Genomic DNA, 144179 nt, shown 5'->3' with positions numbered 1-144179 from the left:
AATGGAATGGAATGGAATGGAATGGAATGTACCGGAGTGGAGTGGAGTGGAGTGGAGTGGAGTAGAGTGCACTGGAACGGAATGGAATGGAATGGAATGGAATGGAGCGGAACGGAATGTACCCGAGAAGCACGGAATGGAATGGAATGGAATGGAATGGAATGGAATGGAATGGAATGGAATGGAATGTACCGGAGTGGAGTGGAGTGGAATGGAGTGGAGTGGAGTGGAGTGGAGTGGAATGGAATGGAATGGAATGGAATGCAATGGAATGCAATGGAATGGAAAGGAATGGAATGGAATGGAATGGAATGGAATGGAATGGAATGGACACCAGTAGAATGGAATGGAATGGAATGGAATGGAATGGAATGGAATGGAATGGAATTCAATGGAATGGAATGGAATTCAATGGAATGGAATGAAATGGAATGGAATGGAATTCAATGGAATGGAATGGAATGGAATGGAATGGAATGGAATGGAATGGAATGGAATGGAATGGAATGGAATTCAATGGAATGGAATGGAGTGGAATTGAATGGAATCGAATGGAATTGAATGGAATCGAATGGAATCAAATGGGATCGAATGGAATGGAATGGAATAGAATGGAATCAACCCGAGTAGAACGGAATGGAATGGAATGGAATGGAATGGGATGGAATGGAATGGAATGGAATGGAATGGAATTCAATGGAATGGAATGGAATGGAATGGAATGGAATGGAATGGAATGGAATGGAATGGAATTCCATGGAATGGAATGGAACGGAATGGAATTCAATGGAATGGAATGGAATGGAATGGAATGGAATTCCATGGAATGGAATGGAATGGAATGGAATGGAATGGAATGGAATTCCATGGAATGGAATGGAATGGAATGGAATTCAATGGAATGGAATGGAATGGAATCGAATGGAATGGAATGGAATGGAATGGAATGGAATGGAATGGAATGGAATGGAATAGAATGGAATCAATCCGAGTAGAACGGAATGGAATGGAATGGAATGGAATGGAATGGAATGGAATGGAATGGAATGGAATGTCCCAAAGTAGAACGGAATGGAATGGAATGGAATGGAATGGAATGGAATGGAATGGAAAGGAATGTACCCGAGTAGAACGGAATGGAATGGAATGGAATGGATTGGAATGGAATGGAATGTACCGGAGTGGAGTGGAGTGGAATGGAGGGGAGTGGAGTGAAGTGGAGTGGAATGGAATGGAATGGAATGGAATGGAATGGAATGGAATGCAATGGAATGCAATGGAATGGAAAGGAATGGAATGGAATGGAATGGAATGGAATGGAATGGAATGGACAACAGTAGAATGGAATGGAATGGAATGGAATGGAATGGAATGGAATGGAATGGAATGGAATCTACCCGAGTAGAACGGAATGGAATGGAATTGAATGGAATGTAACCGAGTAGAACGGAACGGAATGGAATGGAATGGAATGGAATGGAATGCAATGGAATGGAATGTACCAAAGTAGAACGGAAAGGAATGGAATGGAATGGAATGGAATGGAATGGAACGGAATGTACCCGATTAGAACGGAATGGAATGGAATGGAATGGATTGGAATGGAATGGAATGGAATGGAATGGAATGGAATGTAACCGAGTAGAACGGAATGGAATGTAATTGAATGGAATGTAACCGAGTTGAACGGAACGGAATGGAATGGAATGGAATGGAATGGAATGGAATGGAATGGAATTGAGTGCAATGCAATGCAATGGAATGCAATGGAATGGAAAGGAATGGAATGGAATGGAATGGAATCTACCCGAGTAGAACGGAATGGAATGGAATTGAATGGAATGTAACCGAGTAGAACGGAACGGAATGGAATGGAATGCAATGGAATGGAATGGAATGGAATGGAATGGAATGGACACCAGTAGAATGGAATGGAATGGAATGGAATGGAATGGAATGGAATGGAATGGAATGGAATGGAATCTACCCGAGTAGAACGGAATGGAACGGATTGGAATGGAATGGAATGGACAGGAGCAGAACGGAATGGAATGCAATGGAATGGAATGGAATGTACCCGAGCAGAACGGAATGGAATGAAATGGAAATGGAAAGGGAATGGAAATGGAACGGGAATGGAAATGGAACGGGAACGGAAATGGAACGGGAATGGAAATGGAACGGGAACGGAAACGGAACGAGAACGGAAATGGAACGGGAACGGAAACGGAACGGGAACGGAAATGGAACGGGAATGGTAATGGAACGGGAATGGAAATGGAACGGGAATGGAAATGGAACGGGAATGGAAATGGATCGGGAATGGAAATGGAACGGGAATGGTAATGGAACTGGAATGGAAATGGAACGGGAATGGAAAAGAAACGGGAATGGAAATGGAACGGGAATGGAAATGGAATGGGAATGGAAATGGAATGGAATGGAATGGAATGGAATGGAATGGAATGTACCGGAGTGGAGTGGAGTGGAGTGGAGTGGAGTAGAGTGCACTGGAACGGAATGGAATGGAATGGAATGGAATGGAGCGGAACGGAATGTACCCGAGAAGCACGGAATGGAATGGAATGGAATGGAATGGAATGGAATGGAATGGAATGGAATGGAATGTACCGGAGTGGAGTGGAGTGGAATGGAGTGGAGTGGAGTGGAGTGGAGTGGAATGGAATGGAATGGAATGGAATGCAATGGAATGCAATGGAATGGAAAGGAATGGAATGGAATGGAATGGAATGGAATGGAATGGAATGGAATGGACACCAGTAGAATGGAATGGAATGGAATGGAATGGAATGGAATGGAATGGAATGGAATGGAATTCAATGGAATGGAATGGAATTCAATGGAATGGAATGGAATGGAATGGAATGGAATTCAATGGAATGGAATGGAATGGAATGGAATGGAATGGAATGGAATGGAATGGAATGGAATGGAATGGAATGGAATTCAATGGAATGGAATGGAGTGGAATTGAATGGAATCGAATGGAATTGAATGGAATCGAATGGAATCAAATGGGATCGAATGGAATGGAATGGAATAGAATGGAATCAACCCGAGTAGAACGGAATGGAATGGAATGGAATGGAATGGGATGGAATGGAATGGAATGGAATGGAATGGAATTCAATGGAATGGAATGGAATGGAATGGAATGGAATGGAATGGAATGGAATGGAATGGAATTCCATGGAATGGAATGGAACGGAATGGAATTCAATGGAATGGAATGGAATGGAATGGAATGGAATTCAATGGAATGGAATGGAATGGAATGAAATGGAATGGAATGGAATTCCATGGAATGGAATGGAATGGAATGGAATTCAATGGAATGGAATGGAATGGAATCGAATGGAATGGAATGGAATGGAATGGAATGGAATGGAATGGAATGGAATGGAATGGAATAGAATGGAATCAATCCGAGTAGAACGGAATGGAATGGAATGGAATGGAATGGAATGGAATGGAATGGAATGGAATGGAATGGAATGTCCCAAAGTAGAACGGAATGGAATGGAATGGAATGGAATGGAATGGAATGGAATGGAAAGGAATGTACCCGAGTAGAACGGAATGGAATGGAATGGAATGGATTGGAATGGAATGGAATGTACCGGAGTGGAGTGGAGTGGAATGGAGTGGAGTGGAGTGGAGTGGAGTGGAATGGAATGGAATGGAATGGAATGGAATGGAATGGAATGCAATGGAATGCAATGGAATGGAAAGGAATGGAATGGAATGGAATGGAATGGAATGGAATGGAATGGACAACAGTAGAATGGAATGGAATGGAATGGAATGGAATGGAATGGAATGGAATGGAATGGAATTCAATGGAATGGAATGGAATGGAATGGAATTCAATGGAAAGGAATGGAATGGAATGGAATGGAATGGAATGGAATGGAATGGAATTCTATGGAATGGAATTGAGTGGAATCGAATGGAATCGAATGGAATCGAATGGAATGGAATGGAATAGAATGGAATCAACCCGAGTAGAACGGAACGGAACGCAACGGAACGGAACGGAACGGAACGGGACGGAACGGAACGGAATGGAATGGAATGGAACGGAATTCCATGGAATGGAATGGAATGGAATGGAATGGAATGGAATGGAATGGAATGGAATGGAATTCAATGGAATGGAACGGAATGGATTGGAATGGAATGGAATAGAATGGAATCAACCCGAGTAGAACGGAACGGAACACAACGGAACGGAACGGAACGCAACGGAACGGAACGGAACGGAACGGAACGGAATGGAATGGAATGGAACGGAATTCAGTGGAATGGAATGGAATGGAATGGAATTCTATGGAATGGAATGGAATGGAATGGAATGGAATTCCATGGAATGGAATGGAATGGAATGGAATGGAATTCAATGGAATGGAATGGAGTGGAATGGAATGGAATCGAATGGAATTGAATGGAATCGAAAGGAATCAATTGGGATCGAATGGAATGGAATGGAATAGAATGGAATCAACCCGAGTAGAACGGAATGGAATGGAATGGAATGGAATGGGATGGAATGGAATGGAATGGAATGGAATGGAATGGAATTCCATGGAATGGAATGGAATGGAATGGAATGGAATGGAATGGAATGGAATTCCATGGAATGGAATGGAACGGAATGGAATTCAATGGAATGGAATGGAATGGAATGGAATGGAATTCAATGGAATGGAATGGAATGGAATGGAATGGAATGGAATGGAATGGAATGGAATGGAATGGAATTCCATGGAATGGAATGGAATGGAATGGAATTCCATGGAATGGAATGGAATGGAATGGAATGGAATGGAATGGAATTCCATGGAATGGAATGGAATGGAATGGAATTCAATGGAATGGAATGGAATGGAATGGAATGGAATGGAATGGAATGGAATGGAATAGAATGGAATCAATCCGAGTAGAACGGAATGGAATGGAATGGAATGGAATGGAATGGAATGGAATGGAATGGAATGTCCCAAAGTAGAACGGAATGGAATGGAATGGAATGGAATGGAATGGAATGGAATGGAATGGAATGTACCCGAGTAGAACGGAATGGAATGGAATGGAATGGATTGGAATGGAATGGAATGGAATGGAATGGAATGTAACCGAGTAGAACGGAATGGAATGTAATTGAATGGAATGTAACCGAGTTGAACGGAACGGAATGGAATGGAATGGAATGGAATGGAATGGAATGGAATGGAATGGAATTGAGTGCAATGCAATGCAATGGAATGCAATGGAATGGAAAGGAATGGAATGGAATGGAATGGAATCTACCCGAGTAGAACGGAATGGAATGGAATTGAATGGAATGTAACCGAGTAGAACGGAACGGAATGGAATGGAATGGAATGGAATGGAATGCAATGGAATGGAATGGAATGGAATGGAATGGAATGGAATGGAATGGACACCAGTAGAATGGAATGGAATGGAATGGAATGGAATGGAATGGAATGGAATGGAATGGAATCTACCCGAGTAGAACGGAATGGAACGGAATGGAATGGAATGGAATGGACAGGAGCAGAACGGAATGGAATGCAATGGAATGGAATGGAATGTACCCGAGCAGAACGGAATGGAATGAAATGGAAATGGAAAGGGAATGGAAATGGAACGGGAATGGAAATGGAACGGGAACGGAAATGGAACGGGAATGGAAATGGAACGGGAACGGAAACGGAACGAGAACGGAAATGGAACGGGAACGGAAACGGAACGGGAACGGAAATGGAACGGGAATGGTAACGGAACGGGAATGGAAATGGAACGGGAATGGAAAAGGAACGGGAATGGAAATGGATCGGGAATGGAAATGGAACGGGAATGGTAATGGAACTGGAATGGAAATGGAACGGGAATGGAAAAGAAACGGGAATGGAAATGGAACGGGAATGGAAATGGAATGGGAATGGAAATGGAATGGAATGGAATGGAATGGAATGGAATGGAATGTACCGGAGTGGAGTGGAGTGGAGTGGAGTGGAGTAGAGTGCACTGGAACGGAATGGAATGGAATGGAATGGAATGGAACGGAACGGAATGTACCCGAGAAGCACGGAATGGAATGGAATGGAATGGAATGGAATGGAATGGAATGTACCGGAGTGGAGTGGAGTGGAATGGAGTGGAGTGGAGTGGAGTGGAGTGGAATGGAATGGAATGGAATGGAATGGAATGGAATGGAATGCAATGGAATGCAATGGAATGGAAAGGAATGGAATGGAATGGAATGGAATGGAATGGAATGGAATGGACAACAGTAGAATGGAATGGAATGGAATGGAATGGAATGGAATGGAATGGAATGGAATGGAATGGAATGGAATGGAATGGAATTCAATGGAATGGAATGGAATGGAATGGAATTCAATGGAAAGGAATGGAATGGAATGGAATGGAATGGAATGGAATGGAATGGAATTCAATGGAATGGAATGGAATTAAATGGAATGGAATGGAATGGAATGGAATGGAATTCAATGGAATGGAATGGAATGGAATGGAATGGAATGGAATGGAATGGAATTCAATGGAATGGAATGGAGTGGAATGGAATGGAATCGAATGGAATTGAATGGAATCGAATGGAATCAAATGGGATCGAATGGAATGGAATGGAATAGAATGGAATCAACCCGAGTAGAACGGAATGGAATGGAATGGAATGGAATGGGATGGAATGGAATGGAATGGAATGGAATGGAATGGAATGGAATTCAATGGAATGGAATGGAACGGAATGGAATTCAATGGAATGGAATGGAATGGAATGGAATGGAATTCAATGGAATGGAATGGAATGGAATGGAATGGAATTCAATGGAATTCCATGGAATGGAATGGAATGGAATGGAATTCAATGGAATGGAATGGAATGGAATCGAATGGAATGGAATGGAATGGAATGGAATGGAATGGAATGGAATGGAATGGAATGGAATAGAATGGAATCAACCCGAGTAGAACGGAATGGAATGGAATGGAATGGAATGGGATGGAATGGAATGGAATGGAATGAAATGGAATGGAATGGAATGGAATTCAATGGAATGGAATGGAATGGAATGGAATGGAATGGAATGGAATGGAATGGAATGGAATTCCATGGAATGGAATGGAATGGAATGGAATTCAATGGAATGGAATGGAATGGAATGGAATGGAATGGAATGGAATGGAATGGAATGGAATTCAATGGAATGGAATGGAATTCAATGGAATGGAATGGAATGGAATGGAATGGAATTGAGTGCAATGCAATGCAATGGAATGCAATGGAATGGAAAGGAATGGAATGGAATGGAATGGAATCTACCCGAGTAGAACGGAATGGAATGGAATTGAATGGAATGTAACCGAGTAGAACGGAACGGAATGGAATGGAATGGAATGGAATGGAATGCAATGGAATGGAATGTACCAAAGTAGAACGGAAAGGAATGGAATGGAATGGAATGGAATGGAATGGAACGGAATGTACCCGAGTAGAACGGAATGGAATGGAATGGAATGGATTGGAATGGAATGGAATGGAATGGAATGGAATGTAACCGAGTAGAACGGAATGGAATGTAATTGAATGGAATGTAACCGAGTTGAACGGAACGGAATGGAATGGAATGGAATGGAATGGAATGGAATGGAATGGAATGGAATGGAATTGAGTGCAATGCAATGCAATGGAATGCAATGGAATGGAAAGGAATGGAATGGAATGGAATGGAATCTACCCGAGTAGAACGGAATGGAATGGAATTGAATGGAATGTAACCGAGTAGAACGGAACGGAATGGAATGGAATGCAATGGAATGGAATGGAATGGAATGGAATGGAATGGACACCAGTAGAATGGAATGGAATGGAATGGAATGGAATGGAATGGAATGGAATGGAATGGAATGGAATGGAATGGAATGGAATCTACCCGAGTAGAACGGAATGGAACGGATTGGAATGGAATGGAATGGACAGGAGCAGAACGGAATGGAATGCAATGGAATGGAATGGAATGTACCCGAGCAGAACGGAATGGAATGAAATGGAAATGGAAAGGGAATGGAAATGGAACGGGAATGGAAATGGAACGGGAACGGAAATGGAACGGGAATGGAAATGGAACGGGAACGGAAACGGAACGAGAACGGAAATGGAACGGGAACGGAAACGGAACGGGAACGGAAATGGAACGGGAATGGTAATGGAACGGGAATGGAAATGGAACGGGAATGGAAATGGAACGGGAATGGAAATGGATCGGGAATGGAAATGGAACGGGAATGGTAATGGAACTGGAATGGAAATGGAACGGGAATGGAAAAGAAACGGGAATGGAAATGGAACGGGAATGGAAATGGAATGGGAATGGAAATGGAATGGAATGGAATGGAATGGAATGGAATGGAATGTACCGGAGTGGAGTGGAGTGGAGTGGAGTGGAGTAGAGAGCACTGGAACGGAATGGAATGGAATGGAATGGAATGGAACGGAACGGAATGTACCCGAGAAGCACGGAATGGAATGGAATGGAATGGAATGGAATGGAATGGAATGGAATGGAATGGAATGGAATGTACCGGAGTGGAGTGGAGTGGAATGGAGTGGAGTGGAGTGGAGTGGAGTGGAATGGAATGGAATGGAATGGAATGGAATGGAATGGAATGCAATGGAATGCAATGGAATGGAAAGGAATGGAATGGAATGGAATGGAATGGAATGGAATGGACACCAGTAGAATGGAATGGAATGGAATGGAATGGAATGGAATGGAATCTACCCGAGTAGAACGGAATGGAATGGAATTGAATGGAATGTAACCGAGTAGAACGGAACGGAATGGAATGGAATGGAATGGAATGGAATGGAATGCAATGGAATGGAATGGAATGGAATGGAATGGAATGGACACCAGTAGAATGGAATGGAATGGAATGGAATGGAATGGAATGGAATGGAATGGAATGGAATGGAATCTACCCGAGTAGAACGGAATGGAACGGAATGGAATGGAATGGAATGGACAGGAGCAGAACGGAATGGAATGCAATGGAATGGAATGGAATGTACCCGAGCAGAACGGAATGGAATGAAATGGAAATGGAAAGGGAATGGAAATGGAACGGGAATGGAAATGGAACGGGAACGGAAATGGAACGGGAATGGAAATGGAACGGGAACGGAAACGGAACGAGAACGGAAATGGAACGGGAACGGAAACGGAACGGGAACGGAAATGGAACGGGAATGGTAACGGAACGGGAATGGAAATGGAACGGGAATGGAAAAGGAACGGGAATGGAAATGGATCGGGAATGGAAATGGAACGGGAATGGTAATGGAACTGGAATGGAAATGGAACGGGAATGGAAAAGAAACGGGAATGGAAATGGAACGGGAATGGAAATGGAATGGGAATGGAAATGGAATGGAATGGAATGGAATGGAATGGAATGGAATGGAATGTACCGGAGTGGAGTGGAGTGGAGTGGAGTGGAGTAGAGTGCACTGGAACGGAATGGAATGGAATGGAATGGAATGGAACGGAACGGAATGTACCCGAGAAGCACGGAATGGAATGGAATGGAATGGAATGGAATGGAATGGAATGGAATGTACCGGAGTGGAGTGGAGTGGAATGGAGTGGAGTGGAGTGGAGTGGAGTGGAATGGAATGGAATGGAATGGAATGGAATGGAATGGAATGGAATGCAATGGAATGCAATGGAATAGAAAGGAATGGAATGGAATGGAATGGAATGGAATGGAGTGGAATGGAATGGAATGGACACCAGTAGAATGGAATGGAATGGAATGGAATGGAATGGAATGGAATGGAATGGAATGGAATGGAATTCAATGGAATGGAATGGAATGGAATGGAATTCTATGGAATGGAATGGAATGGAATGGAATTCAATGGAATGGAATGGAATGGAATGGAATTCTATGGAATGGAATGGAGTGGAATCGAATGGAATCGAATGGATTCGAATGGAATGGAATGGAATAGAATGGAATCAACCCGAGTAGAACGGAACGGAACGCAACGGAACGGAACGGAACGGAACGGGACGGAAAGGAACGGAATGGAATGGAATGGAACGGAATTCCATGGAATGGAATGGAATGGAACGGAATTCCATGGAATGGAATGGAATGGAATGGAATTCCATGGAATGGAATGGAATGGAATGGAATGGAATGGAATGGAATTCAATGGAATGGAATGGAATGGAATGGAATGGAATGGAATGGAATGGAATGGAATTCAATGGAATGGAACAGAATGGATTGGAATGGAATGGAATAGAATGGAATCAACCCGAGTAGAACGGAACGGAACACAACGGAACGGAACGGAACGCAACGGAACGGAACGGAACGGAACGGAATGGAATGGAATGGAACGGAATTCAGTGGAATGGAATGGAATGGAATGGAATTCTATGGAATGGAATGGAATGGAATGGAATGGAATGGAATTCCATGGAATGGAATGGAAAGGAATGGAATTCCATGGAATGGAATTGAATGGAATGGAATGGAATGGAATGGAATTCAATGGAATGGAATGGAGTGGAATGGAATGGAATCGAATGGAATTGAATGGAATCGAATGGAATCAAATGGGATCGAATGGAATGGAATGGAATAGAATGGAATCAACCCGAGTAGAACGGAATGGAATGGAATGGAATGGAATGGGATGGAATGGAATGGAATGGAATGGAATGGAATGGAATTCAATGGAATGGAATGCAATGGAATGGAATGGAATGGAATGGAATTCAATGGAATGGAATGGAACGGAATGGAATTCAATGGAATGGAATGGAATGGAATGGAATGGAATTCAATGGAATGGAATGGAATGGAATGGAATGGAATGGAATGGAATGGAATGGAATTCCATGGAATGGAATGGAATGGAATGGAATTCAATGGAATGGAATGGAATGGAATCGAATGGAATGGAATGGAATGGAATGGAATGGAATGGAATGGAATGGAATGGAATAGAATGGAATCAACCTGAATAGAACGGAATGGAATGGAATGGAATGGAATGGAATGGAATGGAATGGAATCGAATGGAATGGAATGTACCAAAGTAGAACGGAATGGAATGGAATGGAATGGAATGGAATGGAATGGAATGGAATGTACCCGAGTAGAACGGAATGGAATGGAATGGAATTGATTGGAATGGAATGGAATGGAATGGAATGGAATGGAATGTAACCGAGTAGAACGGAATGGAATGTAATTGAATGGAATGTAACCGAGTTGAACGGAACGGAATGGAATGGAATGGAATGGAATGGAATGGAATGGAATGGAATTGAGTGCAATGCAATGCAATGGAATGCAATGGAATGGAAAGGAATGGAATGGAATGGAATGGAATCTACCCGAGTAGAACGGAATGGAATGGAATTGAATGGAATGTAACCGAGTAGAACGGAACGGAATGGAATGGAATGGAATGGAATGCAATGGAATGGAATGGAATGGAATGGAATGGAATGGAATGGAATGGAATGGACACCAGTAGAATGGAATGGAATGGAATGGAATGGAATGGAATGGAATGGAATGGAATCTACCCGAGTAGAACGGAATGGAACGGATTGGAATGGAATGGAATGGACAGGAGCAGAACGGAATGGAATGCAATGGAATGGAATGGAATGTACCCGAGCAGAACGGAATGGAATGAAATGGAAATGGAAAGGGAATGGAAATGAAACGGGAATAGAAATGGAACGGGAACGGAAATGGAACGGGAATGGAAATGGAACGGGAACGGAAACGGAACGGGAACGGAAATGGAACGGGAATGGTAATGGAACGGGAATGGAAATGGAACGGGAATGGAAATGGAACGGGAATGGAAATGGATCGGGAATGGAAATGGAACGGGAATGGTAATGGAACTGGAATGGAAATGGAACGGGAATGGAAATGGATCGGGAATGGAAAAGGAACGGGAATGGGAATGGAACTGGAATGGAAATGGAACGGGAATGGAAAAGAAACGGGAATGGAAATGGAACGGGAATGGAAATGGAATGGGAATGGAAATGGAATGGAATGGAATGGAATGGAATGGAATGGAATGTACCGGAGTGGAGTGGAGTGGAATGGAGTGGAGTGGAGTGGAGTGGAGTGGAATGGAATGGAATGGAATGGAATGGAATGGAATGGAATGCAATGGAATGCAATGGAATGGAAAGGAATGGAATGGAATGGAATGGAATGGAATGGAATGGAATGGACACCAGTAGAATGGAATGGAATGGAATGGAATGGAATGGAATGGAATGGAATGGAATGGAATGGAATTCAATGGAATGGAATGGAATTCAATGGAATGGAATGGAATGGAATGGAATGGAATTCAATGGAATGGAATGGAATGGAATGGAATGGAATGGAATGGAATGGAATGGAATGGAATGGAATTCAATGGAATGGAATGGAGTGGAATGGAATGGAATCGAATGGAATTGAATGGAATCGAATGGAATCAAATGGGATCGAATGGAATGGAATGGAATAGAATGGAATCAACCCGAGTAGAACGGAATGGAATGGAATGGAATGGAATGGGATGGAATGGAATGGAATGGAATGGAATGGAATGGAATGGAATTCAATGGAATGGAATGGAATGGAATGGAATGGAATGGAATGGAATGGAATGGAATTCCATGGAATGGAATGGAATGGAATGGAATGGAATGGAATGGAATTCCATGGAATGGAATGGAATTCCATGGAATGGAATGGAATGGAATTCCATGGAATGGAATGGAACGGAATGGAATTCAATGGAATGGAATGGAATGGAATGGAATGGAATTCAATGGAATGGAATGGAATGGAATGGAATGGAATTCAATGGAATTCCATGGAATGGAATGGAATGGAATGGAATTCAATGGAATGGAATGGAATGGAATCGAATGGAATGGAATGGAATGGAATGGAATGGAATGGAATGGAATAGAATGGAATGGAATAGAATGGAATCAATCCGAGTAGAACGGAATGGAATGGAATGGAATGGAATGGAATGGAATGGAATGGAATGGAATGGAATGTCCCAAAGTAGAACGGAATGGAATGGAATGGAATGGAATGGAATGGAATGGAATGGAATGGAATGTACCCGAGTAGAACGGAATGGAATGGAATGGAATGGATTGGAATGGAATGGAATGGAATGGAATGGAATGTAACCGAGTAGAACGGAATGGAATGTAATTGAATGGAATGTAACCGAGTTGAACGGAACGGAATGGAATGGAATGGAATGGAATGGAATGGAATGGAATGGAATGGAATGGAATTGAGTGCAATGCAATGCAATGGAATGCAATGGAATGGAAAGGAATGGAATGGAATGGAATGGAATCTACCCGAGTAGAACGGAATGGAATGGAATTGAATGGAATGTAACCGAGTAGAACGGAACGGAATGGAATGGAATGGAATGGAATGGAATGCAATGGAATGGAATGGAATGGAATGGAATGGAATGGAATGGAATGGAATGGAATGGACACCAGTAGAATGGAATGGAATGGAATGGAATGGAATGGAATGGAATGGAATGGAATGGAATGGAATCTACCCGAGTAGAACGGAATGGAACGGAATGGAATGGAATGGAATGGACAGGAGCAGAACGGAATGGAATGCAATGGAATGGAATGGAATGTACCCGAGCAGAACGGAATGGAATGAAATGGAAATGGAAAGGGAATGGAAATGGAACGGGAATGGAAATGGAACGGGAACGGAAATGGAACGGGAATGGAAATGGAACGGGAACGGAAACGGAACGAGAACGGAAATGGAACGGGAACGGAAACGGAACGGGAACGGAAATGGAACGGGAATGGTAACGGAACGGGAATGGAAATGGAACGGGAATGGAAAAGGAACGGGAATGGAAATGGATCGGGAATGGAAATGGAACGGGAATGGTAATGGAACTGGAATGGAAATGGAACGGGAATGGAAAAGAAACGGGAATGGAAATGGAACGGGAATGGAAATGGAATGGGAATGGAAATGGAATGGAATGGAATGGAATGGAATGGAATGGAATGGAATGTACCGGAGTGGAGTGGAGTGGAGTGGAGTGGAGTAGAGTGCACTGGAACGGAATGGAATGGAATGGAATGGAATGGAATGGAACGGAACGGAATGTACCCGAGAAGCACGGAATGGAATGGAATGGAATGGAATGGAATGGAATGGAATGTACCGGAGTGGAGTGGAGTGGAATGGAGTGGAGTGGAGTGGAGTGGAGTGGAATGGAATGGAATGGAATGGAATGGAATGGAATGCAATGGAATGCAATGGAATGGAAAGGAATGGAATGGAATGGAATGGAATGGAATGGAATGGAATGGAATGGACAACAGTAGAATGGAATGGAATGGAATGGAATGGAATGGAATGGAATGGAATGGAATGGAATGGAATTCAATGGAATGGAATGGAATGGAATGGAATTCAATGGAAAGGAATGGAATGGAATGGAATGGAATGGAATGGAATGGAATGGAATTCTATGGAATGGAATGGAGTGGAATCGAATGGAATCGAATGGAATCGAATGGAATGGAATGGAATAGAATGGAATCAACCCGAGTAGAACGGAACGGAACGCAACGGAACGGAACGGAACGGAACGGGACGGAACGGAACGGAATGGAATGGAATGGAATGGAATTCCATGGAATGGAATGGAATGGAATGGAATGGAATGGAATGGAATGGAATGGAATTCAATGGAATGGAACGGAATGGATTGGAATGGAATGGAATAGAATGGAATCAACCCGAGTAGAACGGAACGGAACACAACGGAACGGAACGGAACGCAACGGAACGGAACGGAACGGAACGGAACGGAATGGAATGGAATGGAACGGAATTCAGTGGAATGGAATGGAATGGAATGGAATTCTATGGAATGGAATGGAATGGAATGGAATGGAATTCCATGGAATGGAATGGAATGGAATGGAATGGAATGGAATGGAATTCAATGGAATGGAATGGAGTGGAATGGAATGGAATCGAATGGAATTGAATGGAATCGAATGGAATCAATTGGGATCGAATGGAATGGAATGGAATAGAATGGAATCAACCCGAGTAGAACGGAATGGAATGGAATGGAATGGAATGGGATGGAATGGAATGGAATGGAATGGAATGGAATGGAATGGAATTCCATGGAATGGAATGGAATGGAATGGAATGGAATGGAATGGAATGGAATTCAATGGAATGGAATGGAACGGAATGGAATTCAATGGAATGGAATGGAATGGAATGGAATGGAATTCAATGGAATGGAATGGAATGGAATGGAATGGAATGGAATGGAATGGAATGGAATGGAATGGAATTCCATGGAATGGAATGGAATGGAATGGAATTCCATGGAATGGAATGGAATGGAATGGAATGGAATGGAATGGAATTCCATGGAATGGAATTCAATGGAATGGAATGGAATGGAATGGAATTCAATGGAATGGAATGGAATGGAATGTAATGGAATAGAATGGAATCAATCCGAGTAGAACGGAATGGAATGGAATGGAATGGAATGGAATGGAATGGAATGGAATGGAATGTCCCAAAGTAGAACGGAATGGAATGGAATGGAATGGAATGGAATGGAATGGAATGTACCCGAGTAGAACGGAATGGAATGGAATGGAATGGATTGGAATGGAATGGAATGGAATGGAATGGAATGTAACCGAGTAGAACGGAATGGAATGTAATTGAATGGAATGTAACCGAGTTGAACGGAACGGAATGGAATGGAATGGAATGGAATGGAATGGAATGGAATGGAATTGAGTGCAATGCAATGCAATGGAATGCAATGGAATGGAAAGGAATGGAATGGAATGGAATGGAATCTACCCGAGTAGAACGGAATGGAATGGAATTGAATGGAATGTAACCGAGTAGAACGGAACGGAATGGAATGGAATGGAATGGAATGGAATGCAATGGAATGGAATGGAATGGAATGGAATGGAATGGAATGGAATGGACACCAGTAGAATGGAATGGAATGGAATGGAATGGAATGGAATGGAATGGAATGGAATGGAATCTACCCGAGTAGAACGGAATGGAACGGAATGGAATGGAATGGAATGGACAGGAGCAGAACGGAATGGAATGCAATGGAATGGAATGGAATGTACCCGAGCAGAACGGAATGGAATGAAATGGAAATGGAAAGGGAATGGAAATGGAACGGGAATGGAAATGGAACGGGAACGGAAATGGAACGGGAATGGAAATGGAACGGGAACGGAAACGGAACGAGAACGGAAATGGAACGGGAACGGAAACGGAACGGGAACGGAAATGGAACGGGAATGGTAACGGAACGGGAATGGAAATGGAACGGGAATGGAAAAGGAACGGGAATGGAAATGGATCGGGAATGGAAATGGAACGGGAATGGTAATGGAACTGGAATGGAAATGGAACGGGAATGGAAAAGAAACGGGAATGGAAATGGAACGGGAATGGAAATGGAATGGGAATGGAAATGGAATGGAATGGAATGGAATGGAATGGAATGGAATGGAATGTACCGGAGTGGAGTGGAGTGGAGTGGAGTGGAGTAGAGTGCACTGGAACGGAATGGAATGGAATGGAATGGAATGGAACGGAACGGAATGTACCCGAGAAGCACGGAATGGAATGGAATGGAATGGAATGGAATGGAATGGAATGTACCGGAGTGGAGTGGAGTGGAATGGAGTGGAGTGGAGTGGAGTGGAGTGGAATGGAATGGAATGGAATGGAATGGAATGGAATGGAATGGAATGCAATGGAATGCAATGGAATGGAAAGGAATGGAATGGAATGGAATGGAATGGAATGGAATGGAATGGAATGGACACCAGTAGAATGGAATGGAATGGAATGGAATGGAATGGAATGGAATGGAATGGAATGGAATGGAATTCAATGGAATGGAATGGAATGGAATGGAATTCAATGGAAAGGAATGGAATGGAATGGAATGGAATGGAATGGAATGGAATGGAATTCTATGGAATGGAATGGAGTGGAATCGAATGGAATCGAATGGAATCGAATGGAATGGAATGGAATAGAATGGAATCAACCCGAGTAGAACGGAACGGAACGCAACGGAACGGAACGGAACGGAACGGGACGGAACGGAACGGAATGGAATGGAAAGGAACGGAATTCCATGGAATGGAATGGAATGGAATGGAATGGAATGGAATGGAATGGAATGGAATTCAATGGAATGGAACGGAATGGATTGGAATGGAATGGAATAGAATGGAATCAACCCGAGTAGAACGGAACGGAACACAACGGAACGGAACGGAACGCAACGGAACGGAACGGAACGGAACGGAACGGAATGGAATGGAATGGAACGGAATTCAGTGGAATGGAATGGAATGGAATGGAATTCTATGGAATGGAATGGAGTGGAATGGAATGGAGTGGAATGGAATGGAATCGAATGGAATTGAATGGAATCGAATGGAATCAATTGGGATCGAATGGAATGGAATGGAATAGAATGGAATCAACCCGAGTAGAACGGAATGGAATGGAATGGAATGGAATGGGATGGAATGGAATGGAATGGAATGGAATGGAATGGAATTCCATGGAATGGAATGGAATGGAATGGAATGGAATGGAATGGAATGGAATTCCATGGAATGGAATGGAATGGAATGGAATTCCATGGAATGGAATGGAATGGAATGGAATGGAATGGAATGGAATGGAATGGAATGGAATTCAATGGAATGGAATGGAATTCAATGGAATGGAATGGAATGGAATGGAATGGAATTGAGTGCAATGCAATGCAATGGAATGCAATGGAATGGAAAGGAATGGAATGGAATGGAATGGAATCTACCCGAGTAGAACGGAATGGAATGGAATTGAATGGAATGTAACCGAGTAGAACGGAACGGAATGGAATGGAATGGAATGGAATGGAATGCAATGGAATGGAATGTACCAAAGTAGAACGGAAAGGAATGGAATGGAATGGAATGGAATGGAATGGAACGGAATGTACCCGATTAGAACGGAATGGAATGGAATGGAATGGATTGGAATGGAATGGAATGGAATGGAATGGAATGTAACCGAGTAGAACGGAATGGAATGTAATTGAATGGAATGTAACCGAGTTGAACGGAACGGAATGGAATGGAATGGAATGGAATGGAATGGAATGGAATGGAATGGAATTGAGTGCAATGCAATGCAATGGAATGCAATGGAATGGAAAGGAATGGAAAGGAATGGAATGGAATCTAACCGAGTAGAACGGAATGGAATGGAATTGAATGGAATGTAACCGAGTAGAACGGAACGGAATGGAATGGAATGCAATGGAATGGAATGGAATGGAATGGAATGGAATGGACACCAGTAGAATGGAATGGAATGGAATGGAATGGAATGGAATGGAATGGAATGGAATGGAATGGAATGGAATCTACCCGAGTAGAACGGAATGGAACGGATTGGAATGGAATGGAATGGACAGGAGCAGAACGGAATGGAATGCAATGGAATGGAATGGAATGTACCCGAGCAGAACGGAATGGAATGAAATGGAAATGGAAAGGGAATGGAAATGGAACGGGAATGGAAATGGAACGGGAACGGAAATGGAACGGGAATGGAAATGGAACGGGAACGGAAACGGAACGAGAACGGAAATGGAACGGGAACGGAAACGGAACGGGAACGGAAATGGAACGGGAATGGTAATGGAACGGGAATGGAAATGGAACGGGAATGGAAATGGAACGGGAATGGAAATGGATCGGGAATGGAAATGGAACGGGAATGGTAATGGAACTGGAATGGAAATGGAACGGGAATGGAAAAGAAACGGGAATGGAAATGGAACGGGAATGGAAATGGAATGGGAATGGAAATGGAATGGAATGGAATGGAATGGAATGGAATGGAATGTACCGGAGTGGAGTGGAGTGGAGTGGAGTGGAGTAGAGTGCACTGGAACGGAATGGAATGGAATGGAATGGAATGGAGCGGAACGGAATGTACCCGAGAAGCACGGAATGGAATGGAATGGAATGGAATGGAATGGAATGGAATGGAATGGAATGTACCGGAGTGGAGTGGAGTGGAATGGAGTGGAGTGGAGTGGAGTGGAGTGGAATGGAATGGAATGGAATGGAATGCAATGGAATGCAATGGAATGGAAAGGAATGGAATGGAATGGAATGGAATGGAATGGAATGGAATGGAATGGAATGGACACCAGTAGAATGGAATGGAATGGAATGGAATGGAATGGAATGGAATGGAATGGAATGGAATTCAATGGAATGGAATGGAATTCAATGGAATGGAATGGAATGGAATGGAATGGAATTCAATGGAATGGAATGGAATGGAATGGAATGGAATGGAATGGAATGGAATGGAATGGAATGGAATGGAATTCAATGGAATGGAATGGAGTGGAATTGAATGGAATCGAATGGAATTGAATGGAATCGAATGGAATCAAATGGGATCGAATGGAATGGAATGGAATAGAATGGAATCAACCCGAGTAGAACGGAATGGAATGGAATGGAATGGAATGGGATGGAATGGAATGGAATGGAATGGAATGGAATTCAATGGAATGGAATGGAATGGAATGGAATGGAATGGAATGGAATGGAATGGAATGGAATTCAATGGAATGGAATGGAATGGAATGGAATGGAATTCAATGGAATGGAATGGAATGGAATGGAATGGAATGGAATGGAATTCCATGGAATGGAATGGAATGGAATGGAATTCAATGGAATGGAATGGAATGGAATCGAATGGAATGGAATGGAATGGAATGGAATGGAATGGAATGGAATGGAATGGAATAGAATGGAATCAATCCGAGTAGAACGGAATGGAATGGAATGGAATGGAATGGAATGGAATGGAATGGAATGGAATGGAATGTCCCAAAGTAGAACGGAATGGAATGGAATGGAATGGAATGGAATGGAATGGAATGGAAAGGAATGTACCCGAGTAGAACGGAATGGAATGGAATGGAATGGATTGGAATGGAATGGAATGTACCGGAGTGGAGTGGAGTGGAATGGAGTGGAGTGGAGTGGAGTGGAGTGGAATGGAATGGAATGGAATGGAATGGAATGGAATGGAATGCAATGGAATGCAATGGAATGGAAAGGAATGGAATGGAATGGAATGGAATGGAATGGAATGGAATGGACAACAGTAGAATGGAATGGAATGGAATGGAATGGAATGGAATGGAATGGAATGGAATGGAATCTACCCGAGTAGAACGGAATGGAATGGAATTGAATGGAATGTAACCGAGTAGAACGGAACGGAATGGAATGGAATGGAATGGAATGGAATGCAATGGAATGGAATGTACCAAAGTAGAACGGAAAGGAATGGAATGGAATGGAATGGAATGGAAAGGAATGGAATGGAACGGAATGTACCCGATTAGAATGGAATGGAATGGAATGGAATGGATTGGAATGGAATGGAATGGAATGGAATGGAATGTAACCGAGTAGAACGGAATGGAATGTAATTGAATGGAATGTAACCGAGTTGAACGGAACGGAATGGAATGGAATGGAATGGAATGGAATGGAATGGAATGGAATTGAGTGCAATGCAATGCAATGGAATGCAATGGAATGGAAAGGAATGGAATGGAATGGAATGGAATCTACCCGAGTAGAACGGAATGGAATGGAATTGAATGGAATGTAACCGAGTAGAACGGAACGGAATGGAATGGAATGCAATGGAATGGAATGGAATGGAATGGAATGGAATGGACACCAGTAGAATGGAATGGAATGGAATGGAATGGAATGGAATGGAATGGAATGGAATGGAATGGAATGGAATGGAATCTACCCGAGTAGAACGGAATGGAACGGATTGGAATGGAATGGAATGGACAGGAGCAGAACGGAATGGAATGCAATGGAATGGAATGGAATGTACCCGAGCAGAACGGAATGGAATGAAATGGAAATGGAAAGGGAATGGAAATGGAACGGGAATGGAAATGGAACGGGAACGGAAATGGAACGGGAATGGAAATGGAACGGGAACGGAAACGGAACGAGAACGGAAATGGAACGGGAACGGAAACGGAACGGGAACGGAAATGGAACGGGAATGGTAATGGAACGGGAATGGAAATGGAACGGGAATGGAAATGGAACGGGAATGGAAATGGATCGGGAATGGAAATGGAACGGGAATGGTAATGGAACTGGAATGGAAATGGAACGGGAATGGAAAAGAAACGGGAATGGAAATGGAACGGGAATGGAAATGGAATGGGAATGGAAATGGAATGGAACGGAATGGAATGGAATGGAATGGAATGTACCGGAGTGGAGTGGAGTGGAGTGGAGTGGAGTAGAGTGCACTGGAACGGAATGGAATGGCATGGAATGGAATGGAGCGGAACGGAATGTACCCGAGAAGCACGGAATGGAATGGAATGGAATGGAATGGAATGGAATGGAATGGAATGGAATGTACCGGAGTGGAGTGGAGTGGAATGGAGTGGAGTGGAGTGGAGTGGAGTGGAATGGAATGGAATGGAATGGAATGCAATGGAATGCAATGGAATGGAAAGGAATGGAATGGAATGGAATGGAATGGAATGGAATGGAATGGAATGGACACCAGTAGAATGGAATGGAATGGAATGGAATGGAATGGAATGGAATGGAATGGAATGGAATTCAATGGAATGGAATGGAATTCAATGGAATGGAATGGAATGGAATGGAATGGAATTCAATGGAATGGAATGGAATGGAATGGAATGGAATGGAATGGAATGGAATGGAATGGAATGGAATGGAATTCAATGGAATGGAATGGAGTGGAATTGAATGGAATCGAATGGAATTGAATGGAATCGAATGGAATCAAATGGGATCGAATGGAATGGAATGGAATAGAATGGAATCAACCCGAGTAGAACGGAATGGAATGGAATGGAATGGAATGGGATGGAATGGAATGGAATGGAATGGAATGGAATTCAATGGAATGGAATGGAATGGAATGGAATGGAATGGAATGGAATGGAATGGAATGGAATTCCATGGAATGGAATGGAACGGAATGGAATTCAATGGAATGGAATGGAATGGAATGGAATGGAATTCAATGGAATGGAATGGAATGGAATGGAATGGAATGGAATTCCATGGAATGGAATGGAATGGAATGGAATTCAATGGAATGGAATGGAATGGAATCGAATGGAATGGAATGGAATGGAATGGAATGGAATGGAATGGAATGGAATGGAATAGAATGGAATCAATCCGAGTAGAACGGAATGGAATGGAATGGAATGGAATGGAATGGAATGGAATGGAATGGAATGGAATGGAATGGAATGTCCCAAAGTAGAACGGAATGGAATGGAATGGAATGGAATGGAATGGAATGGAATGGAAAGGAATGTACCCGAGTAGAACGGAATGGAATGGAATGGAATGGATTGGAATGGAATGGAATGCAATGGAATGCAATGGAATGCAATGGAATGGAAAGGAATGGAATGGAATGGAATGGAATGGAATGGAATGGAATGGAATGCAATGGAATGCAATGGAATGGAAAGGAATGGAATGGAATGGAATGGAATGGAATGGAATGGAATGGACAACAGTAGAATGGAATGGAATGGAATGGAATGGAATGGAATGGAATGGAATGGAATGGAATTCAATGGAATGGAATGGAATGGAATGGAATTCAATGGAAAGGAATGGAATGGAATGGAATGGAATGGAATGGAATGGAATGGAATGGAATTCTATGGAATGGAATGGAGTGGAATCGAATGGAATCGAATGGAATCGAATGGAATGGAATGGAATAGAATGGAATCAACCCGAGTAGAACGGAACGGAACGCAACGGAACGGAACGGAACGGAACGGGACGGAACGGAACGGAATGGAAAGGAATGGAACGGAATTCCATGGAATGGAATGGAATGGAATGGAATGGAATGGAATGGAATGGAATGGAATTCAATGGAATGGAACGGAATGGATTGGAATGGAATGGAATAGAATGGAATCAACCCGAGTAGAACGGAACGGAACACAACGGAACGGAACGGAACGCAACGGAACGGAACGGAACGGAACGGAACGGAATGGAATGGAATGGAACGGAATTCAGTGGAATGGAATGGAATGGAATGGAATTCTATGGAATGGAATGGAATGGAATGGAATGGAATTCCATGGAATGGAATGGAATGGAATGGAATGGAATTCAATGGAATGGAATGGAGTGGAATGGAATGGAATCGAATGGAATTGAATGGAATCGAATGGAATCAATTGGGATCGAATGGAATGGAATGGAATAGAATGGAATCAACCCGAGTAGAACGGAATGGAATGGAATGGAATGGAATGGGATGGAATGGAATGGAATGGAATGGAATGGAATGGAATTCCATGGAATGGAATGGAATGGAATGGAATGGAATGGAATGGAATTCAATGGAATGGAATGGAACGGAATGGAATTCAATGGAATGGAATGGAATGGAATGGAATGGAATTCAATGGAATGGAATGGAATGGAATGGAATGGAATGGAATGGAATGGAATGGAATGGAATGGAATGGAATTCCATGGAATGGAATGGAATGGAATGGAATTCCATGGAATGGAATGGAATGGAATGGAATGGAATGGAATGGAATGGAATTCCATGGAATTCAATGGAATGGAATGGAATGGAATGGAATGGAATGGAATGGAATGGAATGGAATGGAATAGAATGGAATCAATCCGAGTAGAACGGAATGGAATGGAATGGAATGGAATGGAATGGAATGGAATGGAATGTCCCAAAGTAGAACGGAATGGAATGGAATGGAATGGAATGGAATGGAATGGAATGTACCCGAGTAGAACGGAATGGAATGGAATGGAATGGATTGGAATGGAATGGAATGGAATGGAATGGAATGTAACCGAGTAGAACGGAATGGAATGTAATTGAATGGAATGTAACCGAGTTGAACGGAACGGAATGGAATGGAATGGAATGGAATGGAATGGAATGGAATGGAATGGAATTGAGTGCAATGCAATGCAATGGAATGCAATGGAATGGAAAGGAATGGAATGGAATGGAATGGAATCTACCCGAGTAGAACGGAATGGAATGGAATTGAATGGAATGTAACCGAGTAGAACGGAACGGAATGGAATGGAATTGAATGGAATGGAATGCAATGGAATGGAATGGAATGGAATGGAATGGAATGGAATGGAATGGACACCAGTAGAATGGAATGGAATGGAATGGAATGGAATGGAATGGAATGGAATGGAATGGAATGGAATCTACCCGAGTAGAACGGAATGGAACGGAATGGAATGGAATGGAATGGACAGGAGCAGAACGGAATGGAATGCAATGGAATGGAATGGAATGTACCCGAGCAGAACGGAATGGAATGAAATGGAAATGGAAAGGGAATGGAAATGGAACGGGAATGGAAATGGAACGGGAACGGAAATGGAACGGGAATGGAAATGGAACGGGAACGGAAACGGAACGAGAACGGAAATGGAACGGGAACGGAAACGGAACGGGAACGGAAATGGAACGGGAATGGTAACGGAACGGGAATGGAAATGGAACGGGAATGGAAAAGGAACGGGAATGGAAATGGATCGGGAATGGAAATGGAACGGGAATGGTAATGGAACTGGAATGGAAATGGAACGGGAATGGAAAAGAAACGGGAATGGAAATGGAACGGGAATGGAAATGGAATGGGAATGGAAATGGAATGGAATGGAATGGAATGGAATGGAATGGAATGTACCGGAGTGGAGTGGAGTGGAGTGGAGTGGAGTAGAGTGCACTGGAACGGAATGGAATGGAATGGAATGGAATGGAACGGAACGGAATGTACCCGAGAAGCACGGAATGGAATGGAATGGAATGGAATGGAATGGAATGGAATGTACCGGAGTGGAGTGGAGTGGAATGGAGTGGAGTGGAGTGGAGTGGAGTGGAATGGAATGGAATGGAATGGAATGGAATGGAATGGAATGCAATGGAATGCAATGGAATGGAAAGGAATGGAATGGAATGGAATGGAATGGAATGGAATGGACAACAGTAGAATGGAATGGAATGGAATGGAATGGAATGGAATGGAATGGAATTCAATGGAATGGAATGGAATGGAATTCAATGGAATGGAATGGAATGGAATGGAATTCAATGGAAAGGAATGGAATGGAATGGAATGGAATGGAATGGAATGGAATGGAATTCTATGGAATGGAATGGAGTGGAATCGAATGGAATCGAATGGAATCGAATGGAATGGAATGGAATAGAATGGAATCAAACCGAGTAGAACGGAACGGAACGCAACGGAACGGAACGGAACGGAACGGGACGGAACGGAACGGAATGGAATGGAAAGGAACGGAATTCCATGGAATGGAATGGAATGGAATGGAATGGAATGGAATGGAATGGAATTCAATGGAATGGAACGGAATGGATTGGAATGGAATGGAATAGAATGGAATCAACCCGAGTAGAACGGAACGGAACACAACGGAACGGAACGGAACGCAACGGAACGGAACGGAACGGAACGGAACGGAATGGAATGGAATGGAACGGAATTCAGTGGAATGGAATGGAATGGAATGGAATTCTATGGAATGGAATGGAATGGAATGGAATGGAATTCCATGGAATGGAATGGAATGGAATGGAATGGAATGGAATGGAATGGAATGGAATGGAGTGGAATGGAATGGAATCGAATGGAATTGAATGGAATCGAATGGAATCAATTGGGATCGAATGGAATGGAATGGAATAGAATGGAATCAACCCGAGTAGAACGGAATGGAATGGAATGGAATGGAATGGGATGGAATGGAATGGAATGGAATGGAATGGAATGGAATTCCATGGAATGGAATGGAATGGAATGGAATGGAATGGAATGGAATGGAATTCCATGGAATGGAATGGAATGGAATGGAATTCAATAGAATGGAATGGAATGGAATGGAATGGAATGGAATGGAATGGAATGGAATTCAATGGAATGGAATGGAATTCAATGGAATGGAATGGAATGGAATGGAATGGAATTGAGTGCAATGCAATGCAATGGAATGCAATGGAATGGAAAGGAATGGAATGGAATGGAATGGAATCTACCCGAGTAGAACGGAATGGAATGGAATTGAATGGAATGTAACCGAGTAGAACGGAACGGAATGGAATGGAATGGATTGGAATGGAATGGAATGGAATGGAATGGAATGTAACCGAGTAGAACGGAATGGAATGTAATTGAATGGAATGTAACCGAGTTGAACGGAACGGAATGGAATGGAATGGAATGGAATGGAATGGAATGGAATGGAATGGAATGGAATTGAGTGCAATGCAATGCAATGGAATGCAATGGAATGGAAAGGAATGGAATGGAATGGAATGGAATCTACCCGAGTAGAACGGAATGGAATGGAATTGAATGGAATGTAACCGAGTAGAACGGAACGGAATGGAATGGAATGCAATGGAATGGAATGGAATGGAATGGAATGGAATGGACACCAGTAGAATGGAATGGAATGGAATGGAATGGAATGGAATGGAATGGAATGGAATGGAATGGAATGGAATGGAATGGAATCTACCCGAGTAGAACGGAATGGAACGGATTGGAATGGAATGGAATGGACAGGAGCAGAACGGAATGGAATGCAATGGAATGGAATGGAATGTACCCGAGCAGAACGGAATGGAATGAAATGGAAATGGAAAGGGAATGGAAATGGAACGGGAATGGAAATGGAACGGGAACGGAAATGGAACGGGAATGGAAATGGAACGGGAACGGAAACGGAACGAGAACGGAAATGGAACGGGAACGGAAACGGAACGGGAACGGAAATGGAACGGGAATGGTAATGGAACGGGAATGGAAATGGAACGGGAATGGAAATGGAACGGGAATGGAAATGGATCGGGAATGGAAATGGAACGGGAATGGTAATGGAACTGGAATGGAAATGGAACGGGAATGGAAAAGAAACGGGAATGGAAATGGAACGGGAATGGAAATGGAATGGGAATGGAAATGGAATGGAATGGAATGGAATGGAATGGAATGGAATGTACCGGAGTGGAGTGGAGTGGAGTGGAGTGGAGTAGAGTGCACTGGAACGGAATGGAATGGAATGGAATGGAATGGAGCGGAACGGAATGTACCCGAGAAGCACGGAATGGAATGGAATGGAATGGAATGGAATGGAATGGAATGGAATGGAATGTACCGGAGTGGAGTGGAGTGGAATGGAGTGGAGTGGAGTGGAGTGGAGTGGAATGGAATGGAATGGAATGGAATGGAATGGAATGGAATGGAATGCAATGGAATGCAATGGAATGGAAAGGAATGGAATGGAATGGAATGGAATGGAATGGAATGGAATGGACACCAGTAGAATGGAATGGAATGGAATGGAATGGAATGGAATGGAATGGAATGGAATGGAATTCAATGGAATGGAATGGAATTCAATGGAATGGAATGGAATTCAATGGAATGGAATGGAATGGAATGGAATGGAATTCAATGGAATGGAATGGAATGGAATGGAATGGAATGGAATGGAATGGAATGGAATTCAATGGAATGGAATGGAGTGGAATGGAATGGAATCGAATGGAATTGAATGGAATCGAATGGAATCAAATGGGATCGAATGGAATGGAATGGAATAGAATGGAATCAACCCGAGTAGAACGGAATGGAATGGAATGGAATGGAATGGGATGGAATGGAATGGAATGGAATGGAATGGAATTCAATGGAATGGAATGGAATGGAATGGAATGGAATGGAATGGAATGGAATGGAATGGAATTCAATGGAATGGAATGGAACGGAATAGAATTCAATGGAATGGAATGGAATGGAATGGAATGGAATTCAATGGAATGGAATGGAATGGAATGGAATGGAATTCAATGGAATGGAATGGAATGGAATGGAATGGAATGGAATTCCATGGAATGGAATGGAATGGAATGGAATTCAATGGAATGGAATGGAATGGAATCGAATGGAATGGAATGGAATGGAATGGAATGGAATGGAATGGAATGGAATGGAATGGAATAGAATGGAATCAATCCGAGTAGAACGGAATGGAATGGAATGGAATGGAATGGAATGGAATGGAATGGAATGGAATGGAATGTCCCAAAGTAGAACGGAATGGAATGGAATGGAATGGAATGGAATGGAATGGAATGGAAAGGAATGTACCCGAGTAGAACGGAATGGAATGGAATGGAATGGATTGGAATGGAATGGAATGGAATGGAATGGAATGTAACAGAGTAGAACGGAATGGAATGTAATTGAATGGAATGTAACCGAGTTGAACGGAACGGAATGGAATGGAATGGAATGGAATGGAATGGAATGGAATTGAGTGCAATGCAATGCAATGGAATGCAATGGAATGGAAAGGAATGGAATGGAATGGAATGGAATCTACCCGAGTAGAACGGAATGGAATGGAATTGAATGGAATGTAACCGAGTAGAACGGAACGGAATGGAATGGAATGGAATGGAATGGAATGCAATGGAATGGAATGGAATGGAATGGAATGGAATGGAATGGAATGGAATGGACACCAGTAGAATGGAATGGAATGGAATGGAATGGAATGGAATGGAATGGAATGGAATGGATTGGAATGGAATCTACCCGAGTAGAACGGAATGGAACGGAATGGAATGGAATGGAATGGACAGGAGCAGAACGGAATGGAATGCAATGGAATGGAATGGAATGTACCCGAGCAGAACGGAATGGAATGAAATGGAAATGGAAAGGGAATGGAAATGGAACGGGAATGGAAATGGAACGGGAACGGAAATGGAACGGGAATGGAAATGGAACGGGAACGGAAACGGAACGAGAACGGAAATGGAACGGGAACGGAAACGGAACGGGAACGGAAATGGAACGGGAATGGTAACGGAACGGGAATGGAAATGGAACGGGAATGGAAAAGGAACGGGAATGGAAATGGATCGGGAATGGAAATGGAACGGGAATGGTAATGGAACTGGAATGGAAATGGAACGGGAATGGAAAAGAAACGGGAATGGAAATGGAACGGGAATGGAAATGGAATGGGAATGGAAATGGAATGGAATGGAATGGAATGGAATGGAATGGAATGTACCGGAGTGGAGTGGAGTGGAGTGGAGTGGAGTAGAGTGCACTGGAACGGAATGGAATGGAATGGAATGGAATGGAACGGAACGGAATGTACCCGAGAAGCACGGAATGGAATGGAATGGAATGGAATGGAATGGAATGGAATGTACCGGAGTGGAGTGGAGTGGAATGGAGTGGAGTGGAGTGGAGTGGAGTGGAATGGAATGGAATGGAATGGAATGGAATGGAATGTAATGCAATGGAATGCAATGGAATGGAAAGGAATGGAATGGAATGGAATGGAATGGAATGGAATGGAATGGAATGGAATGGACAACAGTAGAATGGAATGGAATGGAATGGAATGGAATTCCATGGAATGGAATGGAATGGAATGGAATTCAATGGAATGGAATGGAATGGAATTGAATTCAATGGAAAGGAATGGAATGGAATGGAATGGAATGGAATGGAATGGAATTCTATGGAATGGAATGGAGTGGAATCGAATGGAATCGAATGGAATCGAATGGAATGGAATGGAATAGAATGGAATCAACCCGAGTAGAACGGAACGGAACGCAACGGAACGGAACGGAACGGAATGGGACGGAACGGAACGGAATGGAATGGAATGGAACGGAATTCCATGGAATGGAATGGAATGGAATGGAATGGAATGGAATGGAATGGAATTCAATGGAATGGAACGGAATGGATTGGAATGGAATGGAATAGAATGGAATCAACCCGAGTAGAACGTAACGGAACACAACGGAACGGAACGGAACGCAACGGAACGGAACGGAACGGAACGGAACGGAATGGAATGGAATGGAACGGAATTCAGTGGAATGGAATGGAATGGAATGGAATGGAATGGAATGGAATTCCATGGAATGGAATGGAATGGAATGGAATGGAATGGAATGGAATTCAATGGAATGGAATGGAGTGGAATGGAATGGAATCGAATGGAATTGAATGGAATCGAATGGAATCAATTGGGATCGAATGGAATGGAATGGAATAGAATGGAATCAACCCGAGTAGAACGGAATGGAATGGAATGGAATGGAATGGAATGGAATGGGATGGAATGGAATGGAATGGAATGGAATGGAATGGAATTCCATGGAATGGAATGGAATGGAATGGAATGGAATGGAATGGAATTCAATGGAATGGAATGGAACGGAATGGAATTCAATGGAATGGAATGGAATGGAATGGAATGGAATTCAATGGAATGGAATGGAATGGAATGGAATGGAATGGAATGGAATGGAATGGAATGGAATGGAATTCCATGGAATGGAATGGAATGGAATGGAATTCAATGGAATGGAATGGAATGGAATGGAATGGAATGGAATGGAATGGAATGGAATGGAATGGAATGTACCGGAGTGGAGTGGAGTGGAATGGAGTGGAGTGGAGTGGAGTGGAGTGGAATGGAATGGAATGGAACGGAATGGAATGGAATGGAATGGAATGGAATGCAATGGAATGCAATGGAATGGAAAGGAATGGAATGGAATGGAATGGAATGGAATGGAATAGAATGGAATGGAATGGACACCAGTAGAATGGAATGGAATGGAATGAAATGGAATGGAATGGAATGGAATGGAATTCAATGGAATGGAATGGAATGGAATGGAATTCAATGGAATGGAATGGAATGGAATGGAATGGAATGGAATGGAATGGAATAGAATGGAATGGAATGGACACCAGTAGAATGGAATGGAATGGAATGGAATGGAATGGAATGGAATGGAATGGAATGGAATGGAATTCAATGGAATGGAATGGAATGGAATGGAATTCAATGGAATGGAATGGAATGGAATGGAATTCAATGGAATGGAATGGAATGGAATGGAATTCAATGGAATGGAACGGAATGGATTGGAATGGAATGGAATAGAATGGAATCAACCCGAGTAGAACGGAACGGAACACAACGGAACGGAACGGAACGCAACGGAACGGAACGGAACGGAACGGAACGGAATGGAATGGAATGGAACGGAACTCAGTGGAATGGAATGGAATGGAATGGAATTCTATGGAATGGAATGGAATGGAATGGAATGGAATGGAATGGAATGGAATGGAATGGAATGGAATGGAATGGAATGGAATTCAATGGAATGGAATGGAGTGGAATGGAATGGAATCGAATGGAATTGAATGGAATCGAATGGAATCAAATGGGATCGAATGGAATGGAATGGAATAGAATGGAATCAACCCGAGTAGAATGGAATGGAATGGAATGGAATGGAATGGAATGGAATGGAATTCAATGGAATGGAATGGAATGGAATGGAATGGAATGGAATGGAATGGAATGGAATTGGAATGGAATGGAATTCCATGGAATGGAATGGAATGGAATGGAATTCAATGGAATGGAAAGGAATGGAATCGAATGGAATGGAATGGAATGGAATGGAATGGAATGGAATGGAATGGAATAGAATGGAATCAACCTGAGTAGAACGGAATGGAATGGAATGGAATGTAATGGAATGGAATGGAATGGAATGGAATGGAATGGAATGGAATGTACCAAAGTAGAACGGAAAGGAATGGAATGGAATGGAATGGAATGGAATGGAATGGAATGGAACGGAATGTACCCGAGTAGAACGGAATGGAATGGAATGGAATGGATTGGAATGGAATGGAATGGAATTCCATGGAATGGAATGGAATGGAATGGAATGGAATGGAATGGAATGGAATGGAATGGAATGGAATTCAATGGAATGGAATGGAGTGGAATGGAATGGAATCGAATGGAATTGAATGGAATCGAATGGAATCAAATGGGATCGAATTGAATGGAATGGAATAGAATGGAATCAACCCGAGTAGAACGGAATGGAATGGAATGGAATGGAATGGGATGGAATGGAATGGAATGGAATGGAATGGAATGGAATTCAATGGAATGGAATGGAATGGAATGGAATGGAATGGAATGGAATTCAATGGAATGGAATGGAACGGAATGGAATGGAATGGAATGGAATGGAATGGAATGGAATGGAATGGAATGGAATGGAATGGAATGGAATGGAATGGAATGGAATGGAATGGAATGGAATTCAATGGAATGGAATGGAATGGAATCGAATGGAATGGAATGGAATGGAATGGAATGGAATGGAATGGAATAGAATGGAATCAACCTGAGTAGAACGGAATGGAATGGAATGGAATGTAATGGAATGGAATGGAATGGAATGGAATGGAATGGAATGGAATGTACCAAAGTAGAACGGAAAGGAATGGAATGGAATGGAATGGAATGGAACGGAATGTACCCGAGTAGAACGGAATGGAATGGAATGGAATGGATTGGAATGGAATGGAATGGAATGGAATGGAATGTAACCGAGTAGAACGGAATGGAATGTAATTGAATGGAATGTAACTGAGTTGAACGGAACGGAATGGAATGGAATGGAATGGAATGGAATGGAATGGAATGGAATGGAATTGAGTGCAATGCAATGCAATGGAATGCAATGGAATGGAAAGGAATGGAATGGAATGGAATGGAATCTACCCGAGTAGAACGGAATGGAATGGAATTGAATGGAATGTAACCGAGTAGAACGGAACGGAATGGAATGGAATGGAATGGAATGCAATGGAATGGAATGGAATGGAATGGAATGGAATGGAATGGAATGGAATGGAATGGAATGGACACCAGTAGAATGGAATGGAATGGAATGGAATGGAATGGAATGGAATGGAATGGAATGGAATGGAATGGAATGGAATCTACCCGAGTAGAACGGAATGGAACGGATTGGAATGGAATGGAATGGACAGGAGCAGAACGGAATGGAATGCAATGGAATGGAATGGAATGTACCCGAGCAGAACGGAATGGAATGAAATGGAAATGGAAAGGGAATGGAAATGGAACGGGAATGGAAATGGAACGGGAACGGAAATGGAACGGGAATGGAAATGGAACGGGAACGGAAACGGAACGAGAACGGAAATGGAACGGGAACGGAAACGGAACGGGAACGGAAATGGAACGGGAAGGGAAATGGAACGGGAAGGGAAATGGAACGGGAACGGAAACGGAACGAGAACGGAAATGGAACGGGAACGGAAACGGAACGGGAACGGAAATGGAACGGGAATGGTAACGGAACGGGAATGGAAATGGAACGGGAATGGAAAAGGAACGGGAATGGAAATGGATCGGGAATGGAAATGGAACGGGAATGGTAATGGAACTGGAATGGAAATGGAACGGGAATGGAAAAGAAACGGGAATGGAAATGGAACGGGAATGGAAATGGAATGGGAATGGAAATGGAATGGAATGGAATGGAATGGAATGTACCGGAGTGGAGTGGAGTGGAGTGGAGTGGAGTAGAGTGCACTGGAACGGAATGGAATGGAATGGAATGGAATGGAACGGAACGGAATGTACCCGAGAAGCACGGAATGGAATGGAATGGAATGGAATGGAATGGAATGGAATGTACCGGAGTGGAGTGGAGTGGAATGGAGTGGAGTGGAGTGGAGTGGAGAGGAATGGAATGGAATGGAATGGAATGGAATGGAATGGAATGGAATGGAATGGAATGGAATAGAATGGAATGGAATGGACACCAGTAGAATGGAATGGAATGGAATGGAATGGAATGGAATGGAATGGAATGGAATGGAATGGAATTCCATGGAATGGAATGGAATGGAATGGAATTCAATGGAATGGAATGGAATGGAATGGAATGGAATGGAATGGAATGGAATGGAATAGAATGGAATGGAATGGACACCAGTAGAATGGAATGGAATGGAATGGAATGGAATGGAATGGAATGGAATGGAATGGAATGGAATTCAATGGAATGGAATGGAATGGAATGGAATTCAATGGAATGGAATGGAATGGAATGGAATGGAATGGAATGGACACCAGTAGAATGGAATGGAATGGAATGGAATGGAATGGAATGGAATGGAATGGAATGGAATGGAATTCAATGGAATGGAATGGAATGGAATGGAATTCAATGGAATGGAATGGAATGGAATGGAATTCAATGGAATGGAATGGAATGGAATGGAATTCAATGGAATGGAACGGAATGGATTGGAATGGAATGGAATAGAATGGAATCAACCCGAGTAGAACGGAACGGAACACAACGGAACGGAACGGAACGCAACGGAACGGAACGGAACGGAACGGAATGGAATGGAATGGAACGGAACTCAGTGGAATGGAATGGAATGGAATGGAATTCTATGGAATGGAATGGAATGGAATGGAATGGAATGGAATTCCATGGAATGGAATGGAATGGAATGGAATGGAATGGAATGGAATTCAATGGAATGGAATGGAGTGGAATGGAATGGAATCGAATGGAATTGAATGGAATCGAATGGAATCAAATGGGATCGAATGGAATGGAATGGAATAGAATGGAATCAACCCGAGTAGAATGGAATGGAATGGAATGGAATGGAATGGGATGGAATGGAATGGAATGGAATGGAATGGAATGGAATTCAATGGAATGGAATGGAATGGAATGGAATGGAATGGAATGGAATGGAATGGAATGGAATGGAATTCCATGGAATGGAATGGAATGGAATGGAATTCAATGGAATGGAAAGGAATGGAATGGAATGGAATGGAATGGAATGGAATGGAATGGAATGGAATGGAATAGAATGGAATCAACCTGAGTAGAACGGAATGGAATGGAATGGAATGTAATGGAATGGAATGGAATGGAATGGAATGGAATGGAATGGAATGTACCAAAGTAGAACGGAAAGGAATGGAATGGAATGGAATGGAATGGAATGGAATGGAATGGAACGGAATGTACCCGAGTAGAACGGAATGGAATGGAATGGAATGGATTGGAATGGAATGGAATGGAATGGAATGGAATGGAATGTAACCGAGTAGAACGGAATGGAATGTAATTGAATGGAATGTAACTGAGTTGAACGGAACGGAATGGAATGGAATGGAATGGAATGGAATGGAATGGAATGGAATTGAGTGCAATGCAATGCAATGGAATGCAATGGAATGGAAAGGAATGGAATGGAATGGAATGGAATCTACCCGAGTAGAACGGAATGGAATGGAATTGAATGGAATGTAACCGAGTAGAACGGAACGGAATGGAATGGAATGGAATGGAATGCAATGGAATGGAATGGAATGGAATGGAATGGAATGGAATGGAATGGAATGGAATGGAATGGACACCAGTAGAATGGAATGGAATGGAATGGAAAGGAATGGAATGGAATGGAATGGAATGGAATCTACCCGAGTAGAACGGAATGGAACGGATTGGAATGGAATGGAATGGACAGGAGCAGAACGGAATGGAATGCAATGGAATGGAATGGAATGTAACCGAGCAGAACGGAATGGAATGAAATGGAAATGGAAAGGGAATGGAAATGGAACGGGAATGGAAATGGAACGGGAACGGAAATGGAACGGGAATGGAAATGGAACGGGAACGGAAACGGAACGAGAACGCAAATGGAACGGGAACGGAAACGGAACGGGAACGGAAATGGAACGGGAATGGTAATGGAACGGGAATGGAAATGGAACGGGAATGGAAATGGAACGGGAATGGAAATGGATCGGGAATGGAAATGGAACGGGAATGGTAATGGAACTGGAATGGAAATGGAACGGGAATGGAAAAGAAACGGGAATGGAAATGGAACGGGAATGGAAATGGAATGGGAATGGAAATGGAATGGAATGGAATGGAATGGAATGGAATGGAATGTACCGGAGTGGAGTGGAGTGGAGTGGAGTGGAGTAGAGAGCACTGGAACGGAATGGAATGGAATGGAATGGAATGGAACGGAACGGAATGTACCCGAGAAGCACGGAATGGAATGGAATGGAATGGAATGGAATGGAATGGAATGGAATGGAATGTACCGGAGTGGAGTGGAGTGGAATGGAGTGGAGTGGAGTGGAGTGGAGTGGAATGGAATGGAATGGAATGGAATGGAATGGAATGGAATGCAATGGAATGCAATGGAATGGAAAGGAATGGAATGGAATGGAATGGAATGGAATGGAATGGAATGGACACCAGTAGAATGGAATGGAATGGAATGGAATGGAATTCAATGGAATGGAACGGAATGGATTGGAATGGAATGGAATAGAATGGAATCAACCCGAGTAGAACGGAACGGAACACAACGGAACGGAACGGAACGCAACGGAACGGAACGGAACGGAACGGAACGGAATGGAATGGAATGGAACGGAACTCAGTGGAATGGAATGGAATGGAATGGAATTCTATGGAATGGAATGGAATGGAATGGAATGGAATTCCATGGAATGGAATGGAATGGAATGGAATGGAATGGAATTCAATGGAATGGAATGGAGTGGAATGGAATGGAATCGAATGGAATTGAATGGAATCGAATGGAATCAAATGGGATCGAATGGAATGGAATGGAATAGAATGGAATCAACCCGAGTAGAATGGAATGGAATGGAATGGAATGGAATGGGATGGAATGGAATGGAATGGAATGGAATGGAATGGAATGGAATTCAATGGAATGGAATGGAATGGAATGGAATGGAATCGAATGGAATGGAATGGAATGGAATTCCATGGAATGGAATGGAATGGAATGGAATTCAATGGAATGGAAAGGAATGGAATCGAATGGAATGGAATGGAATGGAATGGAATGGAATGGAATGGAATAGAATGGAATCAACCTGAGTAGAACGGAATGGAATGGAATGGAATGGAATGGAATGGAATGGAATGGAATGGAATGGAATGGAATGGAATGTACCAAAGTAGAACGGAAAGGAATGGAATGGAATGGAATGGAATGGAATGGAATGGAACGGAATGTACCCGAGTAGAACGGAATGGAATGGAATGGAATGGATTGGAATGGAATGGAATGGAATGGAATGGAATGTAACCGAGTAGAACGGAATGGAATGTAATTGAATGGAATGTAACTGAGTTGAACGGAACGGAATGGAATGGAATGGAATGGAATGGAATGGAATGGAATGGAATGGAATTGAGTGCAATGCAATGCAATGGAATGGAAAGGAATGGAATGGAATGGAATGGAATCTACCCGAGTAGAACGGAATGGAATGGAATTGAATGGAATGTAACCGAGTAGAACGGAACGGAATGGAATGGAATGGAATGGAATGCAATGGAATGGAATGGAATGGAATGGAATGGAATGGAATGGAATGGAATGGACACCAGTAGAATGGAATGGAATGGAATGGAATGGAATGGAATGGAATGGAATGGAATGGAATGGAATCTACCCGAGTAGAACGGAATGGAACGGATTGGAATGGCATGGAATGGACAGGAGCAGAACGGAATGGAATGCAATGGAATGGAATGGAATGTAACCGAGCAGAACGGAATGGAATGAAATGGAAATGGAAAGGGAATGGAAATGGAACGGGAATGGAAATGGAACGGGAACGGAAATGGAACGGGAATGGAAATGGAACGGGAACGGAAACGGAACGAGAACGGAAATGGAACGGGAACGGAAACGGAACGGGAACGGAAATGGAACGGGAATGGTAATGGAACGGGAATGGAAATGGAACGGGAATGGAAATGGAACGGGAATGGAAATGGATCGGGAATGGAAATGGAACGGGAATGGTAATGGAACTGGAATGGAAATGGAACGGGAATGGAAAAGAAACGGGAATGGAAATGGAACGGGAATGGAAATGGAATGGGAATGGAAATGGAATGGAATGGAATGGAATGGAATGGAATGGAATGGAATGTACCGGAGTGGAGTGGAGTTGAGTGGAGTGGAGTAGAGTGCACTGGAACGGAATGGAATGGAATGGAATGGAATGGAACGGAACGGAATGTACCCGAGAAGCACGGAATGGAATGGAATGGAATGGAATGGAATGGAATGGAATGGAATGGAATGGAATGTACCGGAGTGGAGTGGAGTGGAATGGAGTGGAGTGGAGTGGAGTGGAGTGGAATGGAATGGAATGGAATGGAATGGAATGGAATGGAATGCAATGGAATGCAATGGAATGGAAAGGAATGGAATGGAATGGAATGGAATGGAATGGAATGGAATGGACACCAGTAGAATGGAATGGAATGGAATGGAATGGAATGGAATGGAATGGAATGGAATGGAATTCAATGGAATGGAATGGATTGGAATGGAATGGAATGGAATGGAATGGAATGTAACCGAGTAGAACGGAATGGAATGTAATTGAATGGAATGTAACCGAGTTGAACGGAACGGAATGGAATGGAATGGAATGGAATGGAATGGAATGGAATGGAATGGAATTGAGTGCAATGCAATGCAATGGAATGCAATGGAATGGAAAGGAATGGAATGGAATGGAATGAAATCTACCCGAGTAGAACGGAATGGAATGGAATTGAATGGAATGTAACCGAGTAGAACGGAACGGAATGGAATGGAATGGAATGGAATGCAATGGAATGGAATGGAATGGAATGGAATGGAATGGAATGGAATGGCATGGAATGGAATGGACACCAGTAGAATGGAATGGAATGGAATGGAATGGAATGGAATGGAATGGAATGGAATGGAATCTACCCGAGTAGAACGGAATGGAACGGATTGGAATGGAATGGAATGGACAGGAGCAGAACGGAATGGAATGCAATGGAATGGAAAGGAATGTACCCGAGCAGAACGGAATGGAATGAAATGGAAATGCAAAGGGAATGGAAATGGAACGGGAATGGAAATGGAACGGGAACGGAAATGGAACGGGAATGGAAATGGAACGGGAACGGAAACGGAACGAGAACGGAAATGGAACGGGAACGGAAACGGAACGGGAACGGAAATGGAACGGGAATGGTAATGGAACGGGAAAGGAAATGGAACGGGAATGGAAATGGAACGGGAATGGAAATGGATCGGGAATGGAAATGGAACGGGAATGGTAATGGAACTGGAATGGAAATGGAACGGGAATGGAAATGGATCGGGAATGGAAATGGAACGGGAATGGTAATGGAACTGGAATGGAAATGGAACGGGAATGGAAAAGAAACGGGAATGGAAATGGAACGGGAATGGAAATGGAATGGGAATGGAAATGGAATGGAATGGAATGGAATGGAATGGAATGGAATGTACCGGAGTGGAGTGGAGTGGAATGGAGTGGAGTGGAGTGGAGTGGAGTGGAATGGAATGGAATGGAATGGAATGGAATGGAATGGAATGCAACGGAATGCAATGGAATGGAAAGGAATGGAATGGAATGGAATGGAATGGAATGGAATGGAATGGAATGGAATTTCATGGAATGGAATGGAATGGAATGGAATGGAATGGAATGGAATTCCATGGAATGGAATGGAATGGAATGGAATGGAATGGAATGGAATGGAATGGAATTCCATGGAATGGAATGGAATGGAATGGAATTCAATGGAATGGAATGGAATGGAATGGAATGGAATGGAATGGAATGGAATGGAATGGAATGGAATGGAATGGAATGGAATGGAATGGAATAGAATGGAATCAACCCGAGTAGAACGGAATGGAATGGAATGGAATGGAATGGAATGGAATGGAATGGAATGGAATGGAATGGAATGGAATGGAATGTACCCGAGTAGAACGGAATGGAATGGAATGGAATGGATTGGAATGGAATGGAATGGAATGGAATGGAATGTAACCGAGTAGAACGGAATGGAATGTAATTGAATGGAATGTAACCGAGTTGAACGGAACGGAATGGAATGGAATGGAATGGAATGGAATGGAATGGAATGGAATGGAATGGAATGGAATTGAGTGCAATGCAATGCAATGGAATGCAATGGAATGGAAAGGAATGGAATGGAATGGAATGGAATGGAATCTACCCGAGTAGAACGGAATGGAATGGAATTGAATGGAATGTAACCGAGTAGAACGGAACGGAATGGAATGGAATGGAATGGAATGGAATGCAATGGAATGGAATGGAATGGAATGGAATGGAATGGAATGGAATGGAATGGAATGGACACCAGTAGAATGGAATGGAATGGAATGGAATGGAATGGAATGGAATGGAATGGAATGGAATGGAATGGAATGGAATCTACCCGAGTAGAACGGAATGGAACGGAATGGAATGGAATGGAATGGACAGGAGCAGAACGGAATGGAATGCAATGGAATGGAATGGAATGTACCCGAGCAGAACGGAATGGAATGAAAAGGAAATGGAAAGGGAATGGAAATAGAACGGGAACGGAAATGGAACGGGAACGGAAATGGAACGGGAATGGAAATGGAACGGGAACGGAAATGGAACGGGAATGGAAATGGAACGGGAACGGAAACGGAACGAGAACGGAAATGGAACGGGAACGGAAACGGAACGGGAACGGAAATGGAACGGGAATGGTAACGGAACGGGAATGGAAATGGAACGGGAATGGAAAAGGAACGGGAATGGAAATGGATCGGGAATGGAAATGGAACGGGAATGGTAATGGAACTGGAATGGAAATGGATCGGGAATGGAAAAGAAACGGGAATGGAAATGGAACGGGAATGGAAATGGAATGGGAATGGAAATGGAATGGAATGGAATGGAATGGAATGGAATGGAATGGAATGTACCGGAGTGGAGTGGAGTGGAGTGGAGTGGAGTAGAGTGCACTGGAACGGAATGGAATGGAATGGAATGGAATGGAACGGAACGGAATGTACCCGAGAAGCACGGAATGGAATGGAATGGAATGGAATGGAATGGAATGGAATGTACCGGAGTGGAGTGGAGTGGAATGGAGTGGAGTGGAGTGGAGTGGAGTGGAATGGAATGGAATGGAATGGAATGGAATGGAATGCAATGGAATGCAATGGAATGGAAAGGAATGGAATGGAATGGAATGGAATGGAATGGAATGGAATGGAATGGAATGGACACCAGTAGAATGGAATAGAATGGAATGGAATGGAATGGAATGGAATGGAATGGAATGGAATGGAATGGAATGGAATTCAATGGAATGGAATGGAATGGAATGGAATTCTATGGAATGGAATGGAATGGAATGGAATTCCATGGAATGGAATGGAATGGAATGGAATTCTATGGAATGGAATGGAGTGGAATCGAATGGAATCGAATGGAATCGAATGGAATGGAATGGAATAGAATGGAATCAAACCGAGTAGAACGGAACGGAACGCAACGGAACGGAACGGAACGGAACGGGACGGAAAGGAACGGAATGGAATGGAATGGAACGGAATTCCATGGAATGGAATGGAATGGAATGGAATTCAATGGAATGGAATGGAATGGAATGGAATGGAATGCAGTGGAATTCAATGGAATTCCATGGAATGGAATGGAATGGAATGGAATTCAATGGAATGGAACGGAATGGATTGGAATGGAATGGAATAGAATGGAATCAACCCGAGTAGAACGGAACGGAACACAACGGAATGCAACGGAACGCAACGGAACGGAACGGAACGGAACGGAACGGAATGGAATGGAATGGAACGGAATTCAGTGGAATGGAATGGAATGGAATGGAATTCTATGGAATGGAATGGAATGGAATGGAATGGAATTCCATGGAATGGAATGGAATGGAATGGAATGGAATGGAATGGAATTCAATGGAATGGAATGGAGTGGAATGGAATGGAATCGAATGGAATTGAATGGAATCGAATGGAATCAAATGGGATCGAATGGAATGGAATGGAATAGAATGGAATCAACCCGAGTAGAACGGAATGAAATGGAATGGAATGGAATGGGATGGAATGGAATGGAATGGAATGGAATGGAATTGAGTGCAATGCAATGCAATGGAATGCAATGGAATGGAAAGGAATGGAATGGAATGGAATGGAATCTACCCGAGTAGAACGGAATGGAATGGAATTGAATGGAATGTAACCGAGTAGAACGGAACGGAATGGAATGGAATGGAATGGAATGCAATGGAATGGAATGGAATGGAATGGAATGGAATGGAATGGAATGGACACCAGTAGAATGGAATGGAATGGAATGGAATGGAATGGAATGGAATGGAATGGAATGGAATGGAATTCCATGGAATGGAATGGAATGGAATGGATTTCCATGGAATGGAATGGAATGGAATCGAATGGAATGGAATGGAATGGAATGGAATGGAATGGAATGGAATGGAATGGAATTCAATGGAATGGAATGGAATGGAATGGAATTCAATGGAAAGGAATGGAATGGAATGGAATGGAATGGAATGGAATGGAATGGAATTCTATGGAATGGAATGGAGTGGAATCGAATGGAATCGAATGCAATCGAATGGAATGGAATGGAATAGAATGGAATCAACCCGAGTAGAACGGAACGGAACGCAACGGAACGGAACGGAACGGAACGGGACGGAACGGAACGGAATGGAATGGAAAGGAACGGAATTCCATGGAATGGAATGGAATGGAATGGAATGGAATGGAATGGAATGGAATGGAATGGAATGGAATTCAATGGAATGGAACGGAATGGATTGGAATGGAATGGAATAGAATGGAATCAACCCGAGTAGAACGGAACGGAACACAACGGAACGGAACGGAACGCAACGGAACGGAACGGAACGGAACGGAACGGAATGGAATGGAATGGAACGGAATTCAGTGGAATGGAATGGAATGGAATGGAATTCTATGGAATGGAATGGAATGGAATGGAATGGAATGGAATTCCATGGAATGGAATGGAATGGAATGGAATGGAATGGAATGGAATGGAATGGAATAGAATGGAATCAACCTGAGTAGAACGGAATGGAATGGAATGGAATGTAATGGAATGGAATGTAATGGAATGGAATGGAATGGAATGGAATGTACCCGAGTAGAACGGAATGGAATGGAATGGAATGGATTGGAATGGAATGGAATGGAATGGAATGGAATGTAACCGAGTAGAACGGAATGGAATGTAATTGAATGGAATGTAACCGAGTTGAACGGAACGGAATGGAATGGAATGGAATGGAATGGAATGGAATGGAATGGAATGGAATGGAATGGAATTGAGTGCAATGCAATGCAATGGAATGCAATGGAATGGAAAGGAATGGAATGGAATGGAATGGAATCTACCCGAGTAGAACGGAATGGAATGGAATTGAATGGAATGTAACCGAGTAGAACGGAACGGAATGGAATGGAATGGAATGGAATGGAATGCAATGGAATGGAATGGAATGGAATGGAATGGAATGGAATGGAATGGAATGGAATGGACACCAGTAGAATGGAATGGAATGGAATGGAATGGAATGGAATGGAATGGAATGGAATGGAATGGAATCTACCCGAGTAGAACGGAATGGAACGGAATGGAATGGAATGGAATGGACAGGAGCAGAACGGAATGGAATGCAATGGAATGGAATGGAATGTACCCGAGCAGAACGGAATGGAATGAAATGGAAATGGAAAGGGAATGGAAATGGAACGGGAATGGAAATGGAACGGGAACGGAAATGGAACGGGAATGGAAATGGAACGGGAACGGAAACGGAACGAGAACGGAAATGGAACGGGAACGGAAACGGAACGGGAACGGAAATGGAACGGGAATGGTAACGGAACGGGAATGGAAATGGAACGGGAATGGAAAAGGAACGGGAATGGAAATGGATCGGGAATGGAAATGGAACGGGAATGGTAATGGAACTGGAATGGAAATGGAACGGGAATGGAAAAGAAACGGGAATGGAAATGGAACGGGAATGGAAATGGAATGGGAATGGAAATGGAATGGAATGGAATGGAATGGAATGGAATGGAATGTACCGGAGTGGAGTGGAGTGGAGTGGAGTGGAGTAGAGTGCACTGGAACGGAATGGAATGGAATGGAATGGAATGGAATGGAACGGAACGGAATGTACCCGAGAAGCACGGAATGGAATGGAATGGAATGGAATGGAATGGAATGGAATGTACCGGAGTGGAGTGGAGTGGAATGGAGTGGAGTGGAGTGGAGTGGAGTGGAATGGAATGGAATGGAATGGAATGGAATGGAATGGAATGCAATGGAATGCAATGGAATGGAAAGGAATGGAATGGAATGGAATGGAATGGAATGGAATGGAATGGAATGGACAACAGTAGAATGGAATGGAATGGAATGGAATGGAATGGAATGGAATGGAATGGAATGGAATGGAATTCAATGGAATGGAATGGAATGGAATGGAATTCAATGGAAAGGAATGGAATGGAATGGAATGGAATGGAATGGAATGGAATGGAATTCTATGGAATGGAATGGAGTGGAATCGAATGGAATCGAATGGAATCGAATGGAATGGAATGGAATAGAATGGAATCAACCCGAGTAGAACGGAACGGAACGCAACGGAACGGAACGGAACGGAACGGGACGGAACGGAACGGAATGGAATGGAATGGAATGGAATTCCATGGAATGGAATGGAATGGAATGGAATGGAATGGAATGGAATGGAATGGAATTCAATGGAATGGAACGGAATGGATTGGAATGGAATGGAATAGAATGGAATCAACCCGAGTAGAACGGAACGGAACACAACGGAACGGAACGGAACGCAACGGAACGGAACGGAACGGAACGGAACGGAATGGAATGGAATGGAACGGAATTCAGTGGAATGGAATGGAATGGAATGGAATTCTATGGAATGGAATGGAATGGAATGGAATGGAATTCCATGGAATGGAATGGAATGGAATGGAATGGAATGGAATGGAATTCAATGGAATGGAATGGAGTGGAATGGAATGGAATCGAATGGAATTGAATGGAATCGAATGGAATCAATTGGGATCGAATGGAATGGAATGGAATAGAATGGAATCAACCCGAGTAGAACGGAATGGAATGGAATGGAATGGAATGGGATGGAATGGAATGGAATGGAATGGAATGGAATGGAATGGAATTCCATGGAATGGAATGGAATGGAGTGGAATGGAATGGAATGGAATGGAATTCAATGGAATGGAATGGAACGGAATGGAATTCAATGGAATGGAATGGAATGGAATGGAATGGAATTCAATGGAATGGAATGGAATGGAATGGAATGGAATGGAATGGAATGGAATGGAATGGAATGGAATTCCATGGAATGGAATGGAATGGAATGGAATTCCATGGAATGGAATGGAATGGAATGGAATGGAATGGAATGGAATTCCATGGAATGGAATGGAATGGAATGGAATTCAATGGAATGGAATGGAATGGAATGGAATGGAATAGAATGGAATCAATCCGAGTAGAACGGAATGGAATGGAATGGAATGGAATGGAATGGAATGGAATGGAATGGAATGGAATGTCCCAAAGTAGAACGGAATGGAATGGAATGGAATGGAATGGAATGGAATGGAATGGAATGGAATGTACCCGAGTAGAACGGAATGGAATGGAATGGAATGGATTGGAATGGAATGGAATGGAATGGAATGGAATGTAACCGAGTAGAACGGAATGGAATGTAATTGAATGGAATGTAACCGAGTTGAACGGAACGGAATGGAATGGAATGGAATGGAATGGAATGGAATGGAATGGAATGGAATTGAGTGCAATGCAATGCAATGGAATGCAATGGAATGGAAAGGAATGGAATGGAATGGAATGGAATCTACCCGAGTAGAACGGAATGGAATGGAATTGAATGGAATGTAACCGAGTAGAACGGAACGGAATGGAATGGAATGGAATGGAATGGAATGGAATGCAATGGAATGGAATGGAATGGAATGGAATGGAATGGAATGGAATGGAATGGACACCAGTAGAATGGAATGGAATGGAATGGAATGGAATGGAATGGAATGGAATGGAATGGAATGGAATCTACCCGAGTAGAACGGAATGGAACGGAATGGAATGGAATGGAATGGACAGGAGCAGAACGGAATGGAATGCAATGGAATGGAATGGAATGTACCCGAGCAGAACGGAATGGAATGAAATGGAAATGGAAAGGGAATGGAAATGGAACGGGAATGGAAATGGAACGGGAACGGAAATGGAACGGGAATGGAAATGGAACGGGAACGGAAACGGAACGAGAACGGAAATGGAACGGGAACGGAAACGGAACGGGAACGGAAATGGAACGGGAATGGTAACGGAACGGGAATGGAAATGGAACGGGAATGGAAAAGGAACGGGAATGGAAATGGATCGGGAATGGAAATGGAACGGGAATGGTAATGGAACTGGAATGGAAATGGAACGGGAATGGAAAAGAAACGGGAATGGAAATGGAACGGGAATGGAAATGGAATGGGAATGGAAATGGAATGGAATGGAATGGAATGGAATGGAATGGAATGGAATGTACCGGAGTGGAGTGGAGTGGAGTGGAGTGGAGTAGAGTGCACTGGAACGGAATGGAATGGAATGGAATGGAATGGAACGGAACGGAATGTACCCGAGAAGCACGGAATGGAATGGAATGGAATGGAATGGAATGGAATGGAATGTACCGGAGTGGAGTGGAGTGGAATGGAGTGGAGTGGAGTGGAGTGGAGTGGAATGGAATGGAATGGAATGGAATGGAATGGAATGGAATGCAATGGAATGCAATGGAATGGAAAGGAATGGAATGGAATGGAATGGAATGGAATGGAATGGAATGGAATGGACACCAGTAGAATGGAATGGAATGGAATGGAATGGAATGGAATGGAATGGAATGGAATGGAATGGAATGGAATGGAATTCAATGGAATGGAATGGAATGGAATGGAATTCAATGGAAAGGAATGGAATGGAATGGAATGGAATGGAATGGAATGGAATGGAATTCTATGGAATGGAATGGAGTGGAATCGAATGGAATCGAATGGAATCGACTGGAATGGAATGGAATAGAATGGAATCAACCCGAGTAGAACGGAACGGAACGCAACGGAACGGAACGGAACGGAACGGGACGGAACGGAACGGAATGGAATGGAAAGGAACGGAATTCCATGGAATGGAATGGAATGGAATGGAATGGAATGGAATGGAATGGAATGGAATTCAATGGAATGGAACGGAATGGATTGGAATGGAATGGAATAGAATGGAATCAACCCGAGTAGAACGGAACGGAACACAACGGAACGGAACGGAACGCAACGGAACGGAACGGAACGGAACGGAACGGAATGGAATGGAATGGAACGGAATTCAGTGGAATGGAATGGAATGGAATGGAATTCTATGGAATGGAATGGAATGGAATGGAATGGAGTGGAATGGAATGGAATCGAATGGAATTGAATGGAATCGAATGGAATCAATTGGGATCGAATGGAATGGAATGGAACAGAATGGAATCAACCCGAGTAGAACGGAATGGAATGGAATGGAATGGAATGGGATGGAATGGAATGGAATGGAATGGAATGGAATGGAATTCCATGGAATGGAATGGAATGGAATGGAATGGAATGGAATGGAATGGAATGGAATTCCATGGAATGGAATGGAATGGAATGGAATGGAATGGAATTCCATGGAATGGAATGGAATGGAATGGAATTCCATGGAATGGAATGGAATGGAATGGAATGGAATGGAATGGAATGGAATGGAATGGAATTCAATGGAATGGAATGGAATTCAATGGAATGGAATGGAATGGAATGGAATGGAATTGAGTGCAATGCAATGCAATGGAATGCAATGGAATGGAAAGGAATGGAATGGAATGGAATGGAATCTACCCGAGTAGAACGGAATGGAATGGAATTGAATGGAATGTAACCGAGTAGAACGGAACGGAATGGAATGGAATGGAATGGAATGGAATGCAATGGAATGGAATGTACCAAAGTAGAACGGAAAGGAATGGAATGGAATGGAATGGAATGGAATGGAACGGAATGTACCCGATTAGAACGGAATGGAATGGAATGGAATGGATTGGAATGGAATGGAATGGAATGGAATGGAATGTAACCGAGTAGAACGGAATGGAATGTAATTGAATGGAATGTAACCGAGTTGAACGGAACGGAATGGAATGGAATGGAATGGAATGGAATGGAATGGAATGGAATTGAGTGCAATGCAATGCAATGGAATGCAATGGAATGGAAAGGAATGGAATGGAATGGAATGGAATCTACCCGAGTAGAACGGAATGGAATGGAATTGAATGGAATGTAACCGAGTAGAACGGAACGGAATGGAATGGAATGCAATGGAATGGAATGGAATGGAATGGAATGGAATGGACACCAGTAGAATGGAATGGAATGGAATGGAATGGAATGGAATGGAATGGAATGGAATGGAATGGAATGGAATGGAATGGAATCTACCCGAGTAGAACGGAATGGAACGGATTGGAATGGAATGGAATGGACAGGAGCAGAACGGAATGGAATGCAATGGAATGGAATGGAATGTACCCGAGCAGAACGGAATGGAATGAAATGGAAATGGAAAGGGAATGGAAATGGAACGGGAATGGAAATGGAACGGGAACGGAAATGGAACGGGAATGGAAATGGAACGGGAACGGAAACGGAACGAGAACGGAAATGGAACGGGAACGGAAACGGAACGGGAACGGAAATGGAACGGGAATGGTAATGGAACGGGAATGGAAATGGAACGGGAATGGAAATGGAACGGGAATGGAAATGGATCGGGAATGGAAATGGAACGGGAATGGTAATGGAACTGGAATGGAAATGGAACGGGAATGGAAAAGAAACGGGAATGGAAATGGAACGGGAATGGAAATGGAATGGGAATGGAAATGGAATGGAATGGAATGGAATGGAATGGAATGGAATGTACCGGAGTGGAGTGGAGTGGAGTGGAGTGGAGTAGAGTGCACTGGAACGGAATGGAATGGAATGGAATGGAATGGAGCGGAACGGAATGTACCCGAGAAGCACGGAATGGAATGGAATGGAATGGAATGGAATGGAATGGAATGGAATGGAATGGAATGTACCGGAGTGGAGTGGAGTGGAATGGAGTGGAGTGGAGTGGAGTGGAGTGGAATGGAATGGAATGGAATGGAATGCAATGGAATGCAATGGAATGGAAAGGAATGGAATGGAATGGAATGGAATGGAATGGAATGGAATGGACACCAGTAGAATGGAATGGAATGGAATGGAATGGAATGGAATGGAATGGAATGGAATTCAATGGAATGGAATGGAATTCAATGGAATGGAATGGAATGGAATGGAATGGAATTCAATGGAATGGAATGGAATGGAATGGAATGGAATGGAATGGAATGGAATGGAATGGAATGGAATGGAATTCAATGGAATGGAATGGAGTGGAATTGAATGGAATCGAATGGAATTGAATGGAATCGAATGGAATCAAATGGGATCGAATGGAATGGAATGGAATAGAATGGAATCAACCCGAGTAGAACGGAATGGAATGGAATGGAATGGAATGGGATGGAATGGAATGGAATGGAATGGAATGGAATTCAATGGAATGGAATGGAATGGAATGGAATGGAATGGAATGGAATGGAATGGAATGGAATTCCATGGAATGGAATGGAACGGAATGGAATTCAATGGAATGGAATGGAATGGAATGGAATGGAATTCCATGGAATGGAATGGAATGGAATGGAATGGAATGGAATGGAATTCCATGGAATGGAATGGAATGGAATGGAATTCAATGGAATGGAATGGAATGGAATCGAATGGAATGGAATGGAATGGAATGGAATGGAATGGAATGGAATGGAATGGAATAGAATGGAATCAATCCGAGTAGAACGGAATGGAATGGAATGGAATGGAATGGAATGGAATGGAATGGAATGGAATGGAATGTCCCAAAGTAGAACGGAATGGAATGGAATGGAATGGAATGGAATGGAATGGAATGGAAAGGAATGTACCCGAGTAGAACGGAATGGAATGGAATGGAATGGATTGGAATGGAATGGAATGTACCGGAGTGGAGTGGAGTGGAATGGAGGGGAGTGGAGTGAAGTGGAGTGGAATGGAATGGAATGGAATGGAATGGAATGGAATGGAATGCAATGGAATGCAATGGAATGGAAAGGAATGGAATGGAATGGAATGGAATGGAATGGAATGGAATGGACAACAGTAGAATGGAATGGAATGGAATGGAATGGAATGGAATGGAATGGAATGGAATGGAATCTACCCGAGTAGAACGGAATGGAATGGAATTGAATGGAATGTAACCGAGTAGAACGGAACGGAATGGAATGGAATGGAATGGAATGGAATGCAATGGAATGGAATGTACCAAAGTAGAACGGAAAGGAATGGAATGGAATGGAATGGAATGGAATGGAACGGAATGTACCCGATTAGAACGGAATGGAATGGAATGGAATGGATTGGAATGGAATGGAATGGAATGGAATGGAATGTAACCGAGTAGAACGGAATGGAATGTAATTGAATGGAATGTAACTGAGTTGAACGGAACGGAATGGAATGGAATGGAATGGAATGGAATGGAATGGAATGGAATTGAGTGCAATGCAATGCAATGGAATGCAATGGAATGGAAAGGAATGGAATGGAATGGAATGGAATCTACCCGAGTAGAACGGAATGGAATGGAATTGAATGGAATGTAACCGAGTAGAACGGAACGGAATGGAATGGAATGCAATGGAATGGAATGGAATGGAATGGAATGGAATGGACACCAGTAGAATGGAATGGAATGGAATGGAATGGAATGGAATGGAATGGAATGGAATCTACCCGAGTAGAACGGAATGGAACGGATTGGAATGGAATGGAATGGACAGGAGCAGAACGGAATGGAATGCAATGGAATGGAATGGAATGTACCCGAGCAGAACGGAATGGAATGAAATGGAAATGGAAAGGGAATGGAAATGGAACGGGAATGGAAATGGAACGGGAACGGAAATGGAACGGGAATGGAAATGGAACGGGAACGGAAACGGAACGAGAACGGAAATGGAACGGGAACGGAAACGGAACGGGAACGGAAATGGAACGGGAATGGTAATGGAACGGGAATGGAAATGGAACGGGAATGGAAATGGAACGGGAATGGAAATGGATCGGGAATGGAAATGGAACGGGAATGGTAATGGAACTGGAATGGAAATGGAACGGGAATGGAAAAGAAACGGGAATGGAAATGGAACGGGAATGGAAATGGAATGGGAATGGAAATGGAATGGAATGGAATGGAATGGAATGGAATGGAATGTACCGGAGTGGAGTGGAGTGGAGTGGAGTGGAGTAGAGTGCACTGGAACGGAATGGAATGGAATGGAATGGAATGGAGCGGAACGGAATGTACCCGAGAAGCACGGAATGGAATGGAATGGAATGGAATGGAATGGAATGGAATGGAATGGAATGGAATGTACCGGAGTGGAGTGGAGTGGAATGGAGTGGAGTGGAGTGGAGTGGAGTGGAATGGAATGGAATGGAATGGAATGCAATGGAATGCAATGGAATGGAAAGGAATGGAATGGAATGGAATGGAATGGAATGGAATGGAATGGAATGGACACCAGTAGAATGGAATGGAATGGAATGGAATGGAATGGAATGGAATGGAATGGAATGGAATTCAATGGAATGGAATGGAATTCAATGGAATGGAATGGAATGGAATGGAATGGAATTCAATGGAATGGAATGGAATGGAATGGAATGGAATGGAATGGAATGGAATGGAATGGAATGGAATGGAATGGAATTCAATGGAATGGAATGGAGTGGAATTGAATGGAATCGAATGGAATTGAATGGAATCGAATGGAATCAAATGGGATCGAATGGAATGGAATGGAATAGAATGGAATCAACCCGAGTAGAACGGAATGGAATGGAATGGAATGGAATGGGATGGAATGGAATGGAATGGAATGGAATGGAATTCAATGGAATGGAATGGAATGGAATGGAATGGAATGGAATGGAATGGAATGGAATGGAATTCCATGGAATGGAATGGAACGGAATGGAATTCAATGGAATGGAATGGAATGGAATGGAATGGAATTCAATGGAATGGAATGGAATGGAATGGAATGGAATGGAATGGAATTCCATGGAATGGAATGGAATGGAATGGAATTCAATGGAATGGAATGGAATGGAATCGAATGGAATGGAATGGAATGGAATGGAATGGAATGGAATGGAATGGAATGGAATGGAATAGAATGGAATCAATCCGAGTAGAACGGAATGGAATGGAATGGAATGGAATGGAATGGAATGGAATGGAATGGAATGGAATGGAATGTCCCAAAGTAGAACGGAATGGAATGGAATGGAATGGAATGGAATGGAATGGAATGGAAAGGAATGTACCCGAGTAGAACGGAATGGAATGGAATGGAATGGATTGGAATGGAATGGAATGTACCGGAGTGGAGTGGAGTGGAATGGAGTGGAGTGGAGTGGAGTGGAGTGGAATGGAATGGAATGGAATGGAATGGAATGGAATGGAATGCAATGGAATGCAATGGAATGGAAAGGAATGGAATGGAATGGAATGGAATGGAATGGAATGGAATGGACAACAGTAGAATGGAATGGAATGGAATGGAATGGAATGGAATGGAATGGAATGGAATGGAATTCAATGGAATGGAATGGAATGGAATGGAATTCAATGGAAAGGAATGGAATGGAATGGAATGGAATGGAATGGAATGGAATGGAATTCTATGGAATGGAATTGAGTGGAATCGAATGGAATCGAATGGAATCGAATGGAATGGAATGGAATAGAATGGAATCAACCCGAGTAGAACGGAACGGAACGCAACGGAACGGAACGGAACGGAACGGGACGGAACGGAACGGAATGGAATGGAATGGAACGGAATTCCATGGAATGGAATGGAATGGAATGGAATGGAATGGAATGGAATGGAATGGAATGGAATTCAATGGAATGGAACGGAATGGATTGGAATGGAATGGAATAGAATGGAATCAACCCGAGTAGAACGGAACGGAACACAACGGAACGGAACGGAACGCAACGGAACGGAACGGAACGGAACGGAACGGAATGGAATGGAATGGAACGGAATTCAGTGGAATGGAATGGAATGGAATGGAATTCTATGGAATGGAATGGAATGGAATGGAATGGAACTCCATGGAATGGAATGGAATGGAATGGAATGGAATTCAATGGAATGGAATGGAGTGGAATGGAATGGAATCGAATGGAATTGAATGGAATCGAAAGGAATCAATTGGGATCGAATGGAATGGAATGGAATAGAATGGAATCAACCCGAGTAGAACGGAATGGAATGGAATGGAATGGAATGGGATGGAATGGAATGGAATGGAATGGAATGGAATGGAATTCCATGGAATGGAATGGAATGGAATGGAATGGAATGGAATGGAATTCCATGGAATGGAATGGAACGGAATGGAATTCAATGGAATGGAATGGAATGGAATGGAATGGAATTCAATGGAATGGAATGGAATGGAATGGAATGGAATGGAATGGAATGGAATGGAATGGAATGGAATTCCATGGAATGGAATGGAATGGAATGGAATTCCATGGAATGGAATGGAATGGAATGGAATGGAATGGAATGGAATTCCATGGAATGGAATGGAATGGAATGGAATTCAATGGAATGGAATGGAATGGAATGGAATGGAATGGAATGGAATGGAATGGAATAGAATGGAATCAATCCGAGTAGAACGGAATGGAATGGAATGGAATGGAATGGAATGGAATGGAATGGAATGGAATGTCCCAAAGTAGAACGGAATGGAATGGAATGGAATGGAATGGAATGGAATGGAATGGAATGGAATGTACCCGAGTAGAACGGAATGGAATGGAATGGAATGGATTGGAATGGAATGGAATGGAATGGAATGGAATGTAACCGAGTAGAACGGAATGGAATGTAATTGAATGGAATGTAACCGAGTTGAACGGAACGGAATGGAATGGAATGGAATGGAATGGAATGGAATGGAATGGAATGGAATTGAGTGCAATGCAATGCAATGGAATGCAATGGAATGGAAAGGAATGGAATGGAATGGAATGGAATCTACCCGAGTAGAACGGAATGGAATGGAATTGAATGGAATGTAACCGAGTAGAACGGAACGGAATGGAATGGAATGGAATGGAATGGAATGCAATGGAATGGAATGGAATGGAATGGAATGGAATGGAATGGAATGGAATGGACACCAGTAGAATGGAATGGAATGGAATGGAATGGAATGGAATGGAATGGAATGGAATGGAATCTACCCGAGTAGAACGGAATGGAACGGAATGGAATGGAATGGAATGGACAGGAGCAGAACGGAATGGAATGCAATGGAATGGAATGGAATGTACCCGAGCAGAACGGAATGGAATGAAATGGAAATGGAAAGGGAATGGAAATGGAACGGGAATGGAAATGGAACGGGAACGGAAATGGAACGGGAATGGAAATGGAACGGGAACGGAAACGGAACGAGAACGGAAATGGAACGGGAACGGAAACGGAACGGGAACGGAAATGGAACGGGAATGGTAACGGAACGGGAATGGAAATGGAACGGGAATGGAAAAGGAACGGGAATGGAAATGGATCGGGAATGGAAATGGAACGGGAATGGTAATGGAACTGGAATGGAAATGGAACGGGAATGGAAAAGAAACGGGAATGGAAATGGAACGGGAATGGAAATGGAATGGGAATGGAAATGGAATGGAATGGAATGGAATGGAATGGAATGGAATGTACCGGAGTGGAGTGGAGTGGAGTGGAGTGGAGTAGAGTGCACTGGAACGGAATGGAATGGAATGGAATGGAATGGAACGGAACGGAATGTACCCGAGAAGCACGGAATGGAATGGAATGGAATGGAATGGAATGGAATGGAATGTACCGGAGTGGAGTGGAGTGGAATGGAGTGGAGTGGAGTGGAGTGGAGTGGAATGGAATGGAATGGAATGGAATGGAATGGAATGGAATGCAATGGAATGCAATGGAATGGAAAGGAATGGAATGGAATGGAATGGAATGGAATGGAATGGACAACAGTAGAATGGAATGGAATGGAATGGAATGGAATGGAATGGAATGGAATGGAATGGAATGGAATGGAATGGAATTCAATGGAATGGAATGGAATGGAATGGAATTCAATGGAAAGGAATGGAATGGAATGGAATGGAATGGAATGGAATGGAATGGAATGGAATTCAATGGAATGGAATGGAATTCAATGGAATGGAATGGAATGGAATGGAATGGAATTCAATGGAATGGAATGGAATGGAATGGAATGGAATGGAATGGAATGGAATTCAATGGAATGGAATGGAGTGGAATGGAATGGAATCGAATGGAATTGAATGGAATCGAATGGAATCAAATGGGATCGAATGGAATGGAATGGAATAGAATGGAATCAACCCGAGTAGAACGGAATGGAATGGAATGGAATGGAATGGGATGGAATGGAATGGAATGGAATGGAATGGAATGGAATGGAATTCAATGGAATGGAATGGAACGGAATGGAATTCAATGGAATGGAATGGAATGGAATGGAATGGAATTCAATGGAATGGAATGGAATGGAATGGAATGGAATTCAATGGAATTCCATGGAATGGAATGGAATGGAATGGAATTCAATGGAATGGAATGGAATGGAATCGAATGGAATGGAATGGAATGGAATGGAATGGAATGGAATGGAATGGAATGGAATGGAATGGAATGGAATGGAATAGAATGGAATCAACCCGAGTAGAACGGAATGGAATGGAATGGAATGGAATGGGATGGAATGGAATGGAATGGAATGGAATGGAATGGAATGGAATGGAATTCAATGGAATGGAATGGAATGGAATGGAATGGAATGGAATGGAATGGAATTCCATGGAATGGAATGGAATGGAATGGAATTCAATGGAATGGAATGGAATGGAATGGAATGGAATGGAATGGAATGGAATGGAATTCAATGGAATGGAATGGAATTCAATGGAATGGAATGGAATGGAATGGAATGGAATTGAGTGCAATGCAATGCAATGGAATGCAATGGAATGGAAAGGAATGGAATGGAATGGAATGGAATCTACCCGAGTAGAACGGAATGGAATGGAATTGAATGGAATGTAACCGAGTAGAACGGAACGGAATGGAATGGAATGGAATGGAATGGAATGCAATGGAATGGAATGTACCAAAGTAGAACGGAAAGGAATGGAATGGAATGGAATGGAATGGAATGGAACGGAATGTACCCGAGTAGAACGGAATGGAATGGAATGGAATGGATTGGAATGGAATGGAATGGAATGGAATGGAATGTAACCGAGTAGAACGGAATGGAATGTAATTGAATGGAATGTAACCGAGTTGAACGGAACGGAATGGAATGGAATGGAATGGAATGGAATGGAATGGAATGGAATGGAATGGAATTGAGTGCAATGCAATGCAATGGAATGCAATGGAATGGAAAGGAATGGAATGGAATGGAATGGAATCTACCCGAGTAGAACGGAATGGAATGGAATTGAATGGAATGTAACCGAGTAGAACGGAACGGAATGGAATGGAATGCAATGGAATGGAATGGAATGGAATGGAATGGAATGGACACCAGTAGAATGGAATGGAATGGAATGGAATGGAATGGAATGGAATGGAATGGAATGGAATGGAATGGAATGGAATGGAATGGAATGGAATGGAATCTACCCGAGTAGAACGGAATGGAACGGATTGGAATGGAATGGAATGGACAGGAGCAGAACGGAATGGAATGCAATGGAATGGAATGGAATGTACCCGAGCAGAACGGAATGGAATGAAATGGAAATGGAAAGGGAATGGAAATGGAACGGGAATGGAAATGGAACGGGAACGGAAATGGAACGGGAATGGAAATGGAACGGGAACGGAAACGGAACGAGAACGGAAATGGAACGGGAACGGAAACGGAACGGGAACGGAAATGGAACGGGAATGGTAATGGAACGGGAATGGAAATGGAACGGGAATGGAAATGGAACGGGAATGGAAATGGATCGGGAATGGAAATGGAACGGGAATGGTAATGGAACTGGAATGGAAATGGAACGGGAATGGAAAAGAAACGGGAATGGAAATGGAACGGGAATGGAAATGGAATGGGAATGGAAATGGAATGGAATGGAATGGAATGGAATGGAATGGAATGTACCGGAGTGGAGTGGAGTGGAGTGGAGTGGAGTAGAGAGCACTGGAACGGAATGGAATGGAATGGAATGGAATGGAACGGAACGGAATGTACCCGAGAAGCACGGAATGGAATGGAATGGAATGGAATGGAATGGAATGGAATGGAATGGAATGTACCGGAGTGGAGTGGAGTGGAATGGAGTGGAGTGGAGTGGAGTGGAGTGGAATGGAATGGAATGGAATGGAATGGAATGGAATGGAATGCAATGGAATGCAATGGAATGGAAAGGAATGGAATGGAATGGAATGGAATGGAATGGAATGGACACCAGTAGAATGGAATGGAATGGAATGGAATGGAATGGAATGGAATCTACCCGAGTAGAACGGAATGGAATGGAATTGAATGGAATGTAACCGAGTAGAACGGAACGGAATGGAATGGAATGGAATGGAATGGAATGGAATGCAATGGAATGGAATGGAATGGAATGGAATGGAATGGACACCAGTAGAATGGAATGGAATGGAATGGAATGGAATGGAATGGAATGGAATGGAATGGAATGGAATCTACCCGAGTAGAACGGAATGGAACGGAATGGAATGGAATGGAATGGACAGGAGCAGAACGGAATGGAATGCAATGGAATGGAATGGAATGTACCCGAGCAGAACGGAATGGAATGAAATGGAAATGGAAAGGGAATGGAAATGGAACGGGAATGGAAATGGAACGGGAACGGAAATGGAACGGGAATGGAAATGGAACGGGAACGGAAACGGAACGAGAACGGAAATGGAACGGGAACGGAAACGGAACGGGAACGGAAATGGAACGGGAATGGTAACGGAACGGGAATGGAAATGGAACGGGAATGGAAAAGGAACGGGAATGGAAATGGATCGGGAATGGAAATGGAACGGGAATGGTAATGGAACTGGAATGGAAATGGAACGGGAATGGAAAAGAAACGGGAATGGAAATGGAACGGGAATGGAAATGGAATGGGAATGGAAATGGAATGGAATGGAATGGAATGGAATGGAATGGAATGGAATGTACCGGAGTGGAGTGGAGTGGAGTGGAGTGGAGTAGAGTGCACTGGAACGGAATGGAATGGAATGGAATGGAATGGAACGGAACGGAATGTACCCGAGAAGCACGGAATGGAATGGAATGGAATGGAATGGAATGGAATGGAATGGAACGTACCGGAGTGGAGTGGAGTGGAATGGAGTGGAGTGGAGTGGAGTGGAGTGGAGTGGAATGGAATGGAATGGAATGGAATGGAATGGAATGGAATGGAATGCAATGGAATGCAATGGAATAGAAAGGAATGGAATGGAATGGAATGGAATGGAATGGAGTGGAATGGAATGGAATGGACACCAGTAGAATGGAATGGAATGGAATGGAATGGAATGGAATGGAATGGAATGGAATGGAATGGAATTCAATGGAATGGAATGGAATGGAATGGAATTCTATGGAATGGAATGGAATGGAATGGAATTCAATGGAATGGAATGGAATGGAATGGAATTCTATGGAATGGAATGGAGTGGAATCGAATGGAATCGAATGGATTCGAATGGAATGGAATGGAATAGAATGGAATCAACCCGAGTAGAACGGAACGGAACGCAACGGAACGGAACGGAACGGAACGGGACGGAAAGGAACGGAATGGAATGGAATGGAACGGAATTCCATGGAATGGAATGGAATGGAACGGAATTCCATGGAATGGAATGGAATGGAATGGAATTCCATGGAATGGAATGGAATGGAATGGAATGGAATGGAATGGAATTCAATGGAATGGAATGGAATGGAATGGAATGGAATGGAATGGAATGGAATGGAATGGAATTCAATGGAATGGAACAGAATGGATTGGAATGGAATGGAATAGAATGGAATCAACCCGAGTAGAACGGAACGGAACACAACGGAACGGAACGGAACGCAACGGAACGGAACGGAACGGAATGGAATGGAATGGAACGGAATTCAGTGGAATGGAATGGAATGGAATGGAATTCTATGGAATGGAATGGAATGGAATGGAATGGAATTCCATGGAATGGAATGGAAAGGAATGGAATTCCATGGAATGGAATTGAATGGAATGGAATGGAATGGAATGGAATTCAATGGAATGGAATGGAGTGGAATGGAATGGAATCGAATGGAATTGAATGGAATCGAATGGAATCAAATGGGATCGAATGGAATGGAATGGAATAGAATGGAATCAACCCGAGTAGAACGGAATGGAATGGAATGGAATGGAATGGGATGGAATGGAATGGAATGGAATGGAATGGAATGGAATTCAATGGAATGGAATGCAATGGAATGGAATGGAATGGAATGGAATTCAATGGAATGGAATGGAACGGAATGGAATTCAATGGAATGGAATGGAATGGAATGGAATGGAATTCAATGGAATGGAATGGAATGGAATGGAATGGAATGGAATGGAATGGAATGGAATTCCATGGAATGGAATGGAATGGAATGGAATTCAATGGAATGGAATGGAATGGAATCGAATGGAATGGAATGGAATGGAATGGAATGGAATGGAATGGAATGGAATAGAATGGAATCAACCTGAATAGAACGGAATGGAATGGAATGGAATGGAATGGAATGGAATGGAATGGAATCGAATGGAATGGAATGTACCAAAGTAGAACGGAATGGAATGGAATGGAATGGAATGGAATGGAATGGAATGGAATGTACCCGAGTAGAACGGAATGGAATGGAATGGAATTGATTGGAATGGAATGGAATGGAATGGAATGGAATGGAATGTAACCGAGTAGAACGGAATGGAATGTAATTGAATGGAATGTAACCGAGTTGAACGGAACGGAATGGAATGGAATGGAATGGAATGGAATGGAATGGAATGGAATGGAATTGAGTGCAATGCAATGCAATGGAATGCAATGGAATGGAAAGGAATGGAATGGAATGGAATGGAATCTACCCGAGTAGAACGGAATGGAATGGAATTGAATGGAATGTAACCGAGTAGAACGGAACGGAATGGAATGGAATGGAATGGAATGCAATGGAATGGAATGGAATGGAATGGAATGGAATGGAATGGACACCAGTAGAATGGAATGGAATGGAATGGAATGGAATGGAATGGAATGGAATGGAATCTACCCGAGTAGAACGGAATGGAACGGATTGGAATGGAATGGAATGGACAGGAGCAGAACGGAATGGAATGCAATGGAATGGAATGGAATGTACCCGAGCAGAACGGAATGGAATGAAATGGAAATGGAAAGGGAATGGAAATGAAACGGGAATAGAAATGGAACGGGAACGGAAATGGAACGGGAATGGAAATGGAACGGGAACGGAAACGGAACGGGAACGGAAATGGAACGGGAATGGTAATGGAACGGGAATGGAAATGGAACGGGAATGGAAATGGAACGGGAATGGAAATGGATCGGGAATGGAAATGGAACGGGAATGGTAATGGAACTGGAATGGAAATGGAACGGGAATGGAAATGGATCGGGAATGGAAAAGGAACGGGAATGGTAATGGAACTGGAATGGAAATGGAACGGGAATGGAAAAGAAACGGGAATGGAAATGGAACGGGAATGGAAATGGAATGGGAATGGAAATGGAATGGAATGGAATGGAATGGAATGGAATGGAATGTACCGGAGTGGAGTGGAGTGGAATGGAGTGGAGTGGAGTGGAGTGGAGTGGAATGGAATGGAATGGAATGGAATGGAATGCAATGGAATGCAATGGAATGGAAAGGAATGGAATGGAATGGAATGGAATGGAATGGAATGGAATGGACACCAGTAGAATGGAATGGAATGGAATGGAATGGAATGGAATGGAATGGAATGGAATGGAATGGAATGGAATTCAATGGAATGGAATGGAATTCAATGGAATGGAATGGAATGGAATGGAATGGAATTCAATGGAATGGAATGGAATGGAATGGAATGGAATGGAATGGAATGGAATGGAATGGAATGGAATTCAATGGAATGGAATGGAGTGGAATGGAATGGAATCGAATGGAATTGAATGGAATCGAATGGAATCAAATGGGATCGAATGGAATGGAATGGAATAGAATGGAATCAACCCGAGTAGAACGGAATGGAATGGAATGGAATGGAATGGGATGGAATGGAATGGAATGGAATGGAATGGAATGGAATGGAATTCAATGGAATGGAATGGAATGGAATGGAATGGAATGGAATGGAATGGAATTCCATGGAATGGAATGGAATTCCATGGAATGGAATGGAACGGAATGGAATTCAATGGAATGGAATGGAATGGAATGGAATGGAATTCAATGGAATGGAATGGAATGGAATGGAATGGAATTCAATGGAATTCCATGGAATGGAATGGAATGGAATGGAATTCAATGGAATGGAATGGAATGGAATCGAATGGAATGGAATGGAATGGAATGGAATGGAATGGAATGGAATAGAATGGAATGGAATAGAATGGAATCAATCCGAGTAGAACGGAATGGAATGGAATGGAATGGAATGGAATGGAATGGAATGGAATGGAATGGAATGGAATGTCCCAAAGTAGAACGGAATGGAATGGAATGGAATGGAATGGAATGGAATGGAATGGAATGGAATGTACCCGAGTAGAACGGAATGGAATGGAATTGAATGGATTGGAATGGAATGGAATGGAATGGAATGGAATGTAACCGAGTAGAACGGAATGGAATGTAATTGAATGGAATGTAACCGAGTTGAACGGAACGGAATGGAATGGAATGGAATGGAATGGAATGGAATGGAATGGAATGGAATGGAATTGAGTGCAATGCAATGCAATGGAATGCAATGGAATGGAAAGGAATGGAATGGAATGGAATGGAATCTACCCGAGTAGAACGGAATGGAATGGAATTGAATGGAATGTAACCGAGTAGAACGGAACGGAATGGAATGGAATGGAATGGAATGGAATGCAATGGAATGGAATGGAATGGAATGGAATGGAATGGAATGGAATGGAATGGAATGGAATGGACACCAGTAGAATGGAATGGAATGGAATGGAATGGAATGGAATGGAATGGAATGGAATGGAATGGAATCTACCCGAGTAGAACGGAATGGAACGGAATGGAATGGAATGGAATGGACAGGAGCAGAACGGAATGGAATGCAATGGAATGGAATGGAATGTACCCGAGCAGAACGGAATGGAATGAAATGGAAATGGAAAGGGAATGGAATGGAATGGAATGGAATGTACCCGAGTAGAACGGAATGGAATGGAATGGAATGGATTGGAATGGAATGGAATGGAATGGAATCAACCCGAGTAGAACGGAACGGAACGCAACGGAACGGAACGGAACGGAACGGGACGGAACGGAACGGAATGGAATGGAATGGAATGGAATTCCATGGAATGGAATGGAATGGAATGGAATGGAATGGAATGGAATGGAATGGAATTCAATGGAATGGAACGGAATGGATTGGAATGGAATGGAATAGAATGGAATCAACCCGAGTAGAACGGAACGGAACACAACGGAACGGAACGGAACGCAACGGAACGGAACGGAACGGAACGGAACGGAATGGAATGGAATGGAACGGAATTCAGTGGAATGGAATGGAATGGAATGGAATTCTATGGAATGGAATGGAATGGAATGGAATGGAATTCCATGGAATGGAATGGAATGGAATGGAATGGAATGGAATGGAATTCAATGGAATGGAATGGAGTGGAATGGAATGGAATCGAATGGAATTGAATGGAATCGAATGGAATCAATTGGGATCGAATGGAATGGAATGGAATAGAATGGAATCAACCCGAGTAGAACGGAATGGAATGGAATGGAATGGAATGGGATGGAATGGAATGGAATGGAATGGAATGGAATGGAATGGAATTCCATGGAATGGAATGGAATGGAATGGAATGGAATGGAATGGAATGTACCCGAGTAGAACGGAATGGAATGGAATGGAATGGATTGGAATGGAATGGAATGGAATGGAATGGAATGTAACCGAGTAGAACGGAATGGAATGTAATTGAATGGAATGTAACCGAGTTGAACGGAACGGAATGGAATGGAATGGAATGGAATGGAATGGAATGGAATGGAATGGAATTGAGTGCAATGCAATGCAATGGAATGCAATGGAATGGAAAGGAATGGAATGGAATGGAATGTCCCAAAGTAGAACGGAATGGAATGGAATGGAATGGAATGGAATGGAATGGAATGGAATGGAATGTACCCGAGTAGAACGGAATGGAATGGAATGGAATGGATTGGAATGGAATGGAATGGAATGGAATGGAATGTAACCGAGTAGAACGGAATGGAATGTAATTGAATGGAATGTAACCGAGTTGAACGGAACGGAATGGAATGGAATGGAATGGAATGGAATGGAATGGAATGGAATGGAATTGAGTGCAATGCAATGCAATGGAATGCAATGGAATGGAAAGGAATGGAATGGAATGAAATGGAATCTACCCGAGTAGAACGGAATGGAATGGAATTGAATGGAATGTAACCGAGTAGAACGGAACGGAATGGAATGGAATGGAATGGAATGGAATGCAATGGAATGGAATGGAATGGAATGGAATGGAATGGAATGGAATGGAATGGACACCAGTAGAATGGAATGGAATGGAATGGAATGGAATGGAATGGAATGGAATGGAATGGAATCTACCCGAGTAGAACGGAATGGAACGGAATGGAATGGAATGGAATGGACAGGAGCAGAACGGAATGGAATGCAATGGAATGGAATGGAATGTACCCGAGCAGAACGGAATGGAATGAAATGGAAATGGAAAGGGAATGGAAATGGAACGGGAATGGAAATGGAACGGGAACGGAAATGGAACGGGAATGGAAATGGAACGGGAACGGAAACGGAACGAGAACGGAAATGGAACGGGAACGGAAACGGAACGGGAACGGAAATGGAACGGGAATGGTAACGGAACGGGAATGGAAATGGAACGGGAATGGAAAAGGAACGGGAATGGAAATGGATCGGGAATGGAAATGGAACGGGAATGGTAATGGAACTGGAATGGAAATGGAACGGGAATGGAAAAGAAACGGGAATGGAAATGGAACGGGAATGGAAATGGAATGGGAATGGAAATGGAATGGAATGGAATGGAATGGAATGGAATGGAATGGAATGTACCGGAGTGGAGTGGAGTGGAGTGGAGTGGAGTAGAGTGCACTGGAACGGAATGGAATGGAATGGAATGGAATGGAACGGAACGGAATGTACCCGAGAAGCACGGAATGGAATGGAATGGAATGGAATGGAATGGAATGGAATGTACCGGAGTGGAGTGGAGTGGAATGGAGTGGAGTGGAGTGGAGTGGAGTGGAATGGAATGGAATGGAATGGAATGGAATGGAATGGAATGGAATGCAATGGAATGCAATGGAATGGAAAGGAATGGAATGGAATGGAATGGAATGGAATGGAATGGAATGGAATGGACACCAGTAGAATGGAATGGAATGGAATGGAATGGAATGGAATGGAATGGAATGGAATGGAATGGAATTCAATGGAATGGAATGGAATGGAATGGAATTCAATGGAAAGGAATGGAATGGAATGGAATGGAATGGAATGGAATGGAATGGAATTCTATGGAATGGAATGGAGTGGAATCGAATGGAATCGAATGGAATCGAATGGAATGGAATGGAATAGAATGGAATCAACCCGAGTAGAACGGAACGGAACGCAACGGAACGGAACGGAACGGAACGGGACGGAACGGAACGGAATGGAATGGAAAGGAACGGAATTCCATGGAATGGAATGGAATGGAATGGAATGGAATGGAATGGAATGGAATGGAATGGAATTCAATGGAATGGAACGGAATGGATTGGAATGGAATGGAATAGAATGGAATCAACCCGAGTAGAACGGAACGGAACACAACGGAACGGAACGGAACGCAACGGAACGGAACGGAACGGAACGGAACGGAATGGAATGGAATGGAACGGAATTCAGTGGAATGGAATGGAATGGAATGGAATTCTATGGAATGGAATGGAGTGGAATGGAATGGAGTGGAATGGAATGGAATCGAATGGAATTGAATGGAATCGAATGGAATCAATTGGGATCGAATGGAATGGAATGGAATAGAATGGAATCAACCCGAGTAGAACGGAATGGAATGGAATGGAATGGAATGGGATGGAATGGAATGGAATGGAATGGAATGGAATGGAATTCCATGGAATGGAATGGAATGGAATGGAATGGAATGGAATGGAATGGAATGGAATTCCATGGAATGGAATGGAATGGAATGGAATTCCATGGAATGGAATGGAATGGAATGGAATGGAATGGAATGGAATGGAATGGAATGGAATTCAATGGAATGGAATGGAATTCAATGGAATGGAATGGAATGGAATGGAATGGAATTGAGTGCAATGCAATGCAATGGAATGCAATGGAATGGAAAGGAATGGAATGGAATGGAATGGAATCTACCCGAGTAGAACGGAATGGAATGGAATTGAATGGAATGTAACCGAGTAGAACGGAACGGAATGGAATGGAATGGAATGGAATGGAATGCAATGGAATGGAATGTACCAAAGTAGAACGGAAAGGAATGGAATGGAATGGAATGGAATGGAATGGAACGGAATGTACCCGATTAGAACGGAATGGAATGGAATGGAATGGATTGGAATGGAATGGAATGGAATGGAATGGAATGTAACCGAGTAGAACGGAATGGAATGTAATTGAATGGAATGTAACCGAGTTGAACGGAACGGAATGGAATGGAATGGAATGGAATGGAATGGAATGGAATGGAATTGAGTGCAATGCAATGCAATGGAATGCAATGGAATGGAAAGGAATGGAATGGAATGGAATGGAATCTAACCGAGTAGAACGGAATGGAATGGAATTGAATGGAATGTAACCGAGTAGAACGGAACGGAATGGAATGGAATGCAATGGAATGGAATGGAATGGAATGGAATGGAATGGACACCAGTAGAATGGAATGGAATGGAATGGAATGGAATGGAATGGAATGGAATGGAATGGAATGGAATGGAATCTACCCGAGTAGAACGGAATGGAACGGATTGGAATGGAATGGAATGGACAGGAGCAGAACGGAATGGAATGCAATGGAATGGAATGGAATGTACCCGAGCAGAACGGAATGGAATGAAATGGAAATGGAAAGGGAATGGAAATGGAACGGGAATGGAAATGGAACGGGAACGGAAATGGAACGGGAATGGAAATGGAACGGGAACGGAAACGGAACGAGAACGGAAATGGAACGGGAACGGAAACGGAACGGGAACGGAAATGGAACGGGAATGGTAATGGAACGGGAATGGAAATGGAACGGGAATGGAAATGGAACGGGAATGGAAATGGATCGGGAATGGAAATGGAACGGGAATGGTAATGGAACTGGAATGGAAATGGAACGGGAATGGAAAAGAAACGGGAATGGAAATGGAACGGGAATGGAAATGGAATGGGAATGGAAATGGAATGGAATGGAATGGAATGGAATGGAATGGAATGTACCGGAGTGGAGTGGAGTGGAGTGGAGTGGAGTAGAGTGCACTGGAACGGAATGGAATGGAATGGAATGGAATGGAGCGGAACGGAATGTACCCGAGAAGCACGGAATGGAATGGAATGGAATGGAATGGAATGGAATGGAATGGAATGGAATGTACCGGAGTGGAGTGGAGTGGAATGGAGTGGAGTGGAATGGAGTGGAGTGGAATGGAATGGAATGGAATGGAATGCAATGGAATGCAATGGAATGGAAAGGAATGGAATGGAATGGAATGGAATGGAATGGAATGGAATGGAATGGAATGGACACCAGTAGAATGGAATGGAATGGAATGGAATGGAATGGAATGGAATGGAATGGAATGGAATTCAATGGAATGGAATGGAATTCAATGGAATGGAATGGAATGGAATGGAATGGAATTCAATGGAATGGAATGGAATGGAATGGAATGGAATGGAATGGAATGGAATGGAATGGAATGGAATTCAATGGAATGGAATGGAGTGGAATTGAATGGAATCGAATGGAATTGAATGGAATCGAATGGAATCAAATGGGATCGAATGGAATGGAATGGAATAGAATGGAATCAACCCGAGTAGAACGGAATGGAATGGAATGGAATGGAATGGGATGGAATGGAATGGAATGGAATGGAATGGAATTCAATGGAATGGAATGGAATGGAATGGAATGGAATGGAATGGAATGGAATGGAATGGAATTCAATGGAATGGAATGGAATGGAATGGAATGGAATTCAATGGAATGGAATGGAATGGAATGGAATGGAATGGAATGGAATTCCATGGAATGGAATGGAATGGAATGGAATTCAATGGAATGGAATGGAATGGAATCGAATGGAATGGAATGGAATGGAATGGAATGGAATGGAATGGAATGGAATGGAATAGAATGGAATCAATCCGAGTAGAACGGAATGGAATGGAATGGAATGGAATGGAATGGAATGGAATGGAATGGAATGGAATGTCCCAAAGTAGAACGGAATGGAATGGAATGGAATGGAATGGAATGGAATGGAATGGAAAGGAATGTACCCGAGTAGAACGGAATGGAATGGAATGGAATGGATTGGAATGGAATGGAATGTACCGGAGTGGAGTGGAGTGGAATGGAGTGGAGTGGAGTGGAGTGGAGTGGAATGGAATGGAATGGAATGGAATGGAATGGAATGGAATGCAATGGAATGCAATGGAATGGAAAGGAATGGAATGGAATGGAATGGAATGGAATGGAATGGAATGGACAACAGTAGAATGGAATGGAATGGAATGGAATGGAATGGAATGGAATGGAATGGAATGGAATGGAATGGAATCTACCCGAGTAGAACGGAATGGAATGGAATTGAATGGAATGTAACCGAGTAGAACGGAACGGAATGGAATGGAATGGAATGGAATGGAATGCAATGGAATGGAATGTACCAAAGTAGAACGGAAAGGAATGGAATGGAATGGAATGGAATGGAAAGGAATGGAATGGAACGGAATGTACCCGATTAGAATGGAATGGAATGGAATGGAATGGATTGGAATGGAATGGAATGGAATGGAATGGAATGTAACCGAGTAGAACGGAATGGAATGTAATTGAATGGAATGTAACCGAGTTGAACGGAACGGAATGGAATGGAATGGAATGGAATGGAATGGAATGGAATGGAATGGAATGGAATGGAATGGAATTGAGTGCAATGCAATGCAATGGAATGCAATGGAATGGAAAGGAATGGAATGGAATGGAATGGAATCTACCCGAGTAGAACGGAATGGAATGGAATTGAATGGAATGTAACCGAGTAGAACGGAACGGAATGGAATGGAATGCAATGGAATGGAATGGAATGGAATGGAATGGAATGGACACCAGTAGAATGGAATGGAATGGAATGGAATGGAATGGAATGGAATGGAATGGAATGGAATGGAATGGAATGGAATCTACCCGAGTAGAACGGAATGGAACGGATTGGAATGGAATGGAATGGACAGGAGCAGAACGGAATGGAATGCAATGGAATGGAATGGAATGTACCCGAGCAGAACGGAATGGAATGAAATGGAAATGGAAAGGGAATGGAAATGGAACGGGAATGGAAATGGAACGGGAACGGAAATGGAACGGGAATGGAAATGGAACGGGAACGGAAACGGAACGAGAACGGAAATGGAACGGGAACGGAAACGGAACGGGAACGGAAATGGAACGGGAATGGTAATGGAACGGGAATGGAAATGGAACGGGAATGGAAATGGAACGGGAATGGAAATGGATCGGGAATGGAAATGGAACGGGAATGGTAATGGAACTGGAATGGAAATGGAACGGGAATGGAAAAGAAACGGGAATGGAAATGGAACGGGAATGGAAATGGAATGGGAATGGAAATGGAATGGAATGGAATGGAATGGAATGGAATGGAATGTACCGGAGTGGAGTGGAGTGGAGTGGAGTGGAGTAGAGTGCACTGGAACGGAATGGAATGGAATGGAATGGAATGGAGCGGAACGGAATGTACCCGAGAAGCACGGAATGGAATGGAATGGAATGGAATGGAATGGAATGGAATGGAATGGAATGGAATGTACCGGAGTGGAGTGGAGTGGAATGGAGTGGAGTGGAGTGGAGTGGAGTGGAATGGAATGGAATGGAATGGAATGCAATGGAATGCAATGGAATGGAAAGGAATGGAATGGAATGGAATGGAATGGAATGGAATGGAATGGAATGGACACCAGTAGAATGGAATGGAATGGAATGGAATGGAATGGAATGGAATGGAATGGAATGGAATTCAATGGAATGGAATGGAATTCAATGGAATGGAATGGAATGGAATGGAATGGAATTCAATGGAATGGAATGGAATGGAATGGAATGGAATGGAATGGAATGGAATGGAATGGAATGGAATGGAATGGAATTCAATGGAATGGAATGGAGTGGAATTGAATGGAATGGAATGGAATGGAATGGAATGGAATGGAATGGAATGGAATGGAATGGAATGGAATGGAATTCAATGGAATGGAATGGAGTGGAATTGAATGGAATCGAATGGAATTGAATGGAATCGAATGGAATCAAATGGGATCGAATGGAATGGAATGGAATAGAATGGAATCAACCCGAGTAGAACGGAATGGAATGGAATGGAATGGAATGGGATGGAATGGAATGGAATGGAATGGAATGGAATTCAATGGAATGGAATGGAATGGAATGGAATGGAATGGAATGGAATGGAATGGAATGGAATTCCATGGAATGGAATGGAACGGAATGGAATTCAATGGAATGGAATGGAATGGAATGGAATGGAATTCAATGGAATGGAATGGAATGGAATGGAATGGAATGGAATTCCATGGAATGGAATGGAATGGAATGGAATTCAATGGAATGGAATGGAATGGAATCGAATGGAATGGAATGGAATGGAATGGAATGGAATGGAATGGAATGGAATGGAATAGAATGGAATCAATCCGAGTAGAACGGAATGGAATGGAATGGAATGGAATGGAATGGAATGGAATGGAATGGAATGGAATGGAATGTCCCAAAGTAGAACGGAATGGAATGGAATGGAATGGAATGGAATGGAATGGAATGGAAAGGAATGTACCCGAGTAGAACGGAATGGAATGGAATGGAATGGATTGGAATGGAATGGAATGCAATGGAATGCAATGGAATGCAATGGAATGGAAAGGAATGGAATGGAATGGAATGGAATGGAATGGAATGGAATGCAATGGAATGCAATGGAATGGAAAGGAATGGAATGGAATGGAATGGAATGGAATGGAATGGAATGGACAACAGTAGAATGGAATGGAATGGAATGGAATGGAATGGAATGGAATGGAATGGAATGGAATTCAATGGAATGGAATGGAATGGAATGGAATTCAATGGAAAGGAATGGAATGGAATGGAATGGAATGGAATGGAATGGAATGGAATTCTATGGAATGGAATGGAGTGGAATCGAATGGAATCGAATGGAATCGAATGGAATGGAATGGAATAGAATGGAATCAACCCGAGTAGAACGGAACGGAACGCAACGGAACGGAACGGAACGGAACGGGACGGAACGGAACGGAATGGAAAGGAATGGAACGGAATTCCATGGAATGGAATGGAATGGAATGGAATGGAATGGAATGGAATGGAATGGAATTCAATGGAATGGAACGGAATGGATTGGAATGGAATGGAATAGAATGGAATCAACCCGAGTAGAACGGAACGGAACACAACGGAACGGAACGGAACGCAACGGAACGGAACGGAACGGAACGGAACGGAATGGAATGGAATGGAACGGAATTCAGTGGAATGGAATGGAATGGAATGGAATTCTATGGAATGGAATGGAATGGAATGGAATGGAATTCCATGGAATGGAATGGAATGGAATGGAATGGAATTCAATGGAATGGAATGGAGTGGAATGGAATGGAATCGAATGGAATTGAATGGAATCGAATGGAATCAATTGGGATCGAATGGAATGGAATGGAATAGAATGGAATCAACCCGAGTAGAACGGAATGGAATGGAATGGAATGGAATGGGATGGAATGGAATGGAATGGAATGGAATGGAATGGAATTCCATGGAATGGAATGGAATGGAATGGAATGGAATGGAATGGAATTCAATGGAATGGAATGGAACGGAATGGAATTCAATGGAATGGAATGGAATGGAATGGAATGGAATTCAATGGAATGGAATGGAATGGAATGGAATGGAATGGAATGGAATGGAATGGAATGGAATGGAATGGAATTCCATGGAATGGAATGGAATGGAATGGAATTCCATGGAATGGAATGGAATGGAATGGAATGGAATGGAATGGAATGGAATGGAATTCCATGGAATTCTATGGAATGGAATGGAATGGAATGGAATGGAATGGAATGGAATGGAATGGAATGGAATAGAATGGAATCAATCCGAGTAGAACGGAATGGAATGGAATGGAATGGAATGGAATGGAATGGAATGGAATGGAATGTCCCAAAGTAGAACGGAATGGAATGGAATTGAATGGAATGGAATGGAATGGAATGGAATGGAATGTACCCGAGTAGAACGGAATGGAATGGAATGGAATGGATTGGAATGGAATGGAATGGAATGGAATGGAATGTAACCGAGTAGAACGGAATGGAATGTAATTGAATGGAATGTAACCGAGTTGAACGGAACGGAATGGAATGGAATGGAATGGAATGGAATGGAATGGAATGGAATGGAATTGAGTGCAATGCAATGCAATGGAATGCAATGGAATGGAAAGGAATGGAATGGAATGGAATGGAATCTACCCGAGTAGAACGGAATGGAATGGAATTGAATGGAATGTAACCGAGTAGAACGGAACGGAATGGAATGGAATTGAATGGAATGGAATGCAATGGAATGGAATGGAATGGAATGGAATGGAATGGAATGGAATGGACACCAGTAGAATGGAATGGAATGGAATGGAATGGAATGGAATGGAATGGAATGGAATGGAATGGAATCTACCCGAGTAGAACGGAATGGAACGGAATGGAATGGAATGGAATGGACAGGAGCAGAACGGAATGGAATGCAATGGAATGGAATGGAATGTACCCGAGCAGAACGGAATGGAATGAAATGGAAATGGAAAGGGAATGGAAATGGAACGGGAATGGAAATGGAACGGGAACGGAAATGGAACGGGAATGGAAATGGAACGGGAACGGAAACGGAACGAGAACGGAAATGGAACGGGAACGGAAACGGAACGGGAACGGAAATGGAACGGGAATGGTAACGGAACGGGAATGGAAATGGAACGGGAATGGAAAAGGAACGGGAATGGAAATGGATCGGGAATGGAAATGGAACGGGAATGGTAATGGAACTGGAATGGAAATGGAACGGGAATGGAAAAGAAACGGGAATGGAAATGGAACGGGAATGGAAATGGAATGGGAATGGAAATGGAATGGAATGGAATGGAATGGAATGGAATGGAATGTACCGGAGTGGAGTGGAGTGGAGTGGAGTGGAGTAGAGTGCACTGGAACGGAATGGAATGGAATGGAATGGAATGGAACGGAACGGAATGTACCCGAGAAGCACGGAATGGAATGGAATGGAATGGAATGGAATGGAATGGAATGTACCGGAGTGGAGTGGAGTGGAATGGAGTGGAGTGGAGTGGAGTGGAGTGGAATGGAATGGAATGGAATGGAATGGAATGGAATGGAATGCAATGGAATGCAATGGAATGGAAAGGAATGGAATGGAATGGAATGGAATGGAATGGAATGGACAACAGTAGAATGGAATGGAATGGAATGGAATGGAATGGAATGGAATGGAATGGAATGGAATGGAATGGAATGGAATTCAATGGAATGGAATGGAATGGAATGGAATTCAATGGAAAGGAATGGAATGGAATGGAATGGAATGGAATGGAATGGAATGGAATTCTATGGAATGGAATGGAGTGGAATCGAATGGAATCGAATGGAATCGAATGGAATGGAATGGAATAGAATGGAATCAAACCGAGTAGAACGGAACGGAACGCAACGGAACGGAACGGAACGGAACGGGACGGAACGGAACGGAATGGAATGGAAAGGAACGGAATTCCATGGAATGGAATGGAATGGAATGGAATGGAATGGAATGGAATGGAATTCAATGGAATGGAACGGAATGGATTGGAATGGAATGGAATAGAATGGAATCAACCCGAGTAGAACGGAACGGAACACAACGGAACGGAACGGAACGCAACGGAACGGAACGGAACGGAACGGAACGGAATGGAATGGAATGGAACGGAATTCAGTGGAATGGAATGGAATGGAATGGAATTCTATGGAATGGAATGGAATGGAATGGAATGGAATTCCATGGAATGGAATGGAATGGAATGGAATGGAATGGAATGGAATGGAATGGAATGGAGTGGAATGGAATGGAATCGAATGGAATTGAATGGAATCGAATGGAATCAATTGGGATCGAATGGAATGGAATGGAATAGAATGGAATCAACCCGAGTAGAACGGAATGGAATGGAATGGAATGGAATGGGATGGAATGGAATGGAATGGAATGGAATGGAATGGAATTCCATGGAATGGAATGGAATGGAATGGAATGGAATGGAATGGAATGGAATCTACCCGAGTAGAACGGAATGGAATGGAATTGAATGGAATGTAACCGAGTAGAACGGAACGGAATGGAATGGAATGGAATGGAATGGAATGCAATGGAATGGAATGTACCAAAGTAGAACGGAAAGGAATGGAATGGAATGGAATGGAATGGAAAGGAATGGAATGGAACGGAATGTACCCGATTAGAATGGAATGGAATGGAATGGAATGGATTGGAATGGAATGGAATGGAATGGAATGGAATGTAACCGAGTAGAACGGAATGGAATGTAATTGAATGGAATGTAACCGAGTTGAACGGAACGGAATGGAATGGAATGGAATGGAATGGAATGGAATGGAATGGAATTGAGTGCAATGCAATGCAATGGAATGCAATGGAATGGAAAGGAATGGAATGGAATGGAATGGAATCTACCCGAGTAGAACGGAATGGAATGGAATTGAATGGAATGTAACCGAGTAGAACGGAACGGAATGGAATGGAATGCAATGGAATGGAATGGAATGGAATGGAATGGAATGGACACCAGTAGAATGGAATGGAATGGAATGGAATGGAATGGAATGGAATGGAATGGAATGGAATGGAATGGAATGGAATCTACCCGAGTAGAACGGAATGGAACGGATTGGAATGGAATGGAATGGACAGGAGCAGAACGGAATGGAATGCAATGGAATGGAATGGAATGTACCCGAGCAGAACGGAATGGAATGAAATGGAAATGGAAAGGGAATGGAAATGGAACGGGAATGGAAATGGAACGGGAACGGAAATGGAACGGGAATGGAAATGGAACGGGAACGGAAACGGAACGAGAACGGAAATGGAACGGGAACGGAAACGGAACGGGAACGGAAATGGAACGGGAATGGTAATGGAACGGGAATGGAAATGGAACGGGAATGGAAATGGAACGGGAATGGAAATGGATCGGGAATGGAAATGGAACGGGAATGGTAATGGAACTGGAATGGAAATGGAACGGGAATGGAAAAGAAACGGGAATGGAAATGGAACGGGAATGGAAATGGAATGGGAATGGAAATGGAATGGAATGGAATGGAATGGAATGGAATGGAATGTACCGGAGTGGAGTGGAGTGGAGTGGAGTGGAGTAGAGTGCACTGGAACGGAATGGAATGGAATGGAATGGAATGGAGCGGAACGGAATGTACCCGAGAAGCACGGAATGGAATGGAATGGAATGGAATGGAATGGAATGGAATGGAATGGAATGGAATGTACCGGAGTGGAGTGGAGTGGAATGGAGTGGAGTGGAGTGGAGTGGAGTGGAATGGAATGGAATGGAATGGAATGCAATGGAATGCAATGGAATGGAAAGGAATGGAATGGAATGGAATGGAATGGAATGGAATGGAATGGACACCAGTAGAATGGAATGGAATGGAATGGAATGGAATGGAATGGAATGGAATGGAATGGAATTCAATGGAATGGAATGGAATTCAATGGAATGGAATGGAATGGAATGGAATGGAATTCAATGGAATGGAATGGAATGGAATGGAATGGAATGGAATGGAATGGAATGGAATGGAATGGAATGGAATTCAATGGAATGGAATGGAGTGGAATTGAATGGAATCGAATGGAATTGAATGGAATCGAATGGAATCAAATGGGATCGAATGGAATGGAATGGAATAGAATGGAATCAACCCGAGTAGAACGGAATGGAATGGAATGGAATGGAATGGGATGGAATGGAATGGAATGGAATGGAATGGAATTCAATGGAATGGAATGGAATGGAATGGAATGGAATGGAATGGAATGGAATGGAATGGAATTCCATGGAATGGAATGGAACGGAATGGAATTCAATGGAATGGAATGGAATGGAATGGAATGGAATTCAATGGAATGGAATGGAATGGAATGGAATGGAATGGAATTCCATGGAATGGAATGGAATGGAATGGAATTCAATGGAATGGAATGGAATGGAATCGAATGGAATGGAATGGAATGGAATGGAATGGAATGGAATGGAATGGAATGGAATGGAATAGAATGGAATCAATCCGAGTAGAACGGAATGGAATGGAATGGAATGGAATGGAATGGAATGGAATGGAATGGAATGGAATGGAATGTCCCAAAGTAGAACGGAATGGAATGGAATGGAATGGAATGGAATGGAATGGAATGGAAAGGAATGTACCCGAGTAGAACGGAATGGAATGGAATGGAATGGATTGGAATGGAATGGAATGCAATGGAATGCAATGGAATGCAATGGAATGGAAAGGAATGGAATGGAATGGAATGGAATGGAATGGAATGGAATGCAATGGAATGCAATGGAATGGAAAGGAATGGAATGGAATGGAATGGAATGGAATGGAATGGAATGGACAACAGTAGAATGGAATGGAATGGAATGGAATGGAATGGAATGGAATGGAATGGAATGGAATTCAATGGAATGGAATGGAATGGAATGGAATTCAATGGAAAGGAATGGAATGGAATGGAATGGAATGGAATGGAATGGAATGGAATTCTATGGAATGGAATGGAGTGGAATCGAATGGAATCGAATGGAATCGAATGGAATGGAATGGAATAGAATGGAATCAACCCGAGTAGAACGGAACGGAACGCAACGGAACGGAACGGAACGGAACGGGACGGAACGGAACGGAATGGAAAGGAATGGAACGGAATTCCATGGAATGGAATGGAATGGAATGGAATGGAATGGAATGGAATGGAATGGAATTCAATGGAATGGAACGGAATGGATTGGAATGGAATGGAATAGAATGGAATCAACCCGAGTAGAACGGAACGGAACACAACGGAACGGAACGGAACGCAACGGAACGGAACGGAACGGAACGGAACGGAATGGAATGGAATGGAACGGAATTCAGTGGAATGGAATGGAATGGAATGGAATTCTATGGAATGGAATGGAATGGAATGGAATGGAATTCCATGGAATGGAATGGAATGGAATGGAATGGAATTCAATGGAATGGAATGGAGTGGAATGGAATGGAATCGAATGGAATTGAATGGAATCGAATGGAATCAATTGGGATCGAATGGAATGGAATGGAATAGAATGGAATCAACCCGAGTAGAACGGAATGGAATGGAATGGAATGGAATGGGATGGAATGGAATGGAATGGAATGGAATGGAATGGAATTCCATGGAATGGAATGGAATGGAATGGAATGGAATGGAATGGAATTCAATGGAATGGAATGGAACGGAATGGAATTCAATGGAATGGAATGGAATGGAATGGAATGGAATTCAATGGAATGGAATGGAATGGAATGGAATGGAATGGAATGGAATGGAATGGAATGGAATGGAATTCCATGGAATGGAATGGAATGGAATGGAATTCCATGGAATGGAATGGAATGGAATGGAATGGAATGGAATGGAATGGAATGGAATTCCATGGAATTCTATGGAATGGAATGGAATGGAATGGAATGGAATGGAATGGAATGGAATGGAATGGAATAGAATGGAATCAATCCGAGTAGAACGGAATGGAATGGAATGGAATGGAATGGAATGGAATGGAATGGAATGGAATGTCCCAAAGTAGAACGGAATGGAATGGAATGGAATGGAATGGAATGGAATGGAATGGAATGGAATGTACCCGAGTAGAACGGAATGGAATGGAATGGAATGGATTGGAATGGAATGGAATGGAATGGAATGGAATGTAACCGAGTAGAACGGAATGGAATGTAATTGAATGGAATGTAACCGAGTTGAACGGAACGGAATGGAATGGAATGGAATGGAATGGAATGGAATGGAATGGAATGGAATTGAGTGCAATGCAATGCAATGGAATGCAATGGAATGGAAAGGAATGGAATGGAATGGAATGGAATCTACCCGAGTAGAACGGAATGGAATGGAATTGAATGGAATGTAACCGAGTAGAACGGAACGGAATGGAATGGAATGGAATGGAATGGAATGGAATGGAATGTACCGGAGTGGAGTGGAGTGGAATGGAGTGGAGTGGAGTGGAGTGGAGTGGAATGGAATGGAATGGAATGGAATGCAATGGAATGCAATGGAATGGAAAGGAATGGAATGGAATGGAATGGAATGGAATGGAATGGAATGGAATGGACACCAGTAGAATGGAATGGAATGGAATGGAATGGAATGGAATGGAATGGAATGGAATGGAATTCAATGGAATGGAATGGAATTCAATGGAATGGAATGGAATGGAATGGAATGGAATTCAATGGAATGGAATGGAATGGAATGGAATGGAATGGAATGGAATGGAATGGAATGGAATGGAATGGAATTCAATGGAATGGAATGGAGTGGAATTGAATGGAATCGAATGGAATTGAATGGAATCGAATGGAATCAAATGGGATCGAATGGAATGGAATGGAATAGAATGGAATCAACCCGAGTAGAACGGAATGGAATGGAATGGAATGGAATGGGATGGAATGGAATGGAATGGAATGGAATGGAATTCAATGGAATGGAATGGAATGGAATGGAATGGAATGGAATGGAATGGAATGGAATGGAATTCAATGGAATGGAATGGAATGGAATGGAATGGAATTCAATGGAATGGAATGGAATGGAATGGAATGGAATGGAATGGAATTCCATGGAATGGAATGGAATGGAATGGAATTCAATGGAATGGAATGGAATGGAATCGAATGGAATGGAATGGAATGGAATGGAATGGAATGGAATGGAATGGAATGGAATAGAATGGAATCAATCCGAGTAGAACGGAATGGAATGGAATGGAATGGAATGGAATGGAATGGAATGGAATGGAATGTCCCAAAGTAGAACGGAATGGAATGGAATGGAATGGAATGGAATGGAATGGAATGGAAAGGAATGTACCCGAGTAGAACGGAATGGAATGGAATGGAATGGATTGGAATGGAATGGAATGTACCGGAGTGGAGTGGAGTGGAATGGAGTGGAGTGGAGTGGAGTGGAGTGGAATGGAATGGAATGGAATGGAATGGAATGGAATGGAATGCAATGGAATGCAATGGAATGGAAAGGAATGGAATGGAATGGAATGGAATGGAATGGAATGGAATGGACAACAGTAGAATGGAATGGAATGGAATGGAATGGAATGGAATGGAATGGAATGGAATGGAATTCCATGGAATGGAATGGAATGGAATGGAATTCAATGGAATGGAATGGAATGGAATGGAATGGAATGGAATGGAATGGAATGGAATTCAATGGAATGGAATGGAATTCAATGGAATGGAATGGAATGGAATGGAATGGAATTGAGTGCAATGCAATGCAATGGAATGCAATGGAATGGAAAGGAATGGAATGGAATGGAATGGAATCTACCCGAGTAGAACGGAATGGAATGGAATTGAATGGAATGTAACCGAGTAGAACGGAACGGAATGGAATGGAATGGATTGGAATGGAATGGAATGGAATGGAATGGAATGTAACCGAGTAGAACGGAATGGAATGTAATTGAATGGAATGTAACCGAGTTGAACGGAACGGAATGGAATGGAATGGAATGGAATGGAATGGAATGGAATGGAATGGAATGGAATTGAGTGCAATGCAATGCAATGGAATGCATTGGAATGGAAAGGAATGGAATGGAATGGAATGGAATCTACCCGAGTAGAACGGAATGGAATGGAATTGAATGGAATGTAACCGAGTAGAACGGAACGGAATGGAATGGAATGCAATGGAATGGAATGGAATGGAATGGAATGGAATGGACACCAGTAGAATGGAATGGAATGGAATGGAATGGAATGGAATGGAATGGAATGGAATGGAATCTACCCGAGTAGAACGGAATGGAACGGATTGGAATGGAATGGAATGGACAGGAGCAGAACGGAATGGAATGCAATGGAATGGAATGGAATGTACCCGAGCAGAACGGAATGGAATGAAATGGAAATGGAAAGGGAATGGAAATGGAACGGGAATGGAAATGGAACGGGAACGGAAATGGAACGGGAATGGAAATGGAACGGGAACGGAAACGGAACGAGAACGGAAATGGAACGGGAACGGAAACGGAACGGGAACGGAAATGGAACGGGAATGGTAATGGAACGGGAATGGAAATGGAACGGGAATGGAAATGGAACGGGAATGGAAATGGATCGGGAATGGAAATGGAACGGGAATGGTAATGGAACTGGAATGGAAATGGAACGGGAATGGAAAAGAAACGGGAATGGAAATGGAACGGGAATGGAAATGGAATGGGAATGGAAATGGAATGGAATGGAATGGAATGGAATGGAATGGAATGTACCGGAGTGGAGTGGAGTGGAGTGGAGTGGAGTAGAGTGCACTGGAACGGAATGGAATGGAATGGAATGGAATGGAGCGGAACGGAATGTAACCGGGAAGCACGGAATGGAATGGAATGGAATGGAATGGAATGGAATGGAATGGAATGGAATGTACCGGAGTGGAGTGGAGTGGAATGGAGTGGAGTGGAGTGGAGTGGAGTGGAATGGAATGGAATGGAATGGAATGGAATGGAATGGAATGGAATGCAATGGAATGCAATGGAATGGAAAGGAATGGAATGGAATGGAATGGAATGGAATGGAATGGAATGGAATGGAATGGAATGGAATAGAATGGAATCAATCCGAGTAGAACGGAATGGAATGGAATGGAATGGAATGGAATGGAATGGAATGGAATGGAATGTCCCAAAGTAGAACGGAATGGAATGGAATGGAATGGAATGGAATGGAATGGAATGGAATGGAATGTACCCGAGTAGAACGGAATGGAATGGAATGGAATGGATTGGAATGGAATGGAATGGAATGGAATGGAATGTAACCGAGTAGAACGGAATGGAATGTAATTGAATGGAATGTAACCGAGTTGAACGGAACGGAATGGAATGGAATGGAATGGAATGGAATGGAATGGAATGGAATGGAATTGAGTGCAATGCAATGCAATGGAATGCAATGGAATGGAAAGGAATGGAATGGAATGGAATGGAATCTACCCGAGTAGAACGGAATGGAATGGAATTGAATGGAATGTAACCGAGTAGAACGGAACGGAATGGAATGGAATTGAATGGAATGGAATGCAATGGAATGGAATGGAATGGAATGGAATGGAATGGAATGGAATGGACACCAGTAGAATGGAATGGAATGGAATGGAATGGAATGGAATGGAATGGAATGGAATGGAATGGAATCTACCCGAGTAGAACGGAATGGAACGGAATGGAATGGAATGGAATGGACAGGAGCAGAACGGAATGGAATGCAATGGAATGGAATGGAATGTACCCGAGCAGAACGGAATGGAATGAAATGGAAATGGAAAGGGAATGGAAATGGAACGGGAATGGAAATGGAACGGGAACGGAAATGGAACGGGAATGGAAATGGAACGGGAACGGAAACGGAACGAGAACGGAAATGGAACGGGAACGGAAACGGAACGGGAACGGAAATGGAACGGGAATGGTAACGGAACGGGAATGGAAATGGAACGGGAATGGAAAAGGAACGGGAATGGAAATGGATCGGGAATGGAAATGGAACGGGAATGGTAATGGAACTGGAATGGAAATGGAACGGGAATGGAAAAGAAACGGGAATGGAAATGGAACGGGAATGGAAATGGAATGGGAATGGAAATGGAATGGAATGGAATGGAATGGAATGGAATGGAATGTACCGGAGTGGAGTGGAGTGGAGTGGAGTGGAGTAGAGTGCACTGGAACGGAATGGAATGGAATGGAATGGAATGGAACGGAACGGAATGTACCCGAGAAGCACGGAATGGAATGGAATGGAATGGAATGGAATGGAATGGAATGTACCGGAGTGGAGTGGAGTGGAATGGAGTGGAGTGGAGTGGAGTGGAGTGGAATGGAATGGAATGGAATGGAATGGAATGGAATGGAATGCAATGGAATGCAATGGAATGGAAAGGAATGGAATGGAATGGAATGGAATGGAATGGAATGGACAACAGTAGAATGGAATGGAATGGAATGGAATGGAATGGAATGGAATGGAATGGAATGGAATGGAATGGAATGGAATTCAATGGAATGGAATGGAATGGAATGGAATTCAATGGAAAGGAATGGAATGGAATGGAATGGAATGGAATGGAATGGAATGGAATTCTATGGAATGGAATGGAGTGGAATCGAATGGAATCGAATGGAATCGAATGGAATGGAATGGAATAGAATGGAATCAAACCGAGTAGAACGGAACGGAACGCAACGGAACGGAACGGAACGGAACGGGACGGAACGGAACGGAATGGAATGGAAAGGAACGGAATTCCATGGAATGGAATGGAATGGAATGGAATGGAATGGAATGGAATGGAATTCAATGGAATGGAACGGAATGGATTGGAATGGAATGGAATAGAATGGAATCAACCCGAGTAGAACGGAACGGAACACAACGGAACGGAACGGAACGCAACGGAACGGAACGGAACGGAACGGAACGGAATGGAATGGAATGGAACGGAATTCAGTGGAATGGAATGGAATGGAATGGAATTCTATGGAATGGAATGGAATGGAATGGAATGGAATTCCATGGAATGGAATGGAATGGAATGGAATGGAATGGAATGGAATGGAATGGAGTGGAATGGAATGGAATCGAATGGAATTGAATGGAATCGAATGGAATCAATTGGGATCGAATGGAATGGAATGGAATAGAATGGAATCAACCCGAGTAGAACGGAATGGAATGGAATGGAATGGAATGGGATGGAATGGAATGGAATGGAATGGAATGGAATGGAATTCCATGGAATGGAATGGAATGGAATGGAATGGAATGGAATGGAATGGAATCTACCCGAGTAGAACGGAATGGAATGGAATTGAATGGAATGTAACCGAGTAGAACGGAACGGAATGGAATGGAATGGAATGGAATGGAATGCAATGGAATGGAATGTACCAAAGTAGAACGGAAAGGAATGGAATGGAATGGAATGGAATGGAAAGGAATGGAATGGAACGGAATGTACCCGATTAGAATGGAATGGAATGGAATGGAATGGATTGGAATGGAATGGAATGGAATGGAATGGAATGTAACCGAGTAGAACGGAATGGAATGTAATTGAATGGAATGTAACCGAGTTGAACGGAACGGAATGGAATGGAATGGAATGGAATGGAATGGAATGGAATGGAATTGAGTGCAATGCAATGCAATGGAATGCAATGGAATGGAAAGGAATGGAATGGAATGGAATGGAATCTACCCGAGTAGAACGGAATGGAATGGAATTGAATGGAATGTAACCGAGTAGAACGGAACGGAATGGAATGGAATGCAATGGAATGGAATGGAATGGAATGGAATGGAATGGAATGGACACCAGTAGAATGGAATGGAATGGAATGGAATGGAATGGAATGGAATGGAATGGAATGGAATGGAATGGAATGGAATCTACCCGAGTAGAACGGAATGGAACGGATTGGAATGGAATGGAATGGACAGGAGCAGAACGGAATGGAATGCAATGGAATGGAATGGAATGTACCCGAGCAGAACGGAATGGAATGAAATGGAAATGGAAAGGGAATGGAAATGGAACGGGAATGGAAATGGAACGGGAACGGAAATGGAACGGGAATGGAAATGGAACGGGAACGGAAACGGAACGAGAACGGAAATGGAACGGGAACGGAAACGGAACGGGAACGGAAATGGAACGGGAATGGTAATGGAACGGGAATGGAAATGGAACGGGAATGGAAATGGAACGGGAATGGAAATGGATCGGGAATGGAAATGGAACGGGAATGGTAATGGAACTGGAATGGAAATGGAACGGGAATGGAAAAGAAACGGGAATGGAAATGGAACGGGAATGGAAATGGAATGGGAATGGAAATGGAATGGAATGGAATGGAATGGAATGGAATGGAATGTACCGGAGTGGAGTGGAGTGGAGTGGAGTGGAGTAGAGTGCACTGGAACGGAATGGAATGGAATGGAATGGAATGGAGCGGAACGGAATGTACCCGAGAAGCACGGAATGGAATGGAATGGAATGGAATGGAATGGAATGGAATGGAATGGAATGGAATGTACCGGAGTGGAGTGGAGTGGAATGGAGTGGAGTGGAGTGGAGTGGAGTGGAATGGAATGGAATGGAATGGAATGCAATGGAATGCAATGGAATGGAAAGGAATGGAATGGAATGGAATGGAATGGAATGGAATGGAATGGAATGGAATGGACACCAGTAGAATGGAATGGAATGGAATGGAATGGAATGGAATGGAATGGAATGGAATGGAATTCAATGGAATGGAATGGAATTCCATGGAATGGAATGGAATGGAATGGAATGGAATTCAATGGAATGGAATGGAATGGAATGGAATGGAATGGAATGGAATGGAATGGAATGGAATGGAATGGAATGGAATTCAATGGAATGGAATGGAGTGGAATTGAATGGAATCGAATGGAATTGAATGGAATCGAATGGAATCAAATGGGATCGAATGGAATGGAATGGAATAGAATGGAATCAACCCGAGTAGAACGGAATGGAATGGAATGGAATGGAATGGGATGGAATGGAATGGAATGGAATGGAATGGAATTCAATGGAATGGAATGGAATGGAATGGAATGGAATGGAATGGAATGGAATGGAATGGAATTCCATGGAATGGAATGGAACGGAATGGAATTCAATGGAATGGAATGGAATGGAATGGAATGGAATTCAATGGAATGGAATGGAATGGAATGGAATGGAATGGAATTCCATGGAATGGAATGGAATGGAATGGAATTCAATGGAATGGAATGGAATGGAATCGAATGGAATGGAATGGAATGGAATGGAATGGAATGGAATGGAATGGAATGGAATAGAATGGAATCAATCCGAGTAGAACGGAATGGAATGGAATGGAATGGAATGGAATGGAATGGAATGGAATGGAATGGAATGGAATGTCCCAAAGTAGAACGGAATGGAATGGAATGGAATGGAATGGAATGGAATGGAATGGAAAGGAATGTACCCGAGTAGAACGGAATGGAATGGAATGGAATGGATTGGAATGGAATGGAATGCAATGGAATGCAATGGAATGCAATGGAATGGAAAGGAATGGAATGGAATGGAATGGAATGGAATGGAATGGAATGCAATGGAATGCAATGGAATGGAAAGGAATGGAATGGAATGGAATGGAATGGAATGGAATGGAATGGACAACAGTAGAATGGAATGGAATGGAATGGAATGGAATGGAATGGAATGGAATGGAATGGAATTCAATGGAATGGAATGGAATGGAATGGAATTCAATGGAAAGGAATGGAATGGAATGGAATGGAATGGAATGGAATGGAATGGAATTCTATGGAATGGAATGGAGTGGAATCGAATGGAATCGAATGGAATCGAATGGAATGGAATGGAATAGAATGGAATCAACCCGAGTAGAACGGAACGGAACGCAACGGAACGGAACGGAACGGAACGGGACGGAACGGAACGGAATGGAAAGGAATGGAACGGAATTCCATGGAATGGAATGGAATGGAATGGAATGGAATGGAATGGAATGGAATGGAATTCAATGGAATGGAACGGAATGGATTGGAATGGAATGGAATAGAATGGAATCAACCCGAGTAGAACGGAACGGAACACAACGGAACGGAACGGAACGCAACGGAACGGAACGGAACGGAACGGAACGGAATGGAATGGAATGGAACGGAATTCAGTGGAATGGAATGGAATGGAATGGAATGGAATTCTATGGAATGGAATGGAATGGAATGGAATGGAATTCCATGGAATGGAATGGAATGGAATGGAATGGAATTCAATGGAATGGAATGGAGTGGAATGGAATGGAATCGAATGGAATTGAATGGAATCGAATGGAATCAATTGGGATCGAATGGAATGGAATGGAATAGAATGGAATCAACCCGAGTAGAACGGAATGGAATGGAATGGAATGGAATGGGATGGAATGGAATGGAATGGAATGGAATGGAATGGAATTCCATGGAATGGAATGGAATGGAATGGAATGGAATGGAATGGAATTCAATGGAATGGAATGGAACGGAATGGAATTCAATGGAATGGAATGGAATGGAATGGAATGGAATTCAATGGAATGGAATGGAATGGAATGGAATGGAATGGAATGGAATGGAATGGAATGGAATGGAATTCCATGGAATGGAATGGAATGGAATGGAATTCCATGGAATGGAATGGAATGGAATGGAATGGAATGGAATGGAATGGAATGGAATTCCATGGAATTCTATGGAATGGAATGGAATGGAATGGAATGGAATGGAATGGAATGGAATGGAATGGAATAGAATGGAATCAATCCGAGTAGAACGGAATGGAATGGAATGGAATGGAATGGAATGGAATGGAATGGAATGGAATGTCCCAAAGTAGAACGGAATGGAATGGAATGGAATGGAATGGAATGGAATGGAATGGAATGGAATGTACCCGAGTAGAACGGAATGGAATGGAATGGAATGGATTGGAATGGAATGGAATGGAATGGAATGGAATGTAACCGAGTAGAACGGAATGGAATGTAATTGAATGGAATGTAACCGAGTTGAACGGAACGGAATGGAATGGAATGGAATGGAATGGAATGGAATGGAATGGAATGGAATTGAGTGCAATGCAATGCAATGGAATGCAATGGAATGGAAAGGAATGGAATGGAATGGAATGGAATCTACCCGAGTAGAACGGAATGGAATGGAATTGAATGGAATGTAACCGAGTAGAACGGAACGGAATGGAATGGAATGGAATGGAATGGAACGGAATGGAATGTACCGGAGTGGAGTGGAGTGGAATGGAGTGGAGTGGAGTGGAGTGGAGTGGAATGGAATGGAATGGAATGGAATGCAATGGAATGCAATGGAATGGAAAGGAATGGAATGGAATGGAATGGAATGGAATGGAATGGAATGGAATGGACACCAGTAGAATGGAATGGAATGGAATGGAATGGAATGGAATGGAATGGAATGGAATGGAATTCAATGGAATGGAATGGAATTCAATGGAATGGAATGGAATGGAATGGAATGGAATTCAATGGAATGGAATGGAATGGAATGGAATGGAATGGAATGGAATGGAATGGAATGGAATGGAATGGAATTCAATGGAATGGAATGGAGTGGAATTGAATGGAATCGAATGGAATTGAATGGAATCGAATGGAATCAAATGGGATCGAATGGAATGGAATGGAATAGAATGGAATCAACCCGAGTAGAACGGAATGGAATGGAATGGAATGGAATGGGATGGAATGGAATGGAATGGAATGGAATGGAATTCAATGGAATGGAATGGAATGGAATGGAATGGAATGGAATGGAATGGAATGGAATGGAATTCAATGGAATGGAATGGAATGGAATGGAATGGAATTCAATGGAATGGAATGGAATGGAATGGAATGGAATGGAATGGAATTCCATGGAATGGAATGGAATGGAATGGAATTCAATGGAATGGAATGGAATGGAATCGAATGGAATGGAATGGAATGGAATGGAATGGAATGGAATGGAATGGAATGGAATAGAATGGAATCAATCCGAGTAGAACGGAATGGAATGGAATGGAATGGAATGGAATGGAATGGAATGGAATGGAATGTCCCAAAGTAGAACGGAATGGAATGGAATGGAATGGAATGGAATGGAATGGAATGGAAAGGAATGTACCCGAGTAGAACGGAATGGAATGGAATGGAATGGATTGGAATGGAATGGAATGTACCGGAGTGGAGTGGAGTGGAATGGAGTGGAGTGGAGTGGAGTGGAGTGGAATGGAATGGAATGGAATGGAATGGAATGGAATGGAATGCAATGGAATGCAATGGAATGGAAAGGAATGGAATGGAATGGAATGGAATGGAATGGAATGGAATGGACAACAGTAGAATGGAATGGAATGGAATGGAATGGAATGGAATGGAATGGAATGGAATGGAATTCCATGGAATGGAATGGAATGGAATGGAATTCAATGGAATGGAATGGAATGGAATGGAATGGAATGGAATGGAATGGAATGGAATTCAATGGAATGGAATGGAATTCAATGGAATGGAATGGAATGGAATGGAATGGAATTGAGTGCAATGCAATGCAATGGAATGCAATGGAATGGAAAGGAATGGAATGGAATGGAATGGAATCTACCCGAGTAGAACGGAATGGAATGGAATTGAATGGAATGTAACCGAGTAGAACGGAACGGAATGGAATGGAATGGATTGGAATGGAATGGAATGGAATGGAATGGAATGTAACCGAGTAGAACGGAATGGAATGTAATTGAATGGAATGTAACCGAGTTGAACGGAACGGAATGGAATGGAATGGAATGGAATGGAATGGAATGGAATGGAATGGAATGGAATTGAGTGCAATGCAATGCAATGGAATGCAATGGAATGGAAAGGAATGGAATGGAATGGAATGGAATCTACCCGAGTAGAACGGAATGGAATGGAATTGAATGGAATGTAACCGAGTAGAACGGAACGGAATGGAATGGAATGCAATGGAATGGAATGGAATGGAATGGAATGGAATGGACACCAGTAGAATGGAATGGAATGGAATGGAATGGAATGGAATGGAATGGAATGGAATGGAATCTACCCGAGTAGAACGGAATGGAACGGATTGGAATGGAATGGAATGGACAGGAGCAGAACGGAATGGAATGCAATGGAATGGAATGGAATGTACCCGAGCAGAACGGAATGGAATGAAATGGAAATGGAAAGGGAATGGAAATGGAACGGGAATGGAAATGGAACGGGAACGGAAATGGAACGGGAATGGAAATGGAACGGGAACGGAAACGGAACGAGAACGGAAATGGAACGGGAACGGAAACGGAACGGGAACGGAAATGGAACGGGAATGGTAATGGAACGGGAATGGAAATGGAACGGGAATGGAAATGGAACGGGAATGGAAATGGATCGGGAATGGAAATGGAACGGGAATGGTAATGGAACTGGAATGGAAATGGAACGGGAATGGAAAAGAAACGGGAATGGAAATGGAACGGGAATGGAAATGGAATGGGAATGGAAATGGAATGGAATGGAATCGAATGGAATGGAATGGAATGTACCGGAGTGGAGTGGAGTGGAGTGGAGTGGAGTAGAGTGCACTGGAACGGAATGGAATGGAATGGAATGGAATGGAGCGGAACGGAATGTACCCGAGAAGCACGGAATGGAATGGAATGGAATGGAATGGAATGGAATGGAATGGAATGGAATGTACCGGAGTGGAGTGGAGTGGAATGGAGTGGAGTGGAGTGGAGTGGAGTGGAATGGAATGGAATGGAATGGAATGGAATGGAATGGAATGGAATGCAATGGAATGCAATGGAATGGAAAGGAATGGAATGGAATGGAATGGAATGGAATGGAATGGAATGGAATGGACACCAGTAGAATGGAATGGAATGGAATGGAATGGAATGGAATGGAATGGAATGGAATTCAATGGAATGGAATGGAATGGAATGGAATGGAATGGAATGGAATGGAATGGAATTCAATGGAATGGAATGGAATGGAATGGAATGGAATGGAATGGAATGGAATGGAATGGAATTCAATGGAATGGAATGGAGTGGAATGGAATGGAATCGAATGGAATTGAATGGAATCGAATGGAATCAAATGGGATCGAATGGAATGGAATGGAATAGAATGGAATCAACCCGAGTAGAACGGAATGGAATGGAATGGAATGGAATGGGATGGAATGGAATGGAATGGAATGGAATGGAATTCAATGGAATGGAATGGAATGGAATGGAATGGAATGGAATGGAATGGAATGGAATGGAATTCAATGGAATGGAATGGAACGGAATAGAATTCAATGGAATGGAATGGAATGGAATGGAATGGAATTCAATGGAATGGAATGGAATGGAATGGAATGGAATGGAATTCAATGGAATGGAATGGAATGGAATCGAATGGAATGGAATGGAATGGAATGGAATGGAATGGAATGGAATGGAATGGAATAGAATGGAATCAATCCGAGTAGAACGGAATGGAATGGAATGGAATGGAATGGAATGGAATGGAATGGAATGGAATGGAATGTCCCAAAGTAGAACGGAATGGAATGGAATGGAATGGAATGGAATGGAATGGAATGGAAAGGAATGTACCCGAGTAGAACGGAATGGAATGGAATGGAATGGATTGGAATGGAATGGAATGTACCGGAGTGGAGTGGAGTGGAATGGAGTGGAGTGGAGTGGAGTGGAGTGGAATGGAATGGAATGGAATGGAATGGAATGGAATGGAATGCAATGGAATGCAATGGAATGGAAAGGAATGGAATGGAATGGAATGGAATGGAATGGAATGGAATGGACAACAGTAGAATGGAATGGAATGGAATGGAATGGAATGGAATGGAATGGAATGGAATGGAATGGAATGGAATCTACCCGAGTAGAACGGAATGGAATGGAATTGAATGGAATGTAACCGAGTAGAACGGAACGGAATGGAATGGAATGGAATGGAATGGAATGCAATGGAATGGAATGTACCAAAGTAGAACGGAAAGGAATGGAATGGAATGGAATGGAATGGAAAGGAATGGAATGGAACGGAATGTACCCGATTAGAATGGAATGGAATGGAATGGAATGGATTGGAATGGAATGGAATGGAATGGAATGGAATGTAACCGAGTAGAACGGAATGGAATGTAATTGAATGGAATGTAACCGAGTTGAACGGAACGGAATGGAATGGAATGGAATGGAATGGAATGGAATGGAATGGAATGGAATGGAATGGAATGGAATTGAGTGCAATGCAATGCAATGGAATGCAATGGAATGGAAAGGAATGGAATGGAATGGAATGGAATCTACCCGAGTAGAACGGAATGGAATGGAATTGAATGGAATGTAACCGAGTAGAACGGAACGGAATGGAATGGAATGCAATGGAATGGAATGGAATGGAATGGAATGGAATGGACACCAGTAGAATGGAATGGAATGGAATGGAATGGAATGGAATGGAATGGAATGGAATGGAATGGAATGGAATGGAATCTACCCGAGTAGAACGGAATGGAACGGATTGGAATGGAATGGAATGGACAGGAGCAGAACGGAATGGAATGCAATGGAATGGAATGGAATGTACCCGAGCAGAACGGAATGGAATGAAATGGAAATGGAAAGGGAATGGAAATGGAACGGGAATGGAAATGGAACGGGAACGGAAATGGAACGGGAATGGAAATGGAACGGGAACGGAAACGGAACGAGAACGGAAATGGAACGGGAACGGAAACGGAACGGGAACGGAAATGGAACGGGAATGGTAATGGAACGGGAATGGAAATGGAACGGGAATGGAAATGGAACGGGAATGGAAATGGATCGGGAATGGAAATGGAACGGGAATGGTAATGGAACTGGAATGGAAATGGAACGGGAATGGAAAAGAAACGGGAATGGAAATGGAACGGGAATGGAAATGGAATGGGAATGGAAATGGAATGGAATGGAATGGAATGGAATGGAATGGAATGTACCGGAGTGGAGTGGAGTGGAGTGGAGTGGAGTAGAGTGCACTGGAACGGAATGGAATGGAATGGAATGGAATGGAGCGGAACGGAATGTACCCGAGAAGCACGGAATGGAATGGAATGGAATGGAATGGAATGGAATGGAATGGAATGGAATGGAATGTACCGGAGTGGAGTGGAGTGGAATGGAGTGGAGTGGAGTGGAGTGGAGTGGAATGGAATGGAATGGAATGGAATGCAATGGAATGCAATGGAATGGAAAGGAATGGAATGGAATGGAATGGAATGGAATGGAATGGAATGGAATGGACACCAGTAGAATGGAATGGAATGGAATGGAATGGAATGGAATGGAATGGAATGGAATGGAATTCAATGGAATGGAATGGAATTCAATGGAATGGAATGGAATGGAATGGAATGGAATTCAATGGAATGGAATGGAATGGAATGGAATGGAATGGAATGGAATGGAATGGAATGGAATGGAATGGAATGGAATTCAATGGAATGGAATGGAGTGGAATTGAATGGAATGGAATGGAATGGAATGGAATGGAATGGAATGGAATGGAATGGAATGGAATGGAATGGAATTCAATGGAATGGAATGGAGTGGAATTGAATGGAATCGAATGGAATTGAATGGAATCGAATGGAATCAAATGGGATCGAATGGAATGGAATGGAATAGAATGGAATCAACCCGAGTAGAACGGAATGGAATGGAATGGAATGGAATGGGATGGAATGGAATGGAATGGAATGGAATGGAATTCAATGGAATGGAATGGAATGGAATGGAATGGAATGGAATGGAATGGAATGGAATGGAATTCCATGGAATGGAATGGAACGGAATGGAATTCAATGGAATGGAATGGAATGGAATGGAATGGAATTCAATGGAATGGAATGGAATGGAATGGAATGGAATGGAATTCCATGGAATGGAATGGAATGGAATGGAATTCAATGGAATGGAATGGAATGGAATCGAATGGAATGGAATGGAATGGAATGGAATGGAATGGAATGGAATGGAATGGAATAGAATGGAATCAATCCGAGTAGAACGGAATGGAATGGAATGGAATGGAATGGAATGGAATGGAATGGAATGGAATGGAATGGAATGTCCCAAAGTAGAACGGAATGGAATGGAATGGAATGGAATGGAATGGAATGGAATGGAAAGGAATGTACCCGAGTAGAACGGAATGGAATGGAATGGAATGGATTGGAATGGAATGGAATGCAATGGAATGCAATGGAATGCAATGGAATGGAAAGGAATGGAATGGAATGGAATGGAATGGAATGGAATGGAATGCAATGGAATGCAATGGAATGGAAAGGAATGGAATGGAATGGAATGGAATGGAATGGAATGGAATGGACAACAGTAGAATGGAATGGAATGGAATGGAATGGAATGGAATGGAATGGAATGGAATGGAATTCAATGGAATGGAATGGAATGGAATGGAATTCAATGGAAAGGAATGGAATGGAATGGAATGGAATGGAATGGAATGGAATGGAATTCTATGGAATGGAATGGAGTGGAATCGAATGGAATCGAATGGAATCGAATGGAATGGAATGGAATAGAATGGAATCAACCCGAGTAGAACGGAACGGAACGCAACGGAACGGAACGGAACGGAACGGGACGGAACGGAACGGAATGGAAAGGAATGGAACGGAATTCCATGGAATGGAATGGAATGGAATGGAATGGAATGGAATGGAATGGAATGGAATTCAATGGAATGGAACGGAATGGATTGGAATGGAATGGAATAGAATGGAATCAACCCGAGTAGAACGGAACGGAACACAACGGAACGGAACGGAACGCAACGGAACGGAACGGAACGGAACGGAACGGAATGGAATGGAATGGAACGGAATTCAGTGGAATGGAATGGAATGGAATGGAATTCTATGGAATGGAATGGAATGGAATGGAATGGAATTCCATGGAATGGAATGGAATGGAATGGAATGGAATTCAATGGAATGGAATGGAGTGGAATGGAATGGAATCGAATGGAATTGAATGGAATCGAATGGAATCAATTGGGATCGAATGGAATGGAATGGAATAGAATGGAATCAACCCGAGTAGAACGGAATGGAATGGAATGGAATGGAATGGGATGGAATGGAATGGAATGGAATGGAATGGAATGGAATTCCATGGAATGGAATGGAATGGAATGGAATGGAATGGAATGGAATTCAATGGAATGGAATGGAACGGAATGGAATTCAATGGAATGGAATGGAATGGAATGGAATGGAATTCAATGGAATGGAATGGAATGGAATGGAATGGAATGGAATGGAATGGAATGGAATGGAATGGAATGGAATTCCATGGAATGGAATGGAATGGAATGGAATTCCATGGAATGGAATGGAATGGAATGGAATGGAATGGAATGGAATGGAATGGAATTCCATGGAATTCTATGGAATGGAATGGAATGGAATGGAATGGAATGGAATGGAATGGAATGGAATGGAATAGAATGGAATCAATCCGAGTAGAACGGAATGGAATGGAATGGAATGGAATGGAATGGAATGGAATGGAATGGAATGTCCCAAAGTAGAACGGAATGGAATGGAATTGAATGGAATGGAATGGAATGGAATGGAATGGAATGTACCCGAGTAGAACGGAATGGAATGGAATGGAATGGATTGGAATGGAATGGAATGGAATGGAATGGAATGTAACCGAGTAGAACGGAATGGAATGTAATTGAATGGAATGTAACCGAGTTGAACGGAACGGAATGGAATGGAATGGAATGGAATGGAATGGAATGGAATGGAATGGAATTGAGTGCAATGCAATGCAATGGAATGCAATGGAATGGAAAGGAATGGAATGGAATGGAATGGAATCTACCCGAGTAGAACGGAATGGAATGGAATTGAATGGAATGTAACCGAGTAGAACGGAACGGAATGGAATGGAATTGAATGGAATGGAATGCAATGGAATGGAATGGAATGGAATGGAATGGAATGGAATGGAATGGACACCAGTAGAATGGAATGGAATGGAATGGAATGGAATGGAATGGAATGGAATGGAATGGAATGGAATCTACCCGAGTAGAACGGAATGGAACGGAATGGAATGGAATGGAATGGACAGGAGCAGAACGGAATGGAATGCAATGGAATGGAATGGAATGTACCCGAGCAGAACGGAATGGAATGAAATGGAAATGGAAAGGGAATGGAAATGGAACGGGAATGGAAATGGAACGGGAACGGAAATGGAACGGGAATGGAAATGGAACGGGAACGGAAACGGAACGAGAACGGAAATGGAACGGGAACGGAAACGGAACGGGAACGGAAATGGAACGGGAATGGTAACGGAACGGGAATGGAAATGGAACGGGAATGGAAAAGGAACGGGAATGGAAATGGATCGGGAATGGAAATGGAACGGGAATGGTAATGGAACTGGAATGGAAATGGAACGGGAATGGAAAAGAAACGGGAATGGAAATGGAACGGGAATGGAAATGGAATGGGAATGGAAATGGAATGGAATGGAATGGAATGGAATGGAATGGAATGTACCGGAGTGGAGTGGAGTGGAGTGGAGTGGAGTAGAGTGCACTGGAACGGAATGGAATGGAATGGAATGGAATGGAACGGAACGGAATGTACCCGAGAAGCACGGAATGGAATGGAATGGAATGGAATGGAATGGAATGGAATGTACCGGAGTGGAGTGGAGTGGAATGGAGTGGAGTGGAGTGGAGTGGAGTGGAATGGAATGGAATGGAATGGAATGGAATGGAATGGAATGCAATGGAATGCAATGGAATGGAAAGGAATGGAATGGAATGGAATGGAATGGAATGGAATGGACAACAGTAGAATGGAATGGAATGGAATGGAATGGAATGGAATGGAATGGAATGGAATGGAATGGAATGGAATGGAATTCAATGGAATGGAATGGAATGGAATGGAATTCAATGGAAAGGAATGGAATGGAATGGAATGGAATGGAATGGAATGGAATGGAATTCTATGGAATGGAATGGAGTGGAATCGAATGGAATCGAATGGAATCGAATGGAATGGAATGGAATAGAATGGAATCAAACCGAGTAGAACGGAACGGAACGCAACGGAACGGAACGGAACGGAACGGGACGGAACGGAACGGAATGGAATGGAAAGGAACGGAATTCCATGGAATGGAATGGAATGGAATGGAATGGAATGGAATGGAATGGAATTCAATGGAATGGAACGGAATGGATTGGAATGGAATGGAATAGAATGGAATCAACCCGAGTAGAACGGAACGGAACACAACGGAACGGAACGGAACGCAACGGAACGGAACGGAACGGAACGGAACGGAATGGAATGGAATGGAACGGAATTCAGTGGAATGGAATGGAATGGAATGGAATTCTATGGAATGGAATGGAATGGAATGGAATGGAATTCCATGGAATGGAATGGAATGGAATGGAATGGAATGGAATGGAATGGAATGGAATGGAGTGGAATGGAATGGAATCGAATGGAATTGAATGGAATCGAATGGAATCAATTGGGATCGAATGGAATGGAATGGAATAGAATGGAATCAACCCGAGTAGAACGGAATGGAATGGAATGGAATGGAATGGGATGGAATGGAATGGAATGGAATGGAATGGAATGGAATTCCATGGAATGGAATGGAATGGAATGGAATGGAATGGAATGGAATGGAATCTACCCGAGTAGAACGGAATGGAATGGAATTGAATGGAATGTAACCGAGTAGAACGGAACGGAATGGAATGGAATGGAATGGAATGGAATGCAATGGAATGGAATGTACCAAAGTAGAACGGAAAGGAATGGAATGGAATGGAATGGAATGGAAAGGAATGGAATGGAACGGAATGTACCCGATTAGAATGGAATGGAATGGAATGGAATGGATTGGAATGGAATGGAATGGAATGGAATGGAATGTAACCGAGTAGAACGGAATGGAATGTAATTGAATGGAATGTAACCGAGTTGAACGGAACGGAATGGAATGGAATGGAATGGAATGGAATGGAATGGAATGGAATTGAGTGCAATGCAATGCAATGGAATGCAATGGAATGGAAAGGAATGGAATGGAATGGAATGGAATCTACCCGAGTAGAACGGAATGGAATGGAATTGAATGGAATGTAACCGAGTAGAACGGAACGGAATGGAATGGAATGCAATGGAATGGAATGGAATGGAATGGAATGGAATGGACACCAGTAGAATGGAATGGAATGGAATGGAATGGAATGGAATGGAATGGAATGGAATGGAATGGAATGGAATGGAATCTACCCGAGTAGAACGGAATGGAACGGATTGGAATGGAATGGAATGGACAGGAGCAGAACGGAATGGAATGCAATGGAATGGAATGGAATGTACCCGAGCAGAACGGAATGGAATGAAATGGAAATGGAAAGGGAATGGAAATGGAACGGGAATGGAAATGGAACGGGAACGGAAATGGAACGGGAATGGAAATGGAACGGGAACGGAAACGGAACGAGAACGGAAATGGAACGGGAACGGAAACGGAACGGGAACGGAAATGGAACGGGAATGGTAATGGAACGGGAATGGAAATGGAACGGGAATGGAAATGGAACGGGAATGGAAATGGATCGGGAATGGAAATGGAACGGGAATGGTAATGGAACTGGAATGGAAATGGAACGGGAATGGAAAAGAAACGGGAATGGAAATGGAACGGGAATGGAAATGGAATGGGAATGGAAATGGAATGGAATGGAATGGAATGGAATGGAATGGAATGTACCGGAGTGGAGTGGAGTGGAGTGGAGTGGAGTAGAGTGCACTGGAACGGAATGGAATGGAATGGAATGGAATGGAGCGGAACGGAATGTACCCGAGAAGCACGGAATGGAATGGAATGGAATGGAATGGAATGGAATGGAATGGAATGGAATGGAATGTACCGGAGTGGAGTGGAGTGGAATGGAGTGGAGTGGAGTGGAGTGGAGTGGAATGGAATGGAATGGAATGGAATGCAATGGAATGCAATGGAATGGAAAGGAATGGAATGGAATGGAATGGAATGGAATGGAATGGAATGGACACCAGTAGAATGGAATGGAATGGAATGGAATGGAATGGAATGGAATGGAATGGAATGGAATTCAATGGAATGGAATGGAATTCAATGGAATGGAATGGAATGGAATGGAATGGAATTCAATGGAATGGAATGGAATGGAATGGAATGGAATGGAATGGAATGGAATGGAATGGAATGGAATGGAATTCAATGGAATGGAATGGAGTGGAATTGAATGGAATCGAATGGAATTGAATGGAATCGAATGGAATCAAATGGGATCGAATGGAATGGAATGGAATAGAATGGAATCAACCCGAGTAGAACGGAATGGAATGGAATGGAATGGAATGGGATGGAATGGAATGGAATGGAATGGAATGGAATTCAATGGAATGGAATGGAATGGAATGGAATGGAATGGAATGGAATGGAATGGAATGGAATTCCATGGAATGGAATGGAACGGAATGGAATTCAATGGAATGGAATGGAATGGAATGGAATGGAATTCAATGGAATGGAATGGAATGGAATGGAATGGAATGGAATTCCATGGAATGGAATGGAATGGAATGGAATTCAATGGAATGGAATGGAATGGAATCGAATGGAATGGAATGGAATGGAATGGAATGGAATGGAATGGAATGGAATGGAATGGAATAGAATGGAATCAATCCGAGTAGAACGGAATGGAATGGAATGGAATGGAATGGAATGGAATGGAATGGAATGGAATGGAATGGAATGTCCCAAAGTAGAACGGAATGGAATGGAATGGAATGGAATGGAATGGAATGGAATGGAAAGGAATGTACCCGAGTAGAACGGAATGGAATGGAATGGAATGGATTGGAATGGAATGGAATGCAATGGAATGCAATGGAATGCAATGGAATGGAAAGGAATGGAATGGAATGGAATGGAATGGAATGGAATGGAATGCAATGGAATGCAATGGAATGGAAAGGAATGGAATGGAATGGAATGGAATGGAATGGAATGGAATGGACAACAGTAGAATGGAATGGAATGGAATGGAATGGAATGGAATGGAATGGAATGGAATGGAATTCAATGGAATGGAATGGAATGGAATGGAATTCAATGGAAAGGAATGGAATGGAATGGAATGGAATGGAATGGAATGGAATGGAATTCTATGGAATGGAATGGAGTGGAATCGAATGGAATCGAATGGAATCGAATGGAATGGAATGGAATAGAATGGAATCAACCCGAGTAGAACGGAACGGAACGCAACGGAACGGAACGGAACGGAACGGGACGGAACGGAACGGAATGGAAAGGAATGGAACGGAATTCCATGGAATGGAATGGAATGGAATGGAATGGAATGGAATGGAATGGAATGGAATTCAATGGAATGGAACGGAATGGATTGGAATGGAATGGAATAGAATGGAATCAACCCGAGTAGAACGGAACGGAACACAACGGAACGGAACGGAACGCAACGGAACGGAACGGAACGGAACGGAACGGAATGGAATGGAATGGAACGGAATTCAGTGGAATGGAATGGAATGGAATGGAATTCTATGGAATGGAATGGAATGGAATGGAATGGAATTCCATGGAATGGAATGGAATGGAATGGAATGGAATTCAATGGAATGGAATGGAGTGGAATGGAATGGAATCGAATGGAATTGAATGGAATCGAATGGAATCAATTGGGATCGAATGGAATGGAATGGAATAGAATGGAATCAACCCGAGTAGAACGGAATGGAATGGAATGGAATGGAATGGGATGGAATGGAATGGAATGGAATGGAATGGAATGGAATTCCATGGAATGGAATGGAATGGAATGGAATGGAATGGAATGGAATTCAATGGAATGGAATGGAACGGAATGGAATTCAATGGAATGGAATGGAATGGAATGGAATGGAATTCAATGGAATGGAATGGAATGGAATGGAATGGAATGGAATGGAATGGAATGGAATGGAATGGAATTCCATGGAATGGAATGGAATGGAATGGAATTCCATGGAATGGAATGGAATGGAATGGAATGGAATGGAATGGAATGGAATGGAATTCCATGGAATTCTATGGAATGGAATGGAATGGAATGGAATGGAATGGAATGGAATGGAATGGAATGGAATAGAATGGAATCAATCCGAGTAGAACGGAATGGAATGGAATGGAATGGAATGGAATGGAATGGAATGGAATGGAATGTCCCAAAGTAGAACGGAATGGAATGGAATGGAATGGAATGGAATGGAATGGAATGGAATGGAATGTACCCGAGTAGAACGGAATGGAATGGAATGGAATGGATTGGAATGGAATGGAATGGAATGGAATGGAATGTAACCGAGTAGAACGGAATGGAATGTAATTGAATGGAATGTAACCGAGTTGAACGGAACGGAATGGAATGGAATGGAATGGAATGGAATGGAATGGAATGGAATGGAATTGAGTGCAATGCAATGCAATGGAATGCAATGGAATGGAAAGGAATGGAATGGAATGGAATGGAATCTACCCGAGTAGAACGGAATGGAATGGAATTGAATGGAATGTAACCGAGTAGAACGGAACGGAATGGAATGGAATGGAATGGAATGGAATGGAATGGAATGTACCGGAGTGGAGTGGAGTGGAATGGAGTGGAGTGGAGTGGAGTGGAGTGGAATGGAATGGAATGGAATGGAATGCAATGGAATGCAATGGAATGGAAAGGAATGGAATGGAATGGAATGGAATGGAATGGAATGGAATGGAATGGACACCAGTAGAATGGAATGGAATGGAATGGAATGGAATGGAATGGAATGGAATGGAATGGAATTCAATGGAATGGAATGGAATTCAATGGAATGGAATGGAATGGAATGGAATGGAATTCAATGGAATGGAATGGAATGGAATGGAATGGAATGGAATGGAATGGAATGGAATGGAATGGAATGGAATTCAATGGAATGGAATGGAGTGGAATTGAATGGAATCGAATGGAATTGAATGGAATCGAATGGAATCAAATGGGATCGAATGGAATGGAATGGAATAGAATGGAATCAACCCGAGTAGAACGGAATGGAATGGAATGGAATGGAATGGGATGGAATGGAATGGAATGGAATGGAATGGAATTCAATGGAATGGAATGGAATGGAATGGAATGGAATGGAATGGAATGGAATGGAATGGAATTCAATGGAATGGAATGGAATGGAATGGAATGGAATTCAATGGAATGGAATGGAATGGAATGGAATGGAATGGAATGGAATTCCATGGAATGGAATGGAATGGAATGGAATTCAATGGAATGGAATGGAATGGAATCGAATGGAATGGAATGGAATGGAATGGAATGGAATGGAATGGAATGGAATGGAATAGAATGGAATCAATCCGAGTAGAACGGAATGGAATGGAATGGAATGGAATGGAATGGAATGGAATGGAATGGAATGTCCCAAAGTAGAACGGAATGGAATGGAATGGAATGGAATGGAATGGAATGGAATGGAAAGGAATGTACCCGAGTAGAACGGAATGGAATGGAATGGAATGGATTGGAATGGAATGGAATGTACCGGAGTGGAGTGGAGTGGAATGGAGTGGAGTGGAGTGGAGTGGAGTGGAATGGAATGGAATGGAATGGAATGGAATGGAATGGAATGCAATGGAATGCAATGGAATGGAAAGGAATGGAATGGAATGGAATGGAATGGAATGGAATGGAATGGACAACAGTAGAATGGAATGGAATGGAATGGAATGGAATGGAATGGAATGGAATGGAATGGAATTCCATGGAATGGAATGGAATGGAATGGAATTCAATGGAATGGAATGGAATGGAATGGAATGGAATGGAATGGAATGGAATGGAATTCAATGGAATGGAATGGAATTCAATGGAATGGAATGGAATGGAATGGAATGGAATTGAGTGCAATGCAATGCAATGGAATGCAATGGAATGGAAAGGAATGGAATGGAATGGAATGGAATCTACCCGAGTAGAACGGAATGGAATGGAATTGAATGGAATGTAACCGAGTAGAACGGAACGGAATGGAATGGAATGGATTGGAATGGAATGGAATGGAATGGAATGGAATGTAACCGAGTAGAACGGAATGGAATGTAATTGAATGGAATGTAACCGAGTTGAACGGAACGGAATGGAATGGAATGGAATGGAATGGAATGGAATGGAATGGAATGGAATGGAATTGAGTGCAATGCAATGCAATGGAATGCATTGGAATGGAAAGGAATGGAATGGAATGGAATGGAATCTACCCGAGTAGAACGGAATGGAATGGAATTGAATGGAATGTAACCGAGTAGAACGGAACGGAATGGAATGGAATGCAATGGAATGGAATGGAATGGAATGGAATGGAATGGACACCAGTAGAATGGAATGGAATGGAATGGAATGGAATGGAATGGAATGGAATGGAATGGAATCTACCCGAGTAGAACGGAATGGAACGGATTGGAATGGAATGGAATGGACAGGAGCAGAACGGAATGGAATGCAATGGAATGGAATGGAATGTACCCGAGCAGAACGGAATGGAATGAAATGGAAATGGAAAGGGAATGGAAATGGAACGGGAATGGAAATGGAACGGGAACGGAAATGGAACGGGAATGGAAATGGAACGGGAACGGAAACGGAACGAGAACGGAAATGGAACGGGAACGGAAACGGAACGGGAACGGAAATGGAACGGGAATGGTAATGGAACGGGAATGGAAATGGAACGGGAATGGAAATGGAACGGGAATGGAAATGGATCGGGAATGGAAATGGAACGGGAATGGTAATGGAACTGGAATGGAAATGGAACGGGAATGGAAAAGAAACGGGAATGGAAATGGAACGGGAATGGAAATGGAATGGGAATGGAAATGGAATGGAATGGAATGGAATGGAATGGAATGGAATGTACCGGAGTGGAGTGGAGTGGAGTGGAGTGGAGTAGAGTGCACTGGAACGGAATGGAATGGAATGGAATGGAATGGAGCGGAACGGAATGTACCCGAGAAGCACGGAATGGAATGGAATGGAATGGAATGGAATGGAATGGAATGGAATGGAATGTACCGGAGTGGAGTGGAGTGGAATGGAGTGGAGTGGAGTGGAGTGGAGTGGAATGGAATGGAATGGAATGGAATGGAATGGAATGGAATGGAATGCAATGGAATGCAATGGAATGGAAAGGAATGGAATGGAATGGAATGGAATGGAATGGAATGGAATGGAATGGAATGGAATGGAATAGAATGGAATCAATCCGAGTAGAACGGAATGGAATGGAATGGAATGGAATGGAATGGAATGGAATGGAATGGAATGTCCCAAAGTAGAACGGAATGGAATGGAATGGAATGGAATGGAATGGAATGGAATGGAATGGAATGTACCCGAGTAGAACGGAATGGAATGGAATGGAATGGATTGGAATGGAATGGAATGGAATGGAATGGAATGTAACCGAGTAGAACGGAATGGAATGTAATTGAATGGAATGTAACCGAGTTGAACGGAACGGAATGGAATGGAATGGAATGGAATGGAATGGAATGGAATGGAATGGAATTGAGTGCAATGCAATGCAATGGAATGCAATGGAATGGAAAGGAATGGAATGGAATGGAATGGAATCTACCCGAGTAGAACGGAATGGAATGGAATTGAATGGAATGTAACCGAGTAGAACGGAACGGAATGGAATGGAATTGAATGGAATGGAATGCAATGGAATGGAATGGAATGGAATGGAATGGAATGGAATGGAATGGACACCAGTAGAATGGAATGGAATGGAATGGAATGGAATGGAATGGAATGGAATGGAATGGAATGGAATCTACCCGAGTAGAACGGAATGGAACGGAATGGAATGGAATGGAATGGACAGGAGCAGAACGGAATGGAATGCAATGGAATGGAATGGAATGTACCCGAGCAGAACGGAATGGAATGAAATGGAAATGGAAAGGGAATGGAAATGGAACGGGAATGGAAATGGAACGGGAACGGAAATGGAACGGGAATGGAAATGGAACGGGAACGGAAACGGAACGAGAACGGAAATGGAACGGGAACGGAAACGGAACGGGAACGGAAATGGAACGGGAATGGTAACGGAACGGGAATGGAAATGGAACGGGAATGGAAAAGGAACGGGAATGGAAATGGATCGGGAATGGAAATGGAACGGGAATGGTAATGGAACTGGAATGGAAATGGAACGGGAATGGAAAAGAAACGGGAATGGAAATGGAACGGGAATGGAAATGGAATGGGAATGGAAATGGAATGGAATGGAATGGAATGGAATGGAATGGAATGTACCGGAGTGGAGTGGAGTGGAGTGGAGTGGAGTAGAGTGCACTGGAACGGAATGGAATGGAATGGAATGGAATGGAACGGAACGGAATGTACCCGAGAAGCACGGAATGGAATGGAATGGAATGGAATGGAATGGAATGGAATGTACCGGAGTGGAGTGGAGTGGAATGGAGTGGAGTGGAGTGGAGTGGAGTGGAATGGAATGGAATGGAATGGAATGGAATGGAATGGAATGCAATGGAATGCAATGGAATGGAAAGGAATGGAATGGAATGGAATGGAATGGAATGGAATGGACAACAGTAGAATGGAATGGAATGGAATGGAATGGAATGGAATGGAATGGAATGGAATGGAATGGAATGGAATGGAATTCAATGGAATGGAATGGAATGGAATGGAATTCAATGGAAAGGAATGGAATGGAATGGAATGGAATGGAATGGAATGGAATGGAATTCTATGGAATGGAATGGAGTGGAATCGAATGGAATCGAATGGAATCGAATGGAATGGAATGGAATAGAATGGAATCAAACCGAGTAGAACGGAACGGAACGCAACGGAACGGAACGGAACGGAACGGGACGGAACGGAACGGAATGGAATGGAAAGGAACGGAATTCCATGGAATGGAATGGAATGGAATGGAATGGAATGGAATGGAATGGAATTCAATGGAATGGAACGGAATGGATTGGAATGGAATGGAATAGAATGGAATCAACCCGAGTAGAACGGAACGGAACACAACGGAACGGAACGGAACGCAACGGAACGGAACGGAACGGAACGGAACGGAATGGAATGGAATGGAACGGAATTCAGTGGAATGGAATGGAATGGAATGGAATTCTATGGAATGGAATGGAATGGAATGGAATGGAATTCCATGGAATGGAATGGAATGGAATGGAATGGAATGGAATGGAATGGAATGGAGTGGAATGGAATGGAATCGAATGGAATTGAATGGAATCGAATGGAATCAATTGGGATCGAATGGAATGGAATGGAATAGAATGGAATCAACCCGAGTAGAACGGAATGGAATGGAATGGAATGGAATGGGATGGAATGGAATGGAATGGAATGGAATGGAATGGAATTCCATGGAATGGAATGGAATGGAATGGAATGGAATGGAATGGAATGGAATCTACCCGAGTAGAACGGAATGGAATGGAATTGAATGGAATGTAACCGAGTAGAACGGAACGGAATGGAATGGAATGGAATGGAATGGAATGCAATGGAATGGAATGTACCAAAGTAGAACGGAAAGGAATGGAATGGAATGGAATGGAATGGAAAGGAATGGAATGGAACGGAATGTACCCGATTAGAATGGAATGGAATGGAATGGAATGGATTGGAATGGAATGGAATGGAATGGAATGGAATGTAACCGAGTAGAACGGAATGGAATGTAATTGAATGGAATGTAACCGAGTTGAACGGAACGGAATGGAATGGAATGGAATGGAATGGAATGGAATGGAATGGAATTGAGTGCAATGCAATGCAATGGAATGCAATGGAATGGAAAGGAATGGAATGGAATGGAATGGAATCTACCCGAGTAGAACGGAATGGAATGGAATTGAATGGAATGTAACCGAGTAGAACGGAACGGAATGGAATGGAATGCAATGGAATGGAATGGAATGGAATGGAATGGAATGGAATGGACACCAGTAGAATGGAATGGAATGGAATGGAATGGAATGGAATGGAATGGAATGGAATGGAATGGAATGGAATGGAATCTACCCGAGTAGAACGGAATGGAACGGATTGGAATGGAATGGAATGGACAGGAGCAGAACGGAATGGAATGCAATGGAATGGAATGGAATGTACCCGAGCAGAACGGAATGGAATGAAATGGAAATGGAAAGGGAATGGAAATGGAACGGGAATGGAAATGGAACGGGAACGGAAATGGAACGGGAATGGAAATGGAACGGGAACGGAAACGGAACGAGAACGGAAATGGAACGGGAACGGAAACGGAACGGGAACGGAAATGGAACGGGAATGGTAATGGAACGGGAATGGAAATGGAACGGGAATGGAAATGGAACGGGAATGGAAATGGATCGGGAATGGAAATGGAACGGGAATGGTAATGGAACTGGAATGGAAATGGAACGGGAATGGAAAAGAAACGGGAATGGAAATGGAACGGGAATGGAAATGGAATGGGAATGGAAATGGAATGGAATGGAATGGAATGGAATGGAATGGAATGTACCGGAGTGGAGTGGAGTGGAGTGGAGTGGAGTAGAGTGCACTGGAACGGAATGGAATGGAATGGAATGGAATGGAGCGGAACGGAATGTACCCGAGAAGCACGGAATGGAATGGAATGGAATGGAATGGAATGGAATGGAATGGAATGGAATGGAATGTACCGGAGTGGAGTGGAGTGGAATGGAGTGGAGTGGAGTGGAGTGGAGTGGAATGGAATGGAATGGAATGGAATGCAATGGAATGCAATGGAATGGAAAGGAATGGAATGGAATGGAATGGAATGGAATGGAATGGAATGGAATGGAATGGACACCAGTAGAATGGAATGGAATGGAATGGAATGGAATGGAATGGAATGGAATGGAATGGAATTCAATGGAATGGAATGGAATTCCATGGAATGGAATGGAATGGAATGGAATGGAATTCAATGGAATGGAATGGAATGGAATGGAATGGAATGGAATGGAATGGAATGGAATGGAATGGAATGGAATGGAATTCAATGGAATGGAATGGAGTGGAATTGAATGGAATCGAATGGAATTGAATGGAATCGAATGGAATCAAATGGGATCGAATGGAATGGAATGGAATAGAATGGAATCAACCCGAGTAGAACGGAATGGAATGGAATGGAATGGAATGGGATGGAATGGAATGGAATGGAATGGAATGGAATTCAATGGAATGGAATGGAATGGAATGGAATGGAATGGAATGGAATGGAATGGAATGGAATTCCATGGAATGGAATGGAACGGAATGGAATTCAATGGAATGGAATGGAATGGAATGGAATGGAATTCAATGGAATGGAATGGAATGGAATGGAATGGAATGGAATTCCATGGAATGGAATGGAATGGAATGGAATTCAATGGAATGGAATGGAATGGAATCGAATGGAATGGAATGGAATGGAATGGAATGGAATGGAATGGAATGGAATGGAATAGAATGGAATCAATCCGAGTAGAACGGAATGGAATGGAATGGAATGGAATGGAATGGAATGGAATGGAATGGAATGGAATGGAATGTCCCAAAGTAGAACGGAATGGAATGGAATGGAATGGAATGGAATGGAATGGAATGGAAAGGAATGTACCCGAGTAGAACGGAATGGAATGGAATGGAATGGATTGGAATGGAATGGAATGCAATGGAATGCAATGGAATGCAATGGAATGGAAAGGAATGGAATGGAATGGAATGGAATGGAATGGAATGGAATGCAATGGAATGCAATGGAATGGAAAGGAATGGAATGGAATGGAATGGAATGGAATGGAATGGAATGGACAACAGTAGAATGGAATGGAATGGAATGGAATGGAATGGAATGGAATGGAATGGAATGGAATTCAATGGAATGGAATGGAATGGAATGGAATTCAATGGAAAGGAATGGAATGGAATGGAATGGAATGGAATGGAATGGAATGGAATTCTATGGAATGGAATGGAGTGGAATCGAATGGAATCGAATGGAATCGAATGGAATGGAATGGAATAGAATGGAATCAACCCGAGTAGAACGGAACGGAACGCAACGGAACGGAACGGAACGGAACGGGACGGAACGGAACGGAATGGAAAGGAATGGAACGGAATTCCATGGAATGGAATGGAATGGAATGGAATGGAATGGAATGGAATGGAATGGAATTCAATGGAATGGAACGGAATGGATTGGAATGGAATGGAATAGAATGGAATCAACCCGAGTAGAACGGAACGGAACACAACGGAACGGAACGGAACGCAACGGAACGGAACGGAACGGAACGGAACGGAATGGAATGGAATGGAACGGAATTCAGTGGAATGGAATGGAATGGAATGGAATGGAATTCTATGGAATGGAATGGAATGGAATGGAATGGAATTCCATGGAATGGAATGGAATGGAATGGAATGGAATTCAATGGAATGGAATGGAGTGGAATGGAATGGAATCGAATGGAATTGAATGGAATCGAATGGAATCAATTGGGATCGAATGGAATGGAATGGAATAGAATGGAATCAACCCGAGTAGAACGGAATGGAATGGAATGGAATGGAATGGGATGGAATGGAATGGAATGGAATGGAATGGAATGGAATTCCATGGAATGGAATGGAATGGAATGGAATGGAATGGAATGGAATTCAATGGAATGGAATGGAACGGAATGGAATTCAATGGAATGGAATGGAATGGAATGGAATGGAATTCAATGGAATGGAATGGAATGGAATGGAATGGAATGGAATGGAATGGAATGGAATGGAATGGAATTCCATGGAATGGAATGGAATGGAATGGAATTCCATGGAATGGAATGGAATGGAATGGAATGGAATGGAATGGAATGGAATGGAATTCCATGGAATTCTATGGAATGGAATGGAATGGAATGGAATGGAATGGAATGGAATGGAATGGAATGGAATAGAATGGAATCAATCCGAGTAGAACGGAATGGAATGGAATGGAATGGAATGGAATGGAATGGAATGGAATGGAATGTCCCAAAGTAGAACGGAATGGAATGGAATGGAATGGAATGGAATGGAATGGAATGGAATGGAATGTACCCGAGTAGAACGGAATGGAATGGAATGGAATGGATTGGAATGGAATGGAATGGAATGGAATGGAATGTAACCGAGTAGAACGGAATGGAATGTAATTGAATGGAATGTAACCGAGTTGAACGGAACGGAATGGAATGGAATGGAATGGAATGGAATGGAATGGAATGGAATGGAATTGAGTGCAATGCAATGCAATGGAATGCAATGGAATGGAAAGGAATGGAATGGAATGGAATGGAATCTACCCGAGTAGAACGGAATGGAATGGAATTGAATGGAATGTAACCGAGTAGAACGGAACGGAATGGAATGGAATGGAATGGAATGGAACGGAATGGAATGTACCGGAGTGGAGTGGAGTGGAATGGAGTGGAGTGGAGTGGAGTGGAGTGGAATGGAATGGAATGGAATGGAATGCAATGGAATGCAATGGAATGGAAAGGAATGGAATGGAATGGAATGGAATGGAATGGAATGGAATGGAATGGACACCAGTAGAATGGAATGGAATGGAATGGAATGGAATGGAATGGAATGGAATGGAATGGAATTCAATGGAATGGAATGGAATTCAATGGAATGGAATGGAATGGAATGGAATGGAATTCAATGGAATGGAATGGAATGGAATGGAATGGAATGGAATGGAATGGAATGGAATGGAATGGAATGGAATTCAATGGAATGGAATGGAGTGGAATTGAATGGAATCGAATGGAATTGAATGGAATCGAATGGAATCAAATGGGATCGAATGGAATGGAATGGAATAGAATGGAATCAACCCGAGTAGAACGGAATGGAATGGAATGGAATGGAATGGGATGGAATGGAATGGAATGGAATGGAATGGAATTCAATGGAATGGAATGGAATGGAATGGAATGGAATGGAATGGAATGGAATGGAATGGAATTCAATGGAATGGAATGGAATGGAATGGAATGGAATTCAATGGAATGGAATGGAATGGAATGGAATGGAATGGAATGGAATTCCATGGAATGGAATGGAATGGAATGGAATTCAATGGAATGGAATGGAATGGAATCGAATGGAATGGAATGGAATGGAATGGAATGGAATGGAATGGAATGGAATGGAATAGAATGGAATCAATCCGAGTAGAACGGAATGGAATGGAATGGAATGGAATGGAATGGAATGGAATGGAATGGAATGTCCCAAAGTAGAACGGAATGGAATGGAATGGAATGGAATGGAATGGAATGGAATGGAAAGGAATGTACCCGAGTAGAACGGAATGGAATGGAATGGAATGGATTGGAATGGAATGGAATGTACCGGAGTGGAGTGGAGTGGAATGGAGTGGAGTGGAGTGGAGTGGAGTGGAATGGAATGGAATGGAATGGAATGGAATGGAATGGAATGCAATGGAATGCAATGGAATGGAAAGGAATGGAATGGAATGGAATGGAATGGAATGGAATGGAATGGACAACAGTAGAATGGAATGGAATGGAATGGAATGGAATGGAATGGAATGGAATGGAATGGAATTCCATGGAATGGAATGGAATGGAATGGAATTCAATGGAATGGAATGGAATGGAATGGAATGGAATGGAATGGAATGGAATGGAATTCAATGGAATGGAATGGAATTCAATGGAATGGAATGGAATGGAATGGAATGGAATTGAGTGCAATGCAATGCAATGGAATGCAATGGAATGGAAAGGAATGGAATGGAATGGAATGGAATCTACCCGAGTAGAACGGAATGGAATGGAATTGAATGGAATGTAACCGAGTAGAACGGAACGGAATGGAATGGAATGGATTGGAATGGAATGGAATGGAATGGAATGGAATGTAACCGAGTAGAACGGAATGGAATGTAATTGAATGGAATGTAACCGAGTTGAACGGAACGGAATGGAATGGAATGGAATGGAATGGAATGGAATGGAATGGAATGGAATGGAATTGAGTGCAATGCAATGCAATGGAATGCAATGGAATGGAAAGGAATGGAATGGAATGGAATGGAATCTACCCGAGTAGAACGGAATGGAATGGAATTGAATGGAATGTAACCGAGTAGAACGGAACGGAATGGAATGGAATGCAATGGAATGGAATGGAATGGAATGGAATGGAATGGACACCAGTAGAATGGAATGGAATGGAATGGAATGGAATGGAATGGAATGGAATGGAATGGAATCTACCCGAGTAGAACGGAATGGAACGGATTGGAATGGAATGGAATGGACAGGAGCAGAACGGAATGGAATGCAATGGAATGGAATGGAATGTACCCGAGCAGAACGGAATGGAATGAAATGGAAATGGAAAGGGAATGGAAATGGAACGGGAATGGAAATGGAACGGGAACGGAAATGGAACGGGAATGGAAATGGAACGGGAACGGAAACGGAACGAGAACGGAAATGGAACGGGAACGGAAACGGAACGGGAACGGAAATGGAACGGGAATGGTAATGGAACGGGAATGGAAATGGAACGGGAATGGAAATGGAACGGGAATGGAAATGGATCGGGAATGGAAATGGAACGGGAATGGTAATGGAACTGGAATGGAAATGGAACGGGAATGGAAAAGAAACGGGAATGGAAATGGAACGGGAATGGAAATGGAATGGGAATGGAAATGGAATGGAATGGAATCGAATGGAATGGAATGGAATGTACCGGAGTGGAGTGGAGTGGAGTGGAGTGGAGTAGAGTGCACTGGAACGGAATGGAATGGAATGGAATGGAATGGAGCGGAACGGAATGTACCCGAGAAGCACGGAATGGAATGGAATGGAATGGAATGGAATGGAATGGAATGGAATGGAATGTACCGGAGTGGAGTGGAGTGGAATGGAGTGGAGTGGAGTGGAGTGGAGTGGAATGGAATGGAATGGAATGGAATGGAATGGAATGGAATGGAATGCAATGGAATGCAATGGAATGGAAAGGAATGGAATGGAATGGAATGGAATGGAATGGAATGGAATGGAATGGACACCAGTAGAATGGAATGGAATGGAATGGAATGGAATGGAATGGAATGGAATGGAATTCAATGGAATGGAATGGAATGGAATGGAATGGAATGGAATGGAATGGAATGGAATTCAATGGAATGGAATGGAATGGAATGGAATGGAATGGAATGGAATGGAATGGAATGGAATTCAATGGAATGGAATGGAGTGGAATGGAATGGAATCGAATGGAATTGAATGGAATCGAATGGAATCAAATGGGATCGAATGGAATGGAATGGAATAGAATGGAATCAACCCGAGTAGAACGGAATGGAATGGAATGGAATGGAATGGGATGGAATGGAATGGAATGGAATGGAATGGAATTCAATGGAATGGAATGGAATGGAATGGAATGGAATGGAATGGAATGGAATGGAATGGAATTCAATGGAATGGAATGGAACGGAATAGAATTCAATGGAATGGAATGGAATGGAATGGAATGGAATTCAATGGAATGGAATGGAATGGAATGGAATGGAATTCAATGGAATGGAATGGAATGGAATGGAATGGAATGGAATGGAATTCCATGGAATGGAATGGAATGGAATGGAATTCAATGGAATGGAATGGAATGGAATCGAATGGAATGGAATGGAATGGAATGGAATGGAATGGAATGGAATGGAATGGAATGGAATAGAATGGAATCAATCCGAGTAGAACGGAATGGAATGGAATGGAATGGAATGGAATGGAATGGAATGGAATGGAATGGAATGTCCCAAAGTAGAACGGAATGGAATGGAATGGAATGGAATGGAATGGAATGGAATGGAAAGGAATGTACCCGAGTAGAACGGAATGGAATGGAATGGAATGGATTGGAATGGAATGGAATGGAATGGAATGGAATGTAACAGAGTAGAACGGAATGGAATGTAATTGAATGGAATGTAACCGAGTTGAACGGAACGGAATGGAATGGAATGGAATGGAATGGAATGGAATGGAATTGAGTGCAATGCAATGCAATGGAATGCAATGGAATGGAAAGGAATGGAATGGAATGGAATGGAATCTACCCGAGTAGAACGGAATGGAATGGAATTGAATGGAATGTAACCGAGTAGAACGGAACGGAATGGAATGGAATGGAATGGAATGGAATGCAATGGAATGGAATGGAATGGAATGGAATGGAATGGAATGGAATGGAATGGACACCAGTAGAATGGAATGGAATGGAATGGAATGGAATGGAATGGAATGGAATGGAATGGAATGGAATGGAATCTACCCGAGTAGAACGGAATGGAACGGAATGGAATGGAATGGAATGGACAGGAGCAGAACGGAATGGAATGCAATGGAATGGAATGGAATGTACCCGAGCAGAACGGAATGGAATGAAATGGAAATGGAAAGGGAATGGAAATGGAACGGGAATGGAAATGGAACGGGAACGGAAATGGAACGGGAATGGAAATGGAACGGGAACGGAAACGGAACGAGAACGGAAATGGAACGGGAACGGAAACGGAACGGGAACGGAAATGGAACGGGAATGGTAACGGAACGGGAATGGAAATGGAACGGGAATGGAAAAGGAACGGGAATGGAAATGGATCGGGAATGGAAATGGAACGGGAATGGTAATGGAACTGGAATGGAAATGGAACGGGAATGGAAAAGAAACGGGAATGGAAATGGAACGGGAATGGAAATGGAATGGGAATGGAAATGGAATGGAATGGAATGGAATGGAATGGAATGGAATGTACCGGAGTGGAGTGGAGTGGAGTGGAGTGGAGTAGAGTGCACTGGAACGGAATGGAATGGAATGGAATGGAATGGAACGGAACGGAATGTACCCGAGAAGCACGGAATGGAATGGAATGGAATGGAATGGAATGGAATGGAATGTACCGGAGTGGAGTGGAGTGGAATGGAGTGGAGTGGAGTGGAGTGGAGTGGAATGGAATGGAATGGAATGGAATGGAATGGAATGTAATGCAATGGAATGCAATGGAATGGAAAGGAATGGAATGGAATGGAATGGAATGGAATGGAATGGAATGGAATGGAATGGACAACAGTAGAATGGAATGGAATGGAATGGAATGGAATTCCATGGAATGGAATGGAATGGAATGGAATTCAATGGAATGGAATGGAATGGAATGGAATTCAATGGAAAGGAATGGAATGGAATGGAATGGAATGGAATGGAATGGAATTCTATGGAATGGAATGGAGTGGAATCGAATGGAATCGAATGGAATCGAATGGAATGGAATGGAATAGAATGGAATCAACCCGAGTAGAACGGAACGGAACGCAACGGAACGGAACGGAACGGAATGGGACGGAACGGAACGGAATGGAATGGAATGGAACGGAATTCCATGGAATGGAATGGAATGGAATGGAATGGAATGGAATGGAATGGAATTCAATGGAATGGAACGGAATGGATTGGAATGGAATGGAATAGAATGGAATCAACCCGAGTAGAACGTAACGGAACACAACGGAACGGAACGGAACGCAACGGAACGGAACGGAACGGAACGGAACGGAATGGAATGGAATGGAACGGAATTCAGTGGAATGGAATGGAATGGAATGGAATGGAATGGAATGGAATTCCATGGAATGGAATGGAATGGAATGGAATGGAATGGAATGGAATGGAATTCAATGGAATGGAATGGAGTGGAATGGAATGGAATCGAATGGAATTGAATGGAATCGAATGGAATCAATTGGGATCGAATGGAATGGAATGGAATAGAATGGAATCAACCCGAGTAGAACGGAATGGAATGGAATGGAATGGAATGGAATGGAATGGGATGGAATGGAATGGAATGGAATGGAATGGAATGGAATTCCATGGAATGGAATGGAATGGAATGGAATGGAATGGAATGGAATTCAATGGAATGGAATGGAACGGAATGGAATTCAATGGAATGGAATGGAATGGAATGGAATGGAATTCAATGGAATGGAATGGAATGGAATGGAATGGAATGGAATGGAATGGAATGGAATGGAATTCCATGGAATGGAATGGAATGGAATGGAATTCAATGGAATGGAATGGAATGGAATGGAATGGAATGGAATGGAATGGAATGGAATGGAATGGAATGGAATTCCATGGAATGGAATGGAATGGAATGGAATTCAATGGAATGGAATGGAATGGAATTCAAAGGAATGGAATGGAATGGAATGGAATGGAATGGAATGGAATGGAATGGAATGTAACCGAGTAGAACGGAATGGAATGTAATTGAATGGAATGTAACCGAGTTGAACGGAACGGAATGGAATGGAATGGATTGGAATGGAATGGAATGGAATGGAATGGAATGTAACCGAGTAGAACGGAATGGAATGTAATTGAATGGAATGTAACCGAGTTGAACGGAACGGAATGGAATGGAATGGAATGGAATGGAATGGAATGGAATGGAATGGAATGGAATTGAGTGCAATGCAATGCAATGGAATGCAATGGAATGGAAAGGAATGGAATGGAATGGAATGGAATCTACCCGAGTAGAACGGAATGGAATGGAATTGAATGGAATGTAACCGAGTAGAACGGAACGGAATGGAATGGAATGGAATGGAATGGAATGCAATGGAATGGAATGGAATGGAATGGAATGGAATGGAATGGAATGGACACCAGTAGAATGGAATGGAATGGAATGGAATTGAATGGAATGGAATGGAATGGAATGGAATCTACCCAAGTAGAACGGAATGGAACGGAATGGAATGGAATGGAATGCACAGGAGCAGAACGGAATGGAATGCAATGGAATGGAATGGAATGTACCCGAGCAGAACGGAATGGAATGAAATGGAAATGGAAAGGGAATGGAAATGGAACGGGAATGGAAATGGAACGGGAACGGAAATGGAACGGTAATGGAAATGGAACGGGAACGGAAACGGAACGAGAACGGAAATGGAACGGGAACGGAAACGGAACGGGAACGGAAATGGAACGGGAATGGTAACGGAACGGGAATGGAAATGGAACGGGAATGGAAAAGGAACGGGAATGGAAATGGATCGGGAATGGAAATGGAACGGGAATGGTAATGGAACTGGAATGGAAATGGAACGGGAATGGAAAAGAAACGGGAATGGAAATGGAACGGGAATGGAAATGGAATGGGAATGGAAATGGAATGGAATGGAATGGAATGGAATGGAATGGAATGGAATGGAATGTACCGGAGTGGAGTGGAGTGGAGTGGAGTGGAGTAGAGTGCACTGGAACGGAATGGAATGGAATGGAATGGAATGGAACGGAACGGAATGTACCCGAGAAGCACGGAATGGAATGGAATGGAATGGAATGGAATGTACAGGAGTGGAGTGGAGTGGAATGGAGTGGAGTGGAGTGGAGTGGAGTGGAATGGAATGGAATGGAATGGAATGGAATGGAATGGAATGCAATGGAATGCAATGGAATGGAAAGGAATGGAATGGAATGGAATGGAATGGAATGGAATGGAATGGAATGGACAACAGTAGAATGGAATGGAATGGAATGGAATGGAATGGAATGGAATGGAATGGAATGGAATGGAATGGAATGGAATTCAATGGAATGGAATGGAATGGAATGGAATTCAATGGAAAGGAATGGAATGGAATGGAATGGAATGGAATGGAATGGAATGGAATGGAATTCTATGGAATGGAATGGAGTGGAATCGAATGGAATCGAATGGAATCGAATGGAATGGAATGGAATAGAATGGAATCAACCCGAGTAGAACGGAACGGAACGCAACGGAACGGAACGGAACGGAACGGAACGGGACGGAACGGAACGGAATGGAATGGAATGGAACGGAATTCCATGGAATGGAATGGAATGGAATGGAATGGAATGGAATGGAATGGAATGGAATGGAATTCAATGGAATGGAACGGAATGGATTGGAATGGAATGGAATAGAATGGAATCAACCCGAGTAGAACGGAACGGAACACAACGGAACGGAACGGAACGCAACGGAACGGAACGGAACGGAACGGAACGGAATGGAATGGAATGGAACGGAATTCAGTGGAATGGAATGGAATGGAATGGAATTCTATGGAATGGAATGGAATGGAATGGAATGGAATTCCATGGAATGGAATGGAATGGAATGGAATGGAATGGAATGGAATTCAATGGAATGGAATGCAGTGGAATGGAATGGAATCGAATGGAATTGAATGGAATCGAATGGAATCAATTGGGATCGAATGGAATGGAATGGAATAGAATGGAATCAACCCGAGTAGAACGGAATGGAATGGAATGGAATGGAATGGGATGGAATGGAATGGAATGGAATGGAATGGAATGGAATTCCATGGAATGGAATGGAATGGAATGGAATGGAATGGAATGGAATTCAATGGAATGGAATGGAACGGAATGGAATTCAATGGAATGGAATAAAATGGAATGGAATGGAATTCAATGGAATGGAATGGAATGGAATGGAATGGAATGGAATGGAATGGAATGGAATGGAATGGAATTCCATGGAATGGAATGGAATGGAATGGAATTCAATGGAATGGAATGGAATGGAATGGAATGGAATGGAATGGAATGGAATGGAATGGAATGGAATGGAATGGAATTCAATGGAATGGAATGGAATTCAATGGAATGGAATTGAATGGAATGGAATGGAATTGAGTGCAATGCAATGCAATGGAATGCAATGGAATGGAAAGGAATGGAATGGAATGGAATGGAATCTACCCGAGTAGAACGGAATGGAATGGAATTGAATGGAATGTAACCGAGTAGAACGGAACGGAATGGAATGGAATGGAATGGAATGGAATGAAATGGAATGGAATGTACCAAAGTAGAACGGAAAGGAATGGAATGGAATGGAATGGAATGGAATGGAACGGAATGTACCCGAGTAGAACGGAATGGAATGGAATGGAATGGATTGGAATGGAATGGAATGGAATGGAATGGAATGTAACCGAGTAGAACGGAATGGAATGTAATTGAATGGAATGTAACCGCGTTGAACGGAACGGAATGGAATGGAATGGAATGGAATGGAATGGAATGGAATGGAATGGAACGGAATTGAGTGCAATGCAATGCAATGGAATGCAATGGAATGGAAAGGAATGGAATGGAATGGAATGGAATCTACCCGAGTAGAACGGAATGGAATGGAATTGAATGGAATGTAACCGAGTAGAACGGAACGGAATGGAATGGAATGCAATGGAATGGAATGGAATGGAATGGAATGGAATGGACACCAGTAGAATGGAATGGAATGGAATGGAATGGAATGGAATGGAATGGAATGGAATGGAATGGAATGGAATCTACCCGAGTAGAACGGAATGGAACGGATTGGAATGGAATGGAATGGACAGGAGCAGAACGGAATGGAATGCAATGGAATGCAATGGAATGTACCCGAGCAGAACGGAATGGAATGAAATGGAAATGGAAAGGGAAGGGAAATGGAACGGGAATGGAAATGGAACGGGAACGGAAATGGAACGGGAATGGAAATGGAACGGGAACGGAAACGGAACGAGAACGGAAATGGAACGGGAACGGAAACGGAACGGGAACGGAAATGGAACGGGAATGGTAATGGAACGGGAATGGAAATGGAACGGGAATGGAAATGGAACGGGAATGGAAATGGATCGGGAATGGAAATGGAACGGGAATGGTAATGGAACTGGAATGGAAATGGAACGGGAATGGAAAAGAAACGGGAATGGAAATGGAACGGGAATGGAAATGGAATGGGAATGGAAATGGAATGGAATGGAATGGAATGGAATGGAATGGAATGGAATGTACCGGAGTGGAGTGGAGTGGAGTGGAGTGGAGTAGAGTGCACTGGAACGGAATGGAATGGAATGGAATGGAATGGAACGGAACGGAATGTACCCGAGAAGCACGGAATGGAATGGAATGGAATGGAATGGAATGGAATGGAATGTACCGGAGTGGAGTGGAGTGGAGTGGAGTGGAGTAGAGTGCACTGGAACGGAATGGAATGGAATGGAATGGAATGGAATGGAACGGAATGTACCCGAGAAGCACGGAATGGAATGGAATGGAATGGAATGGAATGGAATGTACCGGAGTGGAGTGGAGTGGAATGGAGTGGAGTGGAGTGGAGTGGAGTGGAATGGAATGGAATGGAATGGAATGGAATGGAATGGAATGCAATGGAATGCAATGGAATGGAAAGGAATGGAATGGAATGGAATGGAATGGAATTCTATGGAATGGAATGGAATTCAATGGAATGGAATGGAATGGAATGGAATGGAATGGAATGGAATGGAATGGAATGGAACGGAACGGAATGTACCCGAGAAGCACGGAATGGAATGGAATGGAATGGAATGGAATGGAATGGAATGGAATGCAATGGAATGCAATGGAATGGAAAGGAATGGAATGGAATGGAATTCTATGGAATGGAATGGAATTCAATGGAATGGAATGGAATGGAATGGAATGGAATGGAATGGAATGGAATGGAATTCAATGGAATGGAATGGAATGGAATGGAATGGAATTCAATGGAATGGAATGGAATGGAATGGAATCGAATGGAATCGAATGGAATCGAATGGAATCGAATGGAATCGAATGGAATCGAATGGAATGGAATGGAATAGAATGCAATCAACCCGAGTAGAATGGAATGGAATGGAATGGAATGGGATGGAATGGAATAGAATGGAATGGAATGGAATGGAATGGAATTCAAATGGAATGGAATGGAATGGAATTCTATGGAATGGAATGGAGTGGAATCGAATGGAATCGAATGGAATGGAATGGAATCGAATTGGATCGAATGGAATGGAATGGAATAGAATGGAATCAACCCGAGTAGAACGGAGCGGAACGCAACGGAACGGAACGGAACGGAACGGAACGGAAAGGAAAGGAATGGAATGGAATGGAACGGAATTCAAAGGAATGGAATGGAACAGAATGGAATTCAATGGAAAGGAATGGAATGGAATGGAATGGAATTCAATGGAATGGAATGGAAGGGAATGGAATGGAATGGAATGGAATGGAATGGAATGGAATGGAACGGAATTCTATGGAATGGAATGGAATGGAATTCAATGGAATGGAATGGAATGGAATGGAATGGAATGGAACGGAATTCAATGGAATGGAATGGAATGGAATGGAATGGAATGGAATGGAATGGAATGGAATGGAATTCAATGGAATCGAATGGAATCGAATGGAATCGATTGGAATCGAATGGAATCGAATAGAATGGAATGGAATAGAATTTAATCAACCCGAGTAGAACGGAACGGAACGCAACAGAACGGAACGGAACGGGACGGAACGGAACGGAATGGAATGGAATGGAACGGAATTCAATTGAATGGAATGGAATGGAATGGAATTCAATGGAATGGAATGGAATGGAATGGAATGGAATTCAATGGAATGGAATGGAATGGAATGGAATGGAATGGAATGGAATGGAATGGAATGGAATGGAATTCAATGGAATGGAATGGAGTGGAATGGAATGGAATCGAATGGAATTGAATGGAATCGAATGGAATCAAATGGGATCGAATGGAATGGAATGGAATAGAATGGAATCAACCCGAGTAGAACGGAATGGAATGGAATGGAATGGAATGGAATGGGATGGAATGGAATGGAATGGAATGGAATGGAATGGAATTCAATGGAATGGAATGGAATGGAATGGAATGGAATGGAATGGAATGGAATGGAATTCAATGGAATGGAATGGAACGGAATGGAATTCAATGGAATGGAATGGAATGGAATGGAATGGAATTCAATGGAATGGAATGGAATGGAATGGAATGGAATGGAACGGAATGGAATTCAATGGAATGGAATGGAATGGAATGGAATGGAATTCTATGGAATGGAATGGAATGGAATGGAATGGAATGGAATGGAATGGAATGGAATGGAATAGAATGGAATCAACCCGAGAAGAACGGAATGGAATGGAATGGAATGTAATGGAATAGAATGGAATGGAATGGAATGGAATGGAATGTACCAAAGTAGAACGGAATGGAATGGAATGGAATGGAATGGAATGGAATGGAATGGAATGGAATGGAATGTACCCGAGTAGAACGGAATGGAATGGAATGGAATGGATTGGAATGGAATGGAATGGAATGGAATGGAATGGAATGTAACCGAGTAGAACGGAATGGAATGTAATTGAATGGAATGTAACCGAGTTGAACGGAACGGAATGGAATGGAATGGAATGGAATGGAATGGAATGGAATGGAATTGAGTGCAATGCAATGCAATGGAATGCAATGGAATGGAAAGGAATGGAATGGAATGGAATGGAATGGAATCTACCCGGGTAGAACGGAATGGAATGGAATTGAATGGAATGTAACCGAGTAGAACGGAACGGAATGGAATGGAATGGAATGGAATGGAATGCAATGGAATGGAATGGAATGGAATGGAATGGAATGGAATGGAATGGAATGGAATGGACACCAGTAGAATGGAATGGAATGGAATGGAATGGAATGGAATGGAATGGAATGGAATGGAATGGAATCTACCCGAGTAGAACGGAATGGAACGGAATGGAATGGAATGGAATGGACAGGAGCAGAACGGAATGGAATGCAATGGAATGGAATGGAATGTACCCGAGCAGAACGGAATTGAATGAAAAGGAAATGGAAAGGGAATGGAAATGGAACGGGAATGGAAATGGAACGGGAACGGAAATGGAACGGGAATGGAAATGGAACGGGAACGGAAATGGAACGGGAATGGAAATGGAACGGGAACGGAAATGGAACGGGAATGGAAATGGAACGGGAACGGAAACGGAACGAGAACGGAAATGGAACGGGAACGGAAACGGAACGGGAACGGAAATGGAACGGGAATGGTAACGGAACGGGAATGGAAATGGAACGGGAATGGAAAAGGAACGGGAATGGAAATGGATCGGGAATGGAAATGGAACGGGAATGGTAATGGAACTGGAATGGAAATGGATCGGGAATGGAAAAGAAACGGGAATGGAAATGGAACGGGAATGGAAATGGAATGGGAATGGAAATGGAATGGAATGGAATGGAATGGAATGGAATGGAATGGAATGTACCGGAGTGGAGTGGAGTGGAATGGAGTGGAGTAGAGTGCACTGGAACGGAATGGAATGGAATGGAATGGAATGGAACGGAACGGAATGTACCCGAGAAGCACGGAATGGAATGGAATGGAATGGAATGGAATGGAATGGAATGTACCGGAGTGGAGTGGAGTGGAATGGAGTGGAGTGGAGTGGAGTGGAGTGGAATGGAATGGAATGGAATGGAATGGAATGGAATGGAATGCAATGGAATGCAATGGAATGGAAAGGAATGGAATGGAATGGAATGGAATGGAATGGAATGGAATGGAATGGAATGGACACCAGTAGAATGGAATAGAATGGAATGGAATGGAATGGAATGGAATGGAATGGAATGGAATGGAATGGAATTCAATGGAATTCAATGGAATGGAATGGAATTCTATGGAATGGAATGGAATGGAATGGAATTCAATGGAATGGAATGGAATGGAATGGAATTCTATGGAATGGAATGGAGTGGAATCGAATGGAATCGAATGGAATCGAATGGAATGGAATGGAATAGAATGGAATCAACCCGAGTAGAACGGAACGGAACGCAACGGAACGGAACGGAACGGAACGGGACGGAAAGGAACGGAATGGAATGGAATGGAACGGAATTCCATGGAATGGAATGGAATGGAATGGAATTCAATGGAATGGAATGGAATGGAATGGAATGGAATGCAATGGAATTCAATGGAATGGAATGGAATGGAATGGAATGGAATGGAATGGAATGGAATGGAATTCAATGGAATGGAACGGAATGGATTGGAATGGAATGGAATGGAATGGAATAGAATGGAATCAACCCGAGTAGAACGGAACGGAACACAACGGAATGGAACGGAACGCAACGGAACGGAACGGAACGGAACGGAACGGAATGGAATGGAATGGAACGGAATTCAGTGGAATGGAATGGAATGGAATGGAATTCTATGGAATGGAATGGAATGGAATGGAATGGAATTCCATGGAATGGAATGGAATTCCATGGAATGGAATGGAATGGAATGGAATGGAATGGAATGGAATTCAATGGAATGGAATGGAGTGGAATGGAATGGAATCGAATGGAATTGAATGGAATCGAATGGAATCAAATGTGATCGAATGGAATGGAATGGAATAGAATGGAATCAACCCGAGTAGAACGGAATGGAATGGAATGGAATGGAATGGGATGGAATGGAATGGAATGGAATGGAATGGAATGGAATTCAATGGAATGGAATGGAATGGAATGGAATGGAATGGAATGGAATTCAATGGAATGGAATGGAATGGAATGGAATGGAATGGAATGGAATTCCATGGAATGGAATCGAATGGAATGGAATGGAATGGAATGGAATGGAATGGAATAGAATGGAATCAACCTGAGTAGAACGGAATGGAATGGAATGGAATGGAATGGAATGGAATGGAATCGAATGGAATGGAATGTACCAAAGTAGAACGGAATGGAATGGAATGGAATGGAATGGAATGGAATGGAATGGAATGTACCCGAGTAGAACGGAATGGAATGGAATGGAATGGATTGGAATGGAATGGAATGGAATGGAATGGAATGTAACCGAGTAGAACGGAATGGAATGTAATTGAATGGAATGTAACCGAGTTGAACGGAACGGAATGGAATGGAATGGAATGGAATTGAGTGCAATGCAATGCAATGGAATGCAATGGAATGGAAAGGAATGGAATGGAATGGAATGGAATCTACCCGAGTAGAACGGAATGGAATGGAATTGAATGGAATGTAACCGAGTAGAACGGAACGGAATGGAATGGAATGGAATGGAATGCAATGGAATGGAATGGAATGGAATGGAATGCAATGGAATGGAATGGAATGGACACCAGTAGAATGGAATGGAATGGAATGGAATGGAATGGAATGGAATGGAATGGAATGGAATGGAATGGACAGGAGCAGAACGGAATGGAATGCAATGGAATGGAATGGAATGTACCCGAGCAGAACGGAATGGAATGAAATGGAAATGGAAAGGGAATGGAAATGGAACGGGAATGGAAATGGAATGGGAACGGAAATGGAACGGGAATGGAAATGGAACGGGAACGGAAACGGAACGAGAACGGAAATGGAACGGGAACGGAAACGGAACGGGAACGGAAATGGAACGGGAATGGTAATGGAACGGGAATGGAAATGGAAAGGGAATGGAAATGGAACGGGAATGGAAATGGATCGGGAATGGAAATGGAACGGGAATGGTAATGGAACTGGAATGGAAATGGAACGGGAATGGAAATGGATCGGGAATGGAAATGGAACGGGAATGGTAATGGAACTGGAATGGAAATGGAACGGGAATGGAAAAGAAACGGGAATGGAAATGGAACGGGAATGGAAATGGAATGGGAATGGAAATGGAATGGAATGGAATGGAATGGAATGGAATGGAATGTACCGGAGTGGAGTGGAGTGGAATGGAGTGGAGTGGAGTGGAGTGGAGTGGAATGGAATGGAATGGAATGGAATGGAATGGAATGGAATGGAATGCAATGGAATGCAATGGAATGGAAAGGAATGGAATGGAATGGAATGGAATGGAATGGAATGGAATGGACACCAGTAGAATGGAATGGAATGGAATGGAATGGAATGGAATGGAATGGAATGGAATGGAATGGAATTCAATGGAATGGAATGGAATGGAATGGAATTCAATGGAATGGAATGGAATGGAATGGAATGGAATTCAATGGAATGGAATGGAATTCAATGGAATGGAATTGAATGGAATGGAATGGAATTGAGTGCAATGCAATGCAATGGAATGCAATGGAATGGAAAGGAATGGAATGGAATGGAATGGAATCTACCCGAGTAGAACGGAATGGAATGGAATTGAATGGAATGTAACCGAGTAGAACGGAACGGAATGGAATGGAATGGAATGGAATGGAATGAAATGGAATGGAATGTACCAAAGTAGAACGGAAAGGAATGGAATGGAATGGAATGGAATGGAATGGAACGGAATGTACCCGAGTAGAACGGAATGGAATGGAATGGAATGGATTGGAATGGAATGGAATGGAATGGAATGGAATGTAACCGAGTAGAACGGAATGGAATGTAATTGAATGGAATGTAACCGCGTTGAACGGAACGGAATGGAATGGAATGGAATGGAATGGAATGGAATGGAATGGAATGGAATGGAACGGAATTGAGTGCAATGCAATGCAATGGAATGCAATGGAATGGAAAGGAATGGAATGGAATGGAATGGAATCTACCCGAGTAGAACGGAATGGAATGGAATTGAATGGAATGTAACCGAGTAGAACGGAACGGAATGGAATGGAATGCAATGGAATGGAATGGAATGGAATGGAATGGAATGGAATGGAATGGACACCAGTAGAATGGAATGGAATGGAATGGAATGGAATGGAATGGAATGGAATGGAATGGAATGGAATGGAATGGAATGGAATCTACCAGAGTAGAACGGAATGGAACGGATTGGAATGGAATGGAATGGACAGGAGCAGAACGGAATGGAATGCAATGGAATGCAATGGAATGTACCCGAGCAGAACGGAATGGAATGAAATGGAAATGGAAAGGGAAGGGAAATGGAACGGGAATGGAAATGGAACGGGAACGGAAATGGAACGGGAATGGAAATGGAACGGGAACGGAAACGGAACGAGAACGGAAATGGAACGGGAACGGAAACGGAACGGGAACGGAAATGGAACGGGAATGGTAATGGAACGGGAATGGAAATCGAACGGGAATAGAAATGGAACGGGAATGGAAATGGATCGGGAATGGAAATGGAACGGGAATGGTAATGGAACTGGAATGGAAATGGAACGGGAATGGAAAAGAAACGGGAATGGAAATGGAACGGGAATGGAAATGGAATGGGAATGGAAATGGAATGGAATGGAATGGAATGGAATGGAATGGAATGGAATGTACCGGAGTGGAGTGGAGTGGAGTGGAGTGGAGTAGAGTGCACTGGAACGGAATGGAATGGAATGGAATGGAATGGAACGGAACGGAATGTACCCGAGAAGCACGGAATGGAATGGAATGGAATGGAATGGAATGGAATGGAATGGAATGGAATGTACCGGAGTGGAGTGGAGTGGAATGGAGTGGAGTGGAGTGGAGTGGAGTGGAATGGAATGGAATGGAATGGAATGGAATGGAATGGAATGCAATGGAATGCAATGGAATGGAAAGGAATGGAATGGAATGGAATGGAATGGAATGGAATGGAATGGACACCAGTAGAATGGAATGGAATGGAATGGAATGGAATGGAATGGACACCAGTAGAATGGAATGGAATGGAATGGAATGGAATGGAATGGAATGGAATGGAATGGAATGGAATTCATTGGAATGGAACGGAATGGAATGTAATTCAATGGAATGGAATGGAATGGAATGGAATGGAATGGAATGGAATGGAATTCAATGGAATGGAATGGAATGGAATGGAATGGAATGGAATGGAATGGAATGGAATTCAATGGAATGGAATGGAGTGGAATGGAATGGAATCGAATGGAATTGAATGGAATCGAATGGAATCAAATGGGATCGAATGGAATGGAATGGAACAGAATGGAATCAACCCGAGTAGAACGGAATGGAATGGAATGGAATGGAATGGGATGGAATGGAATGGAATGGAATGGAATGGAATGGAATGGAATTCAATGGAATGGAATGGAATGGAATGGAATGGAATGGAATGGAATGGAATGGAATTCAATGGAATGGAATGGAACGGAATGGAATTCAATGGAATGGAATGGAATGGAATTCAATGGAATGGAATGGAATGGAATGGAATGGAATTCCATGGAATGGAATGGAATGGAATGGAATGGAATGGAATGGAATGGAATGCAATGGAATGCAATGGAATGGAAAGGAATGGAATGGAATGGGATGGAATGGAATGGAATGGAATGGAATGGAATGGAATTCAATGGAATGGAATGGAACGGAATGGAATTCAATGGAATGGAATGGAATGGAATGGAATGGAATTCAATGGAATGGAATGGAATGGAATGGAATGGAATGGAATGGAATGGAATTCCAAGGAATGGAATGGAATGGAATGGAATTCAATGGAATGGAATGGAATGGAATCGATTGGAATGGAATGGAATGGAATGGAATGGAATGGAATGGAATGGAATGGAATAGAATGGAATCAACCCGAGTAGAACGGAATGGAATGGAATGGAATGTAATGGAATAGAATGGAATGGAATGGAATGGAATGGAATGTACCAAAGTAGAATGGAATGGAATGGAATGGAATGGAATGGAATGGAATGGAATGGAATGGAATGGAATGTACCCGAGTAGAACGGAATGGAATGGAATGGAATGGATTGGAATGGAATGGAATGGAATGGAATGGAATGTAACCGAGTAGAACGGAATGGAATGGAATGGAATGGATTGGAATGGAATGGAATGGAATGGAATGGAATGTAACCGAGTAGAACGGAATGGAATGTAATTGAATGGAATGTAACCGAGTTGAACGGAACGGAATGGAATGGAATGGAATGGAATGGAATGGAATGGAATTGAGTGCAATGCAATGCAATGGAATGCAATGGAATGGAAAGCAATGGAATGGAATGGAATGGAATGGAATCTACCCGAGTAGAACGGAATGGAATGGAATTGAATGGAATGTAACCGAGTAGAACGGAACGGAATGGAATGGAATGGAATGGAATGGAATGCAATGGAATGGAATGGAATGGAATGGAATGGACACCAGTAGAATGGAATGGAATGGAATGGAATGGAATGGAATGGAATGGAATGGAATGGAATGGAATGGAATGGAATCTACCCGAGTAGAACGGAATGGAACGGAATGGAATGGAATGGAATGGACAGGAGCAGAACGGAATGGAATGCAATGGAATGGAATGGAATGTACCCGAGCAGAACGGAATGGAATGAAATGGAAATGGAAAGGGAATGGAAATAGAACGGGAATGGAAATGGAACGGGAACGGAAATGGAACGGGAATGGAAATGGAACGGGAACGGAAATGGAACGGGAATGGAAATGGAACGGGAACGGAAACGGAACGAGAACGGAAATGGAACGGGAACGGAAACGGAACGGGAACGGAAATGGAACGGGAATGGTAACGGAACGGGAATGGAAATGGAACGGGAATGGAAAAGGAACGGGAATGGAAATGGATCGGGAATGGAAATGAAACGGGAATGGTAATGGAACTGGAATGGAAATGGATCGGGAATGGAAAAGAAACGGGAATGGAAATGGAACGGGAATGGAAATGGAATGGGAATGGAAATGGAATGGAATGGAATGGAATGGAATGGAATGGAATGTACCGGAGTGGAGTGGAGTGGAGTGGAGTGGAGTAGAGTGCACTGGAACGGAATGGAATGGAATGGAATGGAATGGAATGGAACGGAATGTACCCGAGAAGCACGGAATGGAATGGAATGGAATGGAATGGAATGGAATGTACCGGAGTGGAGTGGAGTGGAATGGAGTGGAGTGGAGTGGAGTGGAGTGGAATGGAATGGAATGGAATGGAATGGAATGGAATGGAATGCAATGGAATGCAATGGAATGGAAAGGAATGGAATGGAATGGAATGGAATGGAATTCTATGGAATGGAATGGAATTCAATGGAATGGAATGGAATGGAATGGAATGGAATGGAATGGAATGGAATGGAACGGAACGGAATGTACCCGAGAAGCACGGAATGGAATGGAATGGAATGGAATGGAATGGAATGGAATGGAATGCAATGGAATGCAATGGAATGGAAAGGAATGGAATGGAATGGAATTCTATGGAATGGAATGGAATTCAATGGAATGGAATGGAATGGAATGGAATGGAATGGAATGGAATGGAATTCAATGGAATGGAATGGAATGGAATGGAATGGAATTCCATGGAATGGAATGGAATGGAATGGAATCGAATGGAATCGAATGGAATCGAATGGAATCGAATGGAATCGAATGGAATCGAATGGAATGGAATGGAATAGAATGCAATCAACCCGAGTAGAATGGAATGGAATGGAATGGAATGGGATGGAATGGAATAGAATGGAATGGAATGGAATGGAATGGAATTCAAATGGAATGGAATGGAATGGAATTCTATGGAATGGAATGGAGTGGAATCGAATGGAATCGAATGGAATGGAATGGAATCGAATTGGATCGAATGGAATGGAATGGAATAGAATGGAATCAACCCGAGTAGAACGGAGCGGAACGCAACGGAACGGAACGGAACGGAACGGAACGGAAAGGAAAGGAATGGAATGGAACAGAATGGAATTCAATGGAAAGGAATGGAATGGAATGGAATGGAATTCAATGGAATGGAATGGAATGGAATGGAATGGAATGGAATGGAATGGAATGGAATGGAATGGAACGGAATTCTATGGAATGGAATGGAATGGAATTCAATGGAATGGAATGGAATGGAATGGAATGGAATGGAACGGAATTCAATGGAATGGAATGGAATGGAATGGAATGGAATGGAATGGAATGGAATGGAATGGAATTCAATGGAATCGAATGGAATCGAATGGAATCGATTGGAATCGAATGGAATCGAATAGAATGGAATGGAATAGAATTTAATCAACCCGAGTAGAACGGAACGGAACGCAACAGAACGGAACGGAACGGGACGGAACGGAACGGAATGGAATGGAATGGAACGGAATTCAATTGAATGGAATGGAATGGAATGGAATTCAATGGAATGGAATGGAATGGAATGGAATGGAATTCAATGGAATGGAATGGAATGGAATGGAATGGAATGGAATGGAATGGAATGGAATTCAATGGAATGGAATGGAGTGGAATGGAATGGAATCGAATGGAATTGAATGGAATCGAATGGAATCAAATGGGATCGAATGGAATGGAATGGAATAGAATGGAATCAACCCGAGTAGAACGGAATGGAATGGAATGGAATGGAATGGAATGGGATGGAATGGAATGGAATGGAATGGAATGGAATGGAATTCAATGGAATGGAATGGAATGGAATGGAATGGAATGGAATGGAATGGAATGGAATTCAATGGAATGGAATGGAACGGAATGGAATTCAATGGAATGGAATGGAATGGAATGGAATGGAATTCAATGGAATGGAATGGAATGGAATGGAATGGAATGGAACGGAATGGAATTCAATGGAATGGAATGGAATGGAATGGAATGGAATTCTATGGAATGGAATGGAATGGAATGGAATGGAATGGAATGGAATGGAATGGAATGGAATAGAATGGAATCAACCCGAGTAGAACGGAATGGAATGGAATGGAATGTAATGGAATAGAATGGAATGGAATGGAATGGAATGGAATGTACCAAAGTAGAACGGAATGGAATGGAATGGAATGGAATGGAATGGAATGGAATGGAATGTACCCGAGTAGAACGGAATGGAATGGAATGGAATGGATTGGAATGGAATGGAATGGAATGGAATGGAATGTAACCGAGTAGAACGGAATGGAATGTAATTGAATGGAATGTAACCGAGTTGAACGGAACGGAATGGAATGGAATGGAATGGAATGGAATGGAATGGAATGGAATGGAATGGAATTGAGTGCAATGCAATGCAATGGAATGCAATGGAATGGAAAGGAATGGAATGGAATGGAATGGAATGGAATCTACCCGGGTAGAACGGAATGGAATGGAATTGAATGGAATGTAACCGAGTAGAACGGAACGGAGTGGAATGGAATGGAATGGAATGGAATGCAATGGAATGGAATGGAATGGAATGGAATGGAATGGAATGGAATGGAATGGACACCAGTAGAATGGAATGGAATGGAATGGAATGGAATGGAATGGAATGGAATGGAATGGAATGGAATCTACCCGAGTAGAACGGAATGGAACGGAATGGAATGGAATGGAATGGACAGGAGCAGAACGGAATGGAATGCAATGGAATGGAATGGAATGTACCCGAGCAGAACGGAATGGAATGAAAAGGAAATGGAAAGGGAATGGAAATGGAACGGGAATGGAAATGGAACGGGAACGGAAATGGAACGGGAATGGAAATGGAACGGGAACGGAAAGGGAACGGGAATGGAAATGGAACGGGAACGGAAACGGAACGAGAACGGAAATGGAACGGGAACGGAAACGGAACGGGAACGGAAATGGAACGGGAATGGTAACGGAACGGGAATGGAAATGGAACGGGAATGGAAAAGGAACGGGAATGGAAATGGATCGGGAATGGAAATGGAACGGGAATGGTAATGGAACTGGAATGGAAATGGATCGGGAATGGAAAAGAAACGGGAATGGAAATGGAACGGGAATGGAAATGGAATGGGAATGGAAATGGAATGGAATGGAATGGAATGGAATGGAATGGAATGGAATGTACCGGAGTGGAGTGGAGTGGAATGGAGTGGAGTAGAGTGCACTGGAACGGAATGGAATGGAATGGAATGGAATGGAACGGAACGGAATGTACCCGAGAAGCACGGAATGGAATGGAATGGAATGGAATGGAATGGAATGGAATGTACCGGAGTGGAGTGGAGTGGAATGGAGTGGAGTGGAGTGGAGTGGAGTGGAATGGAATGGAATGGAATGGAATGGAATGGAATGGAATGCAATGGAATGCAATGGAATGGAAAGGAATGGAATGGAATGGAATGGAATGGAATGGAATGGAATGGAATGGAATGGAATGGAATGGACACCAGTAGAATGGAATAGAATGGAATGGAATGGAATGGAATGGAATGGAATGGAATGGAATGGAATGGAATTCAATGGAATGGAATGGAATGGAATGGAATTCTATGGAATGGAATGGAATGGAATGGAATGGAATTCAATGGAATGGAATGGAATGGAATGGAATTCTATGGAATGGAATGGAGTGGAATCGAATGGAATCGAATGGAATCGAATGGAATGGAATGGAATAGAATGGAATCAACCCGAGTAGAACGGAACGGAACGCAACGGAACGGAACGGAACGGAACGGGACGGAAAGGAACGGAATGGAATGGAATGGAACGGAATTCCATGGAATGGAATGGAATGGAATGGAATTCAATGGAATGGAATGGAATGGAATGGAATGGAATGCAATGGAATTCAATGGAATGGAATGGAATGGAATGGAATGGAATGGAATGGAATTGAATGGAATTCAATGGAATGGAACGGAATGGATTGGAATGGAATGGAATGGAATGGAATAGAATGGAATCAACCCGAGTAGAACGGAACGGAACACAACGGAATGGAACGGAACGCAACGGAACGGAACGGAACGGAACGGAACGGAATGGAATGGAATGGAACGGAATTCAGTGGAATGGAATGGAATGGAATGGAATTCTATGGAATGGAATGGAATGGAATGGAATGGAATTCCATGGAATGGAATGGAATTCCATGGAATGGAATGGAATGGAATGGAATGGAATGGAATGGAATTCAATGGAATGGAATGGAGTGGAATGGAATGGAATCGAATGGAATTGAATGGAATCGAATGGAATCAAATGGGATCGAACGGAATGGAATGGAATAGAATGGAATCAACCCGAGTAGAACGGAATGGAATGGAATGGAATGGAATGGGATGGAATGGAATGGAATGGAATGGAATGGAATGGAATTCAATGGAATGGAATGGAATGGAATGGAATGGAATGGAATGGAATGGAATTCAATGGAATGGAATGGAATGGAATGGAATGGAATGGAATGGAATTCCATGGAATGGAATCGAATGGAATGGAATGGAATGGAATGGAATGGAATGGAATGGAATAGAATGGAATCAACCCGAGTAGAACGGAATGGAATGGAATGGAATGGAATGGAATGGAATGGAATCGAATGGAATGGAATGTACCAAAGTAGAACGGAATGGAATGGAATGGAATGGAATGGAATGGAATGGAATGGAATGTACCCGAGTAGAACGGAATGGAATGGAATGGAATGGATTGGAATGGAATGGAATGGAATGGAATGGAATGTAACCGAGTAGAACGGAATGGAATGTAATTGAATGGAATGTAACCGAGTTGAACGGAACGGAATGGAATGGAATGGAATGGAATTGAGTGCAATGCAATGCAATGGAATGCAATGGAATGGAAAGGAATGGAATGGAATGGAATGGAATCTACCCGAGTAGAACGGAATGGAATGGAATTGAATGGAATGTAACCGAGTAGAACGGAACGGAATGGAATGGAATGGAATGGAATGCAATGGAATGGAATGGAATGGAATGGAATGCAATGGAATGGAATGGAATGGACACCAGTAGAATGGAATGGAATGGAATGGAATGGAATGGAATGGAATGGAATGGAATGGAATGGAATGGACAGGAGCAGAACGGAATGGAATGCAATGGAATGGAATGGAATGTACCCGAGCAGAACGGAATGGAATGAAATGGAAATGGAAAGGGAATGGAAATGGAACGGGAATGGAAATGGAATGGGAACGGAAATGGAACGGGAATGGAAATGGAACGGGAACGGAAACGGAACGAGAAGGGAAATGGAACGGGAACGGAAACGGAACGGGAACGGAAATGGAACGGGAATGGTAATGGAACGGGAATGGAAATGGAAAGGGAATGGAAATGGAACGGGAATGGAAATGGATCGGGAATGGAAATGGAACGGGAATGGTAATGGAACTGGAATGGAAATGGAACGGGAATGGAAATGGATCGGGAATGGAAATGGAACGGGAATGGTAATGGAACTGGAATGGAAATGGAACGGGAATGGAAAAGAAACGGGAATGGAAATGGAACGGGAATGGAAATGGAATGGGAATGGAAATGGAATGGAATGGAATGGAATGGAATGGAATGGAATGTACCGGAGTGGAGTGGAGTGGAATGGAGTGGAGTGGAGTGGAGTGGAGTGGAATGGAATGGAATGGAATGGAATGGAATGGAATGGAATGGAATGGAATGCAATGGAATGCAATGGAATGGAAAGGAATGGAATGGAATGGAATGGAATGGAATGGAATGGAATGGACACCAGTAGAATGGAATGGAATGGAATGGAATGGAATGGAATGGAATGGAATGGAATGGAATGGGATGGAATGGAATGGAATGGAATGGAATGGAATGGAATGGAATGGAATGGAATGGAATTCAATGGAATGGAATGGAACGGAATGGAATGGAATGGAATGGAATGGAATGGAATGGAATTCAATGGAATGGAATGGAATGGAATGGAATGGAATGGAATGGAATGGAATTCCATGGAATGGAATGGAATGGAATGGAATTCCATGGAATGGAATGGAATGGAATGGAATGGAATGGAATGGAATGGAATAGAATGGAATCAATCCGAGTAGAACGGAATGGAATGGAATGGAATGGAATGGAATGGAATGGAATGGAATGGAATGGAATGGAATGTACCAAAGTAGAACGGAATGGAATGGAATGGAATGGAATGGAATGGAATGGAATGGAATGGAATGGAATATACCCGAGTAGAACGGAATGGAATGGAATGGAATGGATTGGAATGGAATGGAATGGAATGGAATGGAATGGAATGTAACCGAGTAGAACGGAATGGAATGTAATTGAATGGAATGTAACCGAGTTGAACGGAACGGAATGGAATGGAATGGAATGGAATGGAATGGAATGGAATGGAATGGAATGGAATGGAATGGAATTGAGTGCAATGCAATGCAAAGGAATGCAATGGAATGGAAAGGAATGGAATGGAATGGAATGGAATCTACCCGAGTAGAACGGAATGGAATGGAATTGAATGGAATGTAACCGAGTAGAACGGAACGGAATGGAATGGAATGGAATGGAATGGAATGCAATGGAATGGAATGGAATGGAATGGAATGGAATGGAATGGAATGGAATGGAATGTAACCGAGTAGAACGGAATGGAATGTAATTGAATGGAATGTAACCGAGTTGAACGGAACGGAATGGAATGGAATGGAATGGAATGGAATGGAATGGAATGGAATGGAATGGAATTGAGTGCAATGCAATGCAATGGAATGCAATGGAATGGAAAGGAATGGAATGGAATGGAATGGAATCTACCCGAGTAGAACGGAATGGAATGGAATTGAATGGAATGTAACCGAGTAGAACGGAACGGAATGGAATGGAATGGAATGGAATGCAATGGAATGGAATGGAATGGAATGGAATTGAATGGAATGGAATGGAATGGAATGGAATGGAATGGACACCAGTAGAATGGAATGGAATGGAATGGAATGGAATGGAATGGAATGGAATGGAATGGAATGGAATGGAATGGAATGGAATCTACCCGAGTAGAATGGAATGGAACGGATTGGAATGGAATGGAATGGACAGGAGCAGAACGGAATGGAATGCAATGGAATGGAATGGAATGTACCCGAGCAGAACGGAATGGAATGAAATGGAAATGGAAAGGGAATGGAAATGGAACGGGAATGGAAATGGAACGGGAACGGAAATGGAACGGGAATGGAAATGGAACGGGAACGGAAACGGAACGAGAACGGAAATGGAACGGGAACGGAAACGGAACGGGAACGGAAATGGAACGGGAATGGTAATGGAACGGGAATGGAAATGGAACGGGAATGGAAATGGAACGGGAATGGAAATGGATCGGGAATGGAAATGGAACGGGAATGGTAATGGAACTGGAATGGAAATGGAACGGGAATGGAAATGGATCGGGAATGGAAATGGAACGGGAATGGTAATGGAACTGGAATGGAAATGGAACGGGAATGGAAAAGAAACGGGAATGGAAATGGAACGGGAATGGAAATGGAATGGGAATGGAAATGGAATGGAATGGAATGGAATGGAATGGAATGTACCGGAGTGGAGTGGAGTGGAATGGAGTGGAGTGGAGTGGAGTGGAGTGGAATGGAATGGAATGGAATGGAATGGAATGGAATGGAATGGAATGCAATGGAATGCAATGGAATGGAAAGGAATGGAATGGAATGGAATGGAATGGAATGGAATGGAATGGACACCAGTAGAATGGAATGGAATGGAATGGAATGGAATGGAATGGAATGGAATGGAATGGAATGGAATTCAATGGAATGGAATGGAATTCAATGGAATGGAATGGAATTCAATGGAATGGAATTCAATGGAATGGAATGGAATGGAATGGAATGGAATGGAATGGAATGGAATGGAATGGAATTCAATGGAATGGAATGGAGTGGAATGGAATGGAATCGAATGGAATTGAATGGAATCGAATGGAATCAAATGGGATCGAATGGAATGGAATGGAATAGAATGGAATCAACCCGAGTAGAACGGAATGGAATGGAATGGAATGGAATGGGATGGAATGGAATGGAATGGAATGGAATGGAATGGAATGGAATTCCATGGAATGGAATGGAATGGAATGGAATGGAATGGAATGGAATGGAATTGAATGGAATGGAATGGAATGGAATGGAATTCAATGGAATGGAATGGAATTCCATGGAATGGAATGGAATGGAATGGAATGGAATTCAATGGAATGGAATGGAATGGAATGGAATGGAATTCAATGGAATGGAATGGAACGGAATGGAATTCAATGGAATGGAATGGAATGGAATGGAATGGAATTCAATGGAATGGAATGGAATGGAATGGAATGGAATGGAATGGAATGGAATTCCATGGAATGGAATGGAATGGATTGGAATTCAATGGAATGGAATGGAATGGAATCGAATGGAATGGAATGGAATGGAATGGAATGGAATGGATTGGAATGGAATGGAATAGAATGGAATCAATCCGAGTAGAACGGAATGGAATGGAATGGAATGGAATGGAATGGAATGGAATGGAATGGAATGGAATGTCCCAAAGTAGAACGGAATGGAATGGAATGGAATGGAATGGAATGGAATGGAATGGAATGGAATGTACCCGAGTAGAACGGAATGGAATGGAATGGAATGGATTGGAATGGAATGGAATGGAATGGAATGGAATGTAACCGAGTAGAACGGAACGGAATGGAATGGAATGGAATGGAATGGAATGCAATGGAATGGAATGGAATGGAATGGAATGGAATGGAATGGAATGGAATGGAATGGACACCAGTAGAATGGAATGGAATGGAATGGAATGGAATGGAATGGAATGGAATGGAATGGAATCTACCCGAGTAGAACGGAATGGAACGGAATGGAATGGAATGGAATGGACAGGAGCAGAACGGAATGGAATGCAATGGAATGGAATGGAATGTACCCGAGCAGAACGGAATGGAATGAAAAGGAAATGGAAAGGGAATGGAAATGGAACGGGAATGGAAATGGAACGGGAACGGAAATGGAACGGGAATGGAAATGGAACGGGAACGGAAATGGAACGGGAATGGAAATGGAACGGGAACGGAAATGGAACGGGAATGGAAATGGAACGGGAACGGAAACGGAACGAGAACGGAAATGGAACGGGAACGGAAACGGAACGGGAATGGTAACGGAACGGGAATGGAAATGGAACGGGAATGGAAAAGGAACGGGAATGGAAATGGATCGGGAATGGAAATGGAACGGGAATGGTAATGGAACTGGAATGGAAATGGATCGGGAATGGAAAAGAAACGGGAATGGAAATGGAACGGGAATGGAAATGGAATGGGAATGGAAATGGAATGGAATGGAATGGAATGGAATGGAATGGAATGGAATGTACCGGAGTGGAGTGGAGTGGAATGGAGTGGAGTAGAGTGCACTGGAACGGAATGGAATGGAATGGAATGGAATGGAACGGAACGGAATGTACCCGAGAAGCACGGAATGGAATGGAATGGAATGGAATGGAATGGAATGGAATGTACCGGAGTGGAGTGGAGTGGAATGGAGTGGAGTGGAGTGGAGTGGAGTGGAATGGAATGGAATGGAATGGAATGGAATGGAATGGAATGCAATGGAATGCAATGGAATGGAAAGGAATGGAATGGAATGGAATGGAATGGAATGGAATGGAATGGAATGGAATGGACACCAGTAGAATGGAATAGAATGGAATGGAATGGAATGGAATGGAATGGAATGGAATGGAATGGAATGGAATTCAATGGAATGGAATGGAATGGAATGGAATTCTATGGAATGGAATGGAATGGAATGGAATTCAATGGAATGGAATGGAATGGAATGGAATTCTATGGAATGGAATGGAGTGGAATCGAATGGAATCGAATGGAATCGAATGGAATGGAATGGAATAGAATGGAATCAACCCGAGTAGAACGGAACGGAACGCAACGGAACGGAACGGAACGGAACGGGACGGAAAGGAACGGAATGGAATGGAATGGAACGGAATTCCATGGAATGGAATGGAATGGAATGGAATTCAATGGAATGGAATGGAATGGAATGGAATGGAATGCAATGGAATTCAATGGAATGGAATGGAATGGAATGGAATGGAATGGAATGGAATGGAATTCAATGGAATGGAACGGAATGGATTGGAATGGAATGGAATGGAATGGAATAGAATGGAATCAACCCGAGTAGAACGGAACGGAACACAACGGAATGGAACGGAACGCAACGGAACGGAACGGAATGGAACGGAACGGAATGGAATGGAATGGAACGGAATTCAGTGGAATGGAATGGAATGGAATGGAATTCTATGGAATGGAATGGAATGGAATGGAATGGAATTCCATGGAATGGAATGGAATTCCATGGAATGGAATGGAATGGAATGGAATGGAATGGAATGGAATTCAATGGAATGGAATGGAGTGGAATGGAATGGAATCGAATGGAATTGAATGGAATCGAATGGAATCAAATGGGATCGAATGGAATGGAATGGAATAGAATGGAATCAACCCGAGTAGAACGGAATGGAATGGAATGGAATGGAATGGGATGGAATGGAATGGAATGGAATGGAATGGAATGGAATTCAATGGAATGGAATGGAATGGAATGGAATGGAATGGAATGGAATGGAATTCAATGGAATGGAATGGAATGGAATGGAATGGAATGGAATGGAATTCCATGGAATGGAATCGAATGGAATGGAATGGAATGGAATGGAATGGAATGGAATGGAATAGAATGGAATCAACCTGAGTAGAACGGAATGGAATGGAATGGAATGGAATGGAACGGAATGGAATCGAATGGAATGGAATGTACCAAAGTAGAACGGAATGGAATGGAATGGAATGGAATGGAATGGAATGGAATGGAATGTACCCGAGTAGAACGGAATGGAATGGAATGGAATGGATTGGAATGGAATGGAATGGAATGGAATGGAATGTAACCGAGTAGAACGGAATGGAATGTAATTGAATGGAATGTAACCGAGTTGAACGGAACGGAATGGAATGGAATGGAATGGAATTGAGTGCAATGCAATGCAATGGAATGCAATGGAATGGAAAGGAATGGAATGGAATGGAATGGAATCTACCCGAGTAGAACGGAATGGAATGGAATTGAATGGAATGTAACCGAGTAGAACGGAACGGAATGGAATGGAATGGAATGGAATGCAATGGAATGGAATGGAATGGAATGGAATGCAATGGAATGGAATGGAATGGACACCAGTAGAATGGAATGGAATGGAATGGAATGGAATGGAATGGAATGGAATGGAATGGAATGGAATGGACAGGAGCAGAACGGAATGGAATGCAATGGAATGGAATGGAATGTACCCGAGCAGAACGGAATGGAATGAAATGGAAATGGAAAGGGAATGGAAATGGAACGGGAATGGAAATGGAATGGGAACGGAAATGGAACGGGAATGGAAATGGAACGGGAACGGAAACGGAACGAGAACGGAAATGGAACGGGAACGGAAACGGAACGGGAACGGAAATGGAACGGGAATGGTAATGGAACGGGAATGGAAATGGAAAGGGAATGGAAATGGAACGGGAATGGAAATGGATCGGGAATGGAAATGGAACGGGAATGGTAATGGAACTGGAATGGAAATGGAACGGGAATGGAAATGGATCGGGAATGGAAATGGAACGGGAATGGTAATGGAACTGGAATGGAAATGGAACGGGAATGGAAAAGAAACGGGAATGGAAATGGAACGGGAATGGAAATGGAATGGGAATGGAAATGGAATGGAATGGAATGGAATGGAATGGAATGGAATGTACCAGAGTGGAGTGGAGTGGAATGGAGTGGAGTGGAGTGGAGTGGAGTGGAATGGAATGGAATGGAATGGAATGGAATGGAATGGAATGGAATGCAATGGAATGCAATGGAATGGAAAGGAATGGAATGGAATGGAATGGAATGGAATGGAATGGAATGGAATGGACACCAGTAGAATGGAATGGAATGGAATGGAATGGAACGGAATGGAATGGAATGGAATGGAATTCAATGGAATGGAATGGAATGGAATGGAATTCAATGGAATGGAATGGAATTCAATGGAATGGAATTCAATGGAATGGAATGGAATGGAATGGAATGGAATGGAATGGAATGGAATTCAATGGAATGGAATGGAGTGGAATGGAATGGAATCGAATGGAATTGAATGGAATCGAATGGAATCAAATGGGATCGAATGGAATGGAATGGAATAGAATGGAATCAACCCGAGTAGAACGGAATGGAATGGAATGGAATGGAATGGGATGGAATGGAATGGAATGGAATGGAATGGAATGGAATGGAATGGAATTCAATGGAATGGAATGGAATGGAATGGAATGGAATGGAATGGAATGGAATTCAATGGAATGGAATGGAATGGAATGGAATGGAATGGAACGGAATTCAATGGAATGGAATGGAATGGAATGGAATGGAATGGAATGGAATGGAATTCAATGGAATGGAATGGAATGGAATGGAATTCAATGGAATGGAATGGAATGGAATGGAATGGAATGGAATGGAATTCAATGGAATGGAATGGAATGGAATGGAATGGAATGGAATGGAATTCCATGGAATGGAATCGAATGGAATGGAATGGAATGGAATGGAATGGAATGGAATGGAATAGAATGGAATCAACCTGAGTAGAACGGAATGGAATGGAATGGAATGGAATGGAATGGAATGGAATCGAATGGAATGGAATGTACCAAAGTAGAACGGAATGGAATGGAATGGAATGGAATGGAATGGAATGGAATGGAATGTACCCGAGTAGAACGGAATGGAATGGAATGGAATGGATTGGAATGGAATGGAATGGAATGGAATGGAATGTAACCGAGTAGAACGGAATGGAATGTAATTGAATGGAACGTAACCGAGTTGAACGGAACGGAATGGAATGGAATGGAATGGAATTGAGTGCAATGCAATGCAATGGAATGCAATGGAATGGAAAGGAATGGAATGGAATGGAATGGAATCTACCCGAGTAGAACGGAATGGAATGGAATTGAATGGAATGTAACCGAGTAGAACGGAACGGAATGGAATGGAATGGAATGGAATGCAATGGAATGGAATGGAATGGAATGGAATGCAATGGAATGGAATGGAATGGACACCAGTAGAATGGAATGGAATGGAATGGAATGGAATGGAATGGAATGGAATGGAATGGAATGGAATGGACAGGAGCAGAACGGAATGGAATGCAATGGAATGGAATGGAATGTACCCGAGCAGAACGGAATGGAATGAAATGGAAATGGAAAGGGAATGGAAATGGAACGGGAATGGAAATGGAATGGGAACGGAAATGGAACGGGAATGGAAATGGAACGGGAACGGAAACGGAACGAGAACGGAAATGGAACGGGAACGGAAACGGAACGGGAACGGAAATGGAACGGGAATGGTAATGGAACGGGAATGGAAATGGAAAGGGAATGGAAATGGAACGGGAATGGAAATGGATTGGGAATGGAAATGGAACGGGAATGGTAATGGAACTGGAATGGAAATGGAACGGGAATGGAAATGGATCGGGAATGGAAATGGAACGGGAATGGTAATGGAACTGGAATGGAAATGGAACGGGAATGGAAAAGAAACGGGAATGGAAATGGAACGGGAATGGAAATGGAATGGGAATGGAAATGGAATGGAATGGAATGGAATGGAATGGAATGGAATGTACCGGAGTGGAGTGGAGTGGAATGGAGTGGAGTGGAGTGGAGTGGAGTGGAATGGAATGGAATGGAATGGAATGGAATGGAATGGAATGGAATGCAATGGAATGCAATGGAATGGAAAGGAATGGAATGGAATGGAATGGAATGGAATGGAATGGAATGGACACCAGTAGAATGGAATGGAATGGAATGGAATGGAATGGAATGGAATGGAATGGAATGGAATGGAATTCAATGGAATGGAATGGAATGGAATGGAATTCAATGGAATGGAATGGAATGGAATGGAATGGAATTCAATGGAATGGAATGGAATTCAATGGAATGGAATTGAATGGAATGGAATGGAATTGAGTGCAATGCAATGCAATGGAATGCAATGGAATGGAAAGGAATGGAATGGAATGGAATGGAATCTACCCGAGTAGAACGGAATGGAATGGAATTGAATGGAATGTAACCGAGTAGAACGGAACGGAATGGAATGGAATGGAATGGAATGGAATGAAATGGAATGGAATGTACCAAAGTAGAACGGAAAGGAATGGAATGGAATGGAATGGAATGGAATGGAACGGAATGTACCCGAGTAGAACGGAATGGAATGGAATGGAATGGATTGGAATGGAATGGAATGGAATGGAATGGAATGTAACCGAGTAGAACGGAATGGAATGTAATTGAATGGAATGTAACCGCGTTGAACGGAACGGAATGGAATGGAATGGAATGGAATGGAATGGAATGGAATGGAATGGAATGGAACGGAATTGAGTGCAATGCAATGCAATGGAATGCAATGGAATGGAAAGGAATGGAATGGAATGGAATGGAATCTACCCGAGTAGAACGGAATGGAATGGAATTGAATGGAATGTAACCGAGTAGAACGGAACGGAATGGAATGGAATGCAATGGAATGGAATGGAATGGAATGGAATG

Source organism: Gorilla gorilla, chromosome 18 (genome assembly GCF_029281585.2).
Source record: "Gorilla gorilla gorilla isolate KB3781 chromosome 18, NHGRI_mGorGor1-v2.1_pri, whole genome shotgun sequence".
NCBI lineage: Eukaryota > Metazoa > Chordata > Mammalia > Primates > Hominidae > Gorilla > Gorilla gorilla.
Note: the sequence above shows the minus strand (reverse complement) of the source record.